At 34.4% G+C, this 144,179-nt stretch overlaps 1 protein-coding gene across 5 annotated transcripts; it reads left to right on the forward strand.

Annotated features, from left to right (window-relative positions):
• The first annotated feature begins 16,724 nt into the window (after nucleotides 1-16,724).
• LOC127476457 (cadherin-10) lies at nucleotides 16,725-114,638 on the forward strand. 5 transcript variants are annotated; one of them, XM_051799399.1, is made up of 13 exons: nucleotides 20,048-20,405; nucleotides 52,912-53,023; nucleotides 60,017-60,395; nucleotides 80,391-80,685; nucleotides 89,988-90,107; nucleotides 90,671-90,838; nucleotides 95,715-95,902; nucleotides 98,689-98,942; nucleotides 101,716-101,852; nucleotides 104,065-104,186; nucleotides 110,751-110,859; nucleotides 112,767-113,018; nucleotides 113,881-114,638. In XM_051799399.1, the coding sequence occupies exons 3-13, from the start codon at nucleotides 60,165-60,167 to the stop codon at nucleotides 114,372-114,374; spliced, it is 2,370 nt and encodes a 789-aa protein (XP_051655359.1). In that variant the 5' UTR covers nucleotides 20,048-20,405; nucleotides 52,912-53,023; nucleotides 60,017-60,164; the 3' UTR covers nucleotides 114,375-114,638. The 5 variants fall into 5 exon arrangements, with proteins under 5 accessions (XP_051655362.1, XP_051655358.1, XP_051655359.1 ...); XM_051799402.1 differs by lacking the exons at nucleotides 20,048-20,405; nucleotides 52,912-53,023 and adding an exon at nucleotides 16,725-16,816; XM_051799398.1 differs by lacking the exons at nucleotides 20,048-20,405; nucleotides 52,912-53,023 and adding an exon at nucleotides 19,869-20,024.
• The last annotated feature ends 29,541 nt before the right edge of the window (nucleotides 114,639-144,179 follow it).

Here is a 144,179-nt window from a genome sequence, read left to right on the forward strand (position 1 = left end):
TGTAAAAGGGGAGTGAGAGAGTGGCTGGATGGGCATCTGACCATTAGTTATGGTAAACCCACCATGTCTCCCTTCAAGGTAGATGTATATAGCAATTAAATCACCCTTACGCTTTCTCTTCTTAAAGGCAAACTTTTCCTCACCCTTGTGGCCCTTTTCTGGAATCACTCCAGTGCATTATCTTCCTTGTACAGGGGTCCAAACCTGGACACAGATTCCACATGTGGTCTTGTAAGTGCCTGTCACTGAACTGAGATATCCATTTCTGTGAATGTTATCTCTCTACTAAGGTTAAAAGCTAACATCAACATTTATTTGAAAGACTTTTGCATCTGGTAGTCCTCTTTCTGTTCTCTCTCCCCTGGCTATTTGCTGTACATTTCTAGTTTCCAGTTTATTGCATCATAATAATGAACAAATATCACATTAATTTTGCTACTTAAAAGGTTTTAATTCTATCCTTTGCCTCAGACACTTTGAAATATCCGAAATGCTTTTTTTTTTTTTGACATAACTTTAGATTAGGTTTATTTAAAGCTAACATTTGGTTGGCTAATAAAATATCACAGTTTCAGTTACAAACCAAATCTAAATTATCTTTATTGAATGGTTTGAGATAAGTATAGGTACTTAATTTTGGAGATTTGTTATTGGGCAAAAAAAAAATCACAGGATTTCTCCTACTTATTAATGTTCCTTGCTTTACTTTCCAGTAATTACTTTTCAGTTTCAGCAGTTTTTAGTTCTCCTAGGTGTGAGAGACTGAAATGTTAATGGTTAATGACTCAAAAAATTGACCATGTGTGTAGATCATGAAGATATAAAATGCATGGTATGATTTTCTTGTAAACAGTTGCTCTGAAAGGGACAAAATATGATATAATTGCAATGTTTCTTGAAATAATTTTCTCCAAAGTAATACATACAATTTTTATGTAATGCACTATATATAAAAGTGTATAAAAGTGTACTCGTTAAACAGCATTATTTAATGTGTCTTCCAAATGCACAAGGTTAACAAGACAATTAAACACTTTTACAACACCTTTCCAAGATAAATTAGGCAAGGAATTAACTACTCTGTGTAGCCTCCTAACTTAAGTCAGAAGCAAGTTAATTAATTCATTTTTTTATGATACCTAATACTGAAATCCATTGTAACTTTTGTTAATGAAGAAATTGCTCATTTCTAAAAAGAATGAGAGAAGAAAAGGTGTCAGTAACAGTGTAAATATTTTCCCCTTTGGTTACAGACCAAGAGATTCTACATTATTAAATATATTAATAACTTCTTGGCATCAGTTTTATTTCCATCCTGTATTGTTTTTCTCTAAATTCTAGAATATGTATCTCACGGGACTTTAAATATCCTAGAGTGTAATGCCGGTTTGAAAAAGAAGCTGAACACTGACAGCAGCCTTTCCGGGCAGCTTCAAATACAGAAGCCAATGACTTGTCCAAGTAGAGTTAAGCAACCGTGTACCTCAGATGCAGAAGATAGTCAATAGATATTCGATATATATATTTGAGATATATATATGTATATCAATATATAAGCATCAATATGCTTTGATAGTCAATAGATATTGACTATCAAAACAATAGATAACTGTGAGTATTCTTATTCCATATAAGTAGAATACTATATTCCATATAAGTAGAATACTTCTTAGAGAGTAAAAGTAATCAGACGGTTATTAATATGTACAGTATTGGACTTTTAGGGACCACACCTCTAAGTAACAAAAAAATAAATGAAGACATCATGCTGAAATTGCATATATTGATATTTTAAATGGAATAATTTTAACATTCAAAACCAAATAAAAACTCCAAAACAACAAACAAACAAACAAACATAATCACAGATTCATAGAATGCATAAGGTTGGAAGGGATCACAGTGGGTCATCTAGTTCAACCTCCCTGCTCAAGTAGGGTCAACCTAGAGCACATGGCACAGAATTGCATCTGGACAATTTTTTAATATCTTCCACAGCCTCTCTGGGTAATCTGTTTTAGTGCTCTGTCACCCACACAGTAAAGAAGTTTACCCTCATGTTCAGGTGGAAGTTCAACATAACAGAAAGAAAAAGTGCTTGCTGTCCTAGTGAAGAAGTTTCTGCTTCCACAGATAGGGACTTGACGATTTTTGATAAATTATGTCACAATCAAAGATTTTGCCTTCAACTTAATTAAACCAAGTTTTGCCTGGGGGAGAGGTGAAATATCCTTATGGTAATTTTTAATAATGTAACCAAGGTTCAAATATTATGTTTCATTACACATGATCCTTAATACCACTTTAAAATCAACCTGTCCACTCTGGATGGTAACCTAAGAGTATGTAGACAAATCCAGGCAATGGTTAGTGCCAAGTAATGGCTTGTGATGTGTACCAGTGTCCTAACCTCTCTAGCTGTTATTTAACTATTATATTACTATTATATATTTACCAAAAATTGATAATTTTTTATGCTAGTATTATCAGTTTGCAGATGTCTCCTGGGCTGCCAAATAACTGATTTTTTTTTTTTTCAGTCATTACTGAATGGATAATAATAATGCCTCCTGCCAGCTGTGTTTTGTAGATTTTTTTTTTTCCGAGACAAAGTGATGTGTTTATTTCTGGAATAAGTTTTCTTTAAATTATGGAAGTGAACTGACAAATTTACTTCCCTACTTCATCTCAGTTGTAATAGCAGGAAAGGTTTTTGTAACTAATGGCTCAGTCTACTAAAGTAGACTGAGATAAATACTCCAGATCTCTTAACTTGTTAATTAACTTTACTTAACTCTGTAAGCAAAGTTATGCATCTGTCAAGGGAAAGAATATAGTTCATTCTTTTAGTCATTAATTCCCTTTGGTACCTAACCTCAGAACTCAAACAAAATAAGGTGTTTACGGGACAACAACAATATATTAGTGGTAGAACTTGTTTTCAGAAAGCCACTGAACTGGAGACCTTCTAGATATTACACTGACATAAACAATAGAAATAAGAAAATATATTTTTGAGGATCAAATAAATAAAAACAGGTGGGTTTTTTTGCAATACTTCTCTGAGTTATTGGAAGACTTGTAGGAGGCTAATTTCCGGTCCGTTTGTTCCTTCTTGTTGGCTGACTCTTTAAGCTAAATTGTGCTAAAGATTTAGTGTGCACTCACCCTTCCTTAGATACCAGAAAATGCTCGTTCAGGAGAAATGATACAAATGTCATATTTTGGTCATCATGTCTTGTGACGCAATCAGAGGTACACACTCCCACTGTCAATGTCTGCTAGGTTTCTCACTGTTTCCTTTGTTTTTGATGCATAGGCTAATGTTTTTTCATGGTATAAAAATGTTTAGTATTAATCACTTTTTTTTGGTATCTCTAATTCCTTTAGGAATTTATATGTTTATTTTAATTTAATGTTCAAATCATGCAGCTTCCTACTCCTCCATCCCAAAATATGCTGACATTCAGAGGGATGTTTTATTATATATGTAGTAATATTTTTATATGAAATTTCATAGGTTGTGTATGTATGTCATATATACAACTGTCTTACTATACGCACATAATTTTTTTATTATCTTATTAAACAAAATCTGTGTAGGAGCTTGTGCATTACTGTGATTTCTTCTGTAAACTGCCAAAAATATATACAGCACAAAATTTAGTGTGTTCATATGTATCTAAATGACACAAAAAGGGAAGAGAAATACCTTCAAAAATGATGGAATATCACCTCTGAGCAGTTTAAGGTAATTGTATATGCAGCTAGCTGTGTTTTCTTAGATTAAAAAGTGTGGTTTATTTGGAAACTATTTTACCTTATACATACTATTTTACTGTTTGACCGTCTTGTGATTCACTCACAAGATTTACTTTAATCAAAGCTGTATTTTTTGTTGTTTAAAAGCTGTGAGTCTTTACATCTCAAGATGATGGGACATCTGAGGATGCAGTACAGTGTGTACTTCAGTTCTATACTGCATCCTGATTTGGCTCAGTTTTTTACACTAGAAATTAGTTACTGCTGCATAATCATCTTGAGCTAATATTTCTTTAATCCTCTCTTTATCAATTAAATGGTAAGAGAATTATACGAAAAAAACTTATTAAGTGTTAAAAAAAATCAGGGTCGCTCTTACATACAACTACTTCCTTTTCCGTTCTTGACAGAAGAAAACCCACATTATACATCCTCCTAACCCCAAAATAAAGATTTGTTGTCTGTATTGGTTTTCTGCAGAACACCCTTCCATATGAACAGACTTTTTTCTGAAATGGAGGAAAAGGCTTTGGGGTATACATAACCTAGACTTAACCTATTGTACGTACCTGGAGGTATTGTATATGGCTACCTAGTAACTTAGGGCTCTGGGAATAATAATTAGAGAATTATTGTTACAGAAAATGACACAACAGTAACAGTTTAGCCCAAATAATTTTTAAAGTTTAAAAGTTCTTTTTCAATGCAGAAACTCTCTCAGTTCTGATTCACATGAAAAAGTAACAGCAAATAAATTAGAAACACCATACTGTTTTCCTGAATGACATACAAGAATTAAGTTTGTATTCCCTGGTTACTAATTGATTTGCTTATACGTTGCTCAAGAGAAACAGAATGATTTTTGTAAAGCTGGTTAGATTAGAAGTGCTCTATTTTTTTTTAAATTCAATGTATGACTTAGATGAAGGTTTTCTCTAAATTTGTTTGACACTCCCATCTTTTAACAGCTACTTCTATTGTAATGCAGTTTCCCTCTTTATCCCTCTTTATTATTCTTTTTCATAGGAAAATAGAAATCCAACAGCAGTTATGAAGCAGAAACTGGGTGCTGGTTCTTCAGAAATGAACTAATGCATACTCAAGGTAAGTAGATAACGAAATAGTCTTTTTTTAAGGATTAACTTGTCTTATTTCAAAAACAAAGAATTGTAAAGGATGATTTATAGCTTGAAAATAAAGCTAAATGCAATTTTCAGAGTTTACAAATAAGTCTGAGATGAATATATTTTGAAATTAAGGGTACATATATTACTGTTTAAATGAAGTGCTTTTTAAATTGGCTTTCCGTCACAGTATGTTCAAGTTTTTTCTGAATGCTTCCATTCAAAGTAAAGGAGTTTTTTTTTAAAAATATTCCACATTAAAGATGCACAGAAAGCTAAACAATGAAACAAAGCACATCTTGATATGGCTATTCACTTACTTGTATGTTCGCAGCATATCTGAAGGAAAGTCAGTAGGTACATGACCTAAATGTAGTATCTCTGTCATATGACAGAGGCTAACTCTGTAGCAATACCTGTCATCTTGTAATAAAGCACAATGTTCTTGCTTCTCAGTTGTTATTTTGTCAGAATCTGAAGGGACATTTCTAATTTATACCTTGAAAACAAAAAAAAATACTTATTCTAAAAGGATTGAAAGTTCAGAATATGACTGTTATATAAGAGTGCTGCTTTCAATATTCTGGTTATCTTAATAAGATTAATTTCTCTCTCTTATTCCTGCACTTAAAGTGAGAAATAAGGATTTAAATCCAAAATAACTTTTAAATATTGCATGCTTTTATAAAATAAGAAAATTGTATCTTGCCTGTATGATGTGAAGGTTACACCAACAAAGCATATTGCGTTCACCACAAAACCTGACTTTCTGTAAGCTTGACCCAGAAAGAATGTCATTTTGAGAAAAGCAGTATATCTTTAATGAACACAACAGCTGTCTTACTCTGGATTTTTTTGCTTTTCTGGTGATCCATAGAAGGTTTTTCTAATCCATTTGCAGTGACCTCAACTCTGTAGGTTAGAATGTTTCGGGTTGATTTTTTTTTCCTTTTGGCCAGTATTTTCTATTTAAATATTACTTGACACAGTGAAAATGTAACTGTTACTCTCTGCAAGCGCTATTTCCATCTCTCTCTGTCTTGGTTCTCACTGTGGAGTAAAAGATTGTTCTGGGGAAAATCTTTTGACGTTTCAATGGGAGTGGCCATCTTTCAAGTTTGCCATATTTACTGAAAACCTTGGAATTGTTCTTCCAGACCCAAATAAAGTAGAAACAGCAAAATAATCTTATAGAAATATAATGTTTTTAATACCTTTTGTAGAAAGCATATAGTCACTGTAAATAAATTCTTTTTATAGCTCTCATGGTTAACATCCAGTTGCTTTCTAATAGAATGGTGTGAACATTAGTATGATACTTTTTACAGGTCTTGGGAAAACCAATGAATAAAAATTAAATAAATACAATTATTATTTGGTAGTTCTTACTGAAATTATTTCATGTTCTTTAATGTCAACTGAGATATTATTTCCCATTATATTTCTGCCAACATTTTTTGGCTGGTAACAGAATTTCAGTTGTTTAAAATCTAGACTTACACAATCAGAAAAAAAACCCCACATATTATCATACATTTTTCAAGAAAAATTAGCTGACGTTGCCTGAGTTTCAGTGGAAAACAAAATTGTTAGCTGAGAATTAAATGATTAATTATGTTGGAGAAATGCAAGGAAACTGTAAGCTTTGCATGAGTAATTTATAAATTGAAGGTGAAATGTATTCATTCTGTAATTAATCTCTCCATCATAGTGATGAACACAGATAAGTGATTGGCCAAAACTCCAAAGAAGCATTTATGATGGAGATGGAATAGAGGTTATTATCTCTAGAACTTGCTATGTGTAATTGCTGTTAGACTAGACAGCTTTTATAGCTTTTAAGCTACTGTATAATACCTATAGAAGAGATTTTCTGCAGTTATCTGCTTCTTCCAAGTACCTATTAATAGTGAGTTATGTCCCATGCATCATCCTATAGTCTTCACAGTTTAGCATTAAATATTACATTTTTTTGACTCATTTAAGTTATGCCAATTTTTCAAAAATTCAGGAGTGTTCTTTTCTTCACAATGAAACCTAGGAGGCTTTCATGGTATTCTCTCTGAGTGTACTGTGCATTTTTATTTTCCATACAATTTAACTGTCCTGAGACCTAGTAGACCTGAGATATTTTAAAGAAATTTTGGTTGGTTTTTTTCTTTTTTTGTACTTAAAATAAAAAACTAATTAAGGGCAATATTATATTAAAAATGTTAAATTATGATACTCTGTTTTTCAGGGTTGTATTCTTTCTTCTGTGTCTCTTAATTACTAATTCTGCATATGGCATTTATGACAAAATGAATATTAAAAATTATTTGCTAGGTCCTAAAAAAACTATGCTAATAGTCTCCCGTAGGCCTTCATTATACCTTATAACTTCATGTTATACTGCACAGAAGCATAATTAAAAAATGCCAGAAGTTGGAACTCTTGAATATTTGCTTTTTGGGGATCAGAACATAGCACAATAAATGATCTGACAAGACAATATACTCAAGTTTCTTGTCTCATGTGCAGTTTAAAGATAAGCTATACAAGAGTTTTGGCTCTTTTGAGTCTTCCTTGATTTTTTTGTTTGTTTGTTTGTTTGTTTTGGTGGGTTTTGGTTTGGTTTGGTTTGTGCTTTTTTTTTCCTTTTGTAATCTTATTTTCCTGACGCTACAATATTATGATCTTTTAGCAAGCTGTATGAAGAATTCATTTTATGCTATGTTGTGACATTTTTGAACAAAAAAAGAGAAAGTATTAAATGATTGAACTGTGAATCATTGCTTAGAAGTTTATGATACTATTATATTATTATGTTAATAAAGGCCATATTGTGCTGAAATGATGAAGGGTCAGGGTTTGAAGGTAAATTCTTTTCCTACAACTTTTAGGTCACTTCCTGACTCCTGCATAAAAACATCTTGTTAAAGAGGAATATGTTCCTAGAAAGGTATCTATTTAATTTTATTCAGTATATGTATCAGTATATTTTTCAAAATATGTGTTGCAACATATATGTTGCTAGTAGCATTGTGGTAACAATATGTGTATAAACCTCAGAAAAGTTTTACAGCTAGATTTGGAATAATATCAATTTAACAATTTCTAAGTTGCAAGTAGTGATGCAAATAATTTACATCTGTTGCTATCAAAATATCTAACAATACACAAAACTAGCACTTTCATTTTTGTTAATGCCAGAAATATGCAATTTTATACAAAGAAGCATAAAGCTATACACATGGTGACTTTAAAGTATTGGTTTAACTGTGGCTTGTTATACTATCAGCAAGAAATTTCGTTTGTCTTATTTTGACTAAACCATGAAAACCAGCAAGGAAGCAACACACTACATGCATTAGCTTTCATTTGATTTTGGGACAATCAAATGTAACTGATTGATTGATTTTAAACTCATGTGACTTCCTAGGTGCTTTTCCGTGCTAATGTTTGTCTTTTCATTTTTATTTTGGCATCAGAGGTTATGCTGTCACCTAAGCAATTCTCCTTTCCTTTTCTGTTGAGTCTGTTGACAAGGTTGCTACCCTAATGAGTACTGATTTTATGTGTTCATATTTATGATGTGGGTACTTATTTGTTGGGCAGTTGTCCAAGTAACAAAGTGATTTTATTTAAACCACTAACTGGACATTAAATGGTGAAGACTTCTTATATTAAGTACAGACTTAATTTTAGTATAAGGTACCTGTATAGGCATTTCCTCAGTTATGTATATATTTCCCTACTCCGGAAACATTAATTTCTAAAAGGAGACTTGCCTGCAACTATCACATGATTTGGAGTTGCAATTAAGTATGTTGTTATTTGGCTAAAACTTGTCTGATGATTAACACATCTTTTTCAGAGCTTAATGATAATAGTTCTGCACACAACATAAGTGTTGATCTTTTAGCTGGAATCACTAAAGGACAGATGGACTTGAAAATGATTGTTTCTTTTGGTGACACTTCAGTGTTATTCTTTTCACCATACAGAAAGATCAGATTTCAAGGTTCCAGGAAGAGCAACTGTGCCATCCAAACATAGAAACATTTGTTGACTTCAAGTGACTTGCCCTTGGGGTTAGAGTAGAGTACATACCTGCACTCTGAATTCTTTCCTGCCAGGTGAGGAGAGTCGTTCTTCTGCAGCCTGAAGTTCTGTGTGTCTTTTGTATCCCACTGAAGTATAAAAGCATGAACTCTAATCTAGGGTGCTATTTAAAACCTAAATCCCTACAAGTCTCCTGACTGATCTGTCTCTGGTATTGGATTTAGAATAGAGGAGATGATGATTTCACTAAATTTTCCAAAAAAACCACCCAAAATTTAAAACATGAATACAGAGGTTAGAAAACAAACAGATCTGCTCGCAGATATTGATGATGGTTTTGCAAACTTCTATGAGTGATTTGACCTTGTCTTTTTAGCCTCTCCTCAGAGAAAGATATTGCTATTCCTGTAGTAAAGTTGAGGAAGTTCAAGACATGCTAATATATGGGGGGAAAAAAAGAAAGTGCTATGTGCACCAGCTGCATTGTTTTAGCACGTATACAGAGTTTCAGTGAATTATCTGCTAGGTTTCTTTTTGTTTGTTTATTTGTTTTGTTTTGTTTTGTTGGGTTTTTTGTTTGTTTGTTTGTTTGTTTGTTTGTTTGTTTGTTTTAAAGTATAATCCTTCTATTTTATGGGAACCTGTTGTTGGGCATTTTCACCTTAATTCAACATAAATCATACAGAGAAGAGATTCAACTTTGTGATCGGGAACTCGGATGCTAACGTTATTTATTTCAGTGCCTTATTCTTTTACTACAAAAATACTAAAACTTCCTTCTGCAGCTTGTTACATGTCTTTAACATCCATCTATAAAAGTTATAATTTTATTTGTTTTACAGTGGCACTTTAATTTTTCCTCACCTTTTATTTTCTTTTACATCTAGTCTAAAATGTGTTAGTTAAGCTATATATTACTCTTCTCTTTACAGTGTTCACTACCTTCCCAAGTTTTCTGCCCTTATACTTATTTTTTATTGATACTTTTATTTATTTCTATTTATTCTGACATATTATCTTCAAATCTTGAGTTAGAAACACTTTTAATTAGTCTCTATTGCAAGTACAACTTTTCTAGGATTATTTATCCTATTAGTGCACAAGAAAACAAAGAGAGGCATTTGTAGAGGACAGTTCCGTCAGTCTAATGGGACCAATAAGACTCTTCCTCACACTACCATGGTCTAACATAAGTGTCAGGGAGCAGAGCATTTAACATCTCTTGATGTTTCAGTTTCTTGAAAACTATCGCGGCAGTAATGGCCTTATGGATATCCTTCTGAGGAGAAATTTGTCATTACATGTGAAAAAGCCAGATCACATGACAGTCCAAGCAGAAAGGAAGAACACTACAGCCTTTTAGGTAAGGATGAAGCCACTATGTTGCCAAATTGGATCAGCCTAGGCAACAGAAATTTTTAATTTCAGTCCCAGTTGAAATTGTGAACCAATTTTACATTATTTCTTTTTCACCCATTGTCTGCCTTGTTTCTTTGCAGACTATCTGATTGCATTTGGAGTCTCACCCTGTTGTGTACTAACTTCTTGAGGTCTCTGTCAAAATATAAGCAACTCAAAAACTTCTGATGATGAAGTCAGTAAATACTGAAGATACTATCCTGGGCTGAAAATGCAGAATAGGTCACGGTGGGAACATTTGGTGGGATGTAGATGGAAGGTCTGGTCCAAGAATTCCAATGAGGGACAGCTAAAATATCAGACCAAGAAATAGTTTTCAATATGACAGAATACTGGAGTTTAATGAATTCAAATGTATAAAACCTGTATTTGACTTCTAGTAGAAGAGGAACAAATTTCTATGGAATATTAGCTGATTTGGTTTTGATATACTTATAATTAAAACATAAGAAATCAATTATTACTGATACTTTCTACCTCCTAGATGTATGCTTTAAGCATAGATAAAAATTTCTAGTAATAATTATACATTCCATTGAAAACAGCACTTACTGAGCATCTTGATTGCCTCCACATTATGAACATCACATTTCTCAGAATAAGATTTCACACTGAAAAAATTAAAAATTAGTTTCAATATGTAGCAGTCCTCCTCTTTAACCCTTTTGTTAATCATTGGGCCAGATCCTGTGAGGTCTAGGAGAACTCTGACACTGTCAATAAGACAATCACTACTGTCATATTGTGTCCTAAGAGATGTGCATGCCATTTTCAGGTACTAGAATCAAATGATTTTTAAAAAAAAATTGTTGAAGTTCTACAACGTCCTAATTTCATTTTTTTTTGATTCATCTGCAAATTGCTGTTGCATGAATTTTTGCCAAATTTTTTTGGCTTTAATCATGACAGTTCTGGAATTCATTCTAATACCACTGATCACATACAATATGTGAGTCTGAAATATAAAATTGAACTTTCAACAGTGACAGCAATAATTGAAAGGATTCAACCTTTTCTTCCCAAAATTAAGAGAGAATCATTTGCTGTTCACATCATATTCTAATTAAGGATAAGTTTTTATCTATTTCTACTTTTAGCTATCTAGACTTCATCAGGAGGTGAAGCTATGTCAATTTACTACCAATGTCTCAGTTCTTACATCTGGATGTTGGACTACATATGATATTGGACTTGTATGTAATAGCTATAAGCAGAATCTGGAAGTATTTGATTTGCATTTTGTCAATCTGATTTACTTTTTGTTAAAGACCCTAGGTTCTGTCTTATCACTTCTGTAGTGTTTAAATGCATGTATTTTAAGTGTATGAACGGAAACATCTGGTTTTCTCTTTGAGTTTTGGTAGTAAGAAATTATACAGTGAAGTCCCCCTCTGCCTATTCTCAAAAGTAAACTAGATTATTGTCCAGACTGTCTAGAATGGATAGAAATATTTTTTTTAATTATTTGGAAAAGCCCAGGTTGATCTTCCACAGGGGACTTATCATTACTGTTATTTTTAGTAGGATATAAAACATTCAATGCCACATCACTTTTCTGTTGTTAGACAGCTTCCCTCTCTCTAACTATGAAGTTTTTCCTTGTGCAACTATAGATATCAAAGAAGAGACTAAATATGCTTAGGCTTGCAAATCAAGAATTATAAAATCATAGAGTGGTTCAGCTTGGGAAGGGACCTTAAAAATCATCTAGTTCCAAACCCCGTGCCATGGGCTAGGTCACTCCATGTGACCAGGTTGCAAAGAGCTCCATCCAACCTGGTCCTGTACGCTTCAAGGGATGGGGCATCCACAGCCTTTCTGGACAACCTGTTCCAGCACCTCACCATCCTCACAGTTAAGAATTTTTTCCTAATATCTAATCTAAACCTAGTCTCAGTTTGAAGTCATTCCCCCCTACATGTTCTTGTAAATAGAATATGTAAAAGAACAGATATCTGAACCAGTTCTAACAAAAAAAGGAAAAAAAATTACCTCTGCTGTTACATAGTTTTGTATTGTCAGTCAGAATTCTCATCCAGTCCCTAGTATAAGCTCTACTAAGGAGGTGTTTCAAAGTAAAGGTGGAGTACAAGCACATGGCTGATTCCTGTTGGCAGAATCTGTAGGTGCAAACAGAAGAATCAGGAAAGGCTACAAATTGAACTTCCAGACCTGCTGGTTGCAGCTGGACTTGGTAACTGCAAACCACTTAAGACCTGTTAAGAAAGATTTGGAGCTGGGAGGATTGTTTTTGTTGTATTTTTTCTTTGTCTAACTTGTGGCCTCTATTTGTCATTCTCTTTGAGATAGGTTCTTTGGAAATAAAAGAAAAATTCTCAAGAGTACTGCTTTGTACATTGGAATCTTGACTTATATCAGGGAGAGCATAAGAACAGATCCTTTCTTTATTTCGCTTCTTATATGCTAGCCTAACTAGAAGGTGTATCTCTTGGCAAGTAGAGGATAGCACTAGAGTAGCACTTTTCATAATCTGTTAAAGCTGAAAAAAGTCGAAGTGGATCCTGCTAATTGTATATGAACAACTCAATGAATAAGGAGCTTAAAATATCCCTAAGTCTCTGAATTCAAATGTTATGAAGCTACATGTTATACACATGTTGAAAGGGAGCATTTCTTTGTATTTTTGTCTTTTTTTCTGAACAGGGTTATGGTTTACTGTTTGTTTTTGTCTATGAATGTAATTCCTGGTATTATTTAGACTGAAAATGTATGCTTAACTTGATTTTGTTCTCTGTGGAAATATAGCTTCTTTCAAGTGTAAGCAATTGATCTAAAGCTGTTTAGCGGTTTAGCTGTTCTTAACATACAACCATCACACTTGCCAAATGCAAAATTGATACATTTAATCTGTGTTCTTTCAGATATGTTATCAAGGGAGGAAGGATTTCTTGTGTATTTGTTCATTTATTTGCCATTGCGTACACATCACATTCTTATTTAAGTGTAGTGGAATGACTCTAAAACTTCTTATAAACTTGAAGAGACAGATAGATGTATAAAACATTGGTATATGATAGCTAAATCAAAACCATGCAACTAAGGCAAATATCTGAATAAGCCCAAATATAAAAATATCATCTACTTATGAATGCAGAGAGACATATTAATGCTAGGTGGGAATCAAACAACAAGCTTTTGGAATTGTTTTTAACATTTCTGGTGTGGTTGCCACTGAATGGAAACTAAGAAATAGAAAGATCAAGGAAAAGAGGGATCTGGTAACCCTCACATAACTATTACTAAGGACATCTTGCATTGCAGTGTTGTGTTTACACCATGTAACATCTTATATTTGCAAGTTAACCTCAACAATGCACAAACCAGTACTAACAGAAAAATAACAAACAACCAGCTGACTTGAAAAGGGGAAATCCACAGAACAATTTTAGTGAAGTCAAGTAAAGATATCTTTTGTCATATGTATTTTCATATAATTATACAGAAATAATTTTTGTCTAAATCAGAGGGTATCTGTTCTATCAAAAGACATCTGCTTGCTTGTATTAATACAGCATTATTTCATAAAAGTAGTCTGTCTGTTCTAAATTCTAAAGAAGTGATGGGTGATTTGAAGACTTCTACCAATCCATAAAGATTTGTCTCTATGGTTGTTATAAATTTTTTTCCATAATCATTAAGTAAACCATAGACAAACTTTTTATACAATATAGATGTTTTATTGACATTCTTCGTAGTAATTTAATCTTTTCCGCATGTAGTCTTCTGTATGAATTATATTCTCTTTTTAAATGGAACATAAACCCATGTTTATGGATGTTTTCTAGGTAACTATAAATTTTTTTTGTTTATTGTACTAAAATTCACTTGTATCAACAGAAAATATTCACTCTAAGATAGAAGAGTAGGAGGGCAGGTGATTTATAAAAATAGAAGAGTTTTAGCAGATGCCAGGATGTGTGCACTATGGAATAACTGCGACAAATGAAAGAATGGCTATTTGATTCTTTGGAGGCAGCTACTTATGGCTTTAAATAACTGCAATAAAGGGTATGTTTTGGTTAAAATGAGATGCCAGAAACTCAAAGAAGTCAAATAACTATCTTGGGTTTTTTAACTATCACAGTAGATAAAAGGGGATTTATAACAGAAGTTGGGGTATTGTAAGACATTGCTGAGACTACTTGGAGAATTAAAGGGAATGGTGGTATTTTTAGAGCAGTAGCTGGTACAAACACTACTGAACTGAATGGAGAGGTGATTTACTTTTAGAAGAGTAACATTTTGGACCGGGTACTGTTCTGTCGGATTTTTTTTATTTCTTAATGCATGTACTGTGAAATATTTTGCTCCTCCTTCCTTTATGAGCAACCTTGTATTCCTAGTACTGTCTATGTATTCCTTAACTTTACTTAGATTGTTTGACATGGGAACCTCTGCTCCTTTGTTACCACCACTTCTCTCTACTATTTAATGTCATTCTTTTCCCATATTTTTGTCTGTGTGTTCTCACAGAATCACTGAATGGTTGTGGTTGTAGAGACCTCTGGAGGTTGTCTTGTCCAACTCAGTTCAGCTCAGGAAAAACCATCTAGACTCAGTTTCCCAGGACTGTGTTTAGACAGCTTTGAATATCTTCAAGGATGGAGACTCACAACCATCTACACAACCTGTGCCAGTGCTCAATCACCCTCACACTAAAAAAGTGTTTCTAGCTGTTCAGAGAACCTCTTGCATTTTGTTTTGTACCCATTGTCTCTGGTTCTGTTACTGGGCAACTCAGAAAAGAGCCTGGCTCTGTCCTCTTTGCACCCTCCCTTCAGGTATTTGTGTGCACTGACAAGATCCACCTGCACCTTCTCTCCTCTAGTGTGAAGAACTTCAGCTCTCTCAGCCTTTCCTCATATGCGAGGTGCTCCGGTCCCTTAATCATCCTTTGCTGGACTCTCTCCAGTATGTCCATGTCTCTTTTGTACTGGAAAACTGGACACAGGACTCCAGGCGTGGCCTCATCAGTGTTGAGTAGAGAGGAAGAATCTCCTCCCTTGACCTACTGGCAGTATTTTGCCTAATGCAGCCATTAACCTGTTTGGAGAAAGGGCACGTTGCTGGCTCATGTTCAGCCTGGTGTCCCGCTGAACCACCAGGTCCTTTTCTGCCAAGCTGCTTTCCGGCTGGTCAGCCCTCAGCATATATTGGTACCTGGGGCTGTTCCTCCCCAGATGCATGACTTTGCACTTCACATTGTTGAACTTCATGAGGTTCCTGTCAGCCATTTCTTCAGCCTGTTGAGGTCTCTCTGGATGGTAGCATGACCTTCTGGTACATCAGCCACTCCTCCCAGTTTGGTGTCAGCAGCAGACTGGCTGAGGGTACACTCAGACCATTAATGAAAATGTTCAACAGCATTGTACCCAATATTGATCCCTGACATATACCACTAACTAGTGGCCTCCAACTATATTTCATACCTAAGTACCTAGTACATTCTTGGTCATTTCAAGAATAAATAGTAAACATTTCATATGCTGATGTGTATGCAATCATTGTAATGCTACTAAGACTTCAGATTCAAACATGCAGAACTTAGGGAAATGTTAAAATTATTTGCTTATCCTGCAGCTAACATGAGGTGCACAAGAACAATGATATTTTGGTATATTATTGTATTAAAGGCACATATTTTCTTTAATAAAAATTCTGCTTCAATATCATTATTCAGTGTAGTTTATGGTAATTTTTCTGGCTTCAACACTACAAAAGACAATATTTTCTAGACAACTATTTCCATGTTGTGATTTACCTGTAGACCAGTTCTTCCAGTACATTAAGGAAGGGTACTTTTGAAGTTTATGAATGGAGATGGAAAGTGATTAGGAGATGTGTGCAATAAATTGACTTATTTTCATATATGCATTATAATATTTTTAATTTTTTTTAACTTTATTTACCATTAACAAGCAATTTTGGCCTTTGCTAATTTTGGAGTACTTGAGTTTTATTCCTAGGTTTCTATGTACAGTTTTGCAGAGGTTAAAAATATATCAAATACGCAATAAAACTATGGAGAAATAGCATCATCAGGTTACATACAACTCATTGCTAGGTTTGAAGTCTTTACAAGCACCACATTGATCACTATTTCATGAGCTCATGAAGCTACTAATGTGCTCTCATACTCCATGTGAGCCAACATTGAGTGGAGAGAATTGCAGTAGTTTGACAAAGATTTGCCAATAACAATGCTTAGGAAAATACTGGGTCTAATTCCACATATTTTCTTTCTCATCTTTCATATACCTTTTCATCTTCCTAAAAATGCAACTGTTGGCTTATTGGATCTCTGCCAGTATTGCAACCAGAAATGAAAAGCAAGAAAAGCGTCTCCGCTGCAGTCTGAGTAGGTGTTATACAAGATATATCACTTCAGAGGATAAAACTACCTACCTTGAAGACAGAGATGGAAAAAAGCAATGTTACAGTCCCTGGTAAGGTCTTTATCTCTCTTTCTGAAATTTTATCTTGCGTGCTTCTTTTTTTGCCCTTCCATCCCTCCCCACTGTAAGTTTCCTTGTTCAGTCTCCTTCCCCCTGTTCCACCACTGTTTCTTCCTTCTTGCTTCTTTATCAGAAATATGTTGTTGCTTTTTTTTCTCTTTGCTGGTCAAGAAGAATGCATCCTCCAGCCTCTGCTCCTACCACTCTTTCTTTATTTTAATGCTCCTTGACCTAATCTGTCACCATTGGTAAGCTTCTCTGATTCAAAGGCCAGCTGTACCCCGTGGAGTTTCACATTCTGCCTTCAAAGCATGAATGTTGTTTTATTGCTGTGAGAAAATTTCAGCTTTATAATTTTTCTTGATTCTCTGAAATTTCAGTATCATTTTCGCTGAAATGTTTTTAAATTATTTCTGCCTAAGGCAGACCATCAGTGTAGAAAATTTAATCCTAAATAATTTGTTTGGTAAATTTATAAGCAACTCTAAAAGGATTCTTCTAATGGGAATTATTAAGCAGTGTTAAAAAATAGGTTATGATGCCACCTTGTTTTAAAGTTACTGTCATGTGTATGAATAAGTATATGGTTGAATAACTGTTTTGCCTTAGATGCCCATGTGCATCTATACTATTCAGTATACATAGATACTGGATTTTAAGCAACTGACCATATCAACAGAAACAAGAGTTCATGACAAAGTATGGCTTTTCTAGAGTTAAACCTTAACTCCCAAAGTCAGTCCAGTTTAAGGGTGAAAGTGTGACTTGCAGTAACTATGCCAGAATAAATTAATATACATCTAAGATAAGATAGGTTCACTCTAGCTGAATAAAACCCTAAAAGAAATATACCAAAATGCTTTGCAGAAAAGGGAGCAAGTACACATTCATGGTCTCTGACTTTCTTGTTCCAGAATAATTCCACTAGACCATTTATTTTCTTTGACTTCAGAATGTGGCATAGTTATGTCTCCCTCTCCCTCTGTGTGTGTGTGTGTGTGTGTGTGCGCGCGTGTGCTTGTGTAGGATAGACTTCTGTGTATATACAAAAATTGTCATTTATTACCTACTTCCTGGTTGCAACTTAAATGACAGAAGAGAAAACGTTAAAAGGAACTGAATTTTTTAACTTGATATTTAACACTTAATATTCTGTTCATTGTCCAAAGCAGTCCAGCTTTAAAAAGCTATTTCCAAGCCATGTTTCACGTTTCCATATATTTCCACATATTTATGTCTCCCTTCATCATAATTTAATTTGTTGGTAATACCAAAATGAAAGTGAACATTTTATTCTAAGGCAATCGTCAGCTTTCCACTATGGATTCAAAGCCTAGTTCTAATATTTTAGGAGACAAAAGCACAGTTGGTACTTTCAGAAAAGAAAGTACCGTGAACTTTACTTTCAGACCAATGTGATAGGGTTTGTTCAAAATAAAAAAATCTTACATTTCCAGTTTTGCACAAATAAATGGGTAAACTTGGAAGAGAGCATAGATGTCTCAATATTGTCAGTTCTAAATTGATTACTGGGAACTGTGAATGTATCTTTACCTAGCGCAATATCAAATTCTGTCAGAGACTAGGAAGCTCCAGAGTTAGATTCTGCAGCCTTCTCCTTTCCTCTGAAAGGACTGAGAATGAAAGTCTTTGGAAACCAGGAGCAGATGGACATACGGCAGTTCTGATTTTTATATTGATGCAACAATGAGAAAGGGAGAAGGAAAGAATTCTTTTTTACAGAAGTTTTATACATGGCACTGTGTATTTATGTACCAAGTACAGTGAAAACCAATGAATTTAATTGCTTTCCTTGAAAGATTAAAAAGCTGTGACAGTAGATAATTTTTTCAGAAACAAATCTTTTCATATATGGCAGTAAAACGATACTCCCCCTACCCTTCCTCTTGGGATTTCGCTGCTTTACATGTTTCTATCTCCAGATGATGTCTTCATATGCTAGTATAGCATGTTACTTAAATGCTGACTTGCTCATCTGCCAAAAGGTTGTGTTTAGGTGATGGGTCATTTCTGTTCCTCCTAATTATTACAAATAAGAGAAAGCAACAGCAGCTGGTTACATTAGGAAGTGATACCAGTCATGATAAGGATCTTGCCTTTCTTTTTTTGTTGTCTTTTCTCCTGACAGAAGCTGAGAACAAGCAGAATAGGTAACACTGAGCAACCTAACAACAGTCAGTAGTCTATTTCTGTATTAGATTTTCTAACAATGAAATAGTTTTCACTGTAACTTTCTTCCTCACTCCCAAATACATTTTTCAGCTTCTATTTTAAGAGAATTTGGTTATGTTTTTTTCTTTTTTTGGAAGACTTTTCTACAACCAAAGAAAGTCCCTTATGACACTTCTTAGATAGAGCAATACTGACATCCATTGGTTTAATCTTATGTGACTATTTGTTAAATCTCTTCTAACTAATGTACACATAACCCTCTACAGTATCACAATGAAAGGATTGAACTTGATATGATCCAAGGAGGATTGTGCTAAGTCCAATTTGCTGTATTAGAAACATGAAACCCACTCAGATTAACTTGATGAAAAGAAACACATTGCAAAATGTGAATTCCAAATACAGTGACTGAAATAAAAAGAGGTATCACAAGTATCAAAAGGTGCAAATATTATGGGGAATTAATAGTGATGCTGAATTTTTTTTATAACCTCTGGAAATGTGAAAATACCTAATTTTATATGAACCTGTCTTGTTTTGTATTAATCATAATGCAAAATAGTGAAGTATGAGGAAAAATCTCAGAATCACAAAATGTTTCTGATCTAATAGGAAAAGCAGTTTAATAAACAAAATTACTCTCTGGTTTCTTCTGAGCCCTCCAAGTATTTCATTTAACTTAGCAGCATGCTATTTTTTAAAATATGTACATATATATATTTAATAAACATTGCTGTAAGATCACTGGTGATACAGTAAAGTGGTTATATTTAATCAAGAAAAACACATCACAAAAAGCGGAGGTGTTTTCAGTATTCATTAGTACTACAAGCTAAGCAGATGAGGCTTAGACTTCAAAACCAGAGAACCATTCTGGCAGTGAAGAGAGGGCGACAGGCTTTAACAAAAAAAGCTTTCCGTTTGCTGTACCCTCCCACCGCATTCACTTGCAAATCACTGTGTGCTCGGAAAAGCCTGCACTTCCCCGATCTCCAACCTTCCCAGGGTAAGTGCTGCGGCTCTGTCAGCAGCGCCTCTCTCTCCCGCTCCCCTCCTCGGAGAGAGAGTGACAGCGTGTGTGTGTGTGTGTGTGTGTGTGTGTGTGTGTGTGTGTGTGTATCTGGGCACGCTGTGTGTGTGTGTGGTGGTGTTCCTTCCCCCCCCCCCAATCTGGAGCTCTGAATGAAAGCCAGTCGGAGGGAGAGCTCCCCCTTAGCTTTGGTTCCCGACTGTCCAGAGTTAAGTGATGCTGGGAGAAAAAGCCTGAGTTAGATCCAAGTAGGATCAGTCTTAAAAAATAACAGGAGAAAACAGACCCAAAAAAAAGGACTCTAATAGCTCGTTTTTCATTTGGTTGGGGTGGACTTTCTCAGAAGCAGAATAAAAGGTAGGAACCTTTCTTATTTTCTTTCTATTGATATTACTATAATTATTATAGCACAAGCTACAGCATGGTGTTTAATGCAATTCATATATCTGTTCTACTATATAGAACTTTTTACATTTTATAAATATGTGTCAGAAGTAATGACACAAGGGATAGGAAATAACTATTGTGCATTCGCTCCTCAAATTAAACCAATATCATATGTATTCAAGATTGAAACACTAAGCATTTTATGTTTTTTTTTTCTCCTAGTAAGCAGGCTCTCTTTTAAGTAGCAGTTTCCATCTGTATTCAGTTCTTGCAAATTCAGTGTGGGGGGAACAATAGTGATTGAATTGAAAAAAGCACAGTTTTTTGTAGTGTAACAGTTATGAACATAGCATGAGACATACACATATGTGCCCTCACTGTATACCTGTGCAAGTCTGTTGCAGCTTTCACTGTTATTCGTTCTGCCCTGAACTGAATTTCAGAAAAATTATCCACACTCACACTCGCAGTAAATGCTTCTTATGAAGGAAATCCCTGTGGAGAGGGATAGCAGAGTGAATACAGGCAATATTTCAAATATCTGTACAGAGCTATATGCACGCAAATGGGGAAAATATCGCCTGGTTTGACATTTCAGTAAAGAGGGAGTGGAGGGAGAAGAGAAAAGGAGGGGGAAGAAAGGAAAAGGTGGAGGGAGGAAAAATTTAGTCTACACCTGTGTGAGCATTTATTGTCACTGCTGCAATAAAATCCATATTTGATGTGGTGTTAAATTAATGCAGCACAATACAAGTCTAAATCCATGCTTCCAACTACTAACTATTGATGGCATTGTCAGCTGTGTTAGGAATTTTCAATAGGCTAATACTGTACATGAGTCTACTTGCAGCTGTAGAACTCTAGCAGTCCTTCGGCTTAGGAGAATGCATCTGCACGTGCAGTCAGTGACAAGTAGCAACCAGCATTTTAAAACTGACCTATCATCGCTGTTGCCTATAATCTTCATCTTTCATTTGAGTAAAAGCATCTGTATTATCCCAACTGCGTTCCCATTGCTTTTAAGGTATTTTTTGAGTTATACAACTTGTTGTGCATGTTTGTGTATATGCATATATGGGTGTGTATGTGCACAGGGTGAGGAAGCAGGTTTGTAGAAAATTGTGGGTTTTTGTTGGTTTTTTTTTTTAAAGCTAGTAGGCTTTAAATATACATGGTGACATTACTGGAGGGGAAAAGCAGAGAGTGGGAGACTGGAACATACTTCTGAATCTCTAAATCCTTTTTAAATATGCTGTTTATTGGGGATATTATGAGTCTGGTACAAGCATTTATTGAGATTTTTCCAGTTACTCAAACTTTTATGTTAATTGTTTACTTTTTGAATTTAATAGTAATCTGTGCTGTTTCAGAGGAGGAAAAGAAAGAAGGAACTTAGGGAACTAAGAAAAGCAAGAAGGAAACATAAGCTGTCTTCCTCAGGAGTTGAAAAACAGTTTTGTGGAGTCAATATGGGTTTATGTCAAGAGAGGAATACTTCTTGGATTATAAACTGTTAATCTAATTTGTGCCTGAGAGAGTCTTCTCATATTTTTATATACTTTGTTACATAAAAGTTTGAATGAAGAGGTGAGATCATTTCTTTAGTAGCTTCTGTTAATTTTAGGTTAGATTTCTCTCTGGTTTTTTATGTGTGGTGTCAAGACAATTTTGTACACTCAAGTAGGAACTTTGAAATGTCTGAAGAGTACTGACTATAGGGCATATATTTAAGCTTGAAACTGGTTCTGATTATTTGATTTTTTGTTACTTTGGATAGCATTGGAAAATATGTGTTGGCTGCTTGCCTTGCCAACCCTTCTATATTCATAACGCTTTGTAACAGTTCACGGAAAAGAAAATAGCAAAATACATCTTAAAGAGTATACATGTAGGACCTTATATATTCTTAAACAGTTTTGTTGGTTTTGCTTTAGAGTAAATTAGTGTAGATAGACTAAAACTTCGTACTTGCATGTTTTCAGTAGACAAAGGATCTGTGAAGAAACTGATGAAATACTGAAATGTGCTCACAGTAGACACTGTAGTTACTGTTCTTTTCTGTGCCTAGTTGCAGTTGAAAAACACACGAAAATAATGTTATATGTGGCAGCAAATGAACACATAATTAAATGTAGAGAGATATTCATAAAATACACATTTATACATGCAAAGCAGTATACAAATTTCAGCTGACTAATATAAGGTTTTTTTCTTGTTAAATAATTAAATGGAAAAGTAAGAAAATGTAATTTGAAAATAATATCTGCCTCTGATTCTGAGAGAATAATTTCCTGATCTCAACGTGATTTCCCAAGGAAACATGTGAATGAAATAGAGCCTGTCTCATCTGGATAATTCTATGCAGGTGACTTAGTTGCTAGGTCTGTTAACCATATTTACAGGCAGATTGCAGGTCAAAGAAGAATAATGTTGTACCCTATCACACCACTGGGTTGCAGCACTAGTACAGGGGGGTCAAATGAAGATTGAAATACTGTTGAACAGTAGTAATAGGATGAATGTAGGGTTATGATAACATTATTTTAATTGATTAATTATTATCACTTGAAATCAAGTTCGTAAACACCAAGGTACTTTAAGCTCACATTATGTCCATCATAAATCGAAAAAAATCTACTGTATAGTTAATTCTTCAATATTATGTGGCAGACAGAAATGGAAGCAAAACACTGATTATTTGGGTAGAAAATAAGGGTTTAAGAAACATTCTGCTATGAGCTTTTTAATAACATACTATTTGATGTATCATTTATTGTAAAGGAGGAAAATTGAAATTAAAAGAATATAAGCTGTTTTCTTATGAGCAGTTTAAAATATGCCTGAGTAGAACATTATGAAGAGAGACTTCACTGCACCTAAGGATGCCCCATCATAACATGCTTTCAATTTCTCCAGATAGTTTGGAACTATCAATAAAAGACTGTAGAAACTAGAGGTACAGTTCACTGAAATATTGATTGACTAAACAACACTCACACTGCACATCCTGTACCTTCAGATCTACTAATATGAACATGTGCTTTTTGATAAAAAACCCATACTTCCTCTATTGTCCAATTTCTGGAAAAACTTGAAAGCCAAAAAAAAAGAAAAAAAAGAAGAAACAGTGGTAATGTGAGCTCTAAATGTTCCCCAAATCTCTCTTCAGGCCAAGAGGTACTCCTATGTTAAAAGTTGCTTGTTTTTAGCTCCCTGGATTTACAGCTCTTCAGCTTTGAATCCTTGGCGTGGTGAATTCTCTAACATGTCTGTTTCTGTGGGTTAACAACTTTACAGCAGAGCAATAGGAAAAATCATCATCTCTAGGGAGCTAAATGTGTTAACAGGCTGCATTACTGCACACAGAAGAAAAAAATCAACTGGACCTGCGCACTGCTCTTTTCCTTGCTCTGTTTTCATCTGGTGGGAAGCCAGAACACCACCCAACCAAAGGCTACTGAGCTTGTATGTTCTCTTTATTGGTTTATCAGTCTTTTTTAATATGTGGAGGATCTGCCAAAAATCTGCCAGGTGAAGCTTTATACACATTTCTTTTTACATGCAATCTTCCTGATTATTAAATGTCAGAGACAATTGCCTCAAATATGTGTGTGTGTGTGTGTGTACAGTAGAGGTAAAACAGGGACAACCTTTAGCTGGTATAGGGATTGCATTCTAGTAATCAGAATACTGTAAAAGTTTTTTTCTTAATTTATCTCAGCATTTTATTACTTGACTTTTTCTGTAAGCTCCCACTACTGTTTCTTGCTTTTATGAACGTATATGAAATAGATAATGTTTATCACTTGTTTGTTAAAGAAGTGTGTCCAGCAGGAGACATAAAGTTCTAGCAACACCTCAGAGGTTCTCCCCAGCTTGTATTGTCACAGGACATCTGCTCTGGGATGCAAACTCAAGTCTGCTAATATCTGTACCAACAGGCTGCATCAGGGGAATACAGAGATTTAGGAAGTTAACTGGGTACAATGAAAAGCAACATGGCAGGTGTCCTTTTTAATATTATTCCCACGTGTACATCATTCTTTACATAATGCTTTTATTTATAAATTCATTACAACATCTCTCAATCGTAAATCAAAGTGAATAATGAATCATATTCAAAGAGTAAGGAATCATGTAGGGAAGAGGGCATGTGTGTGTGTTTATGAAAAGGTAATGATTCAAAACATTATTTGTAAATAGCTATTTCCAGAGTTCTGTTGCTCAAAAGCTGTAACTGTGTTCTTCTGTGTTTTACAAAAATAAAAACCCTCTCCAAATATTTTCTCATGAAGAACCGTGTATGATATGAGATACCTGTATGAAAGATGTATGTTTTGTGATTTTATTGTTTATATTCTATCACTTATCACATTAGAGATTGGTTTTATTGTATCATCCTATTGCAGTGCTTTACATTACAACATAAAGAACATGAACATACCATCACTTAGCTAGATCAGATCACAATCCTCAAAGATGAGTGCAATCCTCATGAACTCTACAGTCCTATAATATCCAAATTTTTAGGACACAAAGAATGGATACCAATGTAATTTGAAGCACTATGAGCAAGGCTCAAAATGCAATGTTGAAGAGGACTATTATTTTTTCTACTCTAAACTACCATAAAATATATATATAATTGAAGTCTTATTGGGTACTTGTGTCTACCACACTTCAGTAGTTCAAATGATATTTACACTTATTTAGTGAATGCTACCCCAAGAGCAAACACAAATAAAACAGATAAACCTGTGTCTAGGAAACTTAGATGCTGTGCATTCTGTCACTGGTTCCTCTAAGTATCACAGCCAAGTCTTACTTCTGCTGGAATCAAAGAGAGTTTTGACCATGTTTCATATCTTACACATAAGGTAAAATACATGGAGAAAATTTTTGAGTTTTTAAATGAGGGTGAGAAAAGATGTAAGAACCCAAGGTATGTGTAACTGTTTGGAAGTAATATTCAGGATATAGGGAGAATGATCAAGTTTATTGTGCTTCTAAGGATTCTAAGAAAAATTATCCCGTAAATGTTTAAAACTTCTTTCTCTTACAAATAGGGACCTGCCATTTTCCTGATGTCTTTTTCACGGAGAGTGGAACTGGGAAACATAAATGCACATTGATTCTATTTGTGTGTTACTTGAAAATTAGTTAAAAGTAGACATTTAGATTAGATGTTAAGAAGAAATTCTTTATTCAAAAGCTTGTGAGGCATAGGAACAAGTTACCCAGAGAAGTTATGGATGCCCTATCCCTTGAAGTGTTCAAGGCCAGGTTGGATGGGCCTTTGAGCCACCTGCCTAGTGGATGGTATCACTGCTTATGGCAAGTGAGGGTTGGAACTGGAGGTCTTTCAGGTCCCTTCCAATCCAATGTTTCCTATGACTCTAAAAAAATGTCATTGATTCTCTCCATTATGAAAATTATAAGTAATACATTTACTAGAAGTTTGCATATGCTAATCAGATTGATAAGATTTAATTCTTAAGTTACTGTTAGTTGTTTTTTTTAATGTAAGGGTTATTTAGAAGATGATCTGGATTGTCAGATTATAAAAATAATTGAAAAAGAAAATCCAAGAAAAATAGAAAGAATATAAAGAAATAGGCAAAATGTGTTTAAAACAAAAAAAAATCCCCAAACATGATGAATTGAAGCAAGAGAATGACAGTACTTCAGTTCTTATTTCCTCTCCACCTGTACATAAATTTTAATAGCAAATTATGCAAATAACCCTTCACCAAAAGTTTATATCATGTTATAGATCATATGTTCATTATGAGTACAGATATCTTCTAATTTTTTTATTTCATTTAGTACAGAAAAGTTGTTTACATGTCAATACTGTTGTCTGCTATTATTATTTTTTCTTGCATCATAATTTTGATCCTGTGACATAAGCTATCCAGAGCTACTAGCCTGCTGTCATAACTTTCTGCTAAAAAAAACAAAGCAAAAGCAACGTTTAATTAAAATAGTATTGTATTAAATGGTAAATAATACTGTAGACCTCGATTTTTGAATTAATTACTGGCATACACCTAATTATTTTGCACCCAAAAGAAACAATTTCCTTTTAAGGTTAGAGAAGTAAAACATTTCATTATAACATGAAATATAGTTTAAGATCTGCTTAAGCATATTACATCCAAGTTCCCTAAATACGCTACTGCTCCCCACTTCCTATGGCCAAGTTTTAAATAGCATTTTTGTCTTCTAATACTATTTCCCTTTGGGATAGTTTCCATAGGCTTTTGGCAGAAATCTGTAGTGTCTATAAAAGAGCAGGATGTAGAACACTATTGTGAGAACCATTTTGGGAAGTGTGATTTTTTTGTTCCTTTGTTGGACAAAGTTTTTTCTGTCATTAGTGTGCTGAGATGTGCCCTTTCCCTTGAGTAAGAGCATGGTGCTCGTGGTGAAGATATCACTGAAGCTGACATCTTGATTAAAATGGGTGAACAGAGCCCCAGGTATATTAGATACAATTGCTTCTCTCCATGACTTAATACTTAGGGGCATTTTATTAAGCTTCTGATTCAGAAGTTAAGGCAAAAGTGTTATGTGTGACTTGATCTACTTTTTTTCTTCTAGTTGCGACTGAATGGCACGTGTACAGATACATACTCAAATGGATTTTCCTCTGTAATAGTACTCTTATAAAATACATTCTTTTTTTCTAGCTTATACAATTACTTCAAATTTCCCTTCTTAAGTGTTTTCAAATGAAGTAGTACCCTGATTTGCCTAATTAATTTGAGAAAATCTTTCTTCAGGTGAAAATTATTTGTTTATATTATTTAGACAGTTTTTAATCATTCTGATGGTCAGAAGAAACTGACATCCTCTCTAAAATTTATGTATATGTGTGGAATATATGTACAGGATGGAAAAATAAGACAAAATCATACATTTCTTCTTTCTATCCTTGGTTAGTAAGGCATCTGAACCACTCTGAAATACTTGTGCTATTTGTGAATATACCTTTATTGTGTCTTGGTTTCCTCTAGCTTTCTTTTGAGGTCAGAATAATGAGAATTAGAAACAAAAGAAGACCTAAGGTATAGTGCATTATAGTAATAATCCCTTTAAAGTTTTGATGGGCATAAATCTTCAAGAAAATTTAGGAATCTACAATGTGACTAAGAAAGGTCACTAGGCTTGAGATATTCCAAACTGCATACCTAAAATTTTGTGACAAAGAAGGAGAAATAATTTAAGTTCTGAAATGAGAAGTTTGGGTTTAAAAAAAAAAAGTAACAGCATAATTGCATTTCACCACATTCAGAAGTTTAAATGATGTTTGTTGTATTGTGTTTTAGAACTGAATTTACAAACAGTCATGTACCAGTGAGCTTTTAAGTTTTCATTTCTAACAACAATCACTTAGCTGAAGTTAAACACAAATGGCAAAGCTCAAAGTAGTTCAGCCTTCTAAATTACAGGATCAAAAGCCCTGTGTTAACGCAGCAGTAAGTTCTTGTTAAATTTTGGGTTATGCACATTCAGGAGAGAAAATACCTGCTCGTTCCTTTCTCCATGGCTGCAGCCATCGAGATCCAACCAGTAAATGCTTATGTATGTATGGCCTAAGGTTGTTTTGCCCCTTGAACAGACTGTGAAAGTCAGGTCTAATGGCGTAAAAGCAGCCTAGGTGGACCCACAGCTGCCAGTTAAATGGTTCAAGCTCAATCTCTGGAAAAGCACCCAGACAGTCTTATCTTAGAGGTATCTGTGACTATTGGGTCATTTTAGATTTTAGTGATGTGACTGGTTCCTTGTTATTCTGGGTATGCTGGTTGGAGTCCATTTCTAACTCTAGTATATTAAAATCCTGCTTGAAACTGGGCTATTAGTTATCAGGAAAATAGCATTAAAAAATTGTAGTGTAATAATGGTATGATGATTGAAAAAAAAGAATAAAGAATTAAAGTCAATTCTAAGTAAACAAAATTCATCTAAATGATTCTAATGTTTAATCAGGCCCTGACTTCCAAGTAATCTATTAGTGCTTTAAAATACATGAGCTAAAATGAAGTGATGTGAATAAAAAAATGTTTGAGGGTAGTTTAATATTTTTCTGTACAATGAAAAATACTGGCAATGAAGATCAGGACAATTCTGACACTGTTTTTAATAGTTGCTTTGCTGGATATTTAATAGATAAATTAAATGTGTGACATTAAGCAATTTCCAGGGAAGTGATTGTGTTTTGAATTTTTTTTTGTCCCACATGAAGCTTTGGGTTTTTGTTTCAGTTTGGCTTTATGCAGTTAGTCCACTCTGAGCTGTTTGTGTCATGTAGTAGTACTCTTTGTGAAGGATGAGGTTTTGCTGTGGGAATAGAAAAGCATTCACTTGACCAGCTGATATCCTATAAACTAGAAATATAGTTTCTTCAATATTCTTCACATTATATACCATACAGTTTTTTAAAGAGTTCACTAAATTTGAGATCAGCTTCTCTTTTTTTTTTTTTAATTGCAGTTGGGATGGAAGATTGAGTGGAGTAAAGACGTAATTCCTAATACATAGATTGTTGAACTTTGATAAATTTTCCTTAGGGAAGACTATAACTTTTTGATGTTTTTTTCTTATGTCTGTTTAGTTTTTTATTAATATATCTACTGATTATGTTCTTACTTCCCTGTCCTAAAAAGGAAATATGTCATTCTGAATGTCCACTGCTTGTTCTTTGCAATTTGCAGGACACTTAAGCTTTAGTAAAACAATTTTTCTCTCCATATTCATCAACTCTGTGGTAAGTCTCTGCATCACAGTGCTTGGTCAAAGTAAGTAGAATGGTATTCATAACTTGCTAACCAAATGGAAAGTCAAATACTGAAGACATTTCTTGTGCAATTCCCTGAAAAGTTTGTTCATTTTTTCAGATGGGAGCCCTAGGAATGCAGATATTTTTAATCTTTTAGTGCCATCTCGTGGCAAGAGGATAATTGTATGAAACAAGGAGATAGTCTTTTCTAGCACACAGTTTCTACGCTTACCAGCAAAATTCCTTGCTTTGGCGATAGATATGTACGTATGAATTTTAATAGTGAATGTAAAATGGCAAACCAAATCACTCACAGGACAAAACTCTCTTTGTTTTTTTTTTTTTTTGCAAGGGTCTATAAATATCTATTTGAGAAATCTCACAAAAATTGACTGTCATTACCACATAGAAATAGATTTTTAGTCTGTCGCATTAGATCCCTGTAGAACTCTTAAATCCTTAAGTGATTCAAGGCAATTGTCAATAGATTTTTATTGTATTAGTGCATTATATCTCTGTAGAATACTTTAATACTTAGCTAACTCAAGGCAATATCCACTTCAGCATCCTGTAATGTTTAACAGAAATCTAAGATCTGTGGTAGCATTCTTGTTTTTCATTTTACTTTCTGGTTTTAGCTCAGGAAAATTCATACCAGCCTGCATTCAAAAAAGCAGTAACAGCACAAGAATGCTATATATTTTCCTGATATTTTCACTGGGATTCAGCAAAATGAGTGATTTTGGTTTTGTGCTAAGTGAATACTAATTTAATACCTTGGGTTTTTTTAAGATAATGCCTGTAGGTGTCTGTAATCAGTACAGATCATATTCTTGCTCAATTTCTGAAGGAGTTTTCTATGTCATAGTCCATATTTGATTCCTTAGCCATAACTTCCATTCTAATTAAAATTCCTAGATTCAAAAATACTACTCCCTGTAAAGTGCTGGAAAAAAAGTAAAGATGTCACTCCTGCTTGTACTTAAATTTTTAAGTCAGGGGTTCTCATTCCTTCAAAAGAAAGGTTGATTTTTTTTCCTTTTTGAAAGACATATATTATAGTCTGCTTCAGATAACATGAAAATATGCTCATCATTGAAAATCTATTGCAAATTATTACTTTGTGAGTTATTATTCCTCCCAGCTGAGGGAGGAAATGCTATCAATGAAAATTAGTAAAACACTGTTTAAGATCTCACCTTTGAAATAGAAGTAGTGTTCCAATTGGATATTTTTGTAATGTCAGATGCTTTCACTACTTTCTGTACACATGACCAATACTGCCTTGTTCTGTATTACACGCTTTTTAAATTTGTTCAGAAAATAAAAATATTATAGGAATAGCAATACAAGATATGTTTTCTCTCGATTATATGGTATATATTAAAATCTTAGTCACTAGAATGTGATTTTTAATAAACAATCACTAACTGAGGTACAGTTGTATGCTGTGCCAGCTCATCACTGTGATGAATCAGTCAACAGCTGAAGCATTCCTTTTGGTTAGAGATAGTGTGATTTCTTTGCTTAAGGTTAACTGGGTTAGATAGAGATAAAACTCTGTTGCCTATCAGCAAGAATGGAGAGAAGAATCATAACATTAATGTAAGAAGATACAGAATTTCAACAGTTTTGTACATGTATGTGATAATGCCACGATTTCCTCCTCATCTCAGTAAAATTCTACTAACAAGTAACACACTCAAACAGTTTTCTCTCCTTCTATATCTGCCTCTTATAGTACACTTTGCCTACAATATTAAAGTAAGTGAATTAACAAAAGAAAGAGTTGCAATTGCTCATTCAAGTGAATTGACATGGTGTGAAGTTCCTCACAAGGAAAACAAATCTAAATGCATGTCACAGTTTCGATAGAAACATGGACAGAAAGGTGTGAAGCTTAATGCTTTGAAAATGAAATCTTAAAAAGTTTTCCAGAAAGTTATTTCCCCAAATTCCAACTTAACATCTTGTTCTGGATTAATACACGTTTGTAAGCATGTCAGTAAAATTTTCATGTGGTTACATTTAATGCAGATTGAGCACAGAATTTTTTAAAGAATATTCAAGAGAGGAGATGTAGAATGCTTTGGAGGGTGTTTTGTACATTTAGTTTAAGGGTTTCTTAAAACGTATTCACTTATAAAAGCTTCAGGTAGGCAGGCAGCATGCTTCACATGAAAAACACGGAAGTAGACAGGCAAAAAATCAAGCACAGATACAGAAAGATGATTCAGAATGTCATAAATTACCAAAAAGAAAGTCTCCAGTGAGATGTGATTGTGTTCATGCAGTGCAAAAAAGCAGAAATATAACTGATGTCAGTTGACGTTGTGGAGGAACAATGGATTGATTGATATGCATCCCTGAAGCACTTCAAATAAGCATTCACTTAATTTCCTGAACAGAAGAGTTTTGAAATTTAGAAAGTGTTGTAAAGGTTGCATCTCTTAATTCACATGAAAATGCACTGCACCATCCTTCAATAAATGAAGGATAAAACCATATGTAAAAGAAGCATGATATTCAGATAGAAGAAATAATAGTTTGGCCAAGGATTTGAGTAGAAATAAATTTGACATGAGATTAAGTGAATTTGCAGACAGTGCTATGTGGAAAAGATGGACATAAAGAAGATGAAGGGAAAAAGAGTATGTAGATAGTTAGGAAACTGTTTTGAAAAGATGAAATAATTCAATCAATCAAAGTCTTCATTGAAGTTAGAGAGGGAAGAGGAAACATGGTCAATTAAAGTGATTGTTCCTATTTGTGGAGCATCTAGAGGTGAAAACAAAACAGAAATTAATTATTTTGTGATTATATTCAGGAAAGTCTGGAAATATGTAGAGGTCCATTTCAGAATATGTTTTTGAAAGAAGTAGAATTGTTAGAATCTCCTCATCTCTATTGTAAAATCCCTTGTATGGCCTCTCTGCAAATTACACCTGTTGAATAGTAGATTTTTCTCTTTCAATCCCAGAGTGTATAATTTAGTTAGAATTTTAGGCAGGTAAGTAAATACATTATTTATGCTGGAAACCGTTAGATCCTGTATATAAAGGAGAGACTGAAAAGTGTCTGTCACCTAACTTGTCTAGATGATCAAAAGGAAAAAAATGCTTTTAAAACTTATTCTGGGGTTAGACTGTCAGATAAGGTTGATCGCTGATCTGTGGAACTTGTGTATTTAGTGTGTACTCCTGACTGTCAAAATTACTTATATCTAGTGTGACAACCACCTAGTCTAAACAACATGTACCTTGACTGTGGTAGTGAAAGAAAAAAAGCCATCCTGCTGTACAACTGCAGTAGTATATAACTGACGTGTTTCAGGGCCTGTATACCTAGAGAAATTCTAAACAAGACATAAAGGTCACAAAAGCACAGTTTCCCAACAATCACAGCCACTGTTCTTACATCCTAAAAGTAGGTATACCGTCTTTTCAGACACCTGCAGAAACAGACTGAATGAGTTTGCTGCTATGACTTTAGCCTTTGGAGATTACAATACTCAGGGCAAACTGAGAAGGGCTGTTTAAGTTGAAAAGAGAAGTGCTAAAATAGGAGTTGTGACACTGACATGTACTTTTTGACATTAGGTTAAAAAATCTTTCCTTTACCAAAGTGAACTTGGTTCTTTTCTCGTGAGGATGAACAGAGAAGACTAGGTATACATTAGCTGCAAATGAAGCAATTTTTTCCTTCCCTAAGTTTTACAGTGTAGAAATAATTTAAACACTCTTATAAGCTTGAATACAGAAATAAGACAAAAACTAAAATTATTTCTTATTGGACTGATGTAATGAAGTCAATGTGCTTCAGAAATAAATCTATGTTTTCCTGCAATGGATTTATATCCATCTTCTCTAATGTAAAGCACTATTAAACACTGTCATGGAGATAACTGTCCCTTTTTAGTAAGCAAATAGTCAGTGGAATTCACAGAATATTCTGAGCTGGAAGGGACCTGCAAAGATCATTGAGTCTAATCTTAAGTGAATGGCCCATATGGGGATTGAACCCACGACCTTGGCAACTAACCAACTGAGGCAACAAAAACCAAAAGAAATTGCAGTTTCTTAAAAATGGGAGCAAAATTCCCTGCCTTAACACGTTTAAAAAGAATTTAACAATTTTTTAATAGCCTCAAGATGTCTTATGCAGGACAGAAACATTTTCAGAGAAAATAAACCCTTATGTCTCTAGAACTGCCTCTCCAAGAGCAATCAATCAAGTTCTTCTCAGCCAAAGAAAAAAATACATCTCCAGATATTCCACTGGCCTTATGCTAGTCTTAGACCAGGCTATAGCTCTTTTCTAGCTCCTCTGAGTTTCTGACAACTGATTTACATGAGAAAGAAATGGTGACAGTGATCAGCTTTCCTGCTTTCTCTTTGTTAGTCTACATTGCTATCCACAAGGACTCCACAGTTTTTGAAAAGACCATATTAGAGTCTTTCTTCCTACTAATTTAAAAAAAAAAAATCCCGAAGGAGAGTAAATAAGAACTAATCTGCACTGCCTCTTTCTGTGTGTTTTGGTACTTTCTCTGAAAGGCATTTTAGTTAACAGCAGCAGTCAGGTGCTCTTGTCAATTAGGCCATGCTTGAAGTACTGTGTGCTTGTTCAGGTGGAAGAGTCATGCATGTGAAGAACAGGAAATTCAGGGCTGGACAGCACTGGGGAAGCTCCTCAATGTCAGTGGATTTCTCATGTCCTCTTCATAATTAGAGGGAAAGAGTTTGCCTCCAGGAAGGATTAAAAGCCACCTCCTACTCTGCGTCGCAAACTTGGAGCTTGTATGAAGAAAACTGCAGAAGTTTGAGGGCCAGAGCATGTTGATAAACTCACATGCTTCTGTGCAGGGGAGACTCAAGCATTTCAAAAATTATTTAAGCTTGTATTTAATTTCCATAAGTGTTGGCAGGATTTGATCAGATTTATAAATTTTAGCACATTTTATTTTTTTCTTTTAATACTTTGCAGATGTGTACACACTTGTGCTTTGGCCAACTCAGTCCTTAATCAAAGCTGTGCCTTGTTTTGAGACTAATTTTCTAGCAGAAAATAAGAATAAAACAACTCTGTATTTCTGAGGTTAACTATTTTTAACTTCCACTTAGCCATCAATCTTACATATTTGTCTCAGTTGATGCCTAGTAGTACTGTGTTTAGGATGCATCATTTTTTCAGACAATTCACTGGTTTCCACCTTGATTTTAATAAAAGGGTAATTTTAATTTCTCAAGAAATTTTTAGAAGGCAGTGTCTTTTTGCATAACCTTTCAATGATGTCCAGTAAGTATTTGTCAGGTAGTTGATTTAATTGATTTAAGAACCGCAGTGCACATTCTGCTTAAGTAATGAAACGAAGAGGACATTGGAATGAATGAATCTTACATAGAATACACGTGATCAGAGCTTGTCCTGGCAGAGAAATGCAAAAGGAGAACGTAGCTGATCATTCTTATTACCTAGGAAGCACTTAATTGTGCTTTTGCTTCAGGGTGCATTGAGTAGAAATTTTCACATCTAAAGCAATATATAAAATTATATATTTAATAAAACAGTAACAAGTTATCTCACTTAAATACTACAGTGTTGTAAGTCTCACACTGCCAAATATTTTAGGATTATTAAGTCTTCCACATAAGACTATAATATCAAATGATAAGGGAAATCAAATTACAAACTTTCATTTATGTGCTTTTTTATGCACATATTTTACTCCTAAAATTTCAATATTATATATTTCTCTTCACAAAGTTATAACCAAAATTTTTGTAATGTTTTTATGTTGCCCAACTATTATCCAGAACTTGATCACCTACTTTCTTTCTGTGCTGTGTGGGTGCTCGTATTATGATGTTCCTTTTATGTGTTATGTTCTTTGCTTAGGACATATTTATGTTCATTACTTCTCACTTCATATTTCCTGCCAACCACAGATGCTTGACTTTCATCTGTATGATGTAATATAACAAATTAAAAATTGAATGCTTTGAAATCCTAGTTCTTGTGAAAGACTGGTTTACTGTGACAGGCTAAAAAGAGCCTGAAGTCCTTTGTGAGAAATATTATTATGTAGCTGAAACATAGAATTATTTTTTATATCAAGATATATGAATTCTGGCTCGGCATACAAAATTTCTGGTTTAGTGTGTCACTAAGTACTGTCATATCTCTTCCAGGTATAATCTTCATGGGCTACATAACCAGGATCCACAAAAATTGGTTAAATTTGAATAGACCTAATTTTGGTAACAATGCCCTGAAACCACATAAAAGACGATGTGGCACAGTAGCAAGGAGAAACAGTAAAAAATTTTTCAGACATCAATAATCATGGGATAAGTCCTTTTACATCTACCTGGAAGAACAAACTATCTCCAAGGATCAGTACACACATCCAGATAATTCTGGAGATGCTATGATACTTTGCATATGCTTACAAATATATTTTTCTAGTGTTCACTCTTTTACTCATTTTTAAACATTGATTTTATAGTGCTTTTAAGAATATTCAATGCTCAACAGTGTTCATGATGTACAGCTACAGTTTCTGGATAATTTTCAGTATATATAGGCTATTATTTATGAAGATTTAATTAAAGATAAGTAAGTTTTTATCATATATCACTTATTAGGTACTGATAGGTATGCAAAGCAATGGGGGTTATTGAGTTGCAGCAGTGTTTGTGCATAAGCACTGATCTCTTATCTATATGTGCATTGCCTTGTTTGCATAACAGCAAAGATTTCAGAATTACTGAAAGCTGCTTTTTGTCCATTTATTATATAATAATTAAGGAACACAACCACCACTAACCCCCTCCCCCCCAAACTATATCCGCTCTGCTCAGTCTGTGGTCTTATTACCTGACAGAAATTTGAGTTATACAGGTGGTTGGGCAGCACATGAAGGTTATTGAGTGAAATATAAAATAAATCATAATATCATAACTGATTTTTTTTTTTGTTTTGAACTTAAACTGAACTAACAATCAGTATTCAGCCTAGAAAGGGAGCACTGCTATTACCACTAAATACCAAACAAAACTTAAAATCAAGTCTTCTGTTTATTTGAGATTATACAGTTATGAGTTTATAGGTTTTGAGAACAGCACTCTATCTCAGTTTCATCCTGGGAACTTGTCCTACTAGTTGAGCTGGTTTACATATAATCTCTGTGGCTCTTTCCTTGTAAACACCGTGGGGGAATTTGGTTATCCTCTTCAAAAACCTTCCATCTGCCTTGAGGTCTTGTGCCATAATTGAGAAAAATTGGTTTATGGGGGAGAGAAGAACCAGGATGTCTTAGCTGTTTAATGGGAGATGAAACACATAACCCAGGGTACACATAACACTGAAGATATGCAACTTTACCCATTTAACACTACACAGGAGTGAAAAGCAAAAAATTACATCTTTCTATAGTGTGTTGGGGCTTCCAGCATTAAGACCTGTGTAAACTGTCTAGTCTAGGTGCTTGAATTTTCTTATACTTCTGGTAAGTCTTTGCATTGAGTTCTTTGACTAGCAATGTTGTGGCCTGTTAGAGACAGTCAAAGATATAAGGCATTTATAAACTAAGTAGACAAGGCTGGGGAATTGCTCACAGAGTTTTGAAATAACCTGCCCTAACTCAGGTTCATCCATGTCCACTGGCTAGGTATCATATTTTTATGCGTAAGTAAAAGCATGTAATATATAATAAAATAAATCTTGAAACTTTGAAGTCTGATTAGGAAGTAGTTTGCCAATTTAATAAAATGTTGATTATTTTTCTTTTATTTTCTTTTTTTTTAAGAATTTTTCTGTAAATTAAGCTATATTGATTTGTTTCCTCTGCTTCTTTCCACCACAATCTCTTTGGAAACATAATATTTTAAGTTTGATGATAAAGGACATATCACATTAGAGCTAAGTGTGATTTGAAATGGTTGAAATATCTAAAAGAATCAAATATTATATTGGAGGCAGGTCATCCTTAATAGCAGTGTGATTACAGTTTTCGTACTATCTTTCCTCTTTCAGACAGCATTTCTTCTGCATGCTTGGAATCATTCCATCTTCCTTTCCTTGAAGACACAGTGGGTATATAAGCATTAACCATTTTGTGTTCAGGCCCTCAGGCTGTTTTCTGTTTCCAGTGATGTTATAAGGTACTTCCGAAAATCCAGTAGTCTAAAGTGACAACTCTAAAAAAGCAAATGGATGGTGAGCTACTACTAAACAAAATATGAGTAGGCATTTAGTTTTTCAAATTATGTTTATATCCCTAGAGGGCTGTAGAAGCCAGCCTGCAAATACTACTTGAGTTGAATCTAGGTTAACGGAACATTTTATTATTTTCGATTTCACAAAACTGTATGATTAAGATTGGCTCAAAAAACTTGGTTCTTCTACTTTGTTCAGTTATTGTGCAGAAGCAAAAGATATCTTAAAGTATACATTACATAATAGCCTTTTATTTCTTTTTTTTTCACTCTAAATAAAATGAAGTTCAGAGTTGGTCTTCTGGGTATAGCACTTACAAGATTAAGGATGGATAGAGGTGGAAAAGGAAGTTAATCTCCAAGACAGTCTTAAGAGATGAATTGTACTATGTTAATGTGTGCTAGTTCTGTCTGTAGAAGTAATTATCATAAAAATTACCAAAAAAAATTAATTCACTGGGCTGGTTTTGTGTTTTGCTTTTTTTGTTGTTTTTTTTTTTTTTTCTCAGCTACAAATTATCTCAACCATTACTTCTTGCCTGTTCAGTAGACATGGATAACAGATAATCCTCTGTCCTGTTTACTGAAGTCTTTAATATTTCTAAGTTATAATTTATTATCCTGTCTCATATGCCTTTGTTTTTTAATAACCTAAGGACACCAGTTTTTTCACTTGTGCCAGTATAGTCAGGACAGTTTCTCTTTTACTCTGATTTCTCTACACCTCTCTTAAGGTGTGGTATTCAAATGGATCTATTATTTTAGCTGAGCCCTTCCCATGTTTGTCTGAGACATATATATATATATATATATATGAAGGTACACTTTATTTTCCTCATAGGTAGTAATCCTCCTTATATATTGGTTTCTTTTTTTAAATCCAGACAATGCTGTTAAATTATATTCAGTGATCTGTTTGCCTCATGAACATTTAGAGGGTTGACATTTAGTAGTTTTTCTCTGTCCACAAGGCATGATAATTATTCAATCATAGGAAGAATTTAGAGAGGAATTGGAGTGGAAAATATATATTTTTAATCAGAGAATGACTATTCTGAAACTGTTTCAACCAATTCATGTTCTATAGTAATGGCAAATTCATTAGGCCCAGGGCTTTAAAAACCTGTAAATTGCAGTGAACAGTGTGTGGTCTTTAAGTATTGTTGATTCCTATGCTGAGGTGGTTTTATTTTATCAACATAAGGATGCACTGCTACTGGGTTGCTGGATTTTCTGAATGTCTTCTTACCGAACGAGTCACTCCATAACTTAATAGTTACCTTGCTTACAGCTGCACCCATTGTCCAATATTGTTCTATCCACTTCAGGGGGAGTTCACATCACTTTCCACCTAGGAATTGTTTATGGATTTCTCCAGTGTCTCATGGCTATTGATTGTAAACTCATATTGCTACACAGCTCACAGGATTGCAAAGCATGGTCATTCACACCTAGGTTCTTCAGTTAATCCTTCCCATTCAATGCAGAGATCATAACATGTTGTGTTGCTGCCAATAACAGTTGTATTACTACCTGTCCTATATCTACTTTCAGAAGCAATGCTGCTGTGAGGACGCACTGTATTCTCTGACTTCATTCATTCTGTCTGGAAAATATTATTCCTCCACTGAGTATTGAATCAAAATTTTCAATCTTGATTCTGTTTCTAATCCTCTTACAGAGTTATTTCATCCTAGATGTCTCTGAATTTTCTTTCTGTGCCTTGACTTTGTCCATTTTACCTCTTTCTTTTTCTGTTATTCCTTTACACTGATATTTAGCAATAGTGTATTTTATATTTTTGAGGTGCTTGCTTCCCTATGTTTTGAATGAAATGATAGTGGCTTAGCCAAAGTCTAATTATTTCCTGCATTTCCTATGCCATTTTTGCACTACAAAAGCTTTTGTTTGTACCATACAGTTTCTTTCAAAAACTACTTCCTCCTTTAGTCTTCTTGGCTTTCCTGCACATAATATTATCATATTCTTCCAGTCCTATGCGATACTGCACCAGCTGTCTATTATGCTTATCATATGATTGATTCTCAACTTTTACAACAGAACACTGTACAATTTTCTCTGTTCACTCAGTGTGTTTTTGTATTAATACACAGATGTCAAAGATATTTGATAGATGACTAATTCAGTACCTTCTTCATCCTTTCTGACTAGCTGTCACTTGTTCTTTTTATCCTCCTCTCCCTTAGACTGGTTTCCTATTTCCTGTTTATACCTAAGTTACATGTCTGTTTTAGCATATCCATGTTTCATCTTACTATATAATCCTTTTTACTTAGTACCTAATTCTTCCTTCCTTATTCCCCTCCAGGTCCCATAAGAAAGAATTCATCTTTATTTAATACCTCAGTGAAAAATGGCCCCTAAGTGAGGAAGGCTAAGCAGTCGAGGTCATGAATTTATTTCCAGAATATTGTTCTATAGAACTGATGTTTTGTTCCTTATGAGAAGGTTCTCTATAAGATAAGGAATAAAAGGAGCTTTTAATGAAAAGAGTACAATGATGTTACAGATCTTGATACTGTGGGAAAAGCTTGCATACTTTGGTATAGATGAGCATTTGTAGCAGACCTCAGCAATTTGCATAAATAAAGCTCCTGGAGGGGAAATTAAACTGGAGAAGGTTATCAAACAGGATTTGGAAAAACACTGAGTCACAGAGGTATTGAAGAGGCTGGTGCCCTATTGAAGAGAAGAAGGGACGCATAAAGCACCTGTCAGGGCGAAGGATAGAAATGACAGCAGCTGTGCTGCTGCTGTGATCTGGTTACTCTGTGACATGACTTCTTGCTGACCTCATTGTCTGTCAGGTAGCGTTTGATGTCTTACCTCACAAGTTGCCAGAAAAATGCAAAACTTTCAAAACTGGTTTTGGTATTTATGCTTTTCGTGGTTTTGATATTTATTTTCTTCACTATCATAAAGCTGTCTGTCTTAGAGTTGCACTGAGTAATAAGAAAAAGAGATTGTAGTTGGAAGGTTTGTTCATAGGCACAGGAAGAAATTACACTTGAGTTCTTAAATCTTCACTCATATAATAGTAATTACAAATGAAATATCTCTTTTACTTTGAAATAATATTTACAGAAGAGGGAGGAAATAATTTCTTGACTTTTCCTCTAAGTTTTGATGTTTATATATATATTTCATAACATTGTAGTTCTGTGCTTCTCATCACTGAGGAAAAAATCTGATACTTTCTTTCGATACCATAATATACATTTTAAATATATATCACATTTTGCTCTGAGTGGCATCAGTGAATATCTTCAGCAAGTATACTTCAGTCACTTAAGTAGTTGGCTTTTTGTTGATGAAACTGAGAACAAATCCTTGACATTCTTGTAGTAACATAAAGATAACACTGTCATTAGATTCTTATGCCAGTCTACCTTTCTCAGACAAGTGTTTGGAAGAGGAGTAAAAGAAACACCAGGGATAAAAAGAAAACATTGAGAAAAGAAAGGATAACTCTCAACATGCCAATGAAAATTGATGTTCAAAATATAGGCTAGAACAAGTAACTCAAGAGTGACACTGGATGGAAATTGGAAAAGTGAACACAATGAGTCATAAGAATAAAAACACTCAGTGGGATGTATTACCATTTAATTTATGTGACCTTTACAGCCTGTTAAGAATCACTTTCTGTTTAGAACCATTGATCCATTGGACCTTAATAAATTGATGTAGGACCTCAAGTAACCTTCCTCCTGTGTTCGTCTAAAGTCCTAACCTTCTTATAATTGCTTGCTTTACTGTAAATGAGAATAGGAAGTTTTAAATGCTCAGCATTGCTTCTTCCCATGCTGACATTAGCATTAGTTTGATGCATTTTTCTTGGCAGGTGCAATAATGTTTGTAGCAGTATGACAGAGATTCTGTCTGATAAACCTACCAGAAGTGAGAAGCTGGATGCCATCCTGTAAAAATATCAAAGCAGATTGGGTAAAACAGTAATGCTTTAGCTCCTAGTTAAGTCATGGTATGCTCTGGATGGAAATAGATTTACTTCCCCTGGAGTGATTTTGATAACAGATGGTCAACATTTCCTGTATTGACACTTCCTATAATATTTTTTGCAGAAGGTGTCAGAATATATTGTAGTATGTGTACTCTTCTAGCTGTATCTTTATGGACTTATTTTGTAGCCAGCTTTTGGACAATAGTGTTACTAGAAGATGTAAGATTTAGGTTTTCCTGATGACTTTGTAACCTGAGAAGTGTCCATCACATATACTTTTGTGATCTTCTATATTGTTTCCCTCCATGCAAGAGATTTGAAGAAATCTACTGGTAAAAACATACAGATCATCTGGTTCCTGCTATCCCCAAGAAGTACCTTTATTTAAGATAACTTTCTGTAAGAAAAGAAAAAAAAATGGATGACCTAACCCTGTAAGAAGCAAAGCACCACACAGCTGCTCTCTCACTCCCCCTGCTGTGGGATGGGGAAAAGAAAGAGAAGGGTAAAAGTGATATAAAAGTGACATAAAGAAGGTTTAATAGGGAAAGCAAAAAATGAATTGAGGGATTCTGGTATGTTATGCCTCTAGTGGGATTAAGTGTGAGATTTCTTTGCTTTTTCTGTAGCTGATCAAAAAAATTTAAAGTATTAATTGTTTTAGAGAAGTATTTTGTGTTTGTCCAAGCTCTTAATTGCTAGTGTCAAAACCTCAGTTATTTGCTGCATGCATCTCTATATATTTCACATATGGAGATTTGAAAGGCTTTGCCTTTAAATACGCAGAATATCAAACTCCTGTTGTCCTAAGAAGACCTTTTTTCAGGGCAGCTTTTACAGGGATCTGGGTGGTATATAGATCATTATCTTTTCATTTATGAGGATGGAAGTCTGTTTATAACTGAGCTGACAGTTTGTGGACATTATTGACTCAAAAAATTCGAATTAGAGAATTATTTTTTGCAGTCTCCTCGTGGTTACCCATTTGTGATCTTTACAAGGGAGATTTCAGTTGCTGTTCTAGACATCTGATAAGTTTACAGAAGAATATTCTGTAGAGAAAAATGTGTATATGTTGCCTAGGACAGTATTTATCCTTCAGAAATTATATAAAAATATTGCATATAATATAGCACAAGGAAGGATTAAGGCCCTGTAAAAACACTCTATAACACTTCTAGTAGTTTTTAAACTTCAAAGATCAATACATCATTAACCACTGGTAATTCCTTTCAGTTTGAAAAAATTACTGTTGTTTAAAAAATCCCTTAAGTTAAATTATAAGCTGTTTGTATTGTAATGAAACAGTCCCTTGTTCTAAAAAAAACCCCACAAATAACTCCAAAAAACAGAGACTAGATGGTAATAGACAGGCATAAATTATTCTAGTATTCTAAATGGCTTGTATTTCTCTTGTACAATTCTTATTCAGTCACATTAATTACAAATAAACAGGGTTTTTTTCACACAGAAATATGTTTTGACTCCTAACTAACTTTTGATCACAACTGAACTATAAGCATTGTTTCCAATTACAATAGTAATTTATTCATCTTAGATTAAAAATAGAAAAAAAAGAGACAAAAAATGTTGTAAATATTGCATGCATCATGAAATAATTACTTATATAAAACCACAGAATTCACTCTACAACAGGTATATTGTTATAAATCATTGAGTTTTACTGGGATAAATATAATCCTACACCAGTATTGATTTTATAGCTGACAGTATTTGTGGAAATACATAATTTTAATTAAAACTATTTGTTGCTTAACAATGGAAGGAATTGGATAAACCTATGAAATATGAATTCATTTTCACTTTGACCATGGCAGTTACCTTGCAGTAATACAGTATTCTTAAGCTGTGAGGTAGCCTGTTTTAGTTGTTTGCTTGCTAGCTAAATGTGACAACATATACACTGTTTGCATTTTGTTTTCTGACTGCTGTGGGTGTAGTTGGAGAATCATTGGAGCAAAATAGCAAGACTCATTGTCACTTTGCATAGAGGTAAAGACCCTGCTTAGTAGAGCCCCTTGCAGCTTTGCATTTTCAGCTTGGACTAAAGAGCTGTTAGGCAAAAGATTGTCTTGCTTGATGGGACAAGGGACATGCAGGGCTGGTTAATATTGGTTGAATAGCTAATATTGGTTGCTACTTTATGAAGGTCCAGCAGACATGTAAAAGGAATCTGGGACTGTAGTCATAGAGCAAAAACAATGGAAGGGAGGAAGGGAAGGAAGGAAGGAGAGGGAGAGGAAGGAAGGAAGGCAGAACAAATTAAGCACACTTGATTGGAGGGGACTTATCAGAGAAACAGAATACAAATGGGTTTCCTTGAAATACAAAATTGAACTGAATGAAAAATAAAATATAAATCAAAAAGTAAAACAAAGCCTTGATTATTTTTTCCAGTTTTCTCTTGGTTTCCGTTCAGAAGAGATTTTTTTCTATCTTCATATAATATTCCAACTACTATATACTTTGCTGAATAAGTATCCCTATAGCTGCAAACTTTATATATGCAGACATACTTATATGCATAGAAAGAAAACAAACAAGCAACTGTACCCAGAACCGGATAACTTTAAATTTTATCAGCCATTCAACCACCTCTCAGATAGCACTTACAATAAAGCCTTAACTGTCTGAAGAGCTCCAGTTTTATAATCTCAGTTCCAAAGCCTTTCATGAAATTGTCTCAGAGAATTCAGATGAAGAAGAAACCAGCTAACACAAAAAATCTATCAAAAATTCCAATTCTATCTATACACTTTAAAACTTTTTTTTCTCCTTTATGTTATTCTTAGTTCCTGATAATTTTAGCAAATAATTATAGGCCCTTATTTTACTTGTATGACTATTTTCTTCATTTCCTCCAATATTCATTTTTATCCAGGAAGAGAATTTCTTCTTTCTCTTGACTGAAATGGATGAAAACTTTCCAACAGGTGCTCGTTTTAGATAATACATTTAGATAATAATATAGGTGCTGTCGGGGCTCTGTGTTACCCGCCAATTGCCAATTCACTATATTACAGTGTTCCAACTTAGAAGTCAGGTTGGCCAAAAACTGTTGTGTTTCAAAAAGGTAACATGTCACCAAAGTGAACCTTACCTAAGTTCTCACCTCCAAATCATTTTATAAATACCAAAAGCCAAAAAAAGTTTAAGAATTCCTTTTATTGTCTGAATTAATTGTCCGTAGTAAAGAAATCGTGTACAAAATTTCTTGAATTTTCTGCAAATGATGCTGAAACCTCATTCTTTTTATTACAGAGTATTACAAAATAAAGCTAATTTACTCTGCATGTGTTACTCTACGGCATTCTCTCACCAAAAAAACCCAAACAAACCACAAAACAAAAACCAGAATATTTTCAGTTTAATACAGTCTGTTGGATGATTGCTTCAGACTGTTTTAGAGCAATACTAGTGGTCACTGGGGATGGGGAAATGAAGAAGGACAATGGTTTCTGTCAGAAGGAAACTTGTTCAGGTGTCCAGAAGTTTAGAACATTTCAGTTTTCAAGTACCTGAATAAAACAAAGTGGTTAGCTGGAAATTTATGGGTAACCGGACCTTTTTGTGTTACATAAACTAGGTCGCGCAAGTCTCAAAATATGTGCCTTGGAAATTATTGAGGAAAACTTGTTCTATTCCATTTTTTGGTTTGGTTCCTAGAGATACTAATTGGTGTTGCAAGCAGAAAGCAAGAGCAGGGAGAGATTACCAGAATGTAACATTGCCAGAATATAGTAAAGACTGTAATATAACATTCTACCTGACTTTGATTTTTCTTCTTCTGAGGTCTTTTTGAACTACATGTTTACTGGGCAGCTGTCATACCATCTTACCTCTTTTTCTGTGTTTCATCATCTATGAAAAAAGTCTACAGTGTGGAACAATTTCAGTGAGAGGGTGATGAGAGATCCTAAGACTTGGTGATCAGAACAGTCTTCTGGAGAGGAATGGCCTCAGTTAACATCTCTGACTGATTAGCTGCCATCTGTACTGATTTTGAGAATGATTTTGGACTTAATGAAGTTACATTTTGGAGAGAAAACATTCTGAGGGGAAAAACAAAATAAAAGTCCTACCTTTTAAATAATCCTACTTTCTTTTATTAGCAGTTTTCAAAGTTTGTATTTTACAATATTTAACCATGTCTTAATGCTGTGACATAAGACAAATTGGAGGAAAAGAAATTGCAATACCACAACTATAGGTGAGATGCTTGTTCGTTTGTTTGTTTTTTTTTTTTTTTTAATGAACTCATGGCCATGCTGATAAATTCAAAACTTAAATTCAACACCTCAGATCTTTTCTCTTGGATCTGTCATCTTTCCTCCTTCAAGCAGTCTTTGCAGACCACAAGAAAACATCTCCGATGAATTCCAAGGCCTGGGTAATTTCCCAGACATTCTCTAGTTTTCTTTCCTTTACAGCCCTTTTAAGAACAAGTTTATCTATGATCTTATGGGATTATTCCAGGCTTTCTTAAGTCAAATCACTACATTAATTCACTTTGAGTTATGCTGGAAGATCTTTACTTTCCAAGGTGAAACAAGTAAATATGCACATATACCACTAAGGGACAATAATTCCTTTTAATTTTTACCACGAGTCAGGCTTTATTCTTTGCTACTTGGCCCCCCTCCTTGAAAATGTTATTACTCTTGAATATCTTCATGCCTTACACCATAGATGTTGCTACTTGCTGCTAAGGAAGGTTTGGGCCTGGGAAAGGAGATACAGGTTGTTGATTTTCTACAGTCTTTTTTCTTGCTTCTCACTCTCCACTTTGTCCTATTTATCAATATATGCCTTATTTAACTATTGATTCTCCAGACACCTGGATCATGCTTAGACCTTCAGGATGCAACTGCTCATGCACTAATTACAAATGTCCTGAATTTACCTTATATCTCACATCTCTTGAAGACAAAGGCTGCTCATGCTTATCCACATAGCTTGACTCAACATTTCATCTGAGACACAGGTTTCTTCACTTAGGACAGCAAAGCAGACAGTGTTCCTATGGATTAGGAAGATTCTGTTTGTTGTTATATTTTGTAGTTGCTCATCAGTCCACACTCAATTATATCAATACTCTATTACTTGAGTTATGCAGCTATAACAACTTCAGTGTATTTATAGCTCTTCAGAGCATAGCTTTATCCTATGTAGGATAAAGCTAGGGAGGAGTTTACTATTGTTTTCTTGTCTACCACACTCTCTTCTTACTGAGCAGCCAAATGATTTAACTTGACTAATACTAAATCTATTACTATTCATGTATTAATGACCTCATGAAACAGGCTTGAAATGGGGTACATAACTACAGGATACAAAATAGAAGCCTCGCAGAAGAGGATAAATGAAGGACCACTCAGTATTGTATCCTGAGACTTCAAAAGATGCAATTTGACTTCTTGCCTGTCACATGCTTGCTATACACTCTCAGATGATCTAGAATAATAGCATAATATTTTATTATGTGTTCTGTAGAGTAATAGAAAAGCTTATATTCCTTCTCTGCATCATAGATGAAGCACTAATGAATGTCATAAAGATTGCTAGTGTTGCTGTAACTGTAATTATTCAAGAAGTTACAGTAGAGGTATAGCATTTTTAATAAAGTCAAAATATTTTACTAGCCTCTCTTGCTGTATTTGGAAAAAAAGGAAACCACAAAACAAAACATTCTTTCAGGCATACAGGATGTTTTTTGGTTCTGAAATAGAAAAAGTGGATTTTATACAGAAGTTGAAGAAGTTTTTTAATTTCAATTAGAAAGCTACATTACATTAACTCTGTAAATAAAGAATGCATATATGCATATATAGTTGTCCCCAATGAAATAGATTGTTATGAAAATAATATTTTAGAGAATAACAAGAGAGATTTAGCTCTCAAAGAAATGAGAGGTTTAGTTAGTTTGTAATCTGCAGACATGGAAGTTAAAAAGGAAGGGAGAGAGAATATAATGCTCCATAAAACCAAAAATTCAGTTGAGTTAATTGTTTTTGGCTTCCAGATGAGTTTTGAAGTTCTGTTACAGGTTTGTCTTTGAAGGTGTTTTGTTGGTTTCCCTTGAAAATCAGGAGAGAAAGGTGAAATTATCGTTCTGAAAAAAATGTCACTTGTGGCACCTGGACGCAAATTGTGGCACCTCGACCAATTAGCCATGCAAGTTTGTTTCCAGTGCAAAGTGGTTGCTGATTTCCACCCATGTATTTCACAGAAAAGCATACATCACAGTGTGTGAAATGTGTTACATTACGGGAAGGAAAAAAAACCAAACCAACCAAACTAAAAAAAGGAGAATTCAGTTATCTAGTTCTCCAGAGGAGTGTTCTTGTTGAAAAGAGTCCCTCTTCCCATTATTGAGGTGGGTATTACAAATGTTTTTCTGCACATTGATTTTTTTTCCTGAAATAACTTTTAAGTATGTATTTTGTCAAGAAGTGTTCTACATAGATCATATTTGGACAGGAAAAGTAAGCATGTCTTTATTTGACTTTCATCACAAATTCAGTGATGGTCTTCAGGCTATCTCTGCAATAGTCCTATATTATTACTGCTTTCTCAGATGCTATGGTCAACATCAAAAAATTATAATATACAGAAAATCAGCAAACCAACATATATATATATATCTGTATAGCTGTCAACCATGAAAGATATATCAAAAGAAGTTGTACTATACAAACATGTTCTTAAATGTCAACAGGTTTGCCCAGTGAATATTTCTGAAATCCACAAATTTAACAGACTTTTCCAACTTAGCTTGCTATTATGTTGGCCTAACCTCTCTTGCCTTGAAAGCTGAGATGCTAACAGAGATTATATAAAGCATAGAACTCTACAGATATTGCAGAAGGCATTCAAAACACTCTTGATCCAAGTGTGGACTGCAGGGTCAGACCATGCGTAATTTAATTTATCTGATCAATGTCTACCTCTATTTTTTTATACAGCAATGTTGGTATATGTATAAATAATGTTTTCTAAGCATAAAAAGCACTCCTGAGTGTAAGTGTAATTATAGTACAGGTGGAGTTTTATAGTACACAGAAAGATTCTCAAGTGAAAATTTCCTTGCCTCCAAAGTTTCTAATTGTTTCGTGCCCATCAGCAGTTTATAATGTCCATATGCTACTTAAGAGCAGATATCCTTTTGCAATACTAGGCAACACACATCATTTTCATTACTTAAATATGCAAAAAGATGAATTTCTATTATATGAATCACAGGTCTTTACAGTTAATTCTGCTGTAAACCTAATTTTGAAAAGATGTTGCTTGCAGCCTGATGTGTACGATTTTAAAGCAAGAATCACTTGGGAAAATGCAGGATATGATCTTCTAATTAGCTCTTCATGCATACCTCATACAACAAACAGATAGTTTCACATGGAAGAGGTAATAGCAAATATTATATTACCTAAATTGAAAATACGATGTACAGTACTTCATCTTGTTCCAATGCACTGTAGTTGGTACAATGTAGGGCACAAAAGGCTACAGATTATTATACACTATAAATATATATGGTATATTCTTAGGAGGTTTGTTATCATGGTTTGACATTTATAACAGCTTACGGCCAAGTTATAAAGCAGAATCTAAAATTCTGACTCACTAAGGGTGAAGAAATTATGATCATTTGATCCAGACACACTAGACAAGTATAATAAATGATGTTAACATTCCCTACATTTTTTTTTTTTTTGTAATGTCAGGTCATCCTGGTCCAAGAAACTGCAGTCACCTCATAAAAGGACTTCTTTCCTGTATAAATTGAGAACAATACAAAAAGCCATACCAGGACTTCTTAGTGTTATAAAATTATTATAGAGTAATTGAACACAAGATGAAATTCTATGCACTTTAAGAAATATTTGCAGGAAAAAAATCAAATGCATTGCAAATGTACCTTTATATCCTTCAATATTTTTCTTAAATACCAAATATAACATTCATGAAATTTGTGAATAACATAGTGCATTTTTTAGTGTTTATAGCTTTATTCTAATAAATGTGGAAGTTAAAATCGTATGCTTCAACAAAATTTCTTAAAATATGATCCTCCCATTAGTTTCAACTGTGAGTTTTCATGAGAAATGGTTGCTTCCATTTCTTCCTGATTGCTAAGAAAGAGTGTAATCCTTCTGCTATCATCTAATTAGCAGGAATGTGACTATCCATGCTGCAGGCACAGGCACTAACACAAGTTTGAGGAGCCACTGTGTAGACATCAATGAACACTTTATTAAATTACACAGTTTTCTAAGCAGGCACAGTCTCTCAATGCCCCAATTCTTTATGCTTTAGTGAACTGGCTCTGCTCTCTGAAGCTGTAAGGTTTCAGCCTGAGCTGAAGATATAAACTCCTGATGAGATTAGAGTGAGTTTTTAGATATTTGGCATGCTTCTGTGCTTATTCTTTTCTCTAATAAGGCTTAGAGTTTGCTGGCAGGTGAAAGCATTGGATAGCAAAGGCTAGGAGATTTAAAAATCCACCTGCCCTGAAGGAAAAGAATGTCTTTTTGGTAACTGTTCAGCATTATTCTTCATAATTCATCCCGGTCAGGAAAACAGTTCAGCACAAGTAGAAGGACTATTAAGTCACCAGTTCTAGATACTCAGTGATCTCTCTGGTTTTGTTCTTGGCAAAATTCAGACAGAATTTTCTGCTATTTTTATTTCCAGAAAAATCGTGGTCTGTCAAAGATGGAATGTAACAAACAAGCAAAAGAAAATGGGGTGTTAACAAAATCTTTTCAGCATATTCTTTTGTCTAAATTACAACAAGATAGTGATGGAATTAGATTTAATTTCGATGATAAGTTACCGTTTTCTTCTTCAGAGGAAGAAAACAACATTCTGGAGCTTGTTCACTGCTTCACTTCAGAACAGGTCATTGTCCTTCTCTCCACCATCACTCTCTTCTACCCTTCACCTAGTACGCATGCTAAATGTCCCAACAGGTTTTTTTAATTGTGAGAGGTATTTTATGTTTGTTTTGGTTGGTTGGTTTTGGTTTGGTTTGCTTTTTTGTTTGTTTTTGAAAAGGAAGGAAGGAATCAAAAGTGAGAAGCTAGCAAGCATAATCAAATACTAAAATATATGAAGTAGAGGACTATTTTTTGTAAAAGAAAAAAGTCTGCTAATGGAATTTGGATGTTTTAGAAAGCAGCATGGTCATGGGCTAAACACAAAGGGAATAATCATTTAGGTAGAAATACATGGGATGAATTCATGGTGGAGGAGGTAAGAGCTAAATTTACTATCTGGGAGAGCATAGCAGGCAATTTAAAGGATAAATACAACTACAAAATCTTATGGAAGGAAACTCAGAGGACTGGTGGCACCTTATCTAAATGGGGGGGAACCATGTGTCTAGGACTGTATCATTTGATGTGGAAAAGCATGTTCTACTGGCTGGCAAGCAAGAGAATTTAAGTCACTTTCAAGCCACACAAGTAAATCTACAGCTGCTTTTGAGATGAAGTCAGATAAATGGAAAAGGTGCAGTTGATCTGGAAAGAATGATACTCACATATAGGAGAATAGGGTGGCCACTGGTAGCAAGGGTACCAGATGTAGAAAGACATAATGAAAAGAAATAATGACATGGAAAAAGAAGGGATAGATTTCTATGGGATGGAGCTTGAAAAGAACTTGAGGAATACTCTGGTTATACTGTCTGCAGGCAGCCCATTTCTGAAAACAGTTTTCTCAGACTGTTCTTCCAATCCTTCAGCCACACCTCATTTCAGCTGCCAAATAATCCTGCAAATATATAGGAAGATTTTCTTGCTTAGCCTAAATCACCATGGTTGTGAGTGAAGTCAATTGCTTATACTATCTGTAGTGTGCATTGAGAATAATTTCTTATTCTCAATAGTATTTCTGAAAACTACAGTCCTACCACCTTTGTCTATTATTCTTTCTGTAGACTGAGTAAATAGGTGTAGTTCTTGCCTCAAAAATAACATTTTTGTTCCTAAACATTTTACTGCTAGCCTGATTTCTAATAATTTACATGTTATAAATAATTAGATGTGTGTTCAATTGTGGACACAGAATTTGAAATGAGGCTGAGTTGAGAGGAAAGATTATTTCATACTCCTTAAACTTCTTAAGAATCATATTCCTATCCACATTTCTTCTTTCCCTTTTTTTTTTCTTTTTTTTTTTTCTTTTTTTTTTCTGTTTTCTTTTTTCTGATAAGGGATAAAAATCCCACCATATTGAGATTGTTCAGAACTATTATACTCTTTTTCTCCATTATTTTCTTCAGAACTGTGCCTAGGTAGTTGTTGGGAGAAGAGGGTTAAAACTGGAAGAATGGTAAGGAGGATGGTAGATTCACTCAAGTGACCTTGCAGTTGGAATTGCCAAGGCCTGGACAATAACAGTGTGGGAAACCCCATGTGTTACACCTACTGCTGTTTATCCTCTGTCTGTTTTGAGTAGAATTTCTGTGTAGAGATAACGTAGGTGTTTTGAGAGACATAGAGGCGCTCTCATGGACATTCCTGGGCTTCCTGTTTTGGGAGAGAGAAGATCAAGGGTCAGAGATGATAAAAAAGCAGAGGAGATCACAGCATGATGGTATACTACCCATGCAAGGGCCCTTGATAAACTAGTGCAAATAGCAGACCCTCTAGCATGGACTAAGCCTAACATTACCACTTGTGGGTCTCCATCTGGGTACTGCTTTGGGATCCTCTGGTTACTGAGGTAATGAAATAAAATTACTCTTTGTATGTCACCCATGGTTTTGTGGTTGTTCTGGCTGCCTGCCTGTGTCAACTCAGACAGCAGTTTATTGTTATGCTATGCAACCTATAATGATCTTTCCACTCTTTTTTAAATCATACCCTGCAAATTTCAGATATTTTCTTTCTTTCTTTCTTTCTTTTTTTTTTAATTTGAGGTTTTTATTTAATTCAGCTTAGAGGGTTTGTGCAGACTCTATATTTGTTCATCCAAATTATGCAGAGAAATACTGGGTAGCTACCAGGACCTGTGAAACTTAACTCACTATATGCAATCAGATAGGAAAGAATCATCTAGAAGGGAACAAGGTGCCACACATGATTAAATGATATAGGGACCTCACAGGGTACAGAAATTATAAAGTTTCATATAAATTTCATGTGTCCACAAGTCACCTACCATTTGTCAGCCCTGCTCTCATAACCTCTCCTCCAAAATTTTAGTGACAAAGATAAATTTAAGTGTACATGTAGAGAACCACCATAATAGTGTCCTCTCAATGTCTTGCTGTGAGAAAAAGAGAGTTCATCATATGCAGAGAGTTAAGAATCATTGTTAGGTATCTGAGTAATCTAATTAATAAAGAAAAGCCTCATTAATAAACAGACAAATTTTTTATGCAAGATAACCTAGTAATATCTTCTGCCTTTTCTGTGCTCTTCTGCTCACCATTTCAATGTTGCACTATATCTTAAGCCTGAGGGTTTCATTCTTCCTTAAGAAGACCAAGGAAGGATTGTGGTGAAGCACCCAGAAATCTTTACAGGGTGGAGGACTGTATTCTCCACAGCAAGGGAACTGGGAGGAGGTAAGGTTTGATACTTTCTTCCTCTTCAGTTTATTATCTGCTTGGAGTTACTTTTTCCAATTTTTTTTTGCATTTCTGTTTGCCTAAGTACAGTTTTGGATATCCAGTTACTGAACTACCATTGGAAAAAATATAGAATCCTTAGCCTTCTACTTTGAAGTCAATGTACTGCATGATAACTTGGGGGTGGAGGGATGTTTAATAACAAATAGGATTTGTAGTATATAAATATTCTTAAAAATAAGGCATAATGTCGTCACTCAGTTACGACTAGGCTTTGCAAACGAAGATCTGGGAAGGGCTCTATCCACATTTACTACAAGCACACTGGTGGCTGAAGAGGCCAATGCGAAAAAGACTGAAAATCAAGCTGAGAAAACAAAGGCAAAGGAAATCTAAAAAAATTGTGATGTGCAGCATTTCCTTTGTCTTTGTTTTCTCAGCTTGATTTTCAGTCTTTTTCCCCATGAATTATGAAAACAACATGGAAAACACTCCTTTGAGAGAATTATTTTTGATGATTGGGAAATATGATTAGTATTAGTAATTATAATACCTAATTCCTGAAATGTTAGTTGCTGAGTTTTTTTTAGTTTAGCATTGGGCTATGCATATTTAATTTAAATTCCTAACAGATCAAGGGTTGTAGGATTTCATAAAGAGGACTGAATTCTGAAGTTCAAAGGTATAGCTGACTATTTTGCAAATCGTTATAATTTAATAACTTGAAGTGCGGTCACTGTGGTGTATAAGGGTTCTACTTCAGGCTATGAAATAAGCAGCTTATTGACAATTTACCAATTATCTCCTTATTTCAGAACTAAGCAATTAAATTATGAATGACTTCAGATTACTTCATTGGGATATAATACAAAAAGCAGTGAACATAAACCTGTAATACAAGGAATAACGAGATTAGAATCCATTAAGAATTGATCATTTGACAGAGCTAATTTGTCTGTTTCAAGTACTTCTAAAAATATTCATAAAATGTATTGTCTTCTTTTTCCCTTAAGGATAACTTACACTAATAGGTTACACTTACAGATGGAAATATTTGTTGTGTTTTGAATTAGAGTCTTCTGTAAAGGTGTCTTTTTAAAGTACTTGCTTCATCACACTATTCTCTAAAGCATTAGAACTTTACTTCTGGTTTTGATAAAGAGATGGCAAATAAATTAAAGCAACTAAATTAGCTGAGTTAAAGGTTCTTCTGGGGCTTATTGAAAATGCAGCTTTTTCTGCACTTAACTGACTTCCTACTTCCATTTTTACTGGTTTGTTAAATAGTTCCTATTATTTCAAAACCTAGTCAGAGTTTTGAATTTCATTTCTGACATCATAAGCCAGGAATCAGAGTTCTGTTGAAATAGAGAGGTACCTTACTAAGTTGCCTACTTCAAGGAAGAACCAAAATGGTAGGAATTGCGTTTCATGGCTGATAGCCGTAGGAAGTTTGGCTGTAAGCTGATGGCTTACTATGACAGAAGGTCTGTAGCCTGTGGTGGTAACTCTATACTGGTGGCTGGAGAGGGACCAAAAATTTAGGGAAATGGGGCAGAAAATAAGAAAAGTTTCTCACAGTGGCTGTATATAAGAATAGCCCTACTGGTATCAACTCTGCAGAGCAAGAATAAAACAAGAACAAAACACACTCTGGTGCCTTCCATTGTAATAAAATTAAATGTCATTCTCCTCATAAAATTCCAATGTAGTTTAACCTAATTTTTCAGGAAGCATCTTCAGTTCCAAAAATATATGTCTTTTGTACAAACAGCAAAAAGGGCCAAAAGACAAGATTAGAGCTGTGAATAGATAATGTCTCCCAACTGAAACAGAAATGGAGAAAACAGGAATAGCATTGCATAAGTATCTTTCCTTAAGCAAGCTTTTTGAAATGTCAAAAATTAAAATTCAGTTCAAGTTTGACCAAGGTTAAATACAGAAAAAAATTCTTAAATGGCAGCTATCCCAAGTAAATATTTTTGTTCAAATTTTCTCTTCGCAAGAAAAAGAGCTTTACTAAAATTTCTTTATCAAAAAAAACAAACAAACAAAAACCAGAAAGCAAACAAACACAAGCTTTTGGTCTATATTAAAGTTACTACTTTAAATTTAGTTCTGATGAATTCCAAAAACAACTATACATTAATGTCAAAAAAACAGACAAAAAGAGGACATAATTTAATATAGAAATAGCATCCCTAGTGTAAAAGATCAGTCTCCTGGTGTTACCAGTAAATGGAATTCTGAGATGTGCATTATTTGAGGCATTCATGGCCCTTTATACAGCTGTTAAATCTTATGAGTTTCAAACTGTATGAAGTATGTTTTAATATTATTGGGAGGGGGAAGGTTGCAAGACTGAGAAGCAAAATATAGTATTTTGCAAATTTTGCTAAAATTACCTTTGAAATCAGGGGAGGTTTAAGTTAGATATTAGAAAAAGCTTCTTCACCCAGAGGGTGGTTGAGTCTGGAACAGGCTTCCCAGGGAAGTGGTCACAGCACCAAACCTGAAAGAGTTGAAGAAATGTTTGGATGATACTCTGGGGCACATGGTGTGACTCTTGGGGGTGGTCCTCTGCAGGGTCAGGACTTGGACTCGATGATTCTTATGGTTCCCTTCCAAGTCAGCATATTCTGAGATTCTGTGATTCTGTGGATAGAGTTGGAGCAGCATTAAAACTTTTTTTTTAAGTTCTGAGAGATATAGAAGTGATCAACTTGTGGAAAGTAAGTACTGCTTACTGGTTTGAAAATTGTTACCTGAAAGCTCATGGCGAAATTATTAATAGTTTCAATGATGATTGGTATATCTCCTAGAGATTGTTCCAAGAAAATTCATTAAAAATAATACAAAACCAAAAACCTGTATAAAGAAGCACAGTTAGGCACAATGTTCCTCCGTAGTAAGTTTAATATAATTTAGAAGGATATTACACAGAAATATGGAACCTTGGATATATCTGATAGATTTTAGAAAGCTTTAATTTTTTTTTCCCCCTTATTTCTTTTCTATTTTGGGAAAAATTCAAGAAACAGACTTCTGGAAGAAAAACTAGAGGGAGATTTGAGGAGAAAGACTGATAAAGTAGTTTCATTTTAAACTATTTAAAGCTATTTAAACAGTTTCAAGTATTTTTAAAAAATACTTGAAGCCAGCAAAACTATTAAAATTCTTCTGAATTCTCATACCCTCTTCTAAGACAGTTTTTCTGAAAAAATTTAGACAGTTCTCCAAGGAATTAAAGGAAAAAAAAAAACAATAAGCAATCACACAGCACCTACAGGATGGATAAGGGATCAGACCCAGACAGCACAGGTTTAGGAGGGGTAGATCCTGCCTGATCAACCTGATCTCCTTTTATGATCAGGTGACCCACTTGGTGGATGAGAGGTAGGCTGTGGATGTGGTCTACCCGGACTTCAGCAAAGCCCTTGACACCATCTCCCATAGCATTCTCCTGAAAAAGCTGGCAGCCCACGGCTTGGACAGGGGCACTCTCTGTTGGGTTAGGAACTGGCTGGAGGGCCGGGCCCAGAGAGTGGTGGTGAACCGTGCTGCATCCAGTTGGCAGCTGGTCACTAGTGGTGTCCCCCAGGGATCAGTGTTCGGACCAATCCTGTTTAATATCTTTATTGATGATTTAGATGAGGGGATTGAGTTCACCATTAGCAAATTTGCAGATGACACTAAGTGGGGGGGGGAGTGTCGATCAGTTGGAAGGCAGGAGGGTTCTGCAGAGGGACCTGGACAGGCTGGAGAGTTGGGCTGATACCAATAGGGTGAGGTTCAACAAGACCAAGTGCCGGGTCTTCCACTTTGGTCACAACAACCCCATGCAGCCCTACAGGCTGGGCACAGAGTGGCTGGAGAGCAACCAGGTAGAAAGAGACCTGGGAGTTTGGATTGACAGGAAGCTGAACATGAGCCAGCAGTGAGCCCAGGTGGCCAAGAAGACCAACAGCATCCTGGCCTGGATCAGGGAAGTGATTCTTCCCCTGGACTCAGCACTGCTGAGGCCACACCTGGAGTACTGTGTCCAGTTCTGGGCCCCTGAGTTCAGGAAGGATATTGAGGTGCTGGAGCAGGTCAAGAGAAGAGCAACAAGGCTGGTGAAGGGACTCGAACACAGGTCCTATGAGGAGAGACTGAGGGAGCTGGGGTTGTTTAGCCTGGAAAAGAGGAGGCTCAAGGGAGACCTCTACAACTCACTTAAAGGAGGCTGTAGCCAGGTGGGGGTTGGTCTCTTATCCCAGGCAACTATCAGTAAGACAAGAGGGCACGGTCTTAAGCTGTGCCAGGGGAGGTTTAGGTTAGATAGTAGGAATTAATTCTTTACAGAGAGGGTAATCAGGCATTGGAATGGGTTGCCTAGGGAAGTGGTGGATTCTCTGTCCCTGGAGGTTTTTAAGATGAGACTGGATGTGGCACTTAGTGCCATGCTCTAGTAACTGTGGCGGTAGTGAATCAACGGTTGGACTTGATGATCTTGGAGGTCTTTTCCAACCTGGTTGATCCTATGATTCTATGAAGCAAAGTCCCAAAACACAACAACAAAAACCCAAACAAAACAAACAAGAAGAAAAACAACCCCCCCAAGAAACTCAAGTTGAAAAATGTATCTGCCTCCATTGACTTTTCCAGGCCTGGCAGACCAGCACACAATCCAGCTATGCAGTGTAATACAGAACTCAGACTTCTGTCTAGTTTCTGTAGTTATATATTAAAAAGGTTTCCTTCATCTAAGTCCCTTCAAACTTTATTCAGTGCTTTTTATTAGTTTAGTCCATTTTCTCTTGTTTGCTAGCTTATTTTTAAAGGTAAATGTTACTGATTTAATGTACACTACTATCAAACTCATTACATTTAAAGTAGAAAACTGAACTCCAGCAGCAGTCTCAAAGGAGGAAAAAGGTCTTGCTGGTACGTACATCCATTAAGCAGCTGTGCTTGCCAAGTCCGTGTGCATTAGCTACTTTCGTAAGTTTAACAAATTTCATCTGAGCTTTTATTCTGCTGACCTAATTTAACAAGAAGGAAATTCAATAACAACCCCTAATATTGAAGCATTATTTCCCAAGAGGCATTTAACAACTCTTCTACATCAAATAATAATGTGTGTATAATGGAACATATATACTAACTGCAACAAGAAAGTGAAAAAAGACAAAAAGAAAAAAAAAAACAACAAAAAACCAAACCCACATAAAAAGAAAGAAGAAAACACTATATGCCCTTTCAAATAAAATACCCAACAGTTTTCCAAATTTTAAGGAAACTGATAATACCTTGAAGAGCTAATTTCAACTGTGAATTTCTTATAGTCTTTGAGAAGAAACATTTCTAATTTAGAATAAATCATAGCCCTCCTCTCTCACTCAGTATACCTTTGTTTCAAAAGAACACAAATACAAGTTGTGATAAATAGTTTCCTAGGTAGAGGACCACATCTCCAGGTTTTACATGCTGATGTAATTCAGCACGTCATTAGTAGCTTATATTAGAACAGATTGTTCTATGTAGTAATCAAAGTTCACAAATCGAGTAAATGTCAAAAATCTAGGAGAGAGGAAGAAAGAGTAAATTAAATGATATGTAACTTGGTGTTGGTTTAGATAAATGGAAATGGACATCTGTGAGTTACTATGAACAGGCTTGGGGCTAAAGTCTTTAACAGCAGTGGCTTTGTGAAGTTATTTAGTCTTCCAAATATTGGGAGAGAGGGGAAAATTTTCTCCTGGGAGAATATAACTCTGAAGACAACAGCTGGTTGCTGAAAAGAATCTGTTAGGTTATTAACACACACAGACACACACCTTCACAGAGACACACAGTCTTTTAACTATATCACTATATTTCATAGTCTGTCCACTTGAAACTCCTGACATTTTGTCACAAGCTCTTTTAATGAATGCAGGCTTACTGGAAATAAAGTAGCACATCAATATCAAACACAAGAAAAAATTCTGAAATTTTCACATACATCTTCTTTGGAAAATAAAGATATTTAAGAATATGATGAACTGTAGTATAATGTTATTGAAAGCAGAGGACATAGGGTATTGCTGTGTACAATGTTATTTACTTATCAAAATCAGCAAAGAGGAGAAAAAGCAACCCAAGCTTTTTACTACTTAAGTTTTGGACCACATGTGGAAGAATATAAAAAGAAATGCAACCACCTTCCATGCATTTTGTTTTCTATGGGCATGCAATCCACCTTGATTATAATTTGCAGGAACTATACATTATTAAGATGACAAATCATAGGTTTGTCATCTTAGTCAAAGGAAACAATTACCAAATGATCTCACTAACAAAAAGTGTTGTTCTTTAAATGTTGGAATGGAAATAAAGTGAAAAGAACCTGGCTAAATTTGTCTTGCTGAAATAACATCTCATGGTTCTGTTAGAAGAAGGGAAAAAATCAAATAAAGCAAAGTAAAGCAAGTTGCAAGATCATTTCAAGAACTTTTTCCGTTTAAAAGTTTGCTTCTTGTCATGTTGTAGTTCTTCTGATGCATATGATGTTCCCTTTTACCATTTAAAATACCCTGGAGAACTGATGTTTTACCATTTCATAATTTCTAAAACTACTTTGTGTTAGAGTTTCAGGTCTCTTGATAGTAAGATTAATAAAACACTGGAACTCTTGTAAATCAAATTGGGTGGAAAACATTTGAAGCAAAGGAGGCATTATTTAATGTGTAAGTTTCAGCAATATCAACCAGTCTAAATAAAGAACACTTAGAAGTTTCTAAACTGAAAGGTTTTAAATGGCACCCTTACTTTTTCTTATCAAGTGTTTTGACAGCAGCTACTAACATATTCACAGAGTTCTCCCTATATGAACAATGTTTATATTCCTAACCAGGTTGCTTCCTATGTCATAATGTTCTATATCTGCGGAGTACAGTAGCAAAGACATTGGACATTACGGAGTGAATGCATTTCAACTTACATTGTCTCTTCTCTGTTTACCTTCAGGATTTGGTTAATATGTACAGTTCAGAGATGAGTTGCTGGAAACTGCTTGTCTGCATCAGCAACTAGAGACACAAAAAACAAGTCAAGAAAAACAAAACCGTAAGGCTCCATTGCCGACCTAATTGAAGAGGATCAGCAGTGGAGAATTATGACAATACAGCAAGTCCTATTACTTCTGCTGCTCTGGATGTGGCTGCCACATCCCTACCATACAGAAATGCTGTTTAGAAGGACTCCTGACGTCAGAACCAAAAGCTTTGGAGGACGTGCATCAGGGAATGATGGGAAAGCAATTCACCGCCAGAAGCGAGGTTGGATGTGGAATCAGTTTTTTCTTTTAGAGGAATACACAGGATCTGATTATCAGTATGTAGGCAAGGTAGGTTTCTCATTATGTTTTCTGCATAATTTTAAAGTTTGCTTCTCTTTCTACAGAGCCTTAGATTTTATGTTATATTCTAATGTGTAAAAAGTAGATTTCCAGGCAATACGTATATTGTTTCTCCTGCTATAATCATTAAATTAATGTTGTTAATTAGAGCTATTCAGAAATATTTGAATGAAACAAATGCAGATAACTTTGACAGATATGTTTGCTTCAGCACATTTTTACTACCAGCAGCCCCCTCAGTATGTTGTCTTTATCAAAACATATTATTTTACAAATCATTATAAAATAATTTTTCAACTCTATCTCCAAATATTTCATGTTTCTTACAAAATATTGCATTCTTTTTCCATGCTCATGTTTGAAGAATGCAACTACTTTTGAAGAAAAAATATTCTTCCTCTTTCACTCTTTCTGAATTTCAATAAACTCCAATGAGTAAAGTTTTTTAAAAAACGTGATAGAAATGAGGTGGTTAGGAAGTGAACTACAATAGAAGTCAGCAGAATGGCCCATATGACTGCATAGCATACTAGAGGTACACATAAAGGACATTGAAAGTGTCTTTTAAATTATTTTATGTTCATGTTTATGCTTTGCCATGTGATTTTTTGAAAAACTTATAATAATATCCAAATAGGTACAAGAAATTAATTAAAAATTATAATTTTCTTGAAATGAAAATTGGTGTCAGCAGTAATGGATACCAGTCAACACCAATGGTTGGTGCTAAACAGAGAAATTCAATTTTCTATAAACTAGTTTTTCATTTCTTACATTGTTTAGAACTTGAAATATACTCCAGTGAAATACTGACTTTTTGAAAATCACAGAATCAGAGCAGCTGAGATTGTAAGGCATCTCTGGAGATCATATAGGCCAACACCCATGCTCAAAGTAGGGTAAGTTAGAGCTTTCTCAGGATTTTGTCCAGTCAGATTTTAAATAGCTCCACAGGCAGAAACTCCATAATTCCACTGGGCAAACTGTTCAAGTGTTTGACCACCTACTCAGTAAAATTTTGTTCTTATATTTAAAGGGAATTTCTTGTATTTCAGTTTGTACCTATTGCCTCTTGCCTCTTGTCATGTCACTGAGCACCATAGAAAATAAATTGAGCCTGTCTCCCTCACTCCTTCCCAACATGCATTTATATACATTAATAAGGTTCCTGCTGAGCCTTCTCCAGGTTGAACAGTCTCAGCTTTCTCAGCATCTCCTCATATGAAAGATATCCTAGTCCCTTAGTCGATTTACTGGCTATTTGCTGGACTCCCTTCAGTAGTTCCATATCTCTCTTTACCTGGGGAACCCAGACCTTGACACAGAACTACAGACTTGTCTCACCAAGGAAGAGGAGAGAAGAAGGATCATCTCTCTTGATCTCCAGATGATGCTCTATCTAATGGAGCCCAGGGTGCTCATGGCCTTTGCTGCGAGGGCACATTTCTGGCTCCTGATCAGCTTGCTGTCCACAAAGGCTCCAAGGTCACTCTGAAAAACTGCTATCCAGCCAGTTGGGCTCCAACATGTACTGGTGTATGAGGTTATTATAAAATGTTTCTTGAAAGAATCAAGAACACTGGAGGATTTGGGAAAAGAAACACTTATTAAAATTTATGAAATTTGAATACTAGATAAAAATTTAAGAGTCCGGGCTTATGAATGAGGACGTTGCCTTTTTGTTTCCCTTTTTTATTTGCTCCTTAGTCCAAATCAGGGTGATAGTTGATGTAGATTGACCTTACCCACAAAATAAGAAGGGGCACTGCATCAAAATACTGTGCTACTGTATTAAAAGTGTATTGCTCAGAGAAGTCCTAGGAAATAAATAGCTTTCCAGAGCACTTGGAGTTTCAAATTATTTAAGTTCCTTCAGAAGCCTGATGATCACTTTTTTTCTATTGCATTATTTTTGAATATTTATGGTTCCAAATCACAGTGTGAGTAGTGTTACTTCATAACTTTCTTCCAGTCATAAATAAGTGAAGGAAGACTCTTTACATGGGAAAGGGTTAACATTTATGTAGGTTAACTCATCTGCATTAGAAAAAGAGAAAGATGTTGATAAAAATGAACTACTTTGGCTGAGGGAAAAGAAGTGTTTGCAAATGTGAAGTGATAAGTAAAGATAAGTAAAATGACAGATTAAGAGTACAGAACTGAAAAGAAACTCGAGGAGCAGTTAAGACTACACTTTCATCTATTTTGCTCTGCTTAGAATAAAAGAGTTGTTAATTTGAGCAAGCAAATTTAAAATTAACCTAAGTATATAAAGTTGCCCTATAGTAATTTTCTGACAAGTTGGAGAAAAGAGTAGAAAACACATACAAAATAAAAAGTACCACAGCATTGTATTTACTGAGGGAGAGTTTTACTCAAAGAAAGCAAATGAAAAAAGGGAGATGTAGAATTAAAAATTGATTGTTACACTAATTAATATTTTGGCATGATACTCCAAATTCTCAAATTATTAGGTAAAAAAATAATTGCAGATTAATATTGTTCTACATAAAGTTTATAATATCTATCTCTTTTCCCTCATATTGCACTCACCTTTCCAAGGGCCATCTCAGCTGCATAGTCAAAATGTTTCTGGATGTTTCCTTTTATCTGATCTTAACCAGAGATAAAATCACTTGGATAGGTGTGTGACATAAAATCCTACCTTCCTGTTAATTTCTCTGCAACATGTTTGGAGATGGTGTTTGAAAATTATGTGAGATAGTAAGAGGCCAAGTTAGAACTCAATGATTTTGGTTGAGGACTAGGAGAGAATTTTTGTGATGGAGAGGTTTCAGTCAAAAACAAGTACTAAGCGTGAATTTGAAATTTGACAATAATAGTTAGAGGACAAGCATTCCTTCAGCAGAACTTCCAAAGCTGAGACTACCAGATTCATCTGGATTTATGGTTTATATCTGTTTGCTCTCTGAGCTCACGACCAATGTATTTTTTCTTGTTTCTTAACCTGCATCTAATATATCTGTCAGAGAAGCTTGAAAAATGTTGACTATCACACTACTCTTGAAACTAGTGTCTGCAATTTACAATGCAATTTGTGCATTCATTTGTTCACTGTTTAGATCACCTTGAGAATGTTCAACTAGAAAAATACCATGGAAATGAGGTTCATTGAATGAATGGGATATGTAATCCCATAACAACTGAAGTACTCCTTCAAGGCAACGATCCTTATGAAATTGTGGCAAAGTAAAGAAAGAAGATGGTTATCCTTTACTTCATGTAATACACAGAATTCTGAGAGTAGAAATCAAAATTATTTAAGTGAATTTTGAATATGTAGAACCCCAGATTGTGTTTCTAGTACAGGTTGAAGTTATAAAAAAGAGCCATGTGAAAAAACAAACCTGTCTACATATTACACAATTTATCCTTGAGGTATCTTTTCAAAAATATACTAGAAGACTGTAACTGTGAGAAAAAAAATGCTTCTCCCAATTGCAGATAAACAATGCAGTAATATTCGAAAGGAAGTTTAAACCTCATATCAGAAAACCCACTTTATTAATATTTGAGGTTAGAGTTACGGTCAATACCTCCTCCAAGACATAAGTGTTTTTTGCTGCAGAAATTCTATGTATACTCTATGGAAAACTGATTTATAATTTTTATTTCTTTTTCCTAATATCCAGTTTCAAGGCCCATTTATTATTTTTCAAATAAAGCAGTGCAATTACAAAGTATTATACATTTTAAAACTTATTATGAAAAACTTCAATTTACTTTGAACATCTCCAGAAATAAAACTTTTCTTTTAAATCTTAACCTTATTTTAAAGAAGTTGTTACCTAAAAGAAGCACTATTGTGTACCAATCATATCGTAGTCCACAGTCATTAAAAATAAACTTATTAATAATTTCTTTATCCACATTAAAGTTCATTTTACTTCCTTATTATTTCACCAGATCTTGTAATTCATTGAGTTTTGCAGATATTTTCCCCCCTTTGTTTTCTGAGATAGGTAGTAATTTTTTCTAGCAATTTTCAGTATGGTGAGTTTATTGCATAAAGGATCAATTGTTCACAAATTTTTCAGTACTTTGACAGACTGAAGTTCTCAGTTACACTGTAGTGTTTTTTATTATCTCAAAATATAATTTATAATATTTTTGCTCTTAAATTTATATAAAATTTTGTATGTGTCATATTAAAACTGTTACCAGAAAGGATTATCTTGGCAGTATTCCCTATTGCGTGCTTGTAAGTGTAGTCGTTATATTTGATGGTTTAAAGAGCAGAAGGTTAAAAGACACAGAGGTTAAAAGACGCATTTTCCTGAAGATTCTTGTTCTGTCAACATAAAAGGATAAAGATTAGCTAAGATCAGATATGTCTAGGGTTGTTGCTGTTGGAGAAACAGTCAGTTTTAAGGAAAGATTAAGCAAAATTATTTCCTAAGAGAAATGAGAGACAGAAACCATCCTGGGTAGGAATTCTGAATGGTCTTTTCTTTCTGAAGAAGCAGCTACCAAAAGGACTGGTTTTGGAGAAGGTAATAGAAAAGAGCATGTTGTTTTGATTTTAAAGGATTCACCATCAAGTGCAACATAGACAAAAAAAGATCCCAATGAAGTGTTGTAGTTGAAGTAATAAGACGAAGACTTACCAAACCCTTTTAAAAATTTCTGTATTTTGATTCCTGAAGAGTATTTCTACCATAGTTCTTTCTTTTGTAAAGACCTTTGGTGCTTCAAGAGACTAAAGAGTAGGATTCTGATTTGCAAGTGCTCATACGCAGGCTTAATATTTGGTGTGAAGATCTGACTGAGAGGCATAAATGCCTTTCAGGTGAAGAAAATCAGCTATGTGGCACTGAAGTTTGCAGAGGCTGAATTTTCAGCAAGAGCAGATTTGTGTGACAGGGATCAGAATATTCTGCAAACTGAATAAATGAATGAATCTGTCAAGGTGAAAGAGGGTAGCTAGTCATTTAACAGTTTTCATGTGAGGTGTTTTTGGTGTAACTACTGGAAGGAAAAATGAAGGTACAGCTGTGTATCTTCAAAAGCCCTACCTCATTGCAGATACTGCAGTGGGGTGGAATTGACACTTGAAAGACAATAAAATTTAGAAATTTATTTCTTTCTCAGCAAGACTTAAAACATAGGCTGTGAAGAGGGTTATTTAAGGCATCAATTCATTTCAAGCATATGAAAGTTTGCTTTTGGGCGTGCATGTGCCATCTCATAGATATTTCAGCACAGGTCAAAAGTGTCAGAGTGAAATATTGTTTTTTACATAACATCAGAGGTATCTAAAGCTTCCTGCAGGATTGTCCTGAAGGCTGATTGATTCTCAGTGAGTGCTGAGAAAAAATTAATTCTCAAAGTCTGTTGGGACTCAGCTTAGTAGGAAGTTTATTCTATAAGTGCTTAGATTCATCATTTACTCTAAATTGAAGTGTCCAGAGGGTTCATATTTTCTGTTTGTAAAAGGACTTTTTTTTTGGAAGCCTCAGCGTATGTTGGAGGCTCTGACCTGCTTCATGAAACAGCGGCATAAGGTACTGGAGACCAAGAGCTGACCGGGCTTAATAGTAATGTTTTATTTTCATAAATAATTAATTATTTGTTAGCTACTGCACCACATGTATCCCTACAAGACATTGGGTTTTTCTGAATTGCAGAGGATGGAATTTACAGTCAGTTGTTGAGGAATGAAAAGACTTTGTAGTATTCACCAGTCTTTTAATGAAGACCAAAGGAGCCACAGGTGATGTGTGCCTGAGTTCAAAGCTAGATATATTTGTTCAAAGACTGTAGATTCCCAGCCCTGGACAGATGTCTGTGCATATAAGTCTCTTTCAAGTGTTCTCTGGTCAGAAAGAAAGAGAGGTTATGCCATTTGAGTAAGGAATATTGAGGGCATACTTAACCCAACTGTTTAAGGGGATGATCCCCAGTATCCAAATTATCTGATGAAAATTTTGCTCAGATGTGCAACACACTGCCGATGAAAGACCTAAGTGAGCACTCCTAGTTGCCTCTTAAGACTGGTAAAATCTTAGAAAGTGTGAGGAAACACAGAGACCTACAATGAAACTCCAGTGTTTCACAGTGAAATAGTACTGGAATGGATTACCGTCCTTCTAGACTTCATTTTATATGTGCAGGCCACATCCAACAGAACTGAAGGTAGATGTTCCAAAGCAATTTTGCCATTCTCAGGTAGTCCAGTGTCAGTATTTGTTCCTTTAAGGAGAAATACTGGATGTGTTGAGTGTCTCTGCTTGTAGTTTGTCCTTTAAAAAATCTGACAGGAAGATCACTCAGAGCTTACTTATTACAGTCAATAGGACTGGGGAAACCAGAACCACCTAGCATTGCAAGAGACATGTTTCATAAAACCAGTGGGGCTTCATAAGATACTAGAAGTTCAAACTGCCAAGAGAGGTACTTGACAAATGACTTGAAGAGATAGGGAAGGAGGAAGGGAGGGAAGGAAGGAAGGCAAAATTAAAATTAAAAAAAAAACTAAAAAGATGAAACAATAGGCTTGCTAACAGTGGTGTCATTTAATCTCTAGCTTAGAAAAGAAGATCTGGTTTGACAGAACTGAGAGGTAGTATGTCCTATATTTTTATTAATGTATTACGTAGACACAAAGGAAGGAGCTCAGAGCATGCCGGTGCTGGTATGTGTACTGATAAGGAAAAAACTGTCTGGCTAACAGTGTTAATCTAGCTCTAATCAAATGTATATGACTTCTTTACCAACTGGTATCACAAAAAGATGGGAGCACTGTGGGTCCAGGTTTGTAGCTGCATCAAATCTTCACTGATAATGAAGTTTGTACCAGTTTCAGGCTCACATCACATATCCATACATAGCCAATTGCCAGAGGACCTTTTGTCACCCTTGTGGCAAGTGATGCACTGGTGAATAAAGTGAAGCACGGTCCTAGGAAGATGTAAACCACACTCTGAGATTGCAAGACTCCAAAAAGTCAAGGCAAAACATATTTTAAAAAAAAAAGAACAGCAAGACATTAAATTGCTTAGGTATACATATCTATATCTTAGGTAGACACATATAGATGTGCTCATAGACAACAACTTGAAGTTAAAACACTAAGCCTAGTGCTGGATCTTTTTCACTTCCACGGGTAGTTTTAGACATACTTTGCATAATTTTAAAGGTCAAATAACTGAAGGATTTACAGTGAAAGAAGTGAGATATCATTTCTAAAAGTAATATTTGCTCAACTTTCAAGCAAATACTAATTTTATAATCTGTTCTTATTTCTTCTTGGCCTCTATAGGACCATAAGTATTATACTTAATAAGTTTAATACTTTTAATGGTCTTTAATTAGAAGCTGCAATAGACAAACACAAGGTGGGTTTAATATTTTTGTCCCCTTAAGGAAATCCTTAAACCTTAAACAAACTAAAACTGAGTGTAGGAGGTGCAAAGTAGAGTAAAATACTCATTGAAATTTTAAAATCTGCCGAGCAAAGTTGTTAAACATTTGAAAATTACATGAACTTAATAGTTCTTCCTGACCAAAATGACTCTTTGTAGGCATTTAAAAGTTTTCTATTTCAAGCACAGCTTTTGCGTACTACAACTGGTGTGTTTAATTTCAGAGGTAAAACACTAAAATGCATTTCTTATTTGCTGCCAGATGTCACAGGCAGCATTTTGCCCTCCCTTGCCCAGGCTTTCCCCCGGGGCTTTCGGCCACCTGCCTGTGGCTGAGGGGCTCAACTGTGCCCTGCGCTGGGGCCGCTAGAGTTGCTGGAACCGATGGTGTCCGGGCGGGGCAGCGCCAGCCACCCCACACAGGGACATCCTGCCATATGACTCTATATGGCAACATGCTCAACTCATGTATATTGAAGCAGTTTTTTTATTATTTCCTTGTCCTTGTGTCAATAGTTCTTAGTATTGTAAAATTACATACTATGTTCATACTTAGTTTTAATCTATGAGTGCTTCACAAATAACACTTTTCAAAACAGTTTGGGGATTTCACTTCATATTTTTCCACATCTATTAATCTAATTACTTTCAAATGCTATTCTGTTATGCAAATACTTTTCAAATTACTCATAAACTAATGTAAGTATGAGTAGGGACAAGTCCTCCTTTTTCTGTCAAGTAATTGGAAGCTACACATCTAATGGCATTGAGTGCTACAAGGTAGGATGGTAAATGCAAAATACTGAGAATGTATTAATCATAGACTGGTAGAATCTTGAGAGCAGTAGGGCACCTACAAGGATCATTGAGTCCAGCTCCTGGCCCTGCACAAGACAACCCCAAGAATCACACCATGTGCCTGAGAGCATTGACCAAATGCTTCTTGAATTCTGGCAGGCTTGCTTTAATTAAATGGTTTAATGAAAACTAGCTAGTTTTTATACAAGAGTGAAGAATATTATTTGACTTCTCCATTTTATTTATTTTGCATATTGATACTTGAGTGTAAGTCATTTATCATTTTTATCAGAAGTGGTAAATGAGACTGAGTGGTCAGTACGGTTCTGTTAGTCACTGGCATAGGTTTCCTGCCACTGCCTTTCTCAGTCTCTGAGAAAACTATGTTAAAATGTTTGATTTTTATTTTTTTCTAGTAATCCCAGTAGCAATAATCTAACATTTTGGAACTAATTTCTGAAAGAGGTAATTCTGATCTGCGCAAGCACAAGGTGCAATAACGTCTATAAACTGTCAGGAATACTTAGAGGGGAGATAGTCTAATTATGGGCATCCTTCCAGAAGGCGTAAAATCATTAATAAGATGCATTTTGGTTCCTTTATGAAGAAGAGCTGTAGCTCTCTTGGGTAGTTTTCATTCAGAGTTTGTATGTGATTTTGCATTTTACTTAAAAGGCCATAATGCTTCAAAATAGTATAAGAAACTGGGAAATAGTTTAATCTGAACTCTCCAGTTCCTTTCAGTTCAATTTATCTTTCAATTTTAAAGTTGTATCTGCTAGTCACAAAAATATAGTCCAAAAAGGAAAGAACTGATAAAACTGAAATGATTTATATTCAAAGCCACAAGTCAGGAAAAGTAGAGACTACTTCATCACAGTACATTCATTCACTCAAGGGAATGAAAAACATAATAGAAAAGAGATCTTTAGAAATGTGTGACCTACACCTTTTCTGAAATTATAAATGTATAAATAGCCAATAGTTTCAGCAGCAAGTCAGAGGGTGATGCCCCTTTGGGTTTTTTTTTTTAACTATCTTGATTTTTTTTTTTAAATCAGGTGCAGATGACCTTTTAAATATCCTGTATATCCAGATAACAAGGAAGAGCAGGGAGTAATACTGAAAAAAAATTGGTGACTTGCAACAAAATATCCATGAGGGATAGAGTTTTAAGAAGTTAAAGTTGATATTTACTCTTTTAAAATGTCTTCCTGCTGGAAGGTTTTCCTTATATTTATAAGAGTGTTTTTGCCTTTGAAGATAATTAAAAGTAAGGTGGAGAAAAAGGACTTTTTAATGGCAAGTTCTTTCAAACTCTCTAATACCTTCTCTTTTGAGGCAGTAAGTAGCTATAAAATGTATCTGAAGTCCCTCGCAGATAGAGTGGAATTTCTTTTCAGGAGTAAACAAACATCATTGTCCAACTCATCAGTGCTACTTCCTCAAACAATTATTTCTGCTTCCTGAACCTTTTAATAGCTATGTATTTCAGAGCTTAAAGGAGTCCTGGACCATTGAGGGGAAAAAATGCCTTCTAATTTATGACAATATTTTGGTCTGGAGCTATTTTAAGTCTACAACCCTAGATGAGTTCCTACACTCAAGTCTGAGAACAGAAGCTGTCTTATTTTTGTTTCAAAGATTCAATTCACAGACCATCCACTTGTCTGAAATGCAGGTGCAAAGGTACTTTACACATCTAAATGCACTAAGAGCTTAGAAAATTGTTAATGAATGATTAGATGGTTTGGCATACTAAAAAGGCCATGTCCAAATAGACTGGATGCAAGCAGCTGGATGGAAAATATGAATGAATGAAGGAAGATTATGTTCTGGGATATTCATGTTATTGTACTTTTTAAAACTATGAAGTTACAAAGATTTCTACCTGCACTGTAAGACTTAGATGATTGGGCATGCAAAAATTCTGTGTGAAAAAATTCTGGATACTTGCAAGAATATGTAACAACTGAAGAAAACCTTGGTGCTCAACTGCAATTATGTTCATCACTTCTTTACCCCTTATCCAAGCTGCAGAAAACCCTTACTTCTTTGTATTGCCTTGCACAGACATTCTGTGCCTTTTTCTGTTTCCTAGGCCTGTGTTCTTCAGTCCAGTCATGCTATCTAGATTTAGCATTATTTATCATGCAACACAGACCCATACCAAATTATCTTTTCTGGGGGTCATTTTTTATTTAAGCAGTAGCATACGTCCTCTCTCTGCTTCTGAATTTTTATCCCTTCAATCTTGCCTTTCCTTTCAACTTGCCTAAGTATATATCTCAAAGCAGAGGGGAGAAGACATGAGCATATTAAGTTTCCTCTTCGTGTAAAATTAGGAGTAATCATACCATCCTTCACTGCCAATATTTTGGTGACCTCTGATTTTTTTTCGATTTTTTTTCCAGAGAATATTTGTCTCTTTGTAATAATTCTCAAGCAAATTATATTTGTTAGCAAAACAGGAAATAGAGGTTGGACTTGATGATTTGAAATATTTCGGGGTGAAACTGTGGTGAAAAAAAGAAGAAAAACAAACAAACAAATACAAATCAAAACCCACCAAAAAATCTACTCTGTAGAAAATATTGGAAGCCTGCAGGATACATTAGAGATGAGTATATACAATACTTTGTCCCTTCCTCGTCCAAAAACACTTGAGTAAAGATGCAACTTCTTTTCCCTACCATTTAGTTTATAAACTGCCTTATACTATGAAATGCTTTTCTTGGTTTTATTCCTAAAATTTTTACATTTTTTTTTGTAATTATATATAATTTAGAAGTACATATCTTACAACATAAGGATTTATACTTGATATGCAGAAACATGAAATGGTAATACAGATTTCTTCCTTCTATATGAAGAACCTCATCTTCTAATGACAAATTTTCCATATCCTTTTTTGAGGTATGACATTTACTGTAGAATATGCATGAATTCAAATTTCTGAGTCTCCATGTTTAGGATTGTTAGTTCCACTATAAATGGGATATTTAGGAATTAGGAATATTTAAGAAATATTACTTTGGAGTGAATATAATAATTAATAACTGTTACTACCTAGGTAATTGTGGTTAGAAAATATACATTTTAGTAATAGATTATTAAAATGATGCTGATATTTTTAATTTTGAAAGTGAGAAAATTGACTAATGCAACTGTGTAAGAGGTGAAGTAAGCAGGAAGAAAAAAAGGAGTTTTATTTTTTTTAATTTTCTGTTTTAACAAGTAGGATTTTAAAGAAATGTCATGAAACAATCAATTTTGAGGAAGGAAACCAAAAAGATAGATAGAATAAAACAGTGTTCCAGGCCATGTTAGCAAAATTTAAGAAAATTTTAGTGAATTGGAAGTAGTTGTAAAGTGTGAAATTATTGTGACAAATAGAATATATGAGCTTCAAGAGAGGTCAAATGGGCATAGTCATATGGCAATAAGTGTATTTATGAGGTGACAGAGCCAGAAAAGCTACAGGACTTTTGTAAATTGATATAAATCTTTCTACTTGGAAAATTTCACAGAACTCTTCATTCATGTTGTACTTTGAAAAATACCTGTCCTTTGGAAGAACTACTGTGCAGAAATATGACCACATTTTTACACAATGTTACTACTGAAGATGCCACAGAGGACTTGGAAATACCTCTAGCAATCAGTAGGGTGTCTTAGGTCATTCAGAAAGATAATGAGACTGCTATATAAATAATACAGTTGAAAGATAAGGAAACTGATTGCTTAATTATCTCTTTAGTTAGGTCAGGTTATTTGACAGACCGTTCTCTATGTGCCAAGAGTGGCATTTTGTCTAGTAAAAGCCAAGTAAAATAAATTAAATAGCTAGAGGACTACTGAGGGCTGTGACACTGAAAGGAGTTGCATAGGATTAATCAAGGCTTACCATTTAAGAATAATGGAAGAGATTTCAATAACACTGATGTATTTCCTAGGAAGATATAATGACATGCCATAGAAAACAAAGTCATTAAAGGAGTAAGAAACATTATTTCAAGTTCTGTGTAAGACTGTGTACCATAAAAGAGAATTAGGAAGTTTTCTAGGGATAGTGTAGAATTCTTTCTACTGCCAAAAGAAAAAAGTAGGAGCTAATAGTGCACAAGGCAAGGGCTAAAACTTCATGAAAAGAACCAGCAAAACAACCTAAAGCATACAAAATCTGGATGTTATAAGAACTTCAGCCAAGTCTGAGAAAGACTGCCACAGGTCAGGATTTTTTTATGTTTTTTTTAACATAAGAATTCTATTCTTAAGTCAAGCTACCAGAAAGTAAGGGCACTTCAGGTCCACTGACAGTTCTCTACTTTCTGTCATCACCTGATGTTCAGACTGCATTTATTACATCAAAATTAGACAAGAAGATGCATATTGGCTCATGCAAGAGCTTTTTGGTGTATGAAATTCAATTAGTCTCTAGTTCATCTTAGCTCAATGTTTGTGTGTCTTCTGAATTAGAAGCTGCAAGAGCCTAGTGAAGCTGAAACTTCCGTGTTCTAACCCTCTGAACATCAGTTTGAGAAAGGAGATTGGGTATTGGTGTGTTGACTTAGTGCTTCTATGTAAGACTCTTTGCTGCTCCTCATATGATGTGTCTTTAAAAAAAAATCTTACCTCTCTCAGCTGAAGTCCTAAAATAGTTTGGCAGTGATGAGACCAAATACCTTCTCCATACCATGAATCGTCCCTTTAGAATAAGCTACAATAATGGGGAAAAGATGCAAATCTAATGATGAAAAAATACCTTTGTGTTACAGTTAGTTTCTGGAAATTGAGAATAGTGCAGATGATATCAGTATCAAAGTTTGTAGGGAGCTATGAAAAATAGCATTTCTATTTCTGTGATAGATAATACTTCACCAAGGAGGTGGGGAAAAATGCTTTAAAATTTATTAATTATAATTTTATTAACTATAAAAGTATTAAAATATTTTAATTAATATTTTATTTAATTAATATTTAATATAAAGCTATTATGAATTATAATTACTATTTTAGAACATTGGTAAGAACAAACAAAAATTTTGAACAGGAAGAACTACTGTAATCCTTATCAATAAAAACTGTGGAAAATATTTTTATTTTTCCTTTGGCTAATGAATCAAGTTAAATAAATATAATTTGAAAATGCGCTGCAGACTGGAGTTTTTAATTTCTGCTTGTTGCAAAAGAATTTCAGAGTACTCATCTTGCGTTACTTATTATGCTTCCATTTTAGTTTGTCCACTGTTTATCTTTCTCAGACTCATGAAACATTCTTTGAGAAATATGCCTTCTTCCTTTCTGCCTGTCTCCTCTTAAATAACATATGATAGCACAGGACCGGCAAAATGACAGCATAACTGAATGAGAAAACTCTGTGACATGTCTCAATAAAACTTAGTGCAAATTACAGAATCACTGAAAGGAGTTGCTTAAAGCGTTACCTTTTGGATAAATTTAAATAAGGGAACCTCTTTGGTGAGTAAAATGTGGCTTAAAGCCATGACAGTTAAATCTGCCAACTGAGAGAATACCACACAGGATATGAGCTGGTCTGAAAACCTTTTCAAGTAAGTTCAGTTAATGCTGAACAACTCCATCATTTATTAGTTCAGTTCATGATGCTTAAAATAAATATCTCTATTGTGGGAATTCTATATCAATTATTTTTTGCTGATTTCAAGTCAAATCTGCCCACTGTTGTGATTATGCTTAAAGAGACAATCATTATTATTCAACTAAGTGTCCAATGAACGTGCTAATATTATATATGCACTAGAAAACTGAGTGAAAAGGCAAATGCTTCCACAATGTATTTCGGTTTCACGTTGCTAATATAATCACTTAGAAAAGAGAGAATAGATTACATTTTGCCCAGAAATTTCCCCTCAGAATTAGGAGACATTCAAGACTTATTTGTATAAAATCTAAAAGATACAGTAATCCAGGAATGTGCTGAGGTCTCATTGTTACTTTGATACTTGGATTAAATCAAAAAATGGACACATTGTAGAAGAAAGTAGCAAATTTTTTTCTAAATGATACAGTTAAAAATGGCTACTATAAAGTAAGAGAGTAAGAATGCATTTAATAAGTTAATATTGAAATAGTCTATCATTTGGTAAAGACTTCCAAAACTATAACCTGTATTTGAAAGTGTACATTATAGAACATAAAATTAAGATTAAAAAAATGAACTGTATTAATGCCTACAGTAAGTTTCCAAACTAAAGGTCAGTTTCTTAATACAGTCCTATCAGTTCTCTGGTTATTTGAATACCAGTCACTGAAAAATCACAGAGGAACTTCTGAATCTGAAATTCAAATAGAAATAGGTGTGACAAATTTTAAAGATTTTAGCTGGCATTGTCATAAGTCAATTCAAATTTCAGAACTAGTTTGTATGACAAAATAGCTCTAACTAATCCAATCCTCTCTGTTTTTCACAGTAGCATCTTGTCGCTTTTTGGTGAAAATAGGATTAGCACTTTGTATGATATTAGAAAAAAGTCCACAGATTTTATATTCATTTAGGAGATTTCAGAATCATGTAGAATTCATGGAGGAGGAGGGAGGGGAAACCCCAGATCCTGTAATTGACAGGTTTGATTTAAATCACTGAAAGTCAAATAACATAAAATTCCTGTGTTGTAATTTTCTAGTAATTTTTGAAGCAGAATTATTACGTTGTTCATTTAAAGTTTTCTGAAAGCATTTTTACAAAAGTCTTTTAAAGATCTAAAAATATATTGAACTCAATTTGATTGTGGCTTCTTTTCAATAAATCAGTTTATTTACAATTGCATTAATCTTGAAGAAGGTAGCATATTAAATAACTTTGGGGTTTTTTTTCCTGAAATTTAAGACAAGAAAATCGAACTTTTAAAATCTGGTTTTGCCTCTATTTTGGATTGGTAATTCAATTTCTTCTTCAAGTATTCACATAACACTCCATTTTGTTTCCCTCTCTAAATATTATCTTCTTTTTAAGATAACCTTTCTTTTTCATTTACATGAAATCTTTCTGAATTTAAAGTTTGCTCAACCACTTCAAGTAGGAGACCAAATAAGCAAAAATGTCTTTCACAGTTATTGCAATTACTGTATGATGCACAGGGCTATATAAAATAGTACCAACAGACATTCTGATTTTCTATAAAGTGAGAAAAAATATACATAAAATACATATACCCCTAAGAGCTGAAAAGGGAAGTATTTCTGTAGAAGAACAGCAAGAAATTCACTAAAACAGGAGTTTGCAAAATATCAGTGACAGATATGAAAACAAAACCACATCTTCACAGCTGATCATTTTGTGCAATAAAACTGCAAAATGAAACAGATGTCTCTTCATTTCTCGGCTTGGCTGACATGAATCACAGATGCCCATCAGCCAAAATAACTATAGGAAACACTTTACACTAAAAGTAGCAGGGAAATATTTTCCAGAATGTTTTTTTAGTACTTGAGTAAAATGAAAAATCTTTGCAGTGCTGATTGACACACTGCTCATGTATTTCAGAGTTGAGTAATGATTCACTGTACAAGGCTGTCAAGCACATAGGGCAGTCTTTAGCCACCTTGGTTCCTCTAATGGTGTAACAGACAGATAACATACAAATGCCGAAAATTATGTTTCGCCATTGTTTCTGCCTGTCAAAAACTTCCTACCAAAAATTCTGTGTCAGTTTTCCACCAGAAGTTCTCACCAGGATTTTCCCACTGGAGTTATCCTGCCAAAAGGTCCTGGTATTGTTCATGGTTATCATATCTCTGCGAACATCTGAACAGGGCTACGTGCCAAGAAACCACACACAACCTCCTTTGAATACCATAAAAGATGAACAGAAATTTGGGAAGAGCAGGGAAGAGGAGTGAGAAAGAGAGTTGGCTATAACAGCTAAAAATCTCTTCTCCACCTCGCCCTCACCTTTTCTTCTGCCGCCGTAAGCTGCCTACCGCCACCAGAGACTGGACTTTTGCCGTCTTGAAGTGGACTGAGATCCACCGTGCTACCCGCGTGAGTTTTTCCACTCTGACAATATATCTGAGGGCCAAGAGGTGCAGACCTAGACCTCTGCACGACCTGGGGCCGCCCGGTGTGGGCGAGGCCCACATCCCGGCTGCATTCCAGAGAACTAAGACCCCCTGCAGCTAAAGCGATAACATCACATGGAAGGTGGCAAAGACCAGAGGAAAAAAAAAAAGGCAAAAAACTGCTTCTCTCTCTCCCCCCCCCCACCCTACAGACCAACTCGGATACAAACGTAGTTTTTGGTGGTAATCTTTTCTCTGCTTCTAAAAGTAATCTTAGCATTTTCTAACCTTTTCTTATTTTTTTCCTTTTTCTTTGCATCTCTTAGCAATTAATAAAAACAGTTTTGGTTTCAATGGATAACTTGTATGAGTTTTAATTTTGCTCAAGGGAATATTTGAATCTAAAAGTTCTTTCTGCAATATTTAAGCAGATCGTTACATTTCACATGGCATCTGGATTGAATTAAGAGCTAAAGAAAATGAAATGAGAGGTATTCTCTTCCCTTGCTTATATATAGTACATGTTTTCACTCCTTGAATTATGTCTGGAAGCCTTGCTCCTTGTATCCCTAGTTTCCTGATCACCCAAGAAGACCTTCTGAAATGTCATTCTGAATTTGAAGTTTTTATACAATGACTGTGGACAGCTATATGTATATACTTATAATTTAAATTGGATTACCAATCCAAGGTAAATTATTAGCATTTTTTAGAAAGTACAAAGCGTTACATCTTAAAGTGTTCTTTTAAACTATGCAGGTTGGTATTCCTTTAAAATATGTTACTCATGTAAAACTCTCAGCTCCCTAGAAGTTTTTATGTGGATATCTCAAAGTCTTACATTCAACTCCCTTTCCAGAATTTTGTCTAATATGTGTGGAGACCACACTACAAAAACAAACAAACAAACAACTCCCCCCCCCAAAAAAACCAAAACAAAAACAAACAAAAAACTCCCAAACAGAAAAAAAAACCACCAACCCCCCCCCAACTATAAAGCAGAGGTAAAGAGGTTAATGATTTTATGTGTGGCGTAAAAATAATTTCCATATCTGCTTACTAAGACTCAAACATGTCTACAGGAGAGGCAATGGAAGGCCATCAACATTGATAACACCTTACATATAAAAATAAAAATTATACTAAAGGATATTTACATGTGGAATTGGATCTAAATATAGTTTTTCAAAAGCTTCATATTTTTTAGTGTAGAGATTTTCTTAGTTTTCTGGTTTAGTTCTGTTCACTGCATTGTTCAGGCTTCTTGTGCTAGGCAGCATTTTAAGGCACTAAAATATGGTTATTGGGATTGTTGATTATTTTACAAGTTCGTGACATGGTTTTGCTAAATATCATTCTTCCAAACAATTTCCATGCATCATTTGTAAACTAAATTTAGCCAGATACTATTGCTGGGAACTGTTTGCATGGAGTTATGCTATTCTGGAGATAGCTTATTAGAATGGAATTTGCAAGACTGCTAACCAATTTTGAGTCAAAGGACAGGCACTACAGCCCTGATATACTATTGTCAACTTTTTAAAATATTTACAATACTAGACCTGACTTTGGAAAGTGTATAGGAAAACTGCAATATGCCCATTTAAAGATTCCTCTTTTCCCCTCCCCATCCTCCATCCTTCTTGCTCAAACAGAAATTTATTTTGTATTTCTCTCACACATGCCTAAGGAAGAACAACCTCTTCATCACTCTGCTGTGAAAGTATTTTATCAAATGGTCATGGACTAGCAGTGAGTTCCTAGGACCAAAATGTTTTTGAAGATAAAATGATATCCAAGGAAGAAATGGAGAAGAAAACACTTAAGGACTAGTCACACTAAATGACATTATAAAATGGGCCACAGCCTTCAAGATACTGTCCAGTCCCTTAAAAAGAATGTTAATTAGAAGTGTGAAAGGTCACAAATTTAGTGGGCTATCAAGAGAGGAGCATGAGGGATTAAAGTTCACAGTAAAAATTCATTCCCCAAAAGAGTAGTGAGAATGGCTTGAAACCTTCAGTTTGAAGTCAGTAAGAGAAACAGAAGAAAAAGAAAGAAAAGGATTTATTTGCAAAAATTTTTTTTAACATCTACCTTTGTACTCTTCATGTTTGATGGAGTTTCCTATTTCTTTATTTATTGTGGAATGAAAAGAAGTAGTAAGAAAACATGTATTTTGTAAAGTAAACATACATGTATGTAATGTAAACAAAGTTTAATAGGTCTAAATATTTAAAGTGTTTCTCGAGGTTTACTTCTGAACTGGGAAAAAACAGAAAAACTTTTATGTAGAAAATCAAATTTCAGAACAATGATAGTTTTCAAATTTCTGCCATAAAGGTTTTGATCCAAGATTCCACATGAGTTCCTTCTGTTCCACATATTGCAAGTGTATGGGAAACATTCACTGTTTAAAAATGTTGTAGGACAGAGGCTTTACTGTTTGACTCTGGCTTATCCCACCACTCTCTATGTTTGATTCCAGCACAAAAGGCAAGGAAAGCCACATTGAAAACCCTAATAATTGAATACTTTACTTCTAATACTTAAAATGGGTGGTAGAGAAGGCAATATGAGGGCACCATAGACAAAAAAGAGAAATATTTTCATAGTTGCATACCAAGGGGGATATTTATACTAAGTTACATGTGTAACATTTTTTATTATCTGAAATGTGAGCTTAAATTAACAAAAACCCTTTTTACATGACTGAATATAATCTTACTGCAGATCTAGTTGATATTGTTAATATATGTTCAAATAACTGTTTTTAGAAAGGAAAAAAATGCGCTAGTTCTGTCGAACTTTTTGGAATATTCTGATATTGCTTGAATGTGATTTTTAAAAAGTTTATATTTGCACTTCAGTTTTGTAATTAGAACTTCTACTTGATTTGATACTTCTGCTGAACCCAAAAATAAATTTACAAACAAGAATACATTTCATGGTGAAAATAAACCTGAATGCCGGATTCTCTCAGTTAATTATGAAACCAATGAGACTGGAAGGAACTTTCCAACAAGATGATGAAAGAAATCATGCTAAGTGTATCCAAAAGATCAAATGAGCCATCCCCATTGCTGTATTGAACAACACAATTGAATAATTTTTGTCTAAAACAGTCAGGACTGCGAGTCTTATATGTGAAGTTAAGCTTTATATTACTTATATAATGGGTATTAAATCAATACTGAATGCTAACTAAATTTGTGGGTTTTTTTACCTTTCGGCTATTTACATTAGTTGGTGGAGAGAAAATGATAATGACTTAAAATGAAATGTTCTTCAATTTAGGAGAAATATAAATTATATGTAATGAAATTTTAAAAAATTATTATGACATGAAACCAGTTGTTCTAATTTCCTTAATTGTCTTGTATTCAGCCATGTTCTTTATAGACTTAGTGAGTTTACAACTAGCACAGCAGCTGTGAATTTTTAATAGAATCTCTTCTAGGAAGGAAAAGGTCAGTATTAACATAAAATCTTCTTTAAGAACTGTGGTGCAAAGGTTTCTTAGTAGAGAACAGGTGTTGCTGCAAAACTAAAATCTGCCAAAACAGTCAAGTTAAAAGATTCTTCAAGCTAAGTTAGGAAGCACTGACAGTCAGACAGTGATGACTGAAAATTAATTTCTTTTGTTGATGGTAAACATGTTTGTTGCACAGAGAATAATTTCACATATAATTAATATTTTTGAAGACATCCCATCCTTTTTATTGGTTCTGAAAGAAAATGTTTTCTTCTTCCATTTCAGCTTCATTCTGACCAGGATAAGGGAGATGGATCCCTCAAATACATTTTGTCAGGAGATGGGGCTGGTACTCTTTTTATAATTGATGAGAAAACAGGTGACATTCATGCTACTCGGAGAATTGACAGGGAAGAGAAAGCCTTTTACACCCTGCGTGCCCAAGCTATCAATAGAAGAACTCTGAGGCCAGTGGAACCGGAATCTGAGTTTGTCATCAAGATCCATGACATCAATGACAATGAACCAACATTTCCAGAAGAAATTTACACTGCAAGTGTTCCTGAAATGTCAGTAGTAGGTGAGTGCTTTATACTGAGACACAAATACCTGTCCTATGTTACTCAAAAAATTGTTTCCCCATCCTCTGAAAAGTCAGTCATTTGTGGAATTCTACCTGATGAGTTAAGTATTTTCCATTTTGGTTTGTTTATTCAATTACTGGAATTGCATCCAGAAACAGATTTTTATGATCTGAGATCTATTTCTACTTGGAATATTCAAATTATTAGCTTACAGTGCTTTGGAATATAAATATAAATAGAAAGTTGGTAATGGTGAATCATCCTCCTCCTTAAGACCTGTTAGAAGAGGATGACTAAATTAGCCTTTTGAAAACTCAATAAATTTTTTTCTTTAATTTTCACTGGAGGTTGCCAGTGGTAATAAGCACTGAATGGAGAGTTGTCTTCATTTTCACTCTCCCTGAGACTGAGGAAAATTATATATTGACTCATGTTGTTGATGCACCGTCTGAACGTAGACACCCTCTTTATTCTCTTTCAGTTTTTTTACCCTATAGACAAACCATCTTGCACTTTCCATTCCTCCTTAACTCCATTCGTGAATGGCAGCTTCAAGAATCTTAAACAGTTTTTTCTTCTGTTTGCAATGTATATGCAGTTCCTATCTTAAATTGTGGCCGGGATCATGACAGCTTGTAAAATTTATAAACAATAACACTTTGGAATATGAATGTTATTAATTAATGCATAAAATTCTTTAGGAGTAATTTTGAAAAACTTAAAAATAAATTAAGTCTCTTTTAAAAATTAATATTATTTTTTCATTGTATTGCACTGTAGCTGTAATAATATTGAATTCTGAATATTCAGAAAACAAACAATAAATTTATTTTAATTACTACCACTGCCTGAACTAGATCAACAGTGTTTTGAGATGTTTTACATGTACAGGTATTGAAGATTTAGTACTTACTTTCTGGGCTTTGTAAAATCTTAAAAGAGGACGAAAATACATAATTATTGAAAGATAATGGTTTCAACAAAGTTGTACAGCAATATGTGGAAGCATAACACTAATAGTTTTCTATGCCTAATAAGATATTTCAATCTGTTTTTAGTTTTTGATTGAATAATTTCTAATAGTTCCAACATTTAGCAAGCAGTTTTTATTATAAAGGAAAATAAATTAAAAAAAGAAAGAGAAAGTAATCTCATAGATGATTGCATAAGGTTGTACTGAAATCTCATCAAACTTGTCCTCATAAAGAAGATAGTTGATAAGTCTTATATCTTCATTGTTTCAAGATCTAACAAAATGTAATACCAATTTACTAATTTACTAGTCAATTCTCTAAATTTCCATAAAATATATAGCTTTAGGCAAAGCATCTTGAAAGAACAGTACTGCACTTTCTAGAGAAGCATATGGCAAGATTACAGTAGGGTTGAAAAAAATATGTCTCAGGGTGTCCATTTTGTTCCTCGTGTTCTTTCTATAAATTCCAGGAGGCATTGTTTAAAATGGGATTGGAAAGATCTGTGAACTTGATTTATTGGTTTTATTAAATATTTTGCTGTTATATAATATTCTTTTGATTCCTAATTTTTTCAGTCTGAATTCCATAAATATAATTTTTTTCTTTAAATGTTTTCAAATATTCAAGGCATTGTTTCAATGATTATAAAATATTCAGGTTGTAAGATTCCACTGTAACTTTGCATCTACATAGACCACACAGATTTTGAAACTACAAATTTTGCTGCATCACAACAACAACAACAAAAGAGATAAGATGATACAAGAAATATCCAAAAAACACCAATGGTTGAAAAAAAAACCCTACAAAAAAAGCTTGGGTACATTTAGTGTTAACCCTGTATCTTTTACAAATAGTTGTGCTGAAATAAATAGACTTTTTCTGTCAATAGAATTACCATAATTTAGAGAATTGTAACTCAGTTAAAATATTATCATGTTTCCAGATTTTAAAAATGTGCTCATTCAGCTACTAGACTGACTGACTGCCTACCTTATAGGTAGAATTTACTTTTAGCTTTATGGCTTATCCCTAGAGGTGTATATCCATCTGTGGTCTATGAGGGGATGACATGTTTCTATAAAGTATTAATCAAATTTAATTCATTTCCTCATAACACTAGTTTAATTTTCCAACTTAAAAAACCCTACTCCGTAATCTCAAAACTAAAGACTGAATGGAGAAGGGGAGAAATGTTCTGCAAGAATAAGATGCATAGAACTTCTGAGACAAATATAATTAATTAAAAATTGCAAAGTCAATATGTAAAAAATCTTCATGTATTTGTATAATAATAGGATATTATCACACGAATTACAAAATCTTTTTAAATCAGAATTTTTTCTGACATCACACAATTCAAGTATTTTAGTAGAGAAAATTTACATGAAAAATTTATGAAAAAAGAAATTATTATATTTGTTATGACAACTGGACCTCCCTGTCAGAAGAAAAATAAGAAATTCCTACTTTGCTCTATTCGCTCTCTCATTATTTTTATTTTTTAGTTATAATATTGCAAGTAGCCCATTACTAGTCCATTACTGTTTGTCATGGGCTAAGAAAGTGTCAGACTTGTTGATGTAAGGAATGCAGAGAGAAATTGAAGTCTTGGATGTAATTGTACTGTTGCATTGAATGTCTCCTGTAGTAATCACCTCTGTGAGAATATAGAAACATTTAACTTTTCCATATGCGATTATCTCATCCAGCATAGTCAACATAATATGGCATTACTATGGTGGGAGTCTGAGCAAGAGTTAGATTACTGGAAACACACCCTACCTTGCCTGGGACAGAGACAGCTCTGTCTGTGAGGTAGACAGAACACGATGGGAAGGATTCCCTACCCTCAGACTGTTCCAATTCACTGAATGTTGTGACTTAAGGGATAGGGGGGAATGGTGACCAGTTCCTACCCAGTCCCGCAGGCATGCCTCTTCTGTGACTACCCCACATTCATAGGAGCCCTTGCATAATAGGCAGAGGTAAATGCTGATCTTCCCACTCTGCTGATTTGCAATAGAACACAAGGAAATGGAATGAAATTTGAGCTTCAAGGGAAGCTCAGATTGGACGTTAGGAAAAGGTTCTTCACTGAGAGATTGGTCAGTCACTGGAACAGGTTCCCCAGGAAAGTGTCAGAGTTCAAAGAGTATCTTGAATGCTTCTCTTAGTCCATGATTTAGTTTTAGTTAGTCCTGCAAAAAGCGGGAAGTTGGACTTGATGATCCTTATGGGTCCTTTCCAATTCAGTATACTATGATTCTACGACAGAATTATTCACTAAAAATACATCTATATGTTTATAGAATGCCTTGCACTACTGCTGCTGTCTGTACCTCCAAGTTCAATAGTTTACAATCAGCCACTTTATCAGGTGTGAAGGTTGGACCACTAGACAGGCACATAAACATACTCAAACAGTATTTTTAAAAATTTTTATTTATTTAAATCAACTTTATAGAGAAAGGTCATTTTATATACAAGAGTATTGGTGAGTGGTAATAATAAAATGGGGTAGATAGCAAATGAAAAGGCATGGCTCTTTCACTACCAAAGATGATACAGGACCTGCTACAAGTAACATTGATCAGATGTCTTACCTTTTACTGGGGGAGGCAACGCTGGAACAGTGCTTTTTGTCCATTGGTTCCAATTCCTGTAGATGTTGTCATCATCTTTTATATGTATTTTCACCACATAAATGATGTTTTATAGACGATAAATATGGGTGCTTTTTTTCTTTGTTGTACTTTAAGTCCAGGTCAGTCTGTAATATGATTAGTAACTTACAACTTGTATTTGTTCCTTGTATTTATGTTATTCTGAGACTGCATTCTCAAAACCTCTGCTATCTGGTGCCTGCCCTCTCAATCCCAATACTGAATATCACTGTTGTAAATGGGCTTAATCTTATCTGTACTTTAAGAAGTGTCAGAAAGTCAACTGTTCTGCAGTTTTGCCACTGTTTTGTCAATTTATATACATCTGTAGTGCAGCCATGGTGATGAGATGTTCATATGAACTCTGTATGCACTCATCCGAAAAAAACAAGATAAAAATGGTATCATATCACACTAAGAAAAGAAAGAAGTGCACAAGTAGCAAAAACTTGAAATAATTGAGATCTGTGCATCCTTGGAGTACAGGGTTTGCTCCATCCTAAAACACCCTGTACTATGAGGTACTACAAAGATGGCTAAAAAGTAAGAAACAGACTATTAAATCTTTATCTACTACATCTGCCCCCATCCATAGGGTATCAAATCATGATGTAGCCAGACACCAGCCTTTTTCAGACAAAAGACAGTAGTTTCGATTTTTAACTCAGATGTGGTATTAACCAGAGGGATACCTGAGCATGTAGCTATTTCTATTATCAAATAGAGTGTATTGACAAAGGCTCATAAATTCTTTGTTGTCCTGCTCATCTTTCTTCTGCTGCTCATTAAACATAGGAAAGGCAGACATAAATGGGCCAACTTCAGGATCTTGCAGCTCAGTGAATATCCTAGAAGACGACTTGTTCTCCTGAAGTCTTTTTACTGATTACTGGATATTTAATCTTTTCATTTTTTACTTTTCTTACTTTCAAAGTTTATGACTCAGAATATTCTAATGGTTTTGATGACAATCTTCTGCTCTGTCCATCATATTTGTCCCATATCTCTATCTGCTCATTAGATGGTTTCTTTTCAGAACTGCACGAGTTTATTTTCCTCTATATGGATTTTTCCATGGATTTTGCCTACTAGTATATTTATAAAAATTTTCAGAACTTTTGATTTAGACTTTTTTTATTCCCTATATATTCCCTAATCATTCCTTATCCTTATTCCATCTTGTATCTTTGCTTCTAATTTAGGGATATCAATATATGCTTCAGAAGATGTAACCTCCCTCCGAGTTTACATGTGAAGTACAGGTTGTGTGTCCTACAATTAACCTGTCGTCTCTGCCTCTCATTATACTTTTTTCTTTCTCCTCAGAAAGCAGTTAGAGATACTATTGCTTAACTTTTTACCTAGGCTTCCTATATACTCCCTCATTAGTGTTGTTCACCAATTCCCAATTCTTAGTCCTTTCTGCCATGGCATTTATCTTATACCATTTCCTTCTGGTTTCCTATTAACATAGATTTTTTTTTTTATATAGAGTTCTCTCACCAAACCCTTTTTCAACTTTTGACTTATAATTCTATATCAATAATGATAGATTTTGAAACCCCAGATTCTTATAATTTTAGATTTTTACAAAGTTCAATTTCACTCTGCACACAAATCCTGCTGCAAGGACATAGGACAAAAAGTTAAAAAAATAGATTAAAAAAAGAAGAAATCCCCCATCAAGATTAAACATTATTTTTCCTTGAAAGGAACATCTTAAAAGAATTGAAAGTGATTTGTGCACAAACTTACTGTTTTCTAAGTTACAAGAGTACCATGTAGTCAAAGACATTTCTGACATCAACTTCTCTGAATATGCAGCCCATTCAAGTTCTTTTTTGTATTCTGCAGCATTAAATAGTTTTAATGTCATTATTTCCTCTCATTTTCATTAGAAAGAGTAGAAAATTTCTATTAATTTGGCTTGTTATTTGTATGGATAATTTACTATGGAGAGTACTTGCTCTAGGTAAATATCACGTAACTCAGTTGGGAGCAAAGAAAAGATAAAATCTAAGTTTAGAATTCAGCTCTACAATGCTGAATTCTCAGCATTCCTTTTCCTAAGTAATTATCTTCAGTGATTTTTATTAACATATATGCATCATAAATGCACTCTGAGGTCGAAGTCATTAATACTTGTGTGGTGTTTGAAAATACTTGCACCGAACATATTAAAAAAGGCCAAATATATTAATTACTATTATAGTCCTAGACCCTAGGGAGATTCAAACATTATAATTAAACTCATGTTAAAATATACCTTCTGAGAACTACAATAATCTGACAGAAGTCTGTTTCTTTCTGGGCCAAGTTTACCACTGTATAATTCTCATTTATGGTATAGTAAAATTTGCAATTATGCAAGGAGAAAAGAACAGAATTCATTTGTGTTATTAATAACATAGATGGTACCATACTCATAGGTCTATAGAATGGCTTGAGTTGTAAGGGACCTTAAAGATCATCTAGTTACAACTGCCCCTGCCGTGGGCAGGGATACAGGGTTGCACAGAGCCCCACAGTCTGGCCTTGAACACTTCCATGGATGGGTCACCACAACTTCTCTGGGCAACTTCTCACCCCCCTGACAGTAATGAATTTCTTCTTAATATCCAAACTAAACCCACTCTCTGTCAGTTTGAAGCCATTCCCCCCAGTCCTATCACTATATACCCTTGTAAAAAGTCCATCTCCAGCTCTCCAGTATATTATCACTGTCATTCATGTCCTCCTATGGAGTTCAGATTAGGATCTGAGGGCCAAAGACCGACTTCATCAGAAGCAACTTGTGTCTACATAAAAGATAGACCAAGGCCCACACCAAGCAGTGCTCACTGACACCCATAATGTAGTTTTTAAAGCTTGGCATAATTGATCATCTTCAATGCCTTTGCATTATTGGTCCAGGTTTCAGGCCAGTACAATGTATTTATATTCTTGAGCATCAGTAATCTTCAGTGTACTGAATCAAAGCAAAACCAGCTAGTGGTTTGACAGCTGATGTGCACAATGTAACTGATATATGGGTAATACTACTCCTGTTTGCTTCTTGGGATGGTTTCTGTCAGGTTTTTCATAGGAATCACTGATCCCTCTGTGAAAGCCTAGAAAGCATGTCTCTTTTCTACTTTTGAGCAAGAGCCAAGATCAAAATGGTGAGTTCTGCACCCTGAATGGCACATGGCAATGTAGTGGTGCTCTTGCACTTACCCTGCCAGGTACCTAACTCATGGCCTGTAAAAGCCAAAGAACTGAGGTAACATTAAAAGGTACAGATCATCCTTACTGCTTCTGGGTAAGGGGTGTACATTGTCCTGAGCGTATCCCTCCAAGTAAATTGTACTGCGTGATAGTGATAAAAGTACAAGCCTCTTCCCACAGATTGTAAAAGAAAACAGGTTCAAATCTACAGTTTTTAGAAGTGTCTGACAGATTTTATTGGATATATATATGCTGCCATGCTCATTGCAGCTACAGAGAAGAATAGATGACACACTTTGTTCTGTTTCATGTGTATGTGTATTAAAATAGTATTAATGTTCATTGTGACACTCATAACTAAGGCATCAATAACTATTTTATACATACATCTTATTACATTTTGAATGGAACTATTATATTTTAGAGCTATGAAACCTGTTCTTTAGTTTTCTTCCAAATTATCCTTCAAAGTTGATTCTCCATGTTTTTTTAAACTAACATGAAATAATAATCTCATTTAATTGGCCTATTCATGAATACTTCCAGTTTGAACATATGAAGGAAATGTGAAAATCAGAAACAAGAAATGGTATAGTTACATGTATCAGAGACAAAATATTGTCTTTCATGGGTTTGCAGTGTAGACATTTCTGACTAATGCCTTGTGCTGTTGGGACAACTTTGATTATAACTGTTCTGTTTTTATGAATATAAAATGGAGGAGCTGTAAACTTTACTTGGATAATCCTATGTTGGTCAATGTACTTGGTGGTTTGATATTTTTTTGCCTTTCTTCTTAAACTTGAAGCACTTCAGGTACTGAACATGATTTGTCTTATCTTTCTTTTACATATCTTTGCTATTTCAAAGAAAATATTCTTTAGGAGCAAGTATACATTCTAGCACTGCAGATTACTATATGGTAGGATGGTCCAAAAAATGCATTTCACAATCAAGGCAACAATCCTCAGAACTTAAATATATTCAACAAAAATGCCTCTGTATCTTTTAATGGAACAGTTATATAGACATATATCTACAAATGGAGTGCAGTGTAGCTGAAGGCATATATATTCATATGCGTGAATCATAAAGAGACAAAGCTTTTAGGACAGATCTATCACCCCTACATTCTTATCCTTAAAATTATTCAGATTTTCATGTTCAGCCATAGTCTAGACACTCACTAGACATTCATTAACACAGTAAAAACTACTCATAACTTTTATCTTATTTTCATTATAACTCTGTAGCAATTTTTACTTTTTTTTGTTTTATTTTGCATTTGGGACTTTGCTTTCTTAAATCTGTGATTCATTCAATTTTAATATGGAATAATATAACCAGGAATCTGCCTATTTTACCTTGTTTATAAAATGCAAGTAGTTTTTGGCACTCACTCAAATAAGAATTTCTGTTCTCTAGCAGTTGAAAACTGAACATTTCTGAGAACTTATCAGTGTTTCAGCAGTTAGGTACATGCTTGTTCCCTTGATATTGGTGCCATAATTGAACAATTTACACATAAAAAGCAGATCATGTCATGAAATTCCAAATAAATGGAGGTAGTTTGGCATTCGCTTCTACTTGCCATTCTATATATATTAGAATAAAAATGTAGCATAGTCAAGCTATGAAAGAGACTAAGTAGCTGTGACAAGGGCCTTAGATTTACAGATGCTTTATTTTGTAACATTTGGCAGTATTTGGTGGGGAAAAGAATTTTGAAAGAATTGCAATAAAAAGGGAAATAAGTTTTGAAGTCTTCTGATCATCAGATTATCCCATGGCTAACCAGTCACATGTGTGTGATGATTTTTTTCCTTTTTTCTTTTTTTTTGTTGTTTCCTATATTTTTAATTTTCTGTAGTCTAAATATTCAGCAGATTTCAAAGTTCATATGGTAACATTTCTTCTGGTAGTACCTATCTGTAGTAATACTTGGAAAGCAGGGAGAATTGATGAATTGTTTTTCTCAAGTTCCAATGACCTATTTAATCATCTTTTTCTGTCATGTTCCTGCATATGGAATTTCATATCATCTTGGCATCATTAAACATAAAAAAACAAAAAAAAAAATCCAAAAAACCCACCAACCACCCCAAACCTGGAAAAATTAGTGTAATAAAACCAAATGTCTTCTGAAGAATGTGATTACATTGAATTATTGTAACTTGGTAAGAATTCAGCTCAATCATAGCTACTCTTTACATTTGCTGATTAAATACTAATTACACTTATGGGATTAGGGAATTATAGATAAAATTTGCATAGGAGACCCTGAAATAGGGAAGAGTGTACCTGGAGTTGGCTATAAGATCTCAAATATATTTGGAAAATCCAGTTGACATAGCTGAAATTCTCTTTGGTATCTGTTGGAATGGAAATTGATGCTCTTAGACCTCCACCTAGTGCCATCTGAAACTAACTTGACTTTGAATGTTTAAGGTACTTCTGTGGTCCAAGTTACAGCAACTGATGCCGATGACCCTTCATACGGAAACAGTGCCAGAATAATTTACAGCATACTTCAAGGACAGCCATATTTCTCTGTGGAACCAGAAACAGGTCAGGAAAATTTCCATTATTTTTATTTACCATAAACTTTAAACTTTTTCTTTCATTCAAAAGATCTCAGATCATATAAAAAGTAACTCATTATTATTTCTTGTTTTTTTTTTTCATGAGATATAATTTTTGTAACACATATAAAAACTCTGAGTTATTACAGTTGACACTATGAAGTATAAGTAATTTTTATGGTGGTACTATTGATAGTGTAAGAACTAAGTAACAACATTTCTGATATAGGCAGAAAAGATTATGTTTTTCTTAATGGTTCTACTTGGATTAATAAAAGATCTTCTTTCTACTCATAAACCTTGTGCATAAATATCTTGAATATCTGGAAAGGGAACTGTGATGTAGACCTAAGACTTCAACCAAGAGATAGCTTGTACAAAAAGACTATTATAAAACTTATGGATGGAAATTTGTACTTTGAAACATTAAGTGAACATTTTAGAGGAAGATTTCAAGACTAGTTAAAAAAAAAGACGCAGCAGATTGCTGCACATAAAACATAAAGATATTATTAAAAATTTTATTTTTTAATTCTTTATTTATTTCAGGCATCATCAGGACTGCTTTGCCCAACATGAACAGAGAGAACAGGGAGCAGTACCAAGTAGTTATTCAGGCAAAGGACATGGGAGGCCAGATGGGTGGATTATCAGGGACCACCACCGTGAACATCACTTTGACTGATGTCAACGACAATCCACCTCGATTCCCCCAGAGTAAGCTGCATTTAACAGTTGCCTTGTACTGTAAGAGTTAAGCAGTCACCATCTGGTTTAATTTAGAGCAAACCTAGATTATGGGGCACACATAAACAAAAGGCTTATGTACTGATTATGATTATTAAAGCAGTATATTAAATGTCACAGCATTTGTTTGTTAGAAAACAGTTACATGGTCAAATATAACTTCAGTAAACCTGGAATACTTCCCAGTAGTATGGGAAGGGGAGGTAGGTGGACTCATAAGAGCATTAGAACAATGTTTTTCTCTTTTCTTACCTATTGCTTAAATCCCACACACTCCCCCACTGGAGAATAAAACATGTAGTAATTCTGGATATGCAGAAATGTTTGAATTGTAGTATCTGCTTAAATATTTAATCATGAAGACTGTGGGAAAAAAAATACTTGAAGGGAATCAAACAGATTTGTACTTTTTTCAGCTGCAGAGCTACAAAACCTAATAGAAAATTTCCAAAAGTAAAGTAAAATACATTTAAATTTTTTTGGTAATTTTTGAAGCTTAAGTTTAGTGAAGCTTTTTATAATGCTTTTTACCTTCTGATAATACAGCTATCTAGACTTTGTATACTTAAACTAAAATATAAAAATGTTCTCGGTCTCTATCTAACATAGAAATATTAAACCATGTAACATCAAAATTGTAAAGGTTAAGTATTTTAAATACATTTAAAGCCTTTTGCATTAATTAAAGTTGTAATATTTACAAGATTATTTGGACTTAGGATTTAGAGTATTCTCACCAACCATTTTTTCTTCTATGTAACTCTGCTTAATCCAGTAGTTACAGATTCACTCTTTAGGATCAAAATAACATAATCAACTTCAAATGATACTCTTCATGGTAGAAATAGAGGTCGTAACTTTGTTCAATTTAATATTGCAGTTAATATATATGGTTTTAGCTAAGATGTTTATCAGCATGTGATTTTATATACACACTCAAAATAAAAAAATCCTGAACAATCAAGTAATTAGAATTTGTGCATTTCCACAAAGGTCCTATTCTGGACAGAATTTGTTGTTAATTTATCATTTTATGTTTTCTATGTATAACTTTTATATTTATTATTTTCACAATTTTCATTGGTATATAGAAGATTATGGTATTTCCATCACTGCATAGGTGAGGCATGCTGTATTGCTCCTCTCTGGACATGTTGAGAAGATTATTCAAAGAGGTGTCATGTTCAAAGCCTTACAGAAAAGAAAATTTTAACAGTTAAATTTTTTTTCTTGTTTCTTGTTTCTTAAACGGTGGGTAAAATTAAAAGTTAAAATGATGGAATCAACTTTCTAGACCATCTTTACTTGATTTATCTGGAAGTCCAAGATCATATTTGAGTCAGACAAGGACTTGATGTAGAATCTCTGCATTTTTCTTTAATGTCAGGTTAAATCAGATGTGTCCTCTGCTTTAAAGAAACTTTTAGTCTTACTCCTGATGAGCGTTTTTTGTTGTTGTTTTATTTTTCTCTCTACTTTCTCTCTGCTAATTTCTTTGCTAGATATAAATGTGTATTTCACTGGTAGTGAAAACTAAAACATTTATAAAGATGACTCACTTTACTAGATATATATAAAAGCAAAAATAGCTATTGACTTTTTAAAAAATCATTATATTTAATCTCAAAATGCAAATAGACATTATAATGATTCATGATTTTAACAGAGTTTCATGAGACTACTGGAATTGAAACTGATTAAGGTAAATTATTTTTATTCTGTTCCATTAATAAAAATCCAGATGTAATAGGTTCATGAGACAATAATATTCATATCAGATTTATGAAATACCAGGAAAAGTATTAAAATGCCCATTATGTTTTCACAGGACTCAGCATATTATAGCTATATGTTTCAATAAAATGTTTCAAACTAGCTTAAATGTCTCCCAGAAGAAACTCATATTACAATTGTGGAAAATTCACATAATTCATTTTATCATAGTTTCAAAAAAAAAAAAAAAAGATGGAACAAGGGTTCTTCAGAATATTTTTCTCGTCCTAAAGATATGCTGAAAACCATACAGATAGCAGTGGCTCTTCTTTTGAGGAAACATGATAAAATTGACTGTGTTGCAGAAAGGTCATCAAAGACCTCACACATTGGATCTCTGTTTCAACTGTAATATTTCCCAAGTGTTCTCAGAAGTAAGGAGATAGTGTTGGCCAACAATAAAGGGTTAAGTGATTTATGGTCTTAGAAACCTGTGTCTGACTGAAACTCAGTGCAACTAAATTATGGCAGCCCATGTCTCCTGTGAGACTATGGCCTGTAGTACTCTATGAAAATATTTATTTTATATGCTTATTTGAGAGTGAATCAGAAGAAGGGTAAACAAAAAAATAAGGCTGATTTTTCATTCTTTATGACTGACTGAAGTATTTGCAGTCCAAAGTGTGTAGACTTTAATCTTTCAGCTGATTTCCACTCCCCTTAGTATATGGAAAAGTTTTCCTTTCCTTGATCCTCCCATTTCTTTTCCTGACAGACAAATGAAAAAAAATCACCCACTGAAGTAAATGCAAACAGTAAACTACTTTTCCACAGAAGAGAGAAATAAGATTGACGGCAGAGTTTTGCAAGCGTAATTCTCGTTCAGTGTAATTTGTGGTCTGAGAAAGTGTATAAAGCTGCACTGCACCCCATACTTAGCCAATGCATAAATGTCTCCAGTGACATAAATAATAAAATGAAGCATCTCATACTATGGTGGAGATTTCTATAAATGGATAGGTTAGATTAAAAATTATCTTTCATATTATAAATTTCTGGTTATTTTCACTCTCTGTTTCCACTACCTTATTAGCAATTCAAGATATGAGCTCTTACCACTTTGTAGACTAAATTAATGACTTGGGTATTGCACTGGGAGTCAAAGAAATATCCACAAGGCATAGCTTAGGGGTGTAGTTTTAAGCACTCCAGAAAAAAAATGTGGAGAATAGTTCACACTCCATAAAAATAATTATAATGTATGAATATTAACTGGAAAAAAACCAAACTACAGTCTTTCACTATAGTCTCACGTAGTACTGATTAAATATTAATGGGTGCTGAGGCCATTTTTTTAATCTTTTTTTTTTAACCATTATATGAATGGTTAGAGAGATTCTCTACTAATGTAGCAAAGTATTTAGGTATTAGATAAAGGTAATAAAAATGTTAGAGCAAATGCAGGATAAATCACTCGATTAAACACCAAAGTGTAACTGAGTAAAAATAAATACATGTAAATAGAACACAGTGTACATGGCCATAAAGTATTCATTCTGCTGCTATATGTCAGTTTCGTATTAAAAGCTGCCTAAATAAAATTATATGAAGAGGTTAAAATTCAATATTTTTCATTCAAAATTTAATTGCAAACTGTGTGAACATATTTATATTTTAATTTTAGGAGTTTTTTTTAGGCTTGGCAAGTGGTAACATAATAATAGAACAGAAAATTAACTCTGTAAGTTAGCTCTGTAGAAGCATAAAAAATCTCAAATGACCTGATGAATAATAGGGGTTTTTTCACTGAGTGTCACTGTAGCTGACTTGTAATACACCAATACTCTTCACCTCTGCTTTCCTGAAGATATGTTAAAATCATGTTGCCAGTGGCTTTCTCATACAACCTTGCCACTGCTCTCTCCCCATGATTCTTTTTAACTGCACAAAACTAATAACAACCCTTATGGACTTTTCTGTACTGTTTATTTATGACAATGTATATGTGTCCTGCTTTTTGGGTAGGCTGTTCAGTTTTTTCCTGTTGTAGTTGCTGGTCTTTGCCACTTCCACTTTTATTGTTATTGTCAACTAAACTATATTTCTAACTCACTCAGTTTAGTCCCTAAGTAGAACAGCAAATCTTGGAAAACTTAACTAAGGCCATAGAAGAAAATGTTTTTCAATAGAGATTTGATGACTTCACTTTCATCTTTGAAATGACAACCATATCTGCATTAATTTTAAAATCTTTTTCTGAGGATTCATCATAGTGCATTATGTCCCCCACGTGTTTTTATAACATGTGTTCTGACAGATGGGACCAAATATCTCAAATCTTATTTACAGTTTTCACACTAAGCCTAGGACATAGAATACTAAAATATATGGTAAGATGTTTATTTCAATTTACTGCAGCACATCTGAATGATGACAGTTTTATTCCTATGTGTTTTATCAGCTGTATGACACCAAAATAAAGGGATACAACTGAGCTAAGAAAAGTAGCAAAACCCTAAAATTGCAGTGTTCATAAGCCCATTTAAATATGAATTAACTACTTTAACAAGTATAGGCACACCTGCTTGTGGATTTTCAAAAGTCTACCCCTGCATTAATATATTACTCAAATTTATTTAGTATGATATCTGACTATCTAATTTTGAAAGCTGAAATGTCAGTCTGTTGCTTAGAATTGACCAGTGAAGTCAAGGAATTTTGTTCTTTGTATTGCTTCCAAAATAAAATAGATTTAAAATGTATCCCAAAGATTAGATATTAAAGGGTAAAAAGTAGAGTGAAAGCTGGCAAGAACATAAAGCAGTCTTCCCACATGATGTTTCAGGAATGAAAGAAAAAGAAGGGCAAGAGAAGTACAGACAGTTGATTCTTTGAGATAGAGGTCCTTCTCAAGCCTATTTTTCTATGAATTTGTTTTTTCTACAATTTTGTTTGCAATCTTCTATCTAAAGCTTTCCTTTGCATAGTTCTCTGCCTCAAATTTTTAAATGGCAAGGTCTCTAGAATAAAAGATACACAAAAATATGTTATCAGCTACTGTGTGACACGATGCTACTTAATGCATGTCTACCAACTTGTGGGTGTCCTGAGTGGCTCTTTGTCTCTTTGACAGGTACCATCCACCTCCGTGTTCCCGAGTCTTCCCCAGTTGGGACAGCCATTGGCAGCATTAAAGCCACAGATGCAGACACTGGAAAAAATGCAGAAGTAGAGTACAGAATTATAGATGGCGATGGGACTGACATGTTTGATATTGTGACACAGAAGGACACACAGGAAGGCATCATAACTGTGCGAAAGGTGTCTATTAACAGCATTCACTAAATGATTTTTGTGTTAATATTATATCACAAATACTCATTGCTTAGATCATGAGATGAAGTGCTAACTGCTTAACATTTGCAAGCATCCTCAATCACTGACTGAAAGGGACTATTTCCTTTTAAGGTGAACTGGAAATAAAAGTCGGTAACTATAGCTGAGATGCAGCATAGGTGTAAAGCATTGTTGCCAGCAAAGTATGAAAAAAGGGACCAGACTCACTAATTATCTCTGTGTTTTTAAACGCAGACTTCTTTCATATTCATGTAACCTATTTTGTTCAGCAAGCGATCAGCAGTTCACTCACTACTTGGAGACATAGGTTTTCCTTATCTGTGAGATTCTCATCTCCTTGCTTGACCAGTGTATGCCAGAACACACTCATGAAAGTTGAGTTGCAAGTTCAAGTTCCTCTGTTTCCAGCATATCAGATGGTTACCACATGAGCAGTGTGTACATAATGATGGTGTTCTTGTTTCAGAGCTAGCTTTAGTTGTACCCTCTGTCTTGCATTGCCAGGACACTTTCAGATGCTTATCTTCTAAGTGCTTATCTCACAGTTAGAAATGCCGCTCTCCTGCTCCTCTACAAATTCTTTTCCAGAAATCTCTTGGTCCTTGTCTTTGGGCTTTTAAGATGTGTTTCTAAAGAGTTCAGGCATCATTTCTATCATAAAGCACTGTTTATATTAGCTTTTCAAAGAAATCTCCTTAAGCATAAAATAATGAATTAAACAGTGATATAAAATATATCTCCACATCTCTTGATAATGGCAACCAAGGAAAAGATAAGTTCTGCAAAGATAAGAGTGTTACTCTTCAATCTCTGTATTCTTCTGTGTTCATAGTCACTGTAGTAGTTTACCTGGGAAAGAATGACCAAACAAAGTTTGGGGTCTACTATTATACTGAACTAATGGAATCTTGAAAAAACAGTCCAGTACCTGAATCAAGCATAAAAAAAATTGTGTTATAATACAGCAGTTCCAAAAATGTCACTACGAAATACTGATGAACAAGGTCTTCTGATTTTGTCATTAACAATCTGACAGAATACGTATTTTTCAGGATGCTTTCTCCTATTGATGAATAAGTAGTTTATTGAATACCAAAGACAACAACATTAACTAGCAAGGGAGAAGATGAGAATGCTGAGTTCATCGATTTAGTAAAATATTCTGGGATTTTATTATTATTATTTATCCCCGTTGATTGTAATTTCTCTTTTTAGTGGTGAATAACAACAAATAGCCGATGTTCCTTTACTGAACCCTTAAGTTATTAAGTCTGATTTTAACATCTACTGTAAAAGAACTTTTTCTATACAATTTTTTCTATACAAGTTCTCACGGACAAAATAATTGATTTGCCACAATTTCATATATTTGGGCAACAGTTTGGTTCATTACTGTTAACGGGTTGGAATACCTGTTTAATCCACAGGTTTCATATTCATGTTTTGCAGTGTAGGTGGAAGAGATGTCCAAATAGGATGTGTATGTTGTAGTAGCAAGTTTACGTATTCATTGTGCACATTCTGGCAAATTAAGCCAGCTAACTAGAATAAGGCAGGACTAGCATTTTTTCTTCGCTTCTAGGCTTGAAGCCATCATCCCTTAACAGCAGCATGCTGCACTTTATAAACACACCAATAGTCTCAGATCTAGGTTAAATAGTAACACTGTGTTGCATTTTTCAACTGTATTCAAATATTCTACCATCTGCTCTAACCACTTTTTTAAAACAAATCTGGGGCAGTGAAGAAACTCATTCTTTCATTGGACTGCATCTTTCTGCTCTTGAATAGTGTATTTAAATGTCTAATCTGTCACTTTGCATCTTTTGTGAACATTAATTAGTATTTAAAAGCAGTTAGGAAGAAGAAAAATAAGTCTTCAACTACCCATTTTGATGAATGAAAACCACTAGTTCTATATTTCTCTGAGATTTTGTGAGAGTTAATGAAGTCTTCTTTGTGTCAAAAAGGTAAATTCTCATCTTGCTCATTTCCTCAGAATCATTAATTAGCTAACATTTTTCATCTATGACAGATAGAAAAATTTGAAGGAATAGAATTCTTTTCTATCCAAAGTGATTTCTAATTATAACCCTGAGCCATTCCTCCTTCCATTTTAAAAAGGAACTGCTGACAAAAATGTCAACTCTATTTTGCAAGAAACTCTGATGTTGGATTCATTAAATTAAATGAAAAGGAACAAGATTAAGCTCTTACTGTTTCTCTAGAGATAGAGAGCTTTGACACACACACCTTCCTTAAAAGGCATCTGAAACATTCCTGATATTTAAGACCAGCTACGTAGGTTTGACAATAAGAATACTCTGGCCATTTTAATTATCCAAGAGTTTACAGTATTTCTTGAGAAATATTAGTGTTAAGTACCTTGTTCTAAACTGTTACTATTTCCACTATGTATTTCAAGTATTTTAAATGCTGTGATTTTTTCAAATCCATGTTCTTGTGAAACAGCTGCAAAGTTCCCTAAATAATTGGTTTATTTGCACTGAAAATCTATTTGTCATTGATGCTGAGATAATTCAACTAATTTTCAGGAAGAGACACTTCCTCTAAAAACCATGGAAATTTCTTACTAGACAAAGTAATTCCTGTGGTGGGGAAAATTTGAATTGTGTTGGTGTTCCCACAATGCAGGGCAGTATCTGATAAGGCTGGAGTCCTCTTCAGTTTCCATTATCTGTCAATATATAAATGTAATTTAATAAGCTTTGTCACAATTTTTATTTTAGCCACTGGATTATGAGACAAGACGACTTTATACTTTGAAAGTAGAAGCTGAGAATACCCATGTGGATCCACGCTTCTATTATCTTGGGCCTTTCAAAGATACAGCTATTGTGAAAATCTCTGTAGAAGATGTAGATGAACCTCCCATTTTCAGCAGATCTTCTTACCTTTTTGAGGTGCATGAAGATATTGAGCTAGGGACAATAATAGGAACGGTAATGGCAAGGGATCCTGATTCAGCCTCAAGTCCGATAAGGTAATATTTCAGATTCTGTAAATCCATTATGTGATAAAGAAATTAAGATAAATAGTAATACAGCTTGAATTTGCATGTATACATTATTCACAAGAATAAGGCGGTAGTGTTTTTTGTTATTTATTAGTGTCCCGTTATTTATTAGTGTTCTCAGACAGAACTGAGAACTATGTTAATCTGTTAACCTCCAAACACATTGGGGAACAGCCATTCACTTACACACAAGAGTATGTTATAAACTATATTTGGAGGGAGAGGAGGGTATTAGTTTATTTTTCTATAACGCTTAAGCTTTAAGAAAAATGTAAGACAATGCTTTCCAAGGATATATGCTGTCTGAAATACCAAAAAAAAGTACCAAATTTACATTGTGATAAAAGAACCTTATTTAATGACTTTATAGTCAATTGCCACATATTTCTTCATAAGGCCCAGGTGGATTAGAAAGTGAAAATGAATCTTATTTTCTCCTATGGAAATTCATGTGTATGGAAAAGATAAGACATAACAGCACACCTCTAAAATTTGAGAATATATAAATAACTTAATGCTGCAACTTTATCTACTCTAATTACATGAGACAACTGCCAGTTTCAGTAATTATACTATCTTAATTGTGACTGAAAAAGAACAAACTTGGAGCTTTTGCTCATTTTGTATCTGACGCAACTTGAAGAACTGTTGTAGGCATTTCCCTCACCACTATTATTTACAGAGACTAGTAAGCTAAAGATTATTTTATATGTTTTTTAACGTCCTTTTGATTTTTAATTTAGAAGAATAAGGTGGAGAAAACCAATAGTTACAAGAGCAAAGAAATTTGTAAAATGCTGAAAGGGACCACTGAACCTAGATTTAGTTCTCTTGAAGAAAAAAAATCAAAGATATATGTGATATTGTTATTCATGGTACAATAATTGCAGATTTCATTTAATGTTATCTATTTGAAAACAAGAACTTAATTCGAATGGCATTTGTTTTGTTCCTCAATTTTCAAAGCAACCTTGTATTCAAACAATAACTACCTAGGATAAGTTTTTACAAGCTTTTATTTCTTACAAGATCAATACCAAATACAAAGTACAATATGTTTACCCCAGAAGTTAACAGCTAACATTTAAACTAATGTAGTCTGAAGGCCGGCATATGTTGAAATTAGAGCAGCTTCTATAATGCTTTAACACTGTTATTTAAAAAAAAATATCATAGATTCAGGATGTGGCATTGATTCAGGTTTTGGAGTTTTTTTCTGTTTAGCTGTTTTTAAAAATACTAATTTCTCTTTATTAAAACTACATGTAATTTAGGCTTCCTGTAAATTGAGTGCAAATAGCTTTCTGTTGCTCTAATTTCTATTTCTGTTCAATGAATATGAAGGTATTTTCTGGAAATAATAATTTTGGTACCATTTGGAAGCCATTAGAAGTAATATGATGGGGTAAAAATATGTACTTATCTCATGTTTTAATGAAGCAATGTAGAAAAGATCTTGTTAGCTAGAGAAGTGATCATTGCCTGTTGAAAAACTGTTAGGTAGAGTGCTGCTGATATAATTTCTTGTCTTCAATAAAACTAATACCATGGATGAAGTAAAATGAAATGCTTATCATATAAACCAAATAGTCTTAAGTATAATTTCTCTACAAAATAGAAGATTTCTATTTCGTTCTGAGAATTATTATAGTGAGCTAACAGTAAAAATAATAGTTTGAGCAAGTCTTTATTGCACTTTCAGAAGTCTTCTTTGACTGTTCTAATTTTTCTTTTGTTTTGTTTCTGTATTCATTTTGGTGTTGACTTCTTTGTTGAAGTTTCATTTGTTTGTTTTACATATTTACTTCTATTGTGTCTGGTAGATTGAGCAAACAATAGACACCAAAACTGTATAAATATTATTTTCACATCACAGCATTTTTTTTATTTGGCTCAATTTATTTAAGGACTGTAAGTGAAACCAGATACACTTGATGAACTGTTTAGATCACTCATAAAATTTTATAGAAATATGAACAACTGTTTCTATTGCACCGTACAATTGTACTAGCTAACTTTTTTAAAAATTTGGTCCAATTCTGCCACATACACTGATAAGTGCTCTGTATTTGGCAAAATCCTACATTAAATTCCACATCAAAGGTTCAATCCGAATTGAAAGCAGTGTTAAATATTAGGAAAAAAAATGAGGAAAAGAGCAATTTTCTGATACTAGTTTGACACCATCATATTATGTTAGGAGTTGTTTTGCCTGCAGAAGTATAACTACAGCAATATAGAAGGTCCTTTAACGTCTCTTCATGAAATTTCTGCATACAGATTTTTTTAACTTGATCTCTAGTGAATTATTATATCCTGAAGTGTAGCAGCTAAACTTATGACAATCCTTCTGAAAAGCTCATGAATTACTGTCAGTCTTGGTCTGAAAAAAACAGTATATCAAAGACAACTTTCCTTTCAAGATAAAAAAATTCTTTAATTATTGTTTTGAAATTCGGATTTTTTTATGATTCTCATATATGTCTGTAAAAGCTCTTATTATCAAATATTACACTACTGAATCATATTTTTGAAATTCTTCCAATTTTAATTCCTTATTCTGTGAAGCTAACATTCAGAATTTTCAGAAGTGTTTATAGAAACTAAATATATGTCATTTCAAAACTAACCTTTGTAACGGAACATATAGAATGTAAAATCTATTTTGACTTGTGAAATATATGCTTTCTTCCATTTTCTATAATTTTGACATTACTTTTTGTTTCTTTATCATATATAGGTTTTCTCTGGATCGTCACACTGACCTTGACAGGATATTTAACATTCATTCTGGAAACGGGTCCATCTATACTTCTAAGTCACTTGATCGTGAAATATCACAATGGCACAATCTTAGTGTTATAGCATCTGAGATCAGTAAGCCAATTTGGTTTTTCTTTTTCCTTTCAGTTTTCCTTAGCTTGTTGAGTTGCACCTGTAACTTTGTGAGTAAAAAAACCTCCCTTCCTTACTCCCCACCCCTTTCTACTAGATATTCTGGAAACCAAGCTGTGGGAAGTTAACAATGGCTGTTTCCTCACTGCTTTTTTCCTCACCTGCTTCCACCACTGACCTTTAATGTCCAAGTTATTTCTCAAATGTACCAAATTAAATAATATCACTGGAGTAATTCTGTTTTTTTTCCTTTTCTTGGAGGACTGTAACATGATTTTGCTTTTAAAATACCAGAGTTTAGAATGGTAGTCTATATTTTTGTCTCTACTGTTTTCTTCATTTCCTTAAAAATACTTTCATTATTTCTTCCTATGGTATCTACACCTACAGCTCTTGGAATCAACCTATCTTACAAGTTCTGTTCAATTTGATCCTAAACTGTAGCATTTCTTGGACTATTTAAATCATCTCTCTGTAGATATTTTCATGTTAACAGCACAAAGAGAAAAACAGAGGTCCTCCTAAGCCTGCTATGTTATTGAGATTAGGTCTAATCAATGGAGAGAATATTTTCTAAGGGACAAAGTTCTGATCTTTGAAATCAGCTACTACTAAGAATCACTTGTTTTCAAAGTCACTTATTTTTTAAGATTAGCTCTAAGTCAGACTGGCAAGAGCTACACTGTAGAGAACTAAATGGAACATTGTGCCCTGCCGATTAAACACTCTGTAAAAAAACCCCAAAAACCCCAAAAAACAAACAAGTGTAATTTTTTTTTAAAGTCTTTCTTTTTCTTGTGATGCATTGGCCTGAGCTTGCAATCCTTCAGAGTGTTGTCAAATGTCGTACAAATACTTTTCAGATTTATATATTGCAAAAACTTTGCCTCCTTATATAATTATATCTCAGTGTTCAACTCATTTCTTTGTCATGAAACTTACAGCAAATTTACATTCTGGACATATTACATTCTAGGAGTAACTAGCATTCTCCAAAGAGGTGTTAGTTTTGGAGAAAGAAGTTAAGGAAGAGATTTAGGTCTTTAAATCTTTAAAAATTTTACCCATTACAAAATGGGAAAGCAGTGTTAAGATTAGAAATTATTTGAAAAGTTAGTACAAACATGCAAAAGGCTATGAAAAACTCTGTCATAAACTTGGCATTTTAAACAATTCAGGATGCCAAAAGGATCCTCATCATACCCTTTAGCAAAGGTCTTATTGATAACAAGTGAATAAAATTCCAGGTGCTCCTAAATGTTTACTGGTTTATTTGAAGCAGAATAAAAGAGGGGAGGGAGCGAATCAGTAATTTGGAATTATCTCTCATTGTTGTTAGTTATACCATTCCATTAATGTTGCAAAATCATATAGTATTTAGCTACCATCCAGCAGAATTCCAAGAAATGGCTGCACTATTTTACACCCAGGCATTATTTCTTATTCTTCGTATGGCAAGTGAGAACAGGGAGACTTGTATTCCTGACCTAACCCATAGTAATAAAAGAGCACTCTAAATAATAATAGAGTTTTGGCATTTGGCAAGGGGGAGGTTCCTATTCTTAAGCTGATGTCTGAAAATCTACCTTTATATTTTTTAAGGACATTTAAACATATAAATTCTTTTTTTTATTAAATTCTGTAGCAGATTCTTTTGGGGGGTTAATTTCATCTGTTTTGTTGGAATTTCTTTAGGCACAAGAGAAGAAAGTCAGGCTTGAAAGATGTTCAAAATATATATGGATGTCATCAACTAAATTAACTATATCCCAGCGAAACCCAACATAATGCATAAAGTCAATAATATCTTCTCTTCGTAAAATAAACCAGAACACAAATAATTTTAAAATTAAAGATAAAAACCTTACAAAACCTTGAACCCACCAAATAATCAAATTTGTTATGATAGTAGTGGCATACTTTAATATACTAAATTTGAATAGATTAATATTTGCAGCCCCTATCTTCATGTAAAATCTTAATTGCTTGCTAGATACTAATACTTTATTTACTCTAAACAAATAATTTCCTTATTTTTCAGAAGGCCTGATTCTTACATGTTACCAGTTTGTATGCTAAATATTGACCAGATTCAAACCCAATCTTGCAAGAATAATGTTCAAGAAATTTGGAAGAAAACAGAAAATTCCTAGTAAGAAAATAATCTCATTTTTTTTCTCTCTTCTGCTGTCAGACAACCCCAAAGATACTACTCGTGTTCCTGTCTATGTAAGAATTTTGGATGTTAATGACAATGCTCCACAGTTTGCTGTATTCTACGATACTTTTGTATGCGAAAATGCAAGAGCTGGACAGGTATGCCTCTGATAAACACCACCTACTATCCAGTTTTGCTACAGCATGCAACTGTAGATCATTCTTGCCTGTTGCTCGGGAAAAATCATATCTGAAATAGTTTCTGAAATGTTGAAAATGAAAGCAAAGTAGTTCTGTAGGTGAGGCTTAGAGTGAAATCTCAATATATTACAACAGCATCAGTTTGCGAATTACCACTTTTCTTTACCTAACCTTGTACTACTGTTAAATCCTGACTAGATGTGTCCAAGAGACAAGGTCATAATTTGCTTTGCCGTAAATTTCATAAAGTAAAATGCCATATGTAACTACTAAAAAGTTTGATCTATATTTTCAATAACTCTCAAATAGCAAAATTCAGATATATTTCAATCCACACTGATGGTGATTATAAACAATTACACCTGCCACACTTTTTTTCTTTTTTTAATTGTTAGATTTATCTTTCATTATACCAAAAACTTCTGAAAAGGAAAAGAAAAAACAACCATACGTTTTTAAACTGGTAACATAATATTTTGGTTTGCCTCTTAGAGGCTACACAATGTATACTTCGATTTAAGTGAAATGACTGTGCTACTTAATATCTAATTCCTAATAGACAGCTGTTTATTAGAACTGTTAAAAAAATGTTTTCCTATTACATTAGAACACAATCATCCAATAATAAAGCCTTTAAAATTGTAGCAGTAATAGCTCAGTACAACCCCTTCAGTACCTTTGAATAGAATGTGGGAGAAGTGCCAGCTTGTCTTAACTGTTTGAGTCTCACAGGTATGGCATTCAGGTTGTATTACAAATATCACATTCAGGTTGCCTTTCTTCTTTCCAAAGTGACACCAGCTGGAAATAAGAACAAAAGATTTAAGGTCCAAATCCATAATGCATAAAATATCTAAAGGTACTGAGCAAGGGCATTTGTCTGGTTTGACAGTTGTAAGAGAATTCAAGCTGTTAGATAAAGGGAAATCAGTGGCTAAAAATGTAGAATTTTTGACAGTTGTAGTCTCTTCTATAAATACTAAAATAATATTTCAATAATTTTCAATATGACATAAGCGTTAAGAATTGGAAAACAAGAACATTGAATTTTCCTGTTCCAGTTTCACCCAAAAAAATCCTAGGTTAAAAAAAAAAAAGTCTAAATGCATTAATCCATAAATTTTACTTACCTGAGGTTCCAGAATTTGTTATATATAGGATACTAATAATGGAGGGTACAGAAAATGTTAGTAGAACAGTTATGTTCCACATAAATGTATGTTGAGGAACCCTGTTTGTTCTCCACTATCTAGATTATTGAAGTCAGTATAATTTAAAAGTAAATAGAAAAGGTATTTCTACATTCCATTGTTTTTCTGTTTACATTCAGAACAGGCTGTCAGTTAAAAAGTTGAATAAAATAACACTAATCATTTATGACTGATAAATGAGAAGCTAAATAAGTGTATGCACCCGCAAATGTTTATTTAAATTGTTATAGAGCTCAATAGTGTCTTTTTATCAGAAAAAAAACCCTGCCAAATTTACTAAAATGATCATTAATATAAACATTTCTTGTGAAATCTTAATTGCGAATGATGGCTTAAAGAAAGCAATTCACAGGAAGAGAAAAAATGCAATGTTGGATAACATGAATAATCTATTTGAATGTAATTATATTCTTCTTGTTTACTGGTAGATCATAAATAAGACTTGTTATTTTCAAATTCAGTCTGTCCTGAGAGACTGAATCTAATCAATCCCAACTGAACACAGTTCTCTAAGCTTGATTCCTCCCACATTTATACTATCTTTCTTCCCTTTCAGGTTTCTGTAATTACTTTTGATCCATGATCAAATTTGTATCTTCCATTAGATCACCGAAAATAATGATGCTTCATCAGTCACAAATTTTGTGGTATTCATTTAAATATTTCCTATCTACAAAAGAAAGACATTTTAATCAATATTATAGTTTCCCATTTACTTAATTTATAAAGAAGCCTAAATAATATATATATATACATACTTACACATATAGACCCACACACTATATATAATACCTATAGATGTGCATGTATATACATGTATATATACATACATACAAATATATAGCAAGAGAGAAATGTGACTTTGTAGACTGAATGACTCAAAGGGCCTGTGATGTTTTCCTGCTTACTACTACTGCTGATGTCAGATTGTACCATGACCTTACAAACAATGTGAATATCCTATCTCAAGAAACTCAAGCAGCACCTCTGGCAGAATGCTATTTTGGTGGTTGCTGTTCTTTTGACCCTCTGAAAATGAGGACAGTCTTAGTGTGATGGCATAAAGAGGACACAGGCATTCATGTGAGCTGTACAAAGCTGACTCAGTAGGAGTTCAGGAAAGAAAGCAGCGACGTGCTCAGACTGCTGCAACTCCGTAACCAAAGAAGTTCAGCTGTCCTCTGGCCCCAGGTGAGAAGAGCCAGGAGCTGGGCATCTGGACAGATGGAATCCCACTGGTTTTTGTCAGCTCCCAGCTGTCACACGTCTGGCAGCTCAGCAGCCAGCCTCCAAAGATCCTCTAGTGTAAAAGATAGGAAGCAGTGTAGAAAGCAGAAGTCAGTCCTGCTTTAGAGAGATTTTGCATGGAAGTTGAGTATGATTTTTCTATATATTTTTTTTTCCCTATAGCAATGGTCAGAAGAGATGCCCTTCTTCTCTCTTTGCAAATGATCTGCCAAAAGAAAATAAGGCAGGAGCTGACCTTGGACAGCTTCCAGGTGCCCACCCAGGCACTTCCTCCCTCCTCAACAGTACAGGGGGAGAAAATATGAAAAACGAAATGGCTTGAGACAGAGAAGACTTAGCAATTTCCATCACTGGCAAAACAGATTCGACTTGGGGAAAATTAATATACTGTCAGTTAAAAATAGGGTAGGGTGGTGAAAAACAAATACAAAAGAAAAGAAACACTTTCTCTTCACCCCACTTTCTTCCTAGGTTCACTTTCACCCCTTCACTACTGACTCATCTACTTTCTCTTCTCTGACACTCCTTCCTCCTCATTCTTTTCCCTGTTTCAGTGTGAGTATTTCTCGTGGATGGCAGTCTTTCAGGATAATTCTCCTGCAGCATGGGGTCACCTCCAGGTCTGCAGGGAAACACCTATCCCACTGGGATCTCTCCCAGGGCCGCAGGCCCATCCCTGCTGGGGTCTCCCCTACCCTCCTCTCCTCCTCCCACTCTGCCCTCGGGGCTCACAGGGCTGTTTCTCACCAGGTTCCCCTCCCTCAGCCCTGGTTGCCGGGCAGCGTTTTGCCCTCCCTTGCCCAGGCTTTCCCCGGGGCTCTCTCCCTCCCACCCATGGGGGCCGCACCAGCAGACTGCCAGCATTGGGGGTACCTGCACTTGACACAACTATATTCTGATGTTTAGATGGGAAACTGCTTATTTTTCTTCCATTTCCCTGTGGCCATTCTCCGTCTTCTACTCTGGGTCATTGTAACTCCCTGTGTGTGTGGAGGGTTATATACCTAAAATATACCAAACCACATACAATATTGTGTTAGTAGACCCATACCAACAAGGATGCCTAGTGGCGTTCTGGTCCTTTGCGTTCTTTTCTGAAGGACTACCTCCATGAACCAGAGGTAGGAGTAGGTAAACAACATGGCTCTCTGCAGCTTTCAAACCCCTCAACAGTAGTGAAGAAAGATGTATTTCCATCTGTTTGGGTCTCCAAGCACACTTGTTACAATCTTGCTATTATTAGCCTTCATTTTGCTAAATCTATACGCACCCACTCTTCACATGTCCCTTTGTTATATAAAGAGGTCTAGCTCTCTTTCAGAGACCTTTAAAAATATGAATGATTTATTGTTTTTTCCTATGACTTAATTCAACAAAGATTATATAAACACACTAGGTTTCTTGAATTAATTCTTTTTATGTTGCTCCTCTTCATATCAACTCATCTGACCCATATAACAATCTTCACCAGGGATGCTTTTCTCACTAAAACCTTGCTTAAACATGGCTTTTGGTATCTTTATACTTCCAGAAATTTCCTTGTTATATTCACCAGGTGTCTTTCTAAAAATGGTTGCAAAACTAAATTCCTTGTGGTTTCATTTTCTAGCATTCAATTTTCCCTTCTTATTTTTAGATGTTTTTATAGAACTTTCTTATATCCTTCAATCTTGAAGCCTTTTTTTATCTGTGCTTATTGCATCTCCCTCTTTTCTTTTGACATACTACAATTTGTGGTCAATTTACTTGAAATTTTTTTCCTCTTTCTTTTCCAGGTCCCCTGATTCATTTTTACCATAGTTTTTTCAGTATATTTCCATAGATCTGATATCTTCCAGTGGTTTTACCAGTATCAGAATTTTCCTTTTGTCTTACTTTTTTCAAAAACTCTCAAAGTTTTACTATTTTTACTCTGGTAAGAGAAAGTTTTTGAACTGCAAATTGATATACAGTTTCTAAAGAGCTCTGCTTTTTTTTTTTCCTTAATAGCACATTCTCTGTTCTGCAAATATATAATGTATTTTAAAAAAAATAAATTTACTTAAACAGTTGATGGAACTGATGCTCAAAGATGACCTAACAAGCAGAAAGATGAATTTTGTTGGAATAAGCAGACTATATAGAAAATTTGTTTCCACTTTGTAATCAGTTTTTTAGCGGCTAACAACCCTCGTGACTACTTAATTTCCTGACTGTTATCAAACAGTCCTTGGTTTTCCTGCAATTACTGCTTTGCAGCATTGATAGCAAGAAGAAGCAACTTACTGTGGGTGTAACAGGGGTTTCCCATGGTTGACAGGTCTAAGAGGAAAAGATGGTGTTAGAAACCACATGTAAAACAGGATATATCGCATTAAAAAAGCAACCAATATTATCAGGAAATAATTTACAAACTGTGTAATATAATGCTTTCAATTCTACATACTCTTTTTAAACTACGAGTATGGACACTTGGCAAATCAGTTTATTTTCATCAGCCTAACACCAAAAACTGACTGTATTCATGGTCTCTAGTCAAGAAGTAAAATGGACTAGTGTTTTCTTCATTTAATTTTGTTGATATCTCCCAAGATTTATATGCTAATTACACGCATAATTAAAATATTCAAATAAATAACTACTCAAATAATTAAAATATTCATTCTTGAAAAATAAACAGTATTCTATGCTCGGATTATCAGTTTTGTTCGTTTTATAAGGTATTGTATATCATGTATGAAAATAGATTTAGAGAAAGACAAAATGCCAGTTGAGAAAACAAGGAAGCTGCTACATTAAAAGAAATACGATCCTTGCCTCATGAAGAAATTTATTGCTGTTTTCTGGATGGACAATAGAGAAGTTGGGAGTTAGTCATGCATTTGTTAAGGCAAACAGGAGTACATTGCAGTTGTTGATATTAAAGATGATCAGACCTGACAAAAGCTGTGATATGAAGAGAAATGGCTGTATTTGAAAGAATTGGAAGAGGAAAAACAAAAAGGGTTTAACGAATATGCCACAGGGAATGAGTAGTGTTAAAAATTAGATGTAATTCCATGGTTGAAAAATCAGTGCAATTTAAAATGATGGATAAGAAGTGAAGAAGAAAAATGACCTAGACTAAAGATTAATCTATTTTTGGAAGTTAAACTTAAGAACATAACTGAACATTCAAGCATGCATGCACAAAAATCCATCCATAAGTTCATTTTTTATTGCTGTGATATAAAAAAGTCCCAGTCTGAAATTAAGCAATAAATATGCCAAAATGTAATTTGTTTGGGAAATAATATTTTTCCTCTCTTAGATATAGAAACTTCAGTGAAAAATGCCACACATTCACTCACTTGACAGATAAACAAATGCTGATAAAGGGCTTGCCATTACTTTCCCAAAAATACCCACAATTTTTTGTAGGCATTGGACAAAACACTCAGCGGAAGTATTGAACTGACCTGATGTAGCTTACTCTGAGAATTGTGACACCTGATTCTCATCCCACTCTGAGGTGGTGCATCTCCAGAATATGCTATGTTTTATAAGAGTTGAAATATAATCTAACTGGCATTTTTCATCTCAGGAATCATATCAGTGTGTTTTGTTATAATAATAAATAGAAAATCATGTTTAGAAACAAATGCTTTAATTTTGAAATTTAATTTGAAACTTTAATTTCCCTATCAGAAATATGTGTTTGATAAAATAACTTTTTTATCATAAAAACAAAAAACTTCCTGCGAATTACTGTCCTAGGTTATGATTTGAACTTAAAATGATGAATCAGAGATGAAGAATAAAAACTACTTAGGCTACAGCTGAAACTATTTTTAGCAAGTTTTGTCCACATGTAGCTACAAAAATATAGGTGTACATGTACTACCACATGAAAGATAAAGATGTTCTTGTGGGAAAAACTTATATAGTACACTTTTTTGATATTTGTTCAGTTACTATATTGTTAAATCAATGTGTCTGAATATTGTTATTTTAATATTTTTAATATTTTTGATGAGACAGCTTTATCAAAAATCTAGATGTATGTGGGGTTTTTTTGTTTGTTTGCTTGTTTTTTTTCCTACAGCTTATTCAAACCATAAGTGCAGTAGACAAAGATGACCCTCTTGGTGGACAAAAATTTTTCTTCAGTTTAGCTGCTGTTAACCCTAACTTCACTGTTCAGGATAATGAAGGTAATATTCACGCCTGTTTCAAGGAAGGAGTTTTGTCTTTGCTGTCTCACTACATTTCTGAAATTTATTTGCTTTTGATGTCTATCAGTTGGTAGAGAAGCTGTGAAGTTGCTGCTAGCAAGAAAAATACTTTACCTGAATGTTTGAGGTTTAGGACTTCTACCTTTTTATCTGTTTAAGGGAGGTAAAAACGTGATAAAACAAATTATAAAGAAAATCAGTATAAGTGTTGTCTTGGGGTGAAAGAGACATGAAATGTATGACTAAAGGAGAAAAAAAAAGCTTTCAAAAATGCTGGCAAGTTGAGATTTTTCACTTTAGCCTTCTGTCACATAGTTCTGATTTCCTTGGCCTTCTCTTTTACTTCTTTCTGACCATTAATATAAGTAATGGTTTTGAGAGCATAGCCACTTTGGCTTTTCTTTTGATCCTTTGTCAATCTGTCTTTATCAGAGAAAATTTTCAGAAGCTTCTGTTGGGAAAGGAGGACTATGCATTTTGGCCTTCTTTATAAGTATGACTGATTGAGAGGACTCTAGATTACAGAAGAAATAAATCAAGGGGAATATCGTATCAGTCTTCAAACGTGTTGCAGGTATAAAGGCAATGGGAATAATCCTGATGATTTCAGGAAGTAATAGGCTGCAAACAACAGCAGAAAAAAAGAATTCTAACACTAGGGAAGTGAAGACTTGAAATCAAATACTTTGGGTATCTTATAAAATCCCCAGCAGGAGAGGTATTTAAAGATCCATCAGATGCATAATTTTTGATGTTGAGTGAAAAAAAAAAGCATAAAAATACATAAAACCAATGGAGGGAAGCAATAAAGGAAAACTTTGTCTTTCACATCTTGAAGTCTATGAAAAATTTAATATTTTAAACAAATATTATATCCTGGTGACTAGGTCCTGAGTGTAGATAGGTATAGATCTTGCTCTTTATTTGCTATCTGCAATGATTTTCTTTCTTTTTGCACATGGGTTCTTTTCATTCAGCCTGAAGTTGGCTGTCAAGATAGCTAACCACTGAGCTGAAGCAATCCAAAAATACAGTGAAAATTAAATTTTCCTTTTAGTGGAGACTAAACATTTATTTTCTCTCTTTTGGACTAAAAATTTAACAACTCTGATGTTGGCTGACACTCTTGTGTTGTGGCTCTAACAATAGAAGAAGTAGTCTCCCTGTTATTCATTCCTTCTCTTCCTTTCCTTCCCTCTGGATGCTCAGTGAACAGCTTTTGATGCTGAAGCATACTGCACACAACTAAGATTTGTCTGCTACAGATACAGTTTAGTAAGTTCACTTCTCAAAAATGTGCAGGTAAATCTATTGTCTTTCACATTTTCTGAATTACTAAGACAATTTCTATTAAAAAAAATCTACTCCATGTGCTAAGGTACATAATTTATGGTTCTACAGTGTGTTGAAAGTGTTTTCATGTAGTAAATCTTATTCTGAGTTGACAGATAGCATTCTCATGGATGTTGTCACAGGTGATCCATAGAAAGAATCTTTCAGAGCAGAGTGCTTGTTGAACTGTGTGAAGTGGAAGGTTACTTTTTCTCAGTTGGCTGCTGCATTTCAGGGCTTCAGCCCTGAACTATAACTATGTCACGCACCACATGCATTAATCTATAAAACATTTTAAGCTTTGAGAAATCCTCTTTTCAAATCACATGCAAAAGTGATGCAGAGGCACAGACACGCAGGCCAGATGTACCTAAAAAATTATAAATAGCTTTCTGATCAAATGGGAATGTTGTTAGAAAAAGAGAGCTATCACCATGATATCAGGAACTATTTCAAAGTGTAACTGCAGAGGTAAAATGTAGTGGATTGTATCTACTATAAATTATATGTTTTATGTTCATATAGTCTACAACAATATATTTTAATCAATCTAGATAACACTGCCAGAATTTTGACAAGACGGAATGGCTTTAGTCGACATGAAATAAGTACTTACCTTCTACCAGTGGTGATATCGGACAACGACTACCCGATCCAGAGCAGCACGGGCACGCTGACCATTCGAGTGTGCGCCTGTGACAGCCGGGGGAACATGCAGTCCTGCAGTGCTGAGGCCTTGCTCCTCCCTGCTGGCCTCAGCACAGGGGCACTGGTTGCCATTCTCCTCTGCATCATTATCCTGCTAGGTAAGAAAAGAAATGCATCTTCCCCCATCCAGGAACAAATATTTCAGGCCTGATTCATTTTACAAAGCTATGCAGGTTGATAAAATCAATGATCATGGATTTTGCAAGAATTTAAGTACAGCTTGAAATGAAAAGAAAAAGAACCAAAAGCAAACTCTGTTTTTCTGTTAATTGGACATTGTAAATAAGAATTCAAGTCTCAGACTGTTAAAACTATCAGTGTGCAAACAGAAGCTCATTTATGTTCTTTTGTTAAGTTGATCAAAAAAAGAAATATCAGAGGGGAGGAATAGTATAATCAAAAACTGCTTTCATGTCTTTCATTTGAAATTTTTCTTGAGGAAATGTCTCTATTTAATAAACTATCTAAAGTCAACATACAGTATATATTTCACACATAATAAGACAGTAAACTGTATTCTTTTATATTAAAGCACTGTCTATCTATAGGTTTCTGTGCTGTAATTAAAAAAAAACACCTCCATTTTGTGATTTCCAGAATATCACTTAATGACCTATAATTCACCTCAAATCCAGTTTTTAACAGTGTACTTTGAGCTTGAAAAAGGGAAAATATCTTCAGAATAGGCCTGGCTATTTTAAAGCCCATTACAGTTACAGAAGGAGCATGCAGACAAGCTTGCGGTCCTGTAAAGCAGAGCACACAATTGGTGTGCAAAATAACACTTTTTGATATAGACCTTACTGCGTTACCATAATACGGATAGACGTGTTTATCCAGTCATCAGACAGAAATGAGTTGCTGAAATGTAGCTGAAACATAGTTCTTGTACCAGGTGAATTTACTGCTAAGAAATTGTTAAATAGAAATCTTTACGCATTCTTTGTTTCTCTCTTTAAGTTATAGTGGTGCTATTTGCTGCTCTAAAGAGGCAACGAAAGAAGGAGCCTTTGATCCTCTCTAAAGAGGACATCAGAGACAACATTGTGAGTTATAATGATGAAGGCGGTGGAGAGGAAGACACCCAAGCCTTTGATATTGGCACACTGAGGAATCCTGCAGCTATAGAAGATAAGAAGCTTCGACGAGACATTATCCCTGAAACATTATTTGTACCACGCAGGACTCCTTCGGCACCAGACAACACAGATGTCCGAGATTTCATTAACCAAAGGCTAAAAGAGCATGACACTGATCCTTCCGCACCACCGTACGACTCGCTTGCAACCTATGCCTATGAAGGAAACGATTCAATAGCTGAATCTTTGAGCTCCTTGGAGTCAGGTACTACTGAAGGAGATCAAAACTATGATTACCTCCGAGAATGGGGCCCTCGGTTTAATAAGCTAGCTGAGATGTACGGTGGAGGAGAAAGTGACAAAGACACTTCTTAACCTACAGTAGCTTCACTTTTTTTTTCCTTTGAGTGGAAGTAATTTTACAGACACCTTCTGCACTCAACAGTATTTAACATTCAGGAAATTTTTCCTGCCACTCAGCACAATGGTTTCCTTTTAAAATTTGTTTTAAACTTGTACATTAATGTCATTCATTCTTTCTAGTAGGATGCCACTTGGAATATATACAGCATTTTATTTAATCAACTTCCAAGAGCCAAAGCTATGGAAATTCAGTGTTGTCCATTTTAGTAAGTAAAATAAACAATATCTTACCTTCAGAAATTTGAACAGGGTGATAATCCCTTAAGCAACCTCATGTACAAGCCGCTTCTGTTAGGTACATGTCCTATCCCTGCAAGTGCAGCTTTTAAGATGGCAAAGAAGAAAAAATCCAATATGTCCTGTTCTGTACATTAAAATAAAACAAAATGTACACGTGGTGTTAATAAGTGTAATATGCAGCTGGTTTAAAAAAAAAAGTTTGTGCAACTTCATTTCATCAAATTCTATCTGCCAATGTTTTATATTTATATTTTTGTATTTATTTTTAAAAAATAAACCAGTTTTTACAACTATGTTGCTGCTTGCCTGCCTGTTCTGGCCATGAATTTCAAGCTTGAAGAGAACATGGAATTTCTCCGATAACAGCAAAGCCAACTGCTTGTACTTGTGTCCTGCAGTATTCACCATACATACCACACAGTCTGAAGTGCTTGTATTCACTGAGAGGATCAAGTTATAGACTTGTTTGTTTGCTCAAAAGCACTACTTCTTACAGTTTAATGTTTAAGAGAATTTTTTTTTTATTTTTGCACTCAACTAATCATATTCTAGACTAGAAGGATGAATTACTGTTTTGTTGCGACTTGAATTGCCTTATTTTAAAAACATGCTTGCACAACTAACCTATCCAGATACATAAAATTAGTTTCAAAATCTCAATTTATTTATTCTATAGTTCACCATTTTGAATCATAATTGTATCATTAGAGATGGTCTGTAACTGCAGTGGGTAAAGCTCCATTTTTCCAAAGACAAATCATTTGATGACAAACCACTGTGTGTTGTATCACAACCACCTAAGGATAACCTAATCTCCCTTAAAGCTGTCAGTCTGAAGACTGGGAAACTGTCAGTAAAACTAGCACAGCCCCCACTCAATTTACTGAGATTTAGGATATTTTGGAAAAGTCTAGTAAAAAGAAACCTGAGCAATGAGCCAACTGTAACCAAAATTATACTTTAGTTATCACAAAACTAAGGAGGTATCCAAAAACATTTTAAAATGTCTCTTTTCACTTTTCTCTTTCAATTTTTTGGTTACATAAATTTTATACTAAACAAACACTGCAATTTTGAAAGATTGCTGAGATTAAATAATTTCAGAGCAAAAGCAGGCTGTCATAAGGTCTGTATTAGTTACTGTGGGAGAAACACATTTGAAGGATAATCCCTCCTCTGTTTCGCTTTACTTGTTGGCTTAAAAAACAAGATATATTGTAAATATATTAGTCCTTTGAAAAGTGGAATGCTGCATTCTCATTTGGTTGCATATTTCAGTCTCCTTAATGGACTGATTAAACCCAATGAAGTTGAAAGCCGAATGCAGTACCATTATGCAAGCTATTTTGGTGCAATGGAGATCAAATTTTTATTGACTTGATATCAAGTTAAGCTATTTGATCTATTAAGAAATTGTGAATATAATGGATTTTTCCTCATTTCACTCAATAATATTTTCATTATCTAAGGATTTTTTATATTTCTTACTAGAAAATTATTCTGAAAATATTAAGAAACTCCTTACATGATCGGCATGACAAAGCTTTGCAGAAGTCTTACAGGTGATACAAATGGTTGATCTTCCTAATAATTATGTAGTGAATGGGACCTAATTTTTTTGCTTTCAAATCTCCATTACTCCTTCAATAACATGTAATAGGAAGAAATTAGCAAAGAATATTCATCCATTAAAATCATAAATAGGCAAAAGACACTATTTCAAAACTATTTTCTATCTACAGCAACACTGAGATCAGTGACACCCTAAGTGTTTAACCAAGTATGTAGTAGGACAGAAAATAAAATAGACTGTAAAGCAGCTGGGTTTTTACCTCTTTACTGAAACCAAAACTTTGCTTAAATAGATCCAGACAACACTTTCAGATATAACTCTGTAAAAATCTATGTTTTGTTTCCAGAAAGAAAAAACAAATGCACGTAGTTCCCTCATTCTTCATACTTATCAGCAAACGTCAAATAAGACTCTATTATTTTGATTTGCATTACAGTACTAATTTCCAAATAAAAACTACATAGAAATTTTTGTCGACCACTATGTTTAAGGAAGTTATTTTATAACTGTTCAGCAGAATCTGAGTCACATTGTGAAAGTATAAACAATATATAAACATAGTCGTAACATTATTATATAAGTAGTATAAATGAAAATTTCTTTTACTTGTTGCCATATCCTTGGAGATTTATTCCCCAGCACATTTTAGGAAAAGCTAAAACCCAAATTTCATTTCAGCACTTTAGATGTTACTCTGCATGTAGAATTTCACCGTACAAATAGATATACCATTTTACTGCACAATACACAATACTGCACAATACTTTCACATAGTGAAAGTGTGCACAGGAACATGAAGTCATCTGTGCAGACAAATAATTAGAAAGTCATAATTCATTGTCATATCTGATTTATTTTGGGACCTGTATCACTTGAGCAACTGATTCTGGTCCTTAATATTCCATGCAGTAACAGAATAGTCCACAATGTTCTCCAAGCTCTAATACACCATGGATGAGTCACAACATCTTAGTCAAGTGGGAGGCCATATAGGAAAAGATAAATGTCATGCGTATCATATGTCATGAAAAGGGAAAAGAAAGCAATCAAGGGCACTATCACAATGGCTTCTTACAGTGTCAGAATAGTGAGGAATTGGAAAGCGAAACTCCTAGACAGTTTAAAATGGAGAAAATATAAAACAGGATACTTGCTTCCCAAGTAGTACCTCCTCAGCCTAGCCACATGAGATTGTATGAAACTTTACAAAGCATAACAACATGTAATAAACAAGATCCCGATATTGTTTACTCTGAATGAATTTTCTATATGTTCTTAAGACAAAAATGTCACAGGACCATAGAAAACAAAGAAAATACATTAATATTGCATTTCAGGTGGAACTTACAAATTACTTACAAAGCAGACCTTCTGAATGTTTAAAAATTCATAATTGTATCAAAACTACTCCAGCCACTGGACCCCCAGGAGATAGTGAATTCTTAGAGTTTGTTGCAAGAAAAAATTTTTTTTTTTTTAAATGGATTTTATGGAGGCAGATGTGTACAAGACCCTATGTTAAAAACAACAGTGAAAAAAGTAGTATTTCATAGGGCCTTCAGGGAAAAGGTTGATAGTAGGAACTGTCTGAGCAGAGTAAAAAACCAAAGAGAGTAAAACAAGCCCCTAAACCAACAAAATCCTCACACTGCACATGGTCAGGTCAATATTCACCAGGTGCCAGATCCATATATGCAGATGTTTTTCACTCTTTCACTCTTATAAGGTATCTCATTTTCACAATTTGTCCTTCAATCATGTGTAATACTATTCCCAGGCCAAACTATTTATCAATTACATTACTGTCTGTCAAGAGTTTATACCTCATTCCTCTCACTCATTGTCCAGTGTGACTTTGTTGCCTTTGAATCAGAGGTTCTTATAATGATTTTTTAAAATTCTTCTTATTCTACATGTCACACAAAGTTGAAAGGAAGAGAACCACATTTGCTACATTATTCTCCTTCAACCCTGTTCTTATAATTTGATTCTACTGGGTTAACTACAAAAACACTTGTTACTGGCTACAGAGCTGCTTGTTATGCTAATCACAGAATCACAGAATATTCTGAGTTGGAAGGGTCCCACAAAGACCATCATGAATGATGGAGAAAATTAAATCCAGTCATTGCTCCGAGTTGCTTCAGACTGTTTAGCCCTTATTCATCAGAAATAAAATTTTTGATACTGTTCCTCTAGGTTTATCCATCATTTGGGAAAAAGTAAATACTCTCTTTTGGTACATCATTAAATACTGAAAAGAAAAATCAACTAACCTTTTAGGAAGCTACTTAGTAAAATACATCTGATATAGGAATATCAACAATAGAGTTTAGGTTTCCTTACTTTTTGTCAAATAAGTGAACTAGAAATCTGACAATAAAAGTTACCTGAAGCCTTCAAACACTATTACTCGAACAGCGCAGAAATCATCCAGCAGTAATCTACTCACAGCAAGATGCGCAAGATGCTAAAACAATTTCATTTATTCATAACAGTGTTATCTATTATGTCCAAAACCATTACGTAAATAGCAAACATAAAGAGGTAATAGCAAATATAAGGAGACGTGAATACAATTTTTTGGGGAAACAAAATATCCTAGGCTTCTCTATTGTCTCTCCAGTTTTTCAGAGGCTTATTTAAATTCTATACTAATACAATTAAACTGACTGAAAAGTCATTTCTACATGACAGAAGATGTAAAATCTAGAAATAACAACATCAGAATTCATAAATACAATAAGCTGGCCAGACTTTTTTAAAATTCTTTTGTTTTTTCTTTTTCACAGCTATTGTCGCTTTCATTTTAAAGGAATATAATCAACCATGAGATCAAAATGACAGTATTTAAATCAACATTTTTTCTGAATAAGTTTATTTTTTTTTTAAAAAATAAAACATTTGACTTATGAGAAAATTCGTCAACCTTAGTGAACAATGAAAATTAAAAATCTATTTGAAAAGAAATATGAAATAGTCCATCTTTGATTTTTGACTACAAACCAGAGATCATTTATATTTTGAGCTTATACCTAGAAAAATAATTCTGTACATTTCCATTAACATTTGCAAAACAATATTTTGATTATTGATTAAGAATTGGAAGGAAAGCATTTTCTAAATACATTTGCACCCATGTTTAGGTACCGTGTGTGGAAACTTTGGGTAAAACTTTTTGAGAGAAGCAGAACAAATTCTAATTTATTATATTCACTAAAAGAATGGAGGGAAGTCAGCAGTTAAATCTAGAAAGTACCTTTTATGTTTCAAAGAGATGATAGGTTATAGGATGACAAAGTAACTTGACTTCCAGCTCTACAGTCACAGAAAGTGCAGTAAATACAAGAAATCAATTAATTAGTAATGCCTGAAAAGTTTTGGAGGCCATAACACTGTTGACAAACTTTAATTTACAGAGGGACGTTGTTGTATTTTATATAGGTGCAAAAAGAATATCTCCATCATAATGCACATCTCTATTATGTAACTCCCCACATGAATTTCATAATGGTAAACAATTACAGATGTACTGAATTTTTGAAATTTTGGCTGTTTTCTGGATAGTGTGGTAATCTGCTTATTCACAAGGATAGAAAGTCAGAAGATCTGACCACTTACACTTACATGCCATGAATTAAGACAGTCATAACTTTTACATATAAAGGAGGGAATTTCAGATTTCATAGGCTGTTTAGCTTTCCCACACATGTTTGACAAGGTCTGTCATCAACACTCCTAAAGAAATTAGGCTGAAAAGTCTTCTCCTCAACAAAACACAGAAAATCAAATAGAGTAGATATTCAATGGTCCTAGTAGAGGAAGGACAGAAGTGGAATTCTTCATGATCTGATCTTCTGATCTGGAAAAGGAGATGACTAATAGGGTAAGACAGCTTATTTAAGATTGCTATTAGGACCAGTTAATAAAAAGGCCATTCAAAAGAATGTGAAGAGATGGTGTGATGCAACAGAGTTATTCACAAATGGGATCTTGTACTCATAATAGCTAATTTTGTGAAAACCTTGCCTCAGAATTAAGCAAACAAAGGAAATAATATATTAAGAATTATTAGAAAGAATAAAAAAATCCTATGCTACTGTCTATGCCCCTATATAGAAGGTTTTATTGCTGTCATTAGCATATTCTCCCCCAGACAAGATATTCTCCATCTAGCAAAGATAAAGAGGAAAAGGGATGATCAAAATGAGAAAATGGTTTCTTTATAAGGAATAATAAGGCAGACTAGCATTCTCTAGCTGACAAGAGATAGATATCTATGAAAACAAGGATGAGATGGAGGATCTGCTATTCACTGTGCTTTTAATAATAGAAACAGGAATCTTCTAGTAAAAAACAACAAATAGCAGGTTCAAAAAAAAGAAAAAGAGTTATTTTTCAGATACAAAAGACACTTAAGGTTGTGGAGTTACTTTCTGCAAGATTTTATAGGTGCTAATTGCTTAAATACATTACAAAATTGTTGAAAGAAATGTTTCAAAAGCTCATTCATGTAAGTTATAATCATAAGAAGCCCTGGACTGTTTTATTGACAGTGATCATAAAAGTAACTTGTATATGTAAGTATCACTACATGCTTACTTTATGCTTACACTCTTCCTAACCACTCACAGCTGGCCACCATCAAAGACAGGCTCAATAAACCTTCTAGTGCAATGATGTTCTCATTTTTATGACATTCCCCCTGACATCAAAAACAAATCCCACCATATAATTCTCAATGCAAACAGATCAACAATCCTTGACATTCTTTCTATATATCTGCAACTACTGCTGAACCATCAGGGGATAATTTTCCAGAAAATATTCTAACAGAAGCAGAAGAGAAGTAGATCGACAACATGATAGATGGCATTGATAGAAAAACTCTATTTCACCTGTACTCAGATAAATTTCCCTTCATTACAGGTGTGTTTTAATATAGATGGGGTCAAAATACAAATTTATTCAAAAAAAATATAGTGGGTACATTTTCAAGACATCGCTGGCATAACAGCTAGCAAACACTAGATTTAATGTGACTAAATTTAAATTTTCATTGAAAATATTTCACTCTGTATAAAAGTCCATCAAACACAGTCAAGGATAGAGTTAATTTAGCTGCCATAAACATCACTTTATTTAGTAACAGAAATTGGTAAAATTTGTTCGTAACTCAGAGGCCGATGAAAACTATTACTGGAAGGAAACTGTTGTCCGTCTGTCTCTCCTCCAAATTACTCATGTTTGAGAAGCATTGTTTCCTTGTTACTCTTTATCAATTCATTCAAGGCAAAATAGAATCTAAAGAAAATATTATTTCTGACATTGATATTCTATATATATGTACAGGTATGTATGTGTGTTCTAGACAAACATATGTACACGTGCAAAAAATATATGCATGAAAAGGGAAACAGACATTTCATTCCTATTAACAAGACACACGTTTAGAAATGTCACAGTAACCTTTTTAAATGACACTCCCAGCAGAGAAACTTCAGACAACTCCTATGCACAATTACACCAAAGATATATAAACCTTCCTGCATCAACATCTCAGAACAGCGACCTGAACAGCCTTGGTATAAATGAGACTGGAAAACAGAAAAAAAAAAAATCATGAAGGTTTTCTTGTGACCTTTAATTATATCATTTGAAAAACAGTTCTTGTAAAAAAACGGTCCTTTGTAGCTAAGGGCTCAGTCTGGCCTTCTTCCATACTAGTGCACTGCTGAGAGAGAGAAAAAAACCTTCTTCCTTATTGCAAATTTCCTTATATTCCAAATATTATGATAACTCCTACTCTCCCCTATCGTAGTTCATCTTGTTCTATTTTCCTCAGTTACATACCAGCTGGACTTGTTTTGGGAATGGTTTGAGGTTACTGTATAATGACTATTTTGTGTAGAGATTTGCCTCATTTCATATCGAGATTGTCACTGGTAGTGAAAATGCTCCAAAAAACCTCCTTACACTTCCCAGGTAGCAGTTTTCTATTTCTACTTCAACTAGAGAGTCTTTAAATAAAATAAATATTAGTAATCATAACCTATATAGTTTTGAATTTCTGAGCTCCAAGCTTGTGGCAAAACCATCAATCCTTAAGACCGTAAATTCACAGCTACATATCTCAGCTAGAAGGTGTTCTTATCCTTTAGTAGTTATTCTTCAGCTCTTATTTTAGAAGAAATTTAAATACACCTTTTAGATCATAAGGATTTTTATGACTAAATTAGTTGCCAAACACTCATCTTCTATAGTGCTGAGCACAATAGGCATTCGGAGGAAAAAAAAACCAACAAAAACCCCCAAAACCCAAACAATAACAAAAAAACCCAAAACAAAACAAACAAAACAAAACAAACAAAAAAAAACCCCACTCAAAAACCCAAACAAAAACCCCAAAAAAACCAAAGCAAAACAAAAAAACCCAAAAAAACCAACAACAAAAAAACCCAAAACAAAACAAATAAAAAACCCACAAAAAACCCAAACAAAAAACCCCAAAATCAAAATTAAAAAAAAAAAACAAAAAAAGAAAAAAAAAAAAACAAAACAAATTTAAAAAAAAGAAACAAAAAATCCACAAAAAAACCCAAACAAAAACCAAAATCAAAACAAAAACCCAAACAAAAAACAAAACCAAAACAAAACAAAAAAACCCAACCCTCTAAAAAACAAAACAAAAAACCAGAAAAAAACAAAAGCAAAAACAAAAAACAAAACAAACAAAAAAACCCAAACAAACAAACAAAAAAACAAACAAAAAACCCCGAAAAACCAACCAAACCAAAAAACCCAAAACAAAACATACAAAAAAACAAACAAAGCATAATACTTGATAGTCCACCCTAATCAGTATAAAGCAAATGAAATGTATGGTCACTCATTGGACAAGAACAATAGTTACTTACCAACTGCAGGCCAGCTTTCTTTCACTAAAGAAAAAACCTGAACAAAACATATGATTAAAACTCACCCATAACACACACCTAAAAGAAAGAAAAAAGTGCAACCTCAATAACAACATATCCTGAGTTGTCTTTACAATTTTAATTTGCCTCTAATTATGTTAACTATAATACTGTTTTTGAGTATGATGCCCATTAGTATGTGATGAAATTAATCAGATTTTTTGTCTGAAGTTCCAGTTTTCCTGTATTGTAATGTGTAAGGAACCATTTCATAAGTAAAATTTGCAAATGTGACTGATCCAAGATTCCCTTGTAGTTTTAACATTTTTAAAAATTAGAGTGTATTTGAAATGTAAGGAAAACTAGTTTGCTTCTTTGTCTCATGTAAATAAGGGTCTACCAGATTATTCTTTTCTGAAAAATAGAATCTTCTATTAATATTAATAAAACTTTGGAGTTCTTTGCTGCTATATAGCAGGATTTAAAAAAAGTACCCCAAACCTTCAAATATAAAACAAAAAAGGAAACCTTGCTATCAGCAGAGACATAAAAGCAAATTCTGTTTCCTAAAATTCCAGTTCATAGGGTAAAAATAGGATTGAATAATAAATTGCAAGTATTCTTAAAATAGATTTAGCAATTTTGCTCTATTTATTCCTTTCTGACAGCACATTAAGAAACCCCCAGATAAAACTGTCTTGTTGTCATTCTATTCATAGGTCTGACCAATAGTATAGGCCTTCCCTCTACTCCTAAGAACTGTCAGAACAATATCAAATATATAATATGAAATTGCTTACGTAAAGTGTTGTAGTCTTATACATTTTGTTCAGGAAACAACATTTTTGCAGATGTAAAACATGCTTGCAATCTGAAATGGTGTTTTTTAGCTAGGAAGCAAACAGTCCTCGGTGCATCAGCGTTCTAAATTCATATTTTTGTAGTTCCAGAGTGACAAACATACTTGATATGTCATTACAGAAGGATGTTAGTTCTTTCAACATCAAGTACAGCATTTTACAAAATAAGCAAAGCCCATCTATTCCTCCATAATGCCTCAACACTATTAAAATGAATACCAGTAAACTTTACCGAAGGTGCCTCAAATTAGATTTGAGAGTAACATTAAAGAACTGTAACAGGAAGAACAAATGAAAACTTTCTCAAAGCTTTTTGTAAGAAATAAACAAAAAAACTCACAGAGCTTACAAGAATCTGAACAGTTAAGTTTCAGCTTTGTAGTTATTTACCAACTTTGTCTATTTCAATGAAAACAAAATATTTCTGTGATTACATTGATTAATTAATGTAAGTAAAAGCAATAGTAATCAACAATCATGTGTGCAGATAAAGTCTGTTTAAGCCCACTGAAAATAACTCCTCCTGGTCACTGTCAGCTATTTATGCATTTCTAAGCCATTTAATACACAATTATCTTACATAAGATATTAAGGAAAAAGCAATCCATGTTTAAAAGGAAAATGTCAGACAGGGGAGGGGAGCAGTCTAGTTTTTGCCTAACAACCAAATGCTGTGAAATGAATTAATATCAATTCATGCAGCCACTGATGGTTGAATATAATTCCTTCTTATTTCAAAAGTAGTGAAAGTTGAACAATGTTTTGTATTGATTTTTGTGCAGTGTTATTACAGGAAAAAGTAATAAAATAACGTAGCAATAAAACATTGTTTTGTCACTCGCAAAAATGGCTGATGTTTCCTTCTATCACTGGTTTCAGCTTTATTTCTTGCAGTGGATGTACCCCAAATAGATTCAGTTCAGTTCTGACAAGCATGAAAGAGTCATTCAAAGCCTAATTGAATGTTTTTCAGCCCTTGTCCCTTCTGGTACCACTGCTGATGTTAAAGAAAGTAGAACCCTCAGTCAGAAGACAACTTTTATGTAATTTCAACAGCATCCAATTTGAGTTAATCAGGACCATTTACTTTATGACTTCTGAGTGCTTCATCTCTTCTGTAACTATAGTGGGTTTTATCATGCACAATCAAGGAAGTAGAACATGCAAATATAAAAAACATATGAACAAATAAAACCTTCTACTAAAATAGTTTCCGAGAAACCACTGTGTACAAGGTAAAAATCAACTTGTTTATTCATTCTGAAATTCTACCATTCCCTTTTTTGTTTTTCAATACAGAAGAACAGTCATGGAGTTGAAAAACATTGGACTGTGGATTTTTCAATTGTCTTCTTCAGCAGAAATGGGAACTAATTAACCTGTGTTCTAGGCATGAGGGGGACTGAGTTTGAAAAGCTGTAAGAGATTCTACTGTTATGTCCTGGTGTACCTTTGAAGAGAAGCACCATTAATTCACTTTAGTGGCATCTATCGCAGGTGGATAAGGAGAATAACAAGAATAGGGAAAAGACAATAGAAGTCTGAAGTCTATGGCCCTTTCCTGATTCATACAATCAGAAGCAGTATAGCAATTGTTTTACTCTCAGAAAACTAAGACTGAAGATTACCTGTATCTCTGGCTGGCATTACTATGGCAGAAGTTGACCCATATCTCTTCTCTGCCTATTATTACTGTATTTCAGGGAAAATGTTACTATTAATATTTCATAATGTTTTTCAGAATCAAATCTAGATCTTAATACCACATCACTTCTATTACTTGATTCTAATATATTTGGTTACAGGCTACTATTATCTTAATCAGAAGGCTTCCGAAGAATGTCAAGAATAATACAAACGTGGTCCATTTTTTTATCTTTGCGGTTGCTCTTCCTGAAACTTATACATTTCAAAATTATCGCCCCTAAGCCACACAGGAGAGATTCAAGATACAACTGTTTATAACACATTCTATATGACCAAAGATTTCTGCCTTTCAGTAAGAAGTTCTGTATTTCTACTGTCTCTGCAAGATAAAATCTGTTTTTTCTGAAAATGCAAAAATCAGCATATTTCTGTTAAATCTTCTTGAGTATACTTAAATAGAAAGTCAAATATTCAGAAAGTAACAATGATATTCTTACAACATGAAAAAAATAAAGCTGCTTAAATGTCAGTTATTACGATATTGCCAAGAACTTGTATAAAACTGAACTTCCGAATCCCATGTTAACTGCATATCATGTTTTAGCACGACACATTTTAAAAGAGTACAGGAATATAAGAAATTATTTTTCACAATTAGTAGTATATGTCATAACATTTTCACAATATAGGTATATGATCCCTATCTGATCGAGAGAGCTCTGATAATCTCTCTCTATTGAAGCATATCTAGTTCGCATTTCAGCACATCATTAAAAGTATCAATTTCACAAAGATGGAATAGCTCAAGAAACATGTCATGTAAATTTATGACTACACAAGGCATACACACTATTATCTCACTAAGACATGTATAGGAAATGGCTCAGGAACTATGAATTAGAACATTTGAAATCTCTTCTGCAGACAAACTAATTTGACAAATACAAAATCAACAAATTAAAATTAATCATCATCACCAGCTGAGCAACTTTCTAATTATAACATTTTACTTCAACACAGTTTCATATGAGAAAAAAATTAGTTACTCAATAATAATGTTTATATTACCATATCCAAGCACTGTTATTGTACTCTTAATTAATTTAGTGAGGTTTTGCTTACAAATCAGTACATGGTGAAACATTTCTAGTCTTTTTCAGTAAAACTGATGTACCAGTTGATTAAAGTAAGCAAAGAAAAGAAATAAGATCACAGCCTAATCTAATGCTCTGTACTTGGAAATCAAAAGACTTTTTTTTTTTTAAATGGACTTCAAATCCTCCTAGTTTGATTTATAGGTCTTTCATCTGCCTAACCCACTCCTCACCCACCTCTCCCCCATCCAGAGTGATGTTTTAAGCAGGAGCATATCATGCAAAAATGCTACCAATCTGCTTTCACCTTAATGTTTTGGGCTCAATTACACAATGATGGCATTAACTGATTCTGCATGAAAGATTATATTACTGTAATAATTGTTGTTTCAAATGTAGTATTTTAAGACTTTTATTTAAAATAGGACTAGATATCCTGCAGTAGTACTGCTAATGTAAAACATAAAGTACTAGGAAGAATTAAAATATTTCACATGATCATTAAGTGGTTTTACGTACAAAGGAAATATCTGTAAGAATATCCTTAAATTCTTTCTGTTGTTGTTTATATTAAAATAATATCATCTTCATAAAAAAATAATCTCATGTCCCACTGCCACACTGCATCTTTCAGTGAAATTCTATTAAAAAATCTCAATATATTTTACAAAACTTGTAAATATAGCAAAAAATTGTAGTTCTTTAGCATCTCTTCTGGGTTGAAGTCTCAGAATTGTTTTAGCTCTTTTCCAGCTGGTAATATCATCCTGTTCAAGACTGGGAGACTTTCTTGGTCATCCAGATCCTACACCTGATTCTTGAGAGTATGACTATTCATTCTTTCTATGGAAAACCTCTGGTAAGGTTCACTTAATGTATAAAGGACCTATATTGTTTTTTTTAATAACAAGGTATGAAGATGCAATGGTGTTCAAAGCTTTCCTGAAGCTTTATCCCTTTTCTCATTAAATGTGAGACATTCTTTATTATGGCATTCACAGTCATAAAGGAAGACCATATAATTACTCCAAGGAAGCTAGATCAGCTGTTGCAGGCTATGGAACACATATTTTTCAGGCTGAGATAGAAATGTAATTTTATATTGCTTCTCATCTTTCCTAAAATACTTTCTAAAACAAGACAATAAACCACCTGATTTAACCAATTCAGCTTCTGCCTTCGTAACATTTATAGCAGTGAAACTGAACTCATTTTCCTCCATGCAAATTCTGAAAGAGAGCAAGTACATTTCAATGAAGTTCTTTGGGATTTTAATGGGAAAGAATCAAATTTTGGCTTTTTTTTTTTTTCAGATAAAAACCTGAGATTCTTTTTTCTTTAATTATCCTTTGTTAGTACAGTTCTAAGTAGTAGAGGAAAAATAGCCAGCAGTTTTCTTTGAAAAGCACTGATCATTATTTCCTTCAACCCTTCTGAAAAAGTGTTTTGCACCTTATTTCTGAAGATGTTATACCCTATGAACTGTTCCTTACTTTCATGCTAATTATTTACTTCACACATTTTTCACAGTTCTTCTTTTCCCCAGCAATGTGTGAGGATTTGCACTATAAAGTGAATAGCATCATCTTGTGAGGGAGGAATTCTTCTCTATGAAAGTAAAAACCTGAATTCTGACTTTCTGAAACACCCACTTCTATGCATGCTATCATGCAAGGCTTAAATGCCTACATGTCATTTTCCTTTTCTCTTGGTGATTTCATAGATTTTGGAGAAGAATTGAACAGTTGTGATCAAATGCATGTGGAATATACTAACATATAATATTAGCATAAAGGAAAATATAAAATGTTAATATGAAATGTTTCCTCCAAAATTATTTTTGCCAAACCATAATACTCCTATGAGAGATTTTCTTTAACTTGTGATTACAAACACGTCACCTAAACTGATGGACAAGGAACGTTGGTGACCAGAGGCCTCATACACACACCTGTCATTGTGAGGGATTCCTGTTAACTTTGTTCCTGTTTTGCAGGGCAGGGGTGGGACGTGGGGGTGGAACAAAATTTCCAGACAGGAATGTGAAAATTAGGTCATTATTATTTATGCATAAAATATTTTCCAAGATGCTAAACGATCGACAGTTTGGTTTTTTATTGCAAAGCAAACCCAAACAAATATATGTTGCGACATTGTTTGCAACATATTGTTTGCAGTTGACAATGTTTGGAATAGGCATTTGAAGACTCTGTACTCTAGGTAAACAAAACTTTATGACCTGCCCAGTGGATAAAGTAAAGGCTGTGGATGTAGCCTAACTGGTGAATGTAGTTACATCCAGCTGGTGGTTGGTCACAAGTGGTGTTCCCCAGGGCTCAGTACTGGGGCCAGTTCTGTTTAATATCTTTGTCGATGATCTGGATGAGGGGCTCAAGTGCATTCATGTACTCACTAAGTCATGTGTCACTAAGTTGGACAGCAGTGTTTATCTGCTGGAAGGTAAGAGCGCTCTGCAGAGGGATCTGGACAAACTGGATTGATAAACTGAGGCCAGTGGTGTGAGATTCAACAAGGCCGAGTGCAGTGTCCTACACTGTTCACAACAGCCCCATGCATCACTACAGGATGGGGGAAGAGTGGCTGGAAAGCTGACAATCAGAAAACGACCTGGGTGTGCTGGTCCACAGTGGCTGGACATGAGCCAGCAGTGTGCCCAAGTGGTCAAGAAGGCCAATGGTATCCTGATCTGTATCAGAAATATTGTGGTGAGCAGGACTAGAGAAGTGATTGTTCCTCTATATTCAGCAGTGATGAGACCCCACTTCAAGTGTTGTGTCCAGTTCTGTACCCCTCACTTCAAGAAAGACACTGAGATGCTGCAGCGTGTCCAGAGAAGGGTAATGAAGCTGGTGGAGGTAAGAGTAAGTCCTATGAGGAGCAGCTTAGGGAATTGTATTGTTTAACCTAGAGTAAAAGAGGCTCAGAGGAGACCTTATCATTTGCTACAGTTACCTGAAAGGAGGTTGTAGTGAGATGGGGATTGGCCTCTTCTCTCTGGCAGCTAGTGACAGGACAAGAGGAAATGGTCTCAAGATGTTCCAAGGGAGGTTCAGGTTTGATATCAGGAAGAATTTCTTCACTGAAAGGATGGTTAAGCATTGGAACGAGCTTCCCAGGGAAGTGGTGGAGTCACCATCCATGGAGGTGTTCAAGAAAAGACTGGACATGGCACTTGGTGCTATAGTTTAGTTGACATGATGGTGTTCAGTCAAAGGTTGGACTCAATGATCTTGGAGGTCTTTTCCAACCTTAAGGTTGATGATTCAGGTTTTTTATAAGTAAAAATGCTCCATCTTTAATGATTGTTCTTGGTTTTTTTACTGAATAAGAACTCATTGAACACTCGATACAAACACACCTTATACCAGTATGAAACACAAATAACTCAGTAATTAAATTGATCAAGTCCAACTTGGTTGTTTTCCAGCTGCTCAGGTTTCAGGTGCGAGTTCTGCCTCTCCAACCCTTCTTTTCACGTCATTCTGCTTTTCCAATTGTGAGTAATCTTTCAGCAGAGAGGGATAGAACCGTACTTACCTATTTAAGGCTAGAAGTAATGGTCAGCTGCCCATGGTAATGGTATTCCTTTCAGATGTAGCAAGTTACTGTGCACATGCCAGTTTATGAATGTATTTTGTATAGACTGGAAAAAAATAACTTGCAACCTTCTAAAATATCTTGATATGTTGATAACTTACAACCTTCTAAAATATCTCTTCAATGATTAGGTCTCAGAATTACCTTAGCTCATTTTCAGCTGACAGCAACATCTTACTCAAGGGTCCTAGAGACAATCCTGACATGCCCTGTGAATTGTCTTAGGTCATTATACATGGCTTCAGTTGTTCACTTTATGAGATTTCCTGTTTACCTTTGGAAAGTGACTGTCTCCTAACTGATCAGGCATACAAACAGTGTCCTCAAAATTGCCCAAATGCCAACTTAACAATGCCTCTTAACAATGTCCTTAAAAATGTCTCTGGAAAATATGAAATAATAGCTGTTTTAAACTTGGCAACAATATGCCATACCAAAGCCATGTGGATGGTGAACATTTTTACTTTGACTGCTGGGACTGTCTAAAATTGTATTAGATACCTTTTCCACTTTCTTTTCATATACAGGCACCTCTGTCTAAAAAAAACACAGTTTGGATTTAGCTATTTTTAACAGCATAATTAGATAAATAAAAGCTAAAAACTACGATTTGTTTTTTGAACTAGACAACTACATCAGGAAGTTGTAAATGATTTGGTGATTAACACATTTTTTTGATACATTCTCTTGTATCTCTGAATGCAGAGAGGTGGAGGTACAAATGACTAACTGGACCAGAAGAGTCCTTAAATAGGTATATTAAAGCACACAGCTCCAGATCCCACATACAACTGGAGTATTCTCTTAAACTCTACCACAACTTTTAGTTAAACATTATTACTACCCAAGACTATCCAAGATCTGGAACACTGAGTTTGCCCTGTTTGGATTTTGAATAGGAATAGCTTCTACTTCTCTTTCTCCTTCACTGTAGTCTACTCACTCAACATTTCTGTTTTTAGTCTCACTCTGAATAATATGACCAGACACAAATGGTAATCAGAACTCTGAAAAACAATGAAAATGAGTTTTGCTTTGTTACCTGGTTTTAGGTGGTTTTTTTTCTTTTTTTTTTTTTTTTTGGTTTGTTTGTTTGTTTTTTTTTAACATAGACCTTATAATTTGAAGTATATTATGCTCCAATATAACTGCACAGGTGGAGGTAAATATGCTTTTTTTTGCATTAAATGAGTCCAAAGGAGTTTGTGAAGACACTAACCTCTCAGGAGGATGACAGTGAAAATGAACGTAGGAGAGATGACAATATAAATATCTTCAGACAGAAAGGCAAAATACTGAATTTGTTGGTGGATGGTTTTCTTCTGTCTGATGAAATCAAAGGTGTATTTATGAGAGCCTTTTAAACTCACAGGTAGACCAAATAAGAAGCCTGAACCACACCACGAATGTTTATTTATGTTAGAGTACTGAAATCATTGCCTAGCAAAAAGGGTCATGGCCAAACAATAGAGATAAGTCCATTTAGTAGCTTCCCAGTGCCAAAACCAGAGGTTTTAGTCTTCACAAGGTTCTCTTGTGCATTTCCCGAAATTCTACAACATTCTTCCATCTCCTATATGCCAACTCTGACACTTCTTAAACTGACTGTTGAGGAACTGACCAAAAGGAGAGTAAATTTATCTCAGTAAACCAACAGAACACTTTTTTCCCCTTATTTGGATCAGAAAAAGATCATAGAATCAAGAGAGCAATTGAAAGGAAGCAAGCAGAAAAGCAAACATGCTTTGTTTTTGTTGGAGGGAAATATTTAATAGCAAAAAGTTTGTATCTGAGAACAGTCATATTAAGATGAACTCAGGATAGGAAGTCGCTCAGCATAAAATGTAATGCAATGCACAAATATCTAGTAAATGTTTGAGATATGTATAATAGTCAGAATGTGACTCACTTGGAGAAGCTAGTTTCTCAAGAAAAAGAATCTCAAAATGTCTTGAACTTGATGTATTTTTTTGAGTATTTCATTTTTCTCTCAAAGTCTAGATAGGGTAAAATTTTGTATAAAATATTTAAGCATTAGGAAACTAGGTGAATTGGAATTACAGCATAGAAGGGGGCAGACAGGATTAGGATGCTTTGACTTACTCCAAGGTCCACTAGAAGTATTTGGAGAAATTTTTGAATGGTTAATGTGTCCGCATCAAACATTAGAAAACAGTAATTACTCTTTGTAAGCCTAGTAGGGACAACTATTGTTTTGATATGTAGAAAAGTAGCATGTTTCAGCTATTTGGATGCAATTTATTTTAAGCATTGCCTAATAAACACTTATACTTTATTTTTAAATTCTGTTTTTATATGTATTCATTCACACTATATTTTTTTTAATATATGTTAGCATATATACATGTCTGAGGGAATTAAAATACTCTTCTATATATAATATTTATATCTTCTGTGTTGATGGTACAATTCCTTTAGAGGCTACTTTTTCTGATCTAATAACTTTTTTCCCACTCCACTGACTGCAGGTTTTCACTAAACCACAGAATTCCTTCTTATGCAGTGCAGATCCAACAACAGCTATGAGACTGTTACATGGCAAAGAACCTTCAGTTTTCCACTTAAATTCAGTAGTTTAAAATTAGCAGCATCTAATATTTCCTTGAAGCATTAATCTGAGTATGAACAATATGCGTAATTAAAACAGTCAAAAGAGTTTTGAATTTTTATCTGATTGACATATATTATTTGAGAATGAATTTTAATTTCCCTATTAAATATATACAACCTTTGTAGCAATTTGAGACTTTAGTTTCCAAATCTTTAATAGCATTGAGCTAAGTGTGCCAGAGTATATCTTTTTCAGGCAGTTCTTTGAAATGATATCTTATGACTTCGGATGTGATTTTGCTTACCCTTAAATTACTGTACATAAAGAATAATTCTGCTAAAGTTAGAAATAAAAAAGAATAGTATAAACCTGTTGCAAAAGAAGTCAGTTTCTTTGAATTTTTTCTACTTAAGTTTCATTCTTGTGAACTAGGTCCTGAATTTTCTTCTTCACAAAGATTTTTCTATCACTGTACTAAGCAATTTCTAGAACTACAGAAAAAAAATAGAAGATGCATACATTTGATTTAGCAGTCAGTGGCAGTCTGAAGAGTTCTGTTGAATCATAATGTGCTGCAATAAGTGCACATTATTCTGACCAACAAACAGATAAATAAATAAGAGAAGGAGTGTTACAGAACAAAATAAAGTACTGTAAATACTTGCCATCTGATTTTCCTTCCCTGAAGGACAATGTGGTCACCAAACTCCAGATTAATCCATCTCCAGTTTTCCAATGTTACTGAGAATTAAAAAAGACAGCAAAGTACCTAATTGTGTGTCTATGAAAAACCAAATTTAGAAACAACAAATTGTAGTGGAAGAACAGAATAAATACATATAACTTCACGAGTGGTCAGAACACTGTTCTACCCAATGAAGTTCACAACACATCAAATAATATTTTGACAGGATCTAATATTGAACTAGAATTGATATGAACAAGGCCACAGCTTTTCATCTGGCAAAAGCCTGGGAAATACCATATACTTGCATATTGCTATTGTGAATAATAATTAAGTAGAGCAAACAGTCAAACGAGCCAAATACCAAAACACTAAAAATTGAGTTTTCACATGCATTATTTCAAGCTAGGTTGTCCATTTTGATACACTGTAATTCACAAGTGTTTTCCATAGACTTTGGCCCATTCAATGTATAGGGAGGAAAAGACTGTCAGAATGCAATGTATTAAAATACTAAATGGATCATCCAGGAAGTGAAAACCTTTTACTATCAATTTCAATGAGCAAATATAATCCCTCTCAAATGCTTCTTCTTCATGAAGACATCATGTGGAAAAATGAAAAGATCATAATTAATTACAGGAGTACCTTGATGATCAATAGAAATTTCAGAAGGGAGGAAGAAAGAAAAAGAGAGAGAAAGAAAGAAAGAAAGAAAGAAAGAAAGAAAGAAAGAAAGAAAGAAAGAAAGAAAGAAAGAAAGAAAGAAAGAAAGAAAGAAAGAAAGAAAGAAAGAAAGAAAGAAAGAAAGAAAGAAAGAAAGAAGCCCTAGCTTTTCACTTATGACACAGAGTAGAAATATGACAGTCCCAGCACAAATGAGAGTTCTCCGTGTTTTTCCACCCTTCCACAGACATTTACTTTAAAGTCATAATTTTTCCTCTCTTCCTACCTTCATTCTACAGTCACTGCATCAGCTAGTAGAGAGGGAGCAAGCTCACAGAATTGATTAGTCTGCCACATGTTGGTGGGGTAGCTCCAGGTGACATTATACACACTGTAGGAATACAGATATCTTAAGGCAGTTCTGCACCAGTTCTGTCACAATAAGATAAATGTAACAGTACTGCCCCTAAGGCTTGTACGTATTTCATGGTACCTGAATGATTAATATCAGTTGATTAGCTAGTACAAAGCATTCTAAGTAAAATGTGAGAGAAAAAGCAGGCTAAGCTTGTACCTTACTTAGGATCATCTTAGCATCTCTTTAAAATTAGATTCATTTATTATCTTCTGAGGCAGTTTCTGCAGCTATCCATTCATAGAATCTCTACTATCCCTTGTCTGCCAAAAATATATTTCACATGGTTTGCCAATGTCAGAATATTAGTATATATGAGTGAGAAGATTATAATTTCCTTACTATTATTACTAAATTCATATTTTAGATTAAAAATAAAATATTAACTGACTTACTGTCCCCAGTACCATCGGGTAGTTCTCAATTACCTGTAAGCACGTTTCAACATATCTTTATATTCTGTAAACCTGAAGAAGTATGAAATGTGAAGTCAGGACAAAATATTACTTTTTCTCTGTGTGGGATATACTTCTCCACTTATCATCTCTTCAATGTATGTTCCAGAACTCTACATGAAGAAGTTCTTTGAATTGATAGTCCATGTGAAAAATTGCCTTTACAGCAGGTCTTGGAAGTACAGCAGTTACTAAAGTTATGCTACTTACATGATATCTGAACAGGTGCCAAAGTCTCAGCAACCTTTTTCTAGAGGAAGGACTGTGCATGGCCAAAGGTACTGCTTCAGGAAGGTTACCTGGGAGCCTGGTTTCTGTATAAGCAGCACTGGAGGGCTACCCAAACTGGTAAAATGTGGCACATTATCCATAACAGTCGCCACCAATCAACAAAATTTGTGGCCAGTTAGTGCCTCTCTTTGCTTGAAACTTTGTAGAGACTTTGGGTTTGCCTAGTTTGCAGAAAAGGAGGCTGAAGGCTGACCTTATTGCTCTCTACAGCTTCCTGAGGAGGGAGAGGAAGGTGCTGATCTCTTCTCACTGATCCAGTGACAGCGCATGCAGGAATGGTTCAAATCTGCACCAGGGGAGGTTTAGACTGGACATTAGAAATTCTTTACCTTGAGACTAGTCAAACACTAGGGAAGTGGTCAATGCCCCAAGCAATACAGCCCTTAACAACATGCTTTAGCCATGAAGTGGTCAGGCAGTTGGATTAGATGATCATTGTAGGTTCCTTCCAATTGAAATAATCTATTCTATCCCACTATTCCAATTTTCACCTTCCATACTTTCTTTTATAGTTAAAATCTGGGAGAGTTCTAAAAACAGGTCTTTACACTATAAGAAGTCAGATTATTACCAGTTCCTCCAAGTCTGTGAAATATTTTTGGTTACTGGATGTCCAGTTATGGGGATCACCTTCCTCAGAAGGGGAAGAGACAAACCAAAGTTAGAGAGTCAGGGTGCTAGTGAGGGCCCTCAGCCTGTTGCTCTGAGTCATGCTGGGTACACTGGAGCACACAACTATAATCTTACACAAATTTGCTAGGGGTTCCTGAGGCCATAGGAACCAACAGGGAAATACTGGTGAAAAGCCTCAAAGGAATTAAGGTGCACTCCTCTAAGACAGCGACATGGTCAACAGCCCAGCTAAAGTGCCTTTACACTTGTACATGCAGCATCAGCAACAAACAGGAGGAGTTGAAAGCCACCATGCTGCTATAAAGCTATGACCTAGTTATCATAATTGAAACTTGATGGGATGAATAAAAAGACTAGAGTGTGACTCTCAAAGGCTACAGGCCATTCAGAAGGGACAGGAGAGGAAGGAGAGGTGGAAGGGTTGCATCTACATCAAGAGATGAACAAAGTGTGAAGAACTGTCTCTGAAGAACAGCCATAAGTAGGTTGAAAACTTATGGGTAAGAACCATAGACTGAGGAAAGAAAAGGAACCTCAACATCAGTGTCTACTACAGGCTACCTGATCAAGAGGAGCCTATTGGCAAGGCCTTCTTGCTCCAGTTTCAGGAGGCATCACACTTGCCGGCTCTAGTCCTTCTGAGGGACTTAAACCACTGATGGAAAAGTAGCACGATAAGCCGTAGGCAATCCAGCAAATTCCTGAAGTGCATTGAAGACAACTTTTTAGGTCAAGTAGTAGACAACCCGACAAGAGTGGATACGATACGAGACCTGGTGGCCACCAATGCAAGTGAGCTAATAGTGACATCAAGAGTGGAGGCAGCTTGAGCCGCAGTGATCATGCACTGATGGAGTGCACAGACCCGTAGGTTATAGGTCAGGGAAAGGGTAAAGTCAGGACCCTGAATATTAGGAAAGCAAACTTCCAAGGAGTTAGTACATGGAACTAGGAGTTAGTCAATGGAACTCTCAGGGAAACTGCCCTCAGGGGCAAGGGAGAAGAACAGAGATGGCAGATATTTAAGGATGCTTTCCATAGAATACAAGAGCTCTCAATCCCCACATGTAGGAAATCAGGAAAGGAAAGAAAGAGTGGCATGGTTGAGTCAAGACCTGTTGGACAAACTAAAGTGCAAGAAGTAAAACCACAGGCAGTTGAAAAAGGGACAGATGGTGGGAAGACTATAGGGATGCTGCCCAGTTGTGTAAAGGTGGTATCAGGAAATCCAAGACACAGCTAGAGCTCAGCTTGGCAATAGACACAAAGAATAATAACAATAAAGGCTTCTACAGGTATGTCAACCAGAAAATAAAGGTCAAAGACAACAAACAAGGAGAAGGCTGAGGTACTCAACAACTTTTTTGCCTCAGGCTTCATTGGCAACCTCTCTTCCCACATCTCATGAGTGGATGAACCTTAAGGCAGAGACTAGGGGAAGAAAGACCCTCCCAATACATGGATCAGATTTGAATCATCTGAGGAACCTGAACATGCCTAAATCTATGGAATTTGATGAGATTCACCCCAGAGACCTCAGGGAATTAGCTGATGTAGTTTCTAAGCCACTCTTCATAATACTTGAAAAGTCACAATGGTCAAGTGAATTCTCAGGCGACTGGAGAAAGGGAAACATTGCATCCATATTTTAAAAGAGCAGAAAGGAGAACCCTGGAAGCTACTGATCTGTTAGCCTCACCTCTGTACCTGGAAGATCACGGAACAGATCCTCCTGGAGGCTATGCTAAGGTCCATGGAGAACAGGAAGGTGATTCCAGACAACCAGCACAACTCCACCAAAGGCAAATTGTGTCTGATCAATCTTGTGATTCTCTATGATGGAGTGACTGCAACAATCAACAAGGGAAAATACACTGATGTAACCTACCTAGACTTCTTTAAGGCTTTGACAAGGTCTCACACAACATCCTTATCTCTAAGTTGGAGAGACATGAATTTGAAGGATGGACTATTCAATGTATAAGGAATTGGCTGGATGAACACAGTCAGAGAGTTGTGATCAATGGCTATAGGTCCAGGGGGAGGTCAGTGATGAGTGGTATCCCTCAGAGCTTTCTCTTTGGAATAGAATCCAGGCAGTGATCATCCCCCTGTACTCAGCACTGATGAAGTCACACCTTGAATCCTGTGTTCAAGCTTTGGGCCCCCCACTACAAGAAAGACACTGAGGTGCTGGAGCATGTCCAGAGAAGGGCAACAGATCTGGTGAAGGCTCTGGAGTACCAGTCTCATGAGGAGTGGCTGAGGGAGCTGGAGTTGTTTAGCCTGGAGACAGGGAGGTGCAGGAGATAAGTTATTGCTCTTTACAACTACCTGAAAGGAGATTGTAGTGAGGACAGTACTGGCCTCTTCTCACATATAAAAAGTGACAGGATCTCATGGATTAACCCCAGCCAGCAGCCAAGCCCCACACAGCCACTCACTTGCTCCCCCACCAGAGAGATCGGAAAGAGAACTGGAAGGGTGAAAGCTGGAAAATTCATGGATTGATATAAAGACAGTTTAATAGGAAAAGTAAAAGCTGTGCATGCAAACAAAGCAAAATAAGGAATTAATTTGCTGCTTTCCATGGGCAGGCAGATATTCAACCATCTCCAGGAGAGCAGGGCCCTATCACCTGTAACAGTGACTTTGGAAGACAAACGCCATCACTTCAAGCACCCCCTCACCCCTCCCCTTTCCTCTTTCTGGAATATCCTTTTGGTCAGTTTGGTTCACCTGTCCTGGCTGTGTCTCATCCCAGCCTCCCGTGTACCTCCAACTTCCTTGCCAGCATGGCAGTACAAAAAGCAGAAAAGACTCTGGCTCTGTGTAAGCCCTGCTCAGCAATAACAGGAACATCTCTATATTATCAAACTTGTGTTCAGCACAAACCCAAAACACAGCCCCACACTAACCACTGTGAAGAAAATTAATTCTACCCCAGACAAAACCAGCACACGGGACAAGAGAAAACTTCCTCAGGTTGTACCAGGTGAGGTTTAGATTTTATATTAGGTAAAATTTCCTCACTGAAAAGTTTGTCAAACACTGGAACAGGCCCAGGGAAATGGTGGAGTCATCATGCTTGTAAGTATTTAAAAGCCATGTAGACATGGTACTCAGGGCCATGCTTTAGTGGTGACCTTGTCAGGGCTGAAGCTGATGATCTTAAAGGTCTTTCCCAATGTAAATGATTCTATGATTCTAGGAAATTTTCTTGCTGATTAAGCAATCTAGATGTGAAGTATATTTACCTAAGCATAGCATGCATCTTAATCCAGCTTTTAACCTTTGCTGGATATTAGAAATTCTTTCAAACTATTCTTCACATTACATAAAAATGTGTCTGCTGTATTTATGGACCAATATTTTCTTTTTATTTTTACATTATAATAGTTATACTATGTATATCAAATGCTAGGATTGTATATTATAAAGGCATCTTTGTGCACTTTTCTTAATATTAAAATACATTCATTATTATTGATATATTACTAAGATATATATAATCATTCAAATGGTTATTGTAATATTAATATGTCTAGCAATTCTGCAATGGTTACTGCATAAGACATATATAAGATATATGGTAGATTTTTATAAGATGGAAGAGTAATAAGTACTTTCCCAACTATGAAATAAGCTGTTACAATGCATACTGTACAGCACAGCACAGAGATGTCAGTGATTATGTGTAGTAAAGGAGAGCTATATAGCATTCTTATAGACGTTAAATATTTGTACTACAAGATATCTTAGGTTATTAATTTTAAAATAATTTCTTTTATTCATGTTTTATTCATAATAATGAGAAAATATTTTAACATTTTGTCCAGTCTCAAATGCAGGTCTAACTTATTTTCTAAGAAGAATTAATATGATAGAATATGTTTTTAAGAAAAAAAAAAGAAAAGAAGCAGGCATTTAAAAACAAGATTCATGGAGCACAATGAATTAGAAGAAAACAAAAGCAACAAAAAGTGCAATTGAACAAATTCTTGTTACTGCATGAGGCCATTCTAAAAATTAAATGTTGAGAAACATTTTCCAATTATATAAAGTCTAATATTTTATTAGAGATCAGGAACATTTATACTTCAGGTGTCCAAGAATGAAGTCAAACTCTTTCAATATTACTTTGTAGAAAATGGTAATGCAGTGTCATATAGTGCCAGAGTCTCCCTTATGACTTTACCTTCCCTGAAAAGATACATAGGAACCCATTTCTTGTGCCTCTAAAGGTAAAATGGGTGATTAAATAGTGAGTACACAGTTACAAAGCTTTTTGTTAAACAGACTTCAGCATCACACATCCTACATGGCTTCCTTTCTAAGGTTCCTTTTATAAAGGGAAGAACAGAGTTAATATTTCCCCTAAGAATATCATACATCCTTCACTTGGATCAGCCAAGTGTGATGTGTACAACTTGATGTGTTAGTCAGGGCATAATCTTCCATTAAAAGCTATCCTCCAAAGGAACCCTTTTCTCCAGTAATTGTTTCCAAAACCAGCTTGTTGGAAATACATTTATTCCCATTACACACATTCAGCAAATGTACAACAAAGAGAGATAGAAATGAAATTGCTTGAAAACTAAAGCACGGCCACCACAGTGAGAATAAAACAGAGATATTCAGAAATTCTTTAAGTATCTTATTCGTGAGTATGCCTTCTTCACCAATATATACTTGGAATAGTTTGATTTCATCAGAGTTATGACCAAAGGCTATACAACTAATAAAAGTACCATCAACCTAAGATTCTTAATTTTTTAAATTATTTTTTCTTTCACTTCATACCTATTCATACAGTATATTGCTTCTCTCTGTAGTAACCTGTAAGTACACACAGAAATCTAATACAGAATAATATACAAAACACAGGCTACAGAAATATTTAAGTTGTATGAGAACTTTTCCTGACACTCAAAGAAGCCAAGCGGGTGAGACCGGACAGCAGTAGCATGTTTTAGCAATCTAACTCATTATTTATTGCTACAGACACGAAAGGACTGCACTAGAAAACAGTAGACATGAACCCTAGACATCCAGTACGTGTAAGAAGAGACTTCTGGTGTTTGTACTGCACTTCATTTAATAATGTATTACTTTTGATATGGCTTTGTTGGTTTTTTCCTTTATGAGATTTATGAAAGGTATTATGCAGCTTTAGGGACTGATTGACAATTAAGTAACTAGATATGATGACCCTAGCAATGTTTTCAATCCTTTGTTCTTTTTTTTACTTATCAAAATACCGCGTAATTTATTTTATCTTCTCATTTATGTTGCAAACAGCACTTCGAGATTATATCTTTTAGCTTACACTATTAAGAACTTACACTGATAATTTGAGAACTACTTAATTATTTATTCTTTTAATTAAAAATAAATAATAAGGAAGAAAATATTTGAAGATAATGTTAAGTGTAGCTGCAGGTAGTATATTGTACAACCATGTCTCCTGGGATTATTTCACCACTTAAAGAATCCGAATTATTATACAAGACAATCATGCAATGAACATAACAGCAGAACATGGTTCATCTGACAGTTACTAATCCTATAAATTTTCTCATGACAGTAGTTGAAAGTAGGAAACATTCTACCTGTAATCTCTGAGTTTCCTCTCTTGTATTTCCTCTTACTTTACCCTGCTTCACTTAAAAAAAAAAAAAAAAAAAAAAAGAAGGGTCCTGCATTTCAAAGGCTGGAATGGCTGAAAACTAGGTCCTTTACAACATTTACTACTGGCTACTAAAATAATAAAAATCATAACATGAGTAATAACTGCTGAAAATCTTGGTTGAAGGCCCAGGATCATAGAATTATTCCTATGAAATGGAAGGTACCTATCTTATTAAAGCTTACTGTGATTGACTTCACATTTCAGAGCAACTTCAGTACATTTTTTTCCCAACAATAAAGAAGCTGTTCCAAGGGCATATGAAATAATTAAATTTAATTTCCTAGATATGACAAAATCGCTCATCATTCTCTTCTTCATTTTGCAAAGACCTTGTCCCTCCCACTCATTTTTCCCGCATTTCTTACAACACCTTTTTCACTCATTTCTATCAAAGTACACACTTTTTCTTTCCTGATCAAGAGATAACACATAACAGACTGGGCATTGTTATTCAAGTCATATATGTCTCTCTCTTTTTTGTCTTCCCATTGTCCATCTTATATGAAGTTAATTCTAAGACCTTTACATCTTTGAGAAATTTGTTTGTAGTGTTCATGTTTCAAAAGGTATAACGGGAACTGAAAAGTAAAAGGCAGACACTCACTTCTTAATTCTTTTTACTTTAGAAAACCATCAAAGATTTCTGACAATAGAACTCTCCCACCAAAAGTTAATTTGAAACCATTCTAAACAGTACATAGTACAAATAGTATAAGTTTAATTAGTTCTAATTTTAAAATATCCAATTTCTGAGTCCAAGTTTCTTTGCTTACCTTTCAGAGAGTATTTCACAAATAGTATGCTTCTACCTTATTCTTTTTTTTTTGGATAACAATTATGTTTCCCTAGGTAAATTATGTGAAAAACAAAAAGTTATCTTTATCAAGAGAACTGTTGGCTCTCAAGCGGCTGTTGGCCAGTTTGTGGCTTGGTTGGTGGGGCGGGTCACTCAATTTGAATGATCCATGATGACAGGAATTCACCTTCCATTCAAGAGGGCAACAAGAAATATCCCAAGTTTCTAGGGAATTTTGACAATATTTATCATACTCAATGTATCTAGAAGGAAAACTCATAGAACTAAATCAGTCCCTGGATTTCCATCTATTTTGATTTCTGCTTTTCACTTTCAGAGTTACTCCTAAAAACTTTTGTGGATCTTATTACTGTCATCAGTACCAAAATATAACCTCAGTTTTGTGTTTCCTAACTAGCCCTATATCATTTATGTCCTATATTAGGCTAAAAGTATCCCTGTTCCTCCAAAACTCTTCTAAATATTCTGGGAAGAGAACAAGTGATGGAAACACTACTGTTGTTCACCCAGCTATGACCAATGTCTGGCTCCTTGTAATGATTTCCTAAATGCTTTCATTTCCTTCATAGGAACAATAAAGCAAACTGAAATAAAGATTTTGACATTCATATCTGGGGAAAAATGCATTACTGAAATTAAAAACAGTGTTACAGTAAAAGATACTTGTATAAATTGTTTCAAGTAATGAGCACTATTACAGCAAAGAATTTAATGTCATGGCAGAAATATGAAGTAATCTGAATGTAATGGAGCTGGTCTAAACTAGAAAAAAGATTCAAACCCATCATATTCAAATCCAAGCATAAATGCATAGCAGAATAAGAAGCACTCTAGGTTCAAATTCAGCTATGAGATAGATTCTTTAAATACTAAATGGTATTATAGTAATAATATGTTAAACTGTAAAGGTCTATGGAGAAAAAAACTAAGCAAAATTAATTAACACACCAAAATCAAGTCTGGAATACACTCTAAAGCTTTAGTGCAGATTAACTGTGAAATATAAGTTTAAAAAATAAAAGTAACTATATTTCATCAGTCTTCCATAAGTACACATGCTTTCCTTTGTTTTTTTCCTTTACAGCCTAGTTTTATTTTTACCGTACCATACATAGAATCAAGTAACTAAGGGTATTCACAGATTATAATGAGAACTATAAAGGGATGAGGTAAAAGAAATAAGAATTTTAAAAAAGGAAGCAATGTTTCACACTCCTACGAAGATCTTTGACGGTGGCTATATTGAAGAAATGAATCATGAGCTAACATCAGTATCCTCAAAGTGCACCAAATTAACACTTGGGATTATAAAATTACTCTGACTTCTATATGAACGCTATTCAAAATAATTTTCAAAAGAAAACTTTAGGATTTTAGGAGTTTAGCAAAAGACTATGAGCCTAAAAATCATCTTCACAGTCCTTTTTTGGACACTTTCTAGGACCTTTATATCCTTCTTATATCGTCGCAGCCAAAGTTACACACAGGTCTTGAGATGAGACCACACCAGTGCAGAGCAGGGTGGGACAATCCCCTCCCTTGACCGGCTGGTGATGCTTTGCCTGATGCCCCCCTGGACACA

The sequence above is a fragment of the Manacus candei genome, unplaced genomic scaffold, assembly GCF_025592945.1.
Source record: "Manacus candei isolate 608988 ecotype Guabito, Panama unplaced genomic scaffold, ASM2559294v1 h1tg000049l, whole genome shotgun sequence".
NCBI classification, from domain to species: Eukaryota; Metazoa; Chordata; class Aves; order Passeriformes; family Pipridae; genus Manacus; species Manacus candei.

Coding starts and splice junctions, on each gene's coding strand:
- LOC127476457 (XM_051799402.1), top strand. CDS start 60,165: ATGACAATACAGCAAGTCCTATTACTTCTGCTGCTCTGGATGTGGCTG. Junction 90,839..95,714: donor TCCACCTCGATTCCCCCAGA/GTAAGCTGCATT, acceptor TCTCTTTGACAG/GTACCATCCACCTCCGTGTT. Junction 113,019..113,880: donor CTGCATCATTATCCTGCTAG/GTAAGAAAAGAA, acceptor TCTCTCTTTAAG/TTATAGTGGTGCTATTTGCT.